Source organism: Ranitomeya variabilis, chromosome 3 (assembly GCF_051348905.1).
Source record: "Ranitomeya variabilis isolate aRanVar5 chromosome 3, aRanVar5.hap1, whole genome shotgun sequence".
Taxonomy (NCBI): Eukaryota; Metazoa; Chordata; class Amphibia; order Anura; family Dendrobatidae; genus Ranitomeya; species Ranitomeya variabilis.
In genome coordinates this window covers 74,454,103-74,598,281 of record NC_135234.1, presented here as the reverse complement: position 1 = coordinate 74,598,281, position 144,179 = coordinate 74,454,103, and the positions used below count along the sequence as shown (strand labels likewise).

Here is a 144,179-nt window from a genome sequence, read left to right as displayed (position 1 = left end):
AGGATCTGGAATACCATCCTGACATGCTTCACGTGAGACTCCCAATCATTGGAAAAAATCAAAATATCATCCAAATACACAATCAAGAATTTATCAAGATAATTGCGAAAAATATCATGCATGAAGGACTGAAATACAGAAGGAGCATTAGAAAGCTCGAAAGGCATCACCAGATATTCAAAGTGGCCTTCGGGCGTATTAAATGCAGTTTTCCATTCGTCACCCTGTTTAATACGAACAACATTATACGCCCCTCGAAGGTCAATCTTGGTAAACCAACTAGCCCCCTTAATCCGAGCAAACAAATCAGAGAGCAAAGGTAAAGGGTATTGGAATTTGACCATGATCTTATTAAGAAGGCGATAATCAATACAAGGTCTCAAGGAGCCATCCTTCTTGGCAACAAAAAAGAATCCTGCTCCCAATGGTGATGAAGATGGCCGAATATGCCCCTTCTCTAAAGACTCTTTGACATAGCTCCGCATAGCAGCATGCTCTGGCACAGACAGATTGAAGAGTCGGCCCTTAGGGAACTTACAGCCAGGAACCAAGTCGATAGCACAATCACAGTCCCTATGAGGAGGAAGGGAACTAGACTTGGGCTCATCGAATACATCCTGGAAATCTGACAAAAATTCAGGAACATCAGAAGAGGGGGAAGAGGAAATTGACATTAAAGGAACGTCACTATGTACCCCTTGACAACCCCAACTAGTCACAGACATCGATTTCCAATCCAACACTGGATTGTGTACTTGTAACCATGGAAAACCCAGTTCAACAACATCATGTAAATTATGCAACACCAGAAAACGACAATCTTCCTGATGTGCTGGAGCCATGCACATAGTCAGCTGAGTCCAATACTGAGGTTTATTCTTGGCCAACGGTGTAGCATCAATACCCCTCAAAGGAATAGGACTCTGCAAAGGCTGCAAAGAAAAACCACAGCGCCTGGCAAATTCTAAGTCCATCAAGTTCAGGGCAGTGCCTGAATCCACAAATGCCATGACAAAGATGACAATGAGCAAATCAGGGTCACAGACAGGAGAAACTTAGGCTGTACAGTACTAATGGTAACAGATCTAGCGACCCTCTTAATACGCTTAGGGCAATCAGAAATAGTATGAGCAGAATCACCACAGTAAAAACACAGCCCATTCTGACGTCTGTATCCCCTCTGTTCCGCTCTAGTCAGAATCCTATCACATTGCATAAGCTCAGGACTCTGTTCAGAGGACGCTGCCATATGGTGCACCACTTTGCGCTCGCGCAGGCGCCGATCAATCTGAATGGCTAGGGACATAGATTCGCTCAAACCAACAGGCGTGGGGAACCCCACCATAACATCTTTAAGGGCTTCTGAAAGACCCTTTCTGAAAATTGCTGCCAGAGCATCCTCATTCCATTAAGTGAGCACAGACCATTTTCTAAATTTCTGGCAGTACAATTCTGCCGCTTCCTGACCCTGACACAGGGCCAAAAGTGTTTTCTCAGCATGCTCTACAGAGTTAGGTTCGTCATACAATAATCCGAGCGATTGAAAAAATGCATCTACATTAAGCAATGCCGGATCCCCTGACCTCAAGGGAGAATGCCCAATCCTGAGGGTCACCACGCAGCAGAGAAATATCTATTTTAACTTGCTGAGTGGGGTCACCAGAGGAACAGGGTTTCAGAGCAAAAAACTATTTGCAGTTATTCTTAAAGTTCAAAAACTTAGATCTATCCCCGTAAAACAAATCTGGAGTAGGAATTCTAGGCTCTAAGGCTGGAGTCTGGACAACATAATCTTGGATACTCTGAACTCTTGCAGCAAGCTGATCCACACGAGAAAACAAACCCTGAACATCCATGTCCGCGCCCAAATCCACCCAGAGAGTAAGAGGAAGGAAAAAGACAAAACAAACTAAAGAAAAAAAAAATGGCTCAGAACTCTTTTTCTTTTCCTTCTTTTGAGATGCATTCAACTCATTTTTGGCCAGTTGCACTGTTAGTGGACTGGTAATTTAGGAGTGACATGCGACTAGCTCTGGGCAGGTGGTAACTATACAGACCGCAGTTCCTGATCTTAACACAACACTAACAGTAGCCGTGGAATGTTCCTGTCACTCCCTGGACATCTCGTCACAGCCGGAGAACTAGCTACCCCTAAAGGTAGAAAACGGAAAGCTATCTTGCCTCAGAGAAAATCCCCGAAGGATAGGACAGCCCCCCACAAATATTGGCTGTGAGAGGAGAAGGAAATGACATACGTAGTATGAAACAAGATTTTAGCAAAGGAGGCCAATTCTAGCTAGATACACAGTAAGGAAAGAAACACTGTGCGGTCAGTAATAAAAACTAGAAAAAGTCCACCGCAGAGATATGCAAAAATCTCCACACCTGACTAAAGGTGTGGAGGGCAAAATCTGCAGCCCAGAGCTTCCAGCTTAGCTAAATAGATCCATACTGATAAGCTGGACAAATGAGCAAAACATAGAATGTGCTGAACAATAAGTCCACAACAAGTGGACTGCAAAAGGACAAGCAAGGACTTATCTTTGCTGAACGAGTCAGAGTGTCAGGGAAATCCAAGAGCTGTGCCTCCAGGCAGGAACAATTGGCAACTGGCATTGATTGAGGGATAAAGCCAGACTAATATAGCCGAGCAGAAAGAAGATCAATGGACGCAGCTGCTGATGCTAAATCCAAGAAGCAGCTATACCACTCAAAACCACAGGAGGGAGCCCAAGAGCAGAATTCACAAAAGTGCTACTTACAACCACCGGAGGGAGCCCAAGAGCGGAATTCACAACAGTCATCGTATCCAACCCCGTGCTCAACTCCCTGTTCAGCCCCCTGTTTAATGTAGGGCGGGATTCACTAAACCATCCCAGACAGATGTCTGTCCAACCTCTGTTTTGAAGACTTCCATTGAAGTAGAACTCACCACCTCTCGTGGCAGCCTGTTTCACTCATTGATCACTCTCACTGTCAAAAAGTTTTTCCTTATATCTAATCTGTATCTTCTCCTTTTGGCTTCGTTCCATTGCTTCTCGTGTTTCCATGCGCAAATGAAAATAAGAATGATCCCTCTATAAATATCTGAAGGGATGTCACATTGTAGACAGCTATTAAGTCTCCTCTTAGCCTTCTTTTTTGCAAGCTAAACATTCCCAGATCCTTTAACCGTTCCTCGTAGGACATACTTTACAGTCCACTCACCATCCTGGTAGCTTTTGTCTGTACTTGCTCCAGTTTTTCAATGTCTTTTTTAATATGTGATACCCAGAACTGGACACAGTATTCCAGATGAGGCCTGACCAAGGAGAAGTAGAAGGGGATAATTACTTCACGTGATCTAAACTCTATGCTTCCTTTAATACATCCTAGAACTGTGTTTTTTGATGCTGCATCACACTGTTGACTCATTTTCAGTCTGTGATCTATTAGTATACCCAAGTCTTCTTCACACGTGCTGTTGCTTAGTTGCATTCCTACCATTCTGTAGATGTAATTTTCATTTTTCTTGCCTAGATGTAGAATTTTGTATTTTTCCCTGTAAAATATCATTCTATTTGTTGCTGCCCATTGTTCAAGCTTATCTAGATCCTTCCAAATCCTTTCTCTCTCTTCTCTAGTGTTAAGGTACCATCACATTTAGCGACGCTGCAGCGATCCAGACAACGATCCCGATCGCTGCAGCGTCGCTGTTTGGTCGCTAGAGAGCTGTCACACAGACAGCTCTCCAGCGACAAACGATGCCGAAGTCCCCGGGTAACCAGGGTAAACATCGGGTTACTAAGCGCAGGGCCGCGCTTAGTAACCCGATGTTTACCCTGGTTACCAGCGTAAAAGTTAAAAAAACCAAACACTACATACTTACCTTCCGCTGTCTGTCCCCCGGCGTTCTGCTTCTCTGCACTGTGTAAGCACAGGGGCCGGAAAGCAGAGCGGTGACATCACCGCTGTGCCCTGCTTTCCGGCTGGCGCTTTACACAGTGCAGAGAAGCACAGCGCCGGGGGACAGACAGCGGAAGGTAAGTATGTAGTGTTTGTTTTTTTTAACTTTTACGCTGGTAACCAAGGTAAATATCGGGTTACTAAGCGCGGCCCTGCGCTTAGTAACCCGATGTTTACCCTGGTTACCAGTGAAGACATCGCTGGATCGATGTCACACACACCGATCCAGCGATGTCTGCGGGAGATCCAGTGACGAAATAAGGTGCTGGCCTCCTAGCTCCGACCAGCGACATCACAGCAGGATCCAGATCGCTGCTGCGTGTCAAACACAATGATATCGCTATCCAGGACGCTGTAACGTCACGGATCACTAGCGATATCGTTGTTAAGTTGTTCAGTGTGAAGGTACCTTTAGCTATCGCTTCTAGCTTTGCATCGTCTGCAAATTTGATTAGTTTACCTTCACTTCCCTTATCTAGATCATTTTAAAAATGTTGAACAATACTGGGCCAGGACAGAGCCTTGTGGTACTCCACTTGAAACAATTTTCCAAGTAGATGTACAACCATTTATTACCACTCTTTGAATACAATCATTGAGCCACTTATGAATACAATTAATGGTAGAATTATCAATCCCATTCTTTGTCATTTTTTCAATAAGGATAGTATGAGATACTTTATCAAATGCTCTGCTGAATTCGAGATATACTATATCTACTGCATTTCCCTCATCTACCCAGTCAGTGATTCAATCATAGAAGGAAATTAGATTAGTCTGGCATGACTTGTTAGCTACAAACCCATGCTGGCTCTGGTTAATTACTGTATTTTTATCCAAGCACTTACATACTGTTTGATAATTTGTTCAAAGATATTTCCTGGTATAGAAAGCTCACTGGCCTATAATTTCCTGGCTCCATATTCTTTCCTTTTTGGAAGATAGGGACAACATTTGCCCTTCTCCAATCTTCTGGAACTTCTCCAGGATTTTTCAAAGATTCTGGCTAGTGGTTCTGCAATTTCCTCTTTTAATTCTTTGAGCACCCTAGGATATAATTAATCTGGACCAGGAGATTTAAATTCATTTAAATTAGCGAAGTGTTTTCTCACCATCTCTCTGTTTATAGATAGCCTGGATTATTTTATTCCTTCGACCACATTGTGAAGATCAGTTGATTTTACAATCACTCTCTTAGAGAATACAAATGCAAAATAGGAATTTAAAAATTTGGCCTTCTCAGCATAATTTTTGACCACTTCACTCTTTCATCCTGTATAAATCTTTGACTTTTCTTTTGCTTTTGACATACCCCAAAATCGTTTTTTATTGCTTTTGGTCTCCCTTGCCAGCCTCCTTTCATTACTGGCTTTAGCTCTTGTAATGCTTATCATGCATTCTCTGTAAACAGCATTATATTCTTCTTTAAATATGCCCCCTTTCCCATTTAATATACATTTCTGTATGTGTGGCCGTGCTTTGTGGCAGTATTTCTTGCCTGTATGTGGTAGTATTGGTCTTGGTATAGTGGATTGTGTTGTGTTGTCTCATTTGTTCTCTCTGATATGAGATATTAGGAGAAGATTCTATATTTCCATTAGAGATTAACTACTTGGAACACAGCAGCAGAGATGCACTTACAGGGGTTCTCCTGTGAAACAAAGTAATAACCTATCCACAGGATAAGTGATAACATATTGATTGGTGGGGGTCTGATTGCTGGGACCCAATCGGCAGAATGTTTAACTTTTATCAACGTTATACTGTAGTGGCAGGTGTGACTTGACCACTAATGTGTTAATTCCCACAGTGCCTGCGAGCACTGTGCTTGTTTTTTCTGGAAGCCCCAAAGCTTCCAAATGGAACCCCCAAAGCTTCCAAATGGAACCCCCAAATGGAGCTTCGGCCAGACATCCCACCTGCCTCTCCATTTTAAAATGTAAATAAGTGTCCTGTCAGGAATAAAACTTCCTCATTCTTCTGACCTGTGCAGTTTCTAATGGTCGGACCTAAGTGATCACTTATCCTGTGGAGCCCATAAATCGGTGATAACTTGTTTTAACCAAAGAACCCCTTTAATGTAAACTACTGTAATTGTACATCCCAGTTATGGGGACATAGATGTGCAGGAGCCGTCTGTGTTTTATAATCAATGCTCCACTATAAAAGTGATAACGGCTTACAGGTATTTGCATATACTGTAGCTGTAGGGTGGGCCCCTAGGTTCAATTCCCCCCATGGGCCCCAGATCGCCTAGTCCGACCCTGCAGCCATGAGTCAATCCATTAACTTATATAAATCCAACATAGTGTGACTGAGTAGGAGAGAGACATATCCACATATATCTGCTAGTATAATATTAGTCTATAACCAATTGGGACTGCTTACAGTGGGGCAAAAAAGTATTTAGTCAGTCAGCAATAGTGCAAGTTCCACCACTTAAAAAGATGAGAGGCGTCTGTAATTTCCATAATATGCAAATAAAATGATAAAAAAAACAGACAATGTGATTTTCTGGATTTTTTTTTCTCAGTTTGTCTCCCATAGTTGAGGTCTACCTATGATGTAAATTACAGACGTCTCTCATCTTTTTAAGTGGTGGAACTTGCACTATTGCTGACTGACTAAATACTTTTTTGCCCCACTGTATGTGTGCTCACTGATAGAAAAATGCCTTTTACCCAAAAAAAGAAAGGAGACTCAGGCTGGAACAAGGCTGCTTTTGTTTTTCTTTACATATACCTTTTGTATTACCAGCTTTGCTTCTAATGTGGATTACTTATTACAACATTTTTATGCTTACTCGCTACTCCTTTTCCTCTCATTTTTTACATGTTCTAATATACAGTATATTGAATCAATTTTGAATTTTACACAAGGAGCGGGACCATCAAACACTCTTTTTTCTCCATGTGTTCATGTCTCATCAGGACGAAGATCCGTGCACCTTACAACTATAGGTGAGCTGGCTAATTCTCTCCCTTTTTTTTATCTACATGAAGGTGAAAACAGACTGGGGGTGAACGTGTTAATATATTTTTTTACAGAGTCTATTTGCCCCAACAATTGTACAGGTTACACAGAGTCATAAGACCATGAGGCTTTATATGGACCGTGAACTTTGTATTCCTATCATCAGGGCAGATGTTGCTTTAATTGCTCTCTATTAGGTGTAGGAGCTGTAAATGACAATAATGTTCTTTGACCTTCTTCACGCCTGACATGACATTGCCGTTTAATGTACTTTGTAAGAAGTAGGTTGAATAAAATGAAGCAGAAGTCAATATTACGATCAATAACCATTCTATAGTCATAATCAGATATACAGTATATATCATAAAAGGGGGAAAAAGGGACATATACAAGTGACCGGGAAGGGAAACAAAATAGCAGTGTGGCACCCCAGGAGTTCGGGTACCACAGTGGTGCTGCCTTCCTCTCGGGGACTCCCTGAACTCCTCTATCTCGCACTATGCCCCTCTCTATCTCATGCACCCCTCTATCATGCACCCTGCTCCCATCTATCTGATGCACTATACACTCCTCTCTATCTCATGCACCCCTCTATCATGCACCCTGCACCACCTTTCATGCATCCCACTATCAGGCACCCTTCTATCTTATGCACCCTGCACACCTCTATCTCATTCACCCCTCTATCTCACACACCCTTGCACCCCTTTGTCACAGTTTACACCCCTCTAACCCTCACACCCCTCTGTAACTCTGCACCCCCCATAACCTGCACAGCCTGCAACCCTTTATCACTTACACCCGCCACTCCTCATGTATCCTGTTCCCTCACTACCTCTCACAAGTTCCCCCCATCTTCTCCATCTTCACCTGCAGCTTCCAGCTAACAAAACTCTGTGGTTCCTCCTCAACAAGTCACATGAGCATGACATAATCGCAGGTCCCGTACCACCATTATGATGTATTTTCTTCCATCTGTGCAGGGAACGGTTATTGCTTCTCTGTCCCTGCAGTGTGCTGGCTCCTGGAATTCCCACTTAAAAAACACAGATTTTGTTACCTAGCCAGGTGAAGGGCAAGGGGGTTTAACATTTTGTTTTCCTTCATGATGGCACCACCCCCACCACCTGCACCCTAGGCACTCGCCCTCCACTAACTAGTGGCTTAGGCTACGTTCACATTTGCGTTGGCAACGCACAACGCAAACAAAAACGCAGCAAAACGCATGCACAACGCTGCGTTTTGCGCCGCATGCGTCCTTTTTTTCATTGATTTTGGACGCAGCAAAAATGCAACTTGCTGCGTCCTCTGCGCCCGGACGCGGGCGCCGCAGTGACGCATGCGGCGCAAAACGCAAGTGCGACGCATGTCCATGCGCCCCCATGTTAAATATAGGGGCGCATGACACATGCGGCGACGCTGCGGCACCCGACGCTGCGGCGCTGACCGCAAATGTGAACGTAGCCTTATACTGCCCTGGTTGCATGTATACCAACTTATACTCCAGTTAATTTCTTTTGTTTTTCCTTTAGGTTTTTGTGCTCAGTGCACACAAGGGCCTGGCCTCCCTTTCTTTGAGCTTTACATTACGTTTATTTAGCTTCCATGGCTGGGTGTCCATAGCTGGTTCCCGATTCTGCTCAGCCCTTATTTATATTGAGGTGATTTTTGACTCATGGTAAATTTAATACTAGAGGTTAGAACCATCTTGACTGAGTACACCGTGTACATTTTATTTTTATCATAGGTTTTGATAGTTTAATGGCCGGTGTGAACATGCTCCTACGCATTGCATGTATGTCAACTTATACTCCAGTTCATTTCTTTTAGTTTTGCCCTAGGTTTTTACACTCAGTGCATGCAAGAGTGTGGCCTCCCTTTGTTAGAGTTTGCCACTATGTTTATGTAGCTTCCCCTTGTTGGGTGTAAACAGTTGGGTCCCGGTCCTCATCGGATCGGCTCTTATTCACATTGACGTCACTTTGACACATGGTAAGGTTTTAATACTAGAGGTTTGGACCATCCCAACTGGGTGCTGGTGGGATGGCTTTTAATTTTTTTTAATCAAAATCAGTGTTTACTAAGTATCCTATGCTGTTTTATTTGCACTATTTCTTTTTACATTCTTAAAGCAGGGTATATGTTCATTTTGTTTTTATCTTAGATTTTGCTTCCAACAAAGCATAGAGTGAGATCCACTGCAAATCTGCTGCAAAATCTGGATGTTCACACATTCAAGTTTTGATATGAATTTTGCAGCGATTTTGACTTAGATTAGCAGAAGGCAATTTTTATACTTGAACATTCTCATCTGAAAGGCTCTAAAGCATCCTGTTCTAGCAACTGTTTCACATCTATACGTACACAGCAGCAATAAGCGAGATAGTAGGTCAATATAACTATACTGAAGTTTTCTTTCAAATTATCTTCTTTCAATACCATCATAAAAGAGAATTGCACATATCATATTTTCCAGCAATTTATGATGGGGCTAACTTAGCAGCAAGAGATGCAAAAATCAGGCTTATCTTCTGTTTTTCAAAGATATTCGTAGTATTTTTGATTAGATTATAAATAGAATTTACGCACTAATGTACTTTGTTTTTAGCAACCAGAGCATACGATTTAATTACCCAGATACAGCAGCAGATCATTTCCTTTTTATAAAAGTTTTCATCATATTTCACAATGTGTTCAACAATAAAGTAACACGTCATCATGGGCAGAACTGGTGTTCATAGAGGCCTATAGAAAAATCTGTAACAGGAGGGCGTAAAATGTAAAAAGCAGTGCCATTACATCCTGTTGCAAAATTAGAACCTCCAAGGACAAGCCAGAATAGAAAAAAAAACACACAAAAAGAAACAATCTTGTTTGTGCATCTGCAATATAGTCCTGCTCCAATTATGTTAGCAACTGGTGTATACTATATGGCCCAGTATTAGTGTACATAAAAATGACAGTGCCCCATTCCAAAAGACCTAATTGGTTCCTCCCTCTTATAATGCTGCTACAGTGACCCAAAGTATAATACCTCCCACAGCATCATATTCCTAAAGTGTCCCACGCACAGTATGATGACTTACCACAGCTCCCCTATACACAGAGATGTTTCCCAAAGCATGATGGTCCCAGAACCCCCACAGGCAGTATGAGTACCCCCAGCTTTCACACAAAATATAGTGTTCCCCACCATCCATCAGACAATATGAGGGCTCCACAGCCCTCTACACATTATGAGTTCCTCCACACATGGTATGATGTCCCCCACAGAGCCCCACACAGTATGAGGGATTGTACACACAAAATAATATCCACAGCCCAAACAGACAGTATGAGAGCCCTAACATACAATATGATGTCCCCCACAGGAAGTATGAGGGACAGCATAGCACCGCACACAGTATGAATGTCCCAACACAAAATACGATGTTCCTCACAGGCAGTATGAGGCTTATCATGGCCCTACACACTGTATGAGTTCTCCCACAATATAATGTCCCCCACTTCCACTACAGGCAGTATGATGGCCTGCACTCCCAATATAATATCCCCCATAGAAAATTTGAGGGCCCCATTATCCTACCACACAGTATAAGGGCCACTACACACAAAATGATGTCCCCACAGTCAGTATGAGAGGCCTCAGCAGCCACTGTGAGGCCCCACCACCACAGGATGAGGAACTCCACACATATTTTGATAGCCCTGTAGCCCCTGCCCCACACAGATGCACAGTAGGTTGCCCCCCACAAGGCATCATTTCTCCTACAAGTACTACCAATGAAAAAAAATACAAATTACTCTATTTGCTCTGTCCCCCCTAGGTGTCATCGAATCTGTGCACTGTGCAGACTGAGGCTCTGTATTCTGACTCTTCAAGGCAGTATGAGTCTCTAAATCCTTAGCCATCAATCCCTTAGATAACTGTATGATTGTTGTAATCACTTGCCAGGTGTCCTCAGATAGTGCAAACTCAGCTAGCAGTGACTTTTAATAAGAGTCCAGGAGAAACAGTGCTGATATTCTCTGAAATCTTGTATTAAGTACAATGCAGCAGGTGAAAAGAGTAATCCCAAACAGAGAAGTATTCATGTGCATCCAAAGATGACTACAGCAAACTGATAATGAAGAAGACGGGAGGAGCAAGTGCTAACATCATCAACTACAGAAGGGAAGAAGGGACACACTTCAAAAGTCAGAGCTATAGCAACAGCAGAAATGAATGCATAAAACAGAAAATACACAACAAGTTGATCCCATTTATGGGACAGAACCCTCATTCTGTATAGAAGGCACAATCTAATGACGTAATCACACCTGCTTTCATGAATCACTAAGACGCACAGGCAGAGTGGTACAGCAGGAAGCTAACGGCTCACACAGCTAACACAAATACCATTGAAATTGTGATGACAGGCAGGGGGAATTAAGGAGGAGAGAGTTGACACTTGACACCAAGGCTCCCCAGCTCAAGGGCCTCATAGTGGCTGTGTGGTCTGCAACTATGGATGATATGCCCCTGATATGGCCTAAACTATATAGACACTTGTAGATGCAAATGTAGCGCCCCCCCCACTGCCGCAGGGCCGAAGGGTACCCGGTACCGGGCCTCTGAGTCTCTGCTCTGGGGTTGTCACGGTGGCTAGGCCCGGTCCGTGACCCTGCCGAGGGGCGTACAGTGATAGGTGAAGGTATGGGATGATGTTGCGGTGCAGTGGTTGTGCGGTGCAGTGGTTGTGGAGTGCCGGTCGCAGTAAATAACGAGGACACGGGTTGCAGTCTCTTTACCTCTTTACTGAAGATCTCTGGGTCCTCAGTCCGGAATCCGGATAACCAGGCTGCGCAAGTCCGGCCGGTCCAATGGCACCTCCAGAGTTTTCTTTACAGGTGGAAATCTGTGCCTTCCTGCTAGCGCTGTGTGTTGTGGTCCTTCCCTGCTGTGCTTACGGAAAGTCCCCACAACTGTTGTGTCTGTTTCTTAAGTTCCCTCACAACACGATTAGATGATGTTCTGCTAATCTTCCGTCCCTCCCTGATGTTACGGTTAGGACGGCACCCGTTTGACGGGTAGGCTCGGAGCTCGTCCAGGACCCTAGAGTCGCCCCTCTCCACAAGTTGCCCCCCAAGACTGCATAGGTGATTTAGGTGAGACAGCCCGCCTGAGACTGACTGTCCTGCCGTAGGTTTGAACCGGCCACCGGTTGTTTGCGCCTCAGTAGGATGTTGCCTCGGTCTTACAGCACGACTCCTACTGGTATTCTCCTTGTTGCTTTGATCTCGTTTCTCACTCAGCACAATCTATCTCGCTTCTAATCCTTCCTTGGGCACCGCCGCTATCCTGAGCAGGCACGGTCCCGTTACGTTCTGTCCAGTTGCCAAGCCGCTGTCAGGATCCCACCCCTGACAGGGGCCCTACCGAATCTTCCCCCACAACACCCTCTGCCACAAGGTGTTGCCTGGTTCCAACCCAGTCAGCTTTCTTTTCTAACTTCCTGCCTGACCCCCAGTTTTACCAGTATGTGAGGAGTGGCCTAATGAATAGAACCCTTAGCTCCCCCTGAAGGCCCGGCGGTGAAATGTATTGGTGTCTGTGATACCTGGTCAGATGAACTCCTTCAGTGCCATCAGACGTACCATAGCTCCCCATAGTGGCGGAGCCACAATACTGCAACGACCAGGACTCTGGGGCGCTGCACTCCCCCCCGGTTAAATCCAGTACTCCTGGACTGGGAAGAAACAACAATACAGGTTAGCAAAAAGACATACAATTTTGAAAATGCAATAACAATAAGTAAGCTTGAACAATGCTTCCCTTTATGGGAGGTGAGGACACTTGAATGTTACAAACTTGATTAAACAGTATAATTTACAGGCTATAAATAACTCCTGTTACCCAACCGGGTATTCTACTTAGTGCAAACTTTTAGATAATAAATTAACATTGCCTTTAAGGACGTATATTCCCTATCCACTAAAGACTTACTTATAAAACATTATAATATTAATTAACTTTTCTCTTTCTTTAAATCTGCAGGACCGCCTGTCCTAACGGCGCCAGACCTACTGCCTCTCCTTTCTTACAGGACCGCCCCTTTCAGCCCGGGCCTACTGCCTTTTCAACTACTATACACAGTATAGAACATAACATTTTTTCAGTTTAGGAGCACTGAGCCATCTCCATATGGCTCCTGGGAGGACTCACCACTAACCCCTACGGGCTCACTTCCTGTCCTCTTTTTCTAACACATTATTAAACACTTTCTACAAAACATTAAACTTCCTTCATTACTTTCTTTCAGGGAACACTATCAGCATTTCTTTACAATTAACTAGTTCGATACATATAACTTTTACATGTAAACATTATCATCTCTTTCTCTCATCAAGACATTATTGCTATCTATCAGTCTTAAAGCAACACGGTTCATCAGCGTAATACGTGGACATCCCCTTTAAGAGGGGACCAAGTCTTTATGAGGTAGCATATCTTCTCAGGCTACCAGTCCGTACTCAGCAAAGGCTCCGGTGCGGTATCTTCGCAAAGAGTCTCTCTCTAAGTAAAACCAGTAGGGTGCACCTTTAAGAAGGTGCAAACTATTTACAAAAAGTTTGTATCATGCACTGTTCATGATGGAGGCAGTTCTTGATAACAGGAAACAAAAAGTAGAAAAACAAACCAAACAATAGGGATCCCGGGTCAACAAAGGGATCCCTTTAAGAGTTAACCCTAACCAGGTTTAGCAGCAAAGATCAGGAACAAACAGTTTGAATGAGGAACTATTTACAATTAATGCAGTATTCTGTCTTACTGGAACCATGCAGGCGGCAGCACCGGTGGAGGCAACCCCTCAGGACATTGCGCACCACCTGGTACTGCATAAGGGGGAGTGTTGTCCCATCTGGGGGTCTGCGTACCCACCATCTTCCGTCCTGGTGCAGCAGGAACACCAGCCACCTGAGGAAGCGCCTCCTTGGCCACAACAGCGGTGGTGGTGGCAATACTGCAGGTCGTGGTCTTTACAATTGTACAAGTGGGAGTGACCATGGTGGTCTGGGTGGTGGTCGTGGGTCGACCACAAAGCGGTACTTTGGCTACAGGGGACGGCTTTTCCGGCACCTTGGTCGGGGGTCCTGTTTGCTTTTTCCTGCGGACGTTCAAAGCGAACCACCCTTTCTCCCCAAAGTGCCTGGTGTAGGTAACGCTGTCCCCCGGGTAGAGGTCCCGATCGGGGTGGCCCTCTCTGAGATGAGACTCCACATCCCGGCGGTTGACAAAGACTTCAGCGTATAACCCCGACTCTTTAATGAAGCCCCAGCCTCCGTGGAGCTTAAAGTCAACTACAATGCCCTGCCTGCGCGGGGCCTGGTGAGTGGTGGGGTCCTTGCGGGCCCGGTCCTTGACCGCCAGATCTTTTTGATGGTGGGCCTCCAGCCCAGCCTGGTACTCCTTTTCTCGCTCCCTCCACTGCTGTTCTAGCTGGACCTGGTATTCTTCCCAGCTTAGGGCCTGTACCATCTCTCCCTCCTGGGTCTTCACCCCAGGGAACCCCATAAGATTGGATCCGGGGTTCACCCAGCGGCACACTGTGCGCTCCGCGTGGACCTCACACAGCTAGGGAGTGGGTGCGATCGGGGCTCTCATGCGGTGTTCCATGCCCGTGGCCTCCTCCCATGGTAGCAAGCGTTGGAGTTTATAGGTCCCAGGGAGAGGGGGTGCTGCAACGGGGCCCACTAACAAATCCTCCTCCGGCGGGACAGGGTCGGCGGACTCACCAGCCGGCGTAGGCTCCTCCTCCATGACGGGTTCCGTTGGCGGTGTCAGCGAGGACCTTGGCAGCAGTATTGGATCCGATGTGAGAAGGCTGCTGTCCGGCGCCGCCTGGCGCAGAGCCTGGGCCTTCATCTGCAGTTGAAGAAGCTGGTCGAGTAAGCTCTCCCTCTCGACCTGCAGGAGTTCGGTGCTGTCCACGGAGAACTGGCCGCTGCGCTCATCCGGGTAGGCGGGGGAGACGTCCGCTTCAACCCCACTTTCAGTCTCGGAGCTGCTGGCCATGGTGTCCTCCACGTGGGTCACTTCCTGGTCTTTTTCCCGCTCTCTCCTTTGTGGGCGGTTCCGTTTTCTCTGTCTCCGCCCTCCATTGAGGACTAGGAGGCGGATCTCTGCTGCTGACGGACACGTCCTCACCGTGCAGAAATACTTAGACTGGGTGGCCATTGTCCTTCGCGCTCTCCAGCTTGTCTACGCCCACTCCACGCCCCTCTTCTTCTCCTGCACTTCTTCCCAGCGCTGCAATGGCGGCGGTTTTGGCGGTAAATGGCACAGCACAGTCTTTGCAATAAAGTACAGTCCAAGCACAATAAATCACAGTTCCAAGGCACACATGACCTGATTCTTCAGGCTTAAGTAGATCCTGTTCGTGACGCCAAGTTGTAGCGCCCCCCCACTGCCGCAGGGCCGAAGGGTACCCGGTACCGGGCCTCTGAGTCTCTGCTCTGGGGTTGTCATGGTGGCTAGGCCTGGTCCGTGACCCTGCCGAGGGGCGTACAGTGATAGATGAAGGTATGGGATGATGTTGCGGTGCAGTGGTTGTGGAGTGCCGGTCGCAGTAAATAACGAGGACACGGGTTGCAGTCTCTTTACCTCTTTACTGAAGATCTCTGGGTCCTCAGTCCGGAATCCGGATAACCAGGCTGCGCAAGTCCGGCCGGTCCAATGGCACCTCCAGAGTTCTCTTTACAGGTGGAAATCTGTGCCTTCCTGCTAGCGCTGTGTGTTGTGGTCCTTCCCTGCTGTGCTTACGGAAAGTCCCCACAACTGTTGTGTCTGTTTCTTAAGTTCCCTCACAACACGATTAGATGATGTTCTGCTAATCTTCCGTCCCTCCCTGATGTTACGGTTAGGACGGCACCCGTTTGACGGGTAGGCTCGGAGCTCTTCCGGGACCCTAGAGTCGCCCCTCTCCACAAGTTGCCCCCCAAGACTGCATAGGTGATTTAGGTGAGACAGCCCGCCTGAGACTGACTGTCCTGCCGTAGGTTCGAAGTATTGCCTGAAGCTGTATATAGAAATACTTCCTTCGGCGTTCCGGCCACCGGTTGTTTGCGCCTCAGTAGGATGTTGCCTCGGTCTTACAGCACGACTCCTACTGGTATTCTCCTTGTTGCTTTGATCTCGTTTCTCACTCAGCACAATCTATCTCGCTTCTAATCCTTCCTTGGGCACCGCCGCTATCCTGAGCAGGCACGGTCCCGTTACGTTCTGTCCAGTTGCCAAGCCGCTGTCAGGATCCCACCCCTGACAGGGGCCCTACCGAATCTTCCCCCACAACACCCTCTGCCACAAGGTGTTGCCTGGTTCCAACCCAGTCAGCTTTCTTTTCTAACTTCCTGCCTGACCCCCAGTTTTACCAGTATGTGAGGAGTGGCCTAATGAATAGAACCCTTAGCTCCCCCTGAAGGCCCGGCGGTGAAATGTATTGGTGTCTGTGATACCTGGTCAGATGAACTCCTTCAGTGCCATCAGACGTACCATAGCTCCCCATAGTGGCGGAGCCACAATACTGCAACGACCAGGACTCTGGGGCGCTGCACAAACAGGTGAACAAAAGCAAGCACACAGCCATGTGTTATCCCTAGGCAAACATTGATAGTAAAAATAGAGATGTTTCAGTCCCGCTGCCCAGTCTGGGAAAAGCCCACAGACTGGGAAAGCCTACACAATTTTATGAAAACTCAACCCCTTCTAGTCCTGAGCCAGATGAATTTTCAAATATTGTATCTCTAACATATGGACACTCGACAAATTCAGGATTATTGGCAAGAATGTAATATTGAGTTATATCTTCACAAAAATAGCACAGCTTACCATGTGAATTCTGGTAGCATCCTATGACAGTGTCACACTTACAATCACTGAACTCTTCAGTATGGCCCATATACCAACAGCAGTGTTGGTGAGTATGAGATTAATGCTCATTGTATTGTGTAAATCTCACCAAGAACAACGTCTGCAAAGAGTTTGTAAGTTCCCGTCATGTTTGGTGGGTTTCTTCAGCATTCTCAGGTTTTCCCCAACACTCCACAGAAATACTGATAGGGAATTTTGATTTTTAGTCCAATGGGGAAAGAGATGATGGTGACTGTAAAGTGCTGTGGAAATTAATGGTGCTGTGGAAGTGAGTAAAAAAAACTAAATAGATAAATAAATGCATCTTTAGACTTGCACAGACATTATGTTTGAGAAGAAAAACAACTCAAAACAACTGCAGAAAAAAATTAATAACATCATCACCTCACCACTAGTGGATTTCCTTGGGTCCCCATGCCCTGCAATACCAACTGATAAACTAGACTGTTATCTGGTGAAGAATCATAGAATCACAGAATATAAACAACCTTTCCTTTGAGGAGGTCTCTTTTGACAAACTTTACCAATCTTGTGCCAATATATCACTATTAGTAATGAGCGAGTATACTCGTTACTCGAGATCTCCCGCGCATGCTCGAGTGGTCTCTGAGTATTTCGGCATGCTCGAAGATTTAGTTTATGTCGCGGCAGCTGCATGATTTGCGGCTACTAGACAGCTTCAATACATTGCCTGTTTGTTAGGGAATCCCCACATGTATTCAGGCAGTTGAGCAGCCGCAAATCATGCAGCTGTGTTGACATAAACTAAATCTCTGAGCACGCCGAAATACTCAGAGACCACTCGAGCATGCTCAGGAAATCTCGAGTTACGAGTATACTTGCTCATCACTAATCACTGTATGAAACTACATTTTGTCCAGTCATGACCCTTTCCATTGAATTTGTCTTACTATTTGAAAATCTCAATGAAAAATATGAAAAAGAAAATGGCAGCAACGTATATTCCAATGTAAAATCTACATAAAAAATGTGTGTATAACCATACCCTAACTAAATGTCTAAAAAATTTTCATGAGGTATTGTTTTTAGTTTGATAACACAAACAGTTGCAGAACTTTACTTTATAGTAAATGTTCTCTGGATGAGTTTTCTTAAGGGAATAAACATTTTCTTTCAGAATACGGCTCATTATTTATCTGGAGATATGCAGGCTGCAATGTCTAAAGTTCATTGTACATTATATAGAAGGAGAGGTAAGTAAACTAGACATGTTTAAAGGATTGTGCGTGAATAATATATTGATAAACTTTCCTTAGAAGAGGTCATCAATATGAAAACGGTGGGAGTCTGACATCTGTCCCCCTCTGCCCAAGCAATCTGTTTAATGTATGTTTCACTTCAACCTCTTCCATAAACAGAAGGCACATATCCGCCATTTTCCCACTGCCTTAGTAAAAATGAGCATCAGAGGTGACATCTTGATTCAGTTCCTGTGATCAGAGTTTTCCTCTATCACAGAGTTTAAACCCTCATATGCTGTCAACAATTGGCAGATACTAAGCGGAATGCCCAAGAGTTCTGTAGTCAGCTCTGTTAGACTTCAGGGGAGCACATGATCTCATCCATATATAAGAGGTGCATGAGTGTAAAACTGCTTTTAATACACCTGAGGGACACTATGAAAACATTGTGATGCCATTTGGGTTGACTAATGCTCCCACCGTCTTTCAGCACTTTGTAAATTACATTTTTTGGCATCTTGCAGGTAGAGTTGTTGCGGTCTATCTTGATGACATATTGATTCGCCAGACCTTGAGTCACATCAGATACATATCATGCAGGTCTTACAGATACTCAGGGACAATAAATTATATGTCAAACAAGAGAAATTTATGTTTTCGGTTCAGAGATCCCTTTTCTTTGTTATTTTTTATCGTCCACCGGTTTTTGCATGGATCCGGCGCAAGTCCAGCCGTACTGGATTGGGATTGTGCTGAAGACTTGAAAACTTTACAAAGGTTTTTAGGGTTTGACAATTACCACCGTATGTTTATCAAGAACTTTTTGGTAGTGGCCAAACCTCTGAAAGATATGACCAGGAAAGGGACAGACTTTTCTAAATGGTCCAGTCCGGCCAGTGAAGCATTTGCCACTTTAAAGAAATGTTTTGCTTCTGCGACAATTCTTATACAGCTTGACGTCACTCAGCCTTTCTTTGTAAAGGTTGACACATCAGAAGTGGGGGTTGGGGCTGTATTGTAGCAGGGTTCCTTTCCAAGTAAATGGCGTCCGTGTGCATACTTTTCAAAGAAACTGTCATCTGCCGAGAAAAACTGTAGAAACTGAGAAAAACGGTAACATTGGTAATAGAGAACTCTTAGCAATAAAGTGGGCTTTTGAGGAGTGGCGACATTTTTTGGAGGGAGCAGTTCATCCAGTCATGGTAATCACCAAGCATAAAAATCTTTTGTATTTGTAACCTGCAAAACATCTGACACCGGTAGATTTAATCACTTATCTACCCGTATCGGCAGGTGATAATGTAATATTGGTGGTGGACAGATTCAGCAAGATTATTCACTTACTTAGCGGGCAGCAGGGCAGGCATCAGCAAACGGGGAAGGGCTGGGCCCTGAATAGGTGGGGGGCCCACTTGTCATCGGGGACACCGGCATGCTATGCGATGCGATGCCTGTGTCAGTGCCCCTGCCAGCGAATGGGCCACCCCGCTTGATCATGGCCCCGGCACTTGCGATACTTAGCTTTCCCCGATCCACCACCATGGCGTCGTCTGCATCCGCTGACTGTGACGTTCAGTTCAGAGGGCGCAATGACATCAGGTCTGTGTGCCCTCTGCCTGAACAGTCACAGTGCAGAGAGGTGGAAGATGGCAACGCTGAGGAGTCTGGAGCAGAGCAGCGACCAGCGAGATGAGGTTGAGTATTTCATTTTTTTTTTTATGAATGGTACACTTTATATATGGAGCATCATGTGGGGCCCATTAGATACGGACCATTATATGGGGCCAATTCTGTATGGAGCATTATATGAGGCTCTTTCTGTATGGAGCAATATATGAGGCCCACCATATGCTGCATGGAGCACTATGTGGGACTCATACTGTATGGAGCATTATATAGGGCCCATTGTATATGGAGCAATATATGGGGCCCATCATATACTGGAGCTTTATAGGGAGCCCATCATATACTGTATGGAACATTATATGGGACCTATTATGTATGGAGCATTATATGGGGCTCATTATATTGTATGGAGCAATATATGGGGCTCATTATTCTTCATGGAGCATTATATGCAGCCCATTATACAGTATGGAGCAATATATGGGGCTCTTTATACTGTATGGAGCAATATTTAGGGGGTATTATATACTGTATAGAGCATCATATGGGGTCCATTATTCTGTATGAAGCAATATATGGGGCTCATTATTCTGTATGGAGCAATATATGGGGCTCATTATTCTGTATGGAGCACTATGTGGTGCCCATAATACTGTATGGAGCAATATATGGGGCTCATTCTGTATTGGGCAAGATATGGGGCTCATTATACTGTATGGAGCAATATGCTGTGCCCATAATACTGTATGGAGGCCTATACTGCGGTTTCTGACCTATTGTAGAATTTAAAATAGATATTACTCATGTAATGTAAGAAGTAAGTGAAATCTTTGGCATTGTACTATATTTATATCTCTCTGCCATATCTGTGCATCATGAATTCTAACGTGTGTTAAAGGGGCTCACTGAGACTTTTTCACACTGGGCCCATAAAAAACTGGAGCAGGCCCTGGGGGTGAGGGTGCCATGCATACCAGGATGGGAATGAGGGAACAAAATATAACAGGATAGAGATCAGGGGCCATGCACATAGCAGGATGGTGAGGAGGGGGCCATGTATACCTGGACTGGGTACTAATATATATATATATATATATATATATATATATATATATACTGTATATATACCAGGATGGGGGATATTAGTACAGAATTGACCACATGTTTTCCTTCAAGCCTAGGTGCGTCTTATGGTTTGGTGCGTCTTATGGGCCAAAAAATACAGTATATACTGTATCAGTGAGCGAGTGAGTGCGTAGTGGCCATAATACTGTAGGACTGCATTATATTCTATGGGGTGATGCTTTATATGAGGGCTGCATTATATTCTATGAGGGGGGCTACATTATATTTTATGAGGGGGCTACCCCAACCCATGCTATATCATTAAGACGTGTACTACCTTATATTATACCCTGATATTAGTGTGTGTTTACCGCACAATTGGTGGTCTTGTATTTATTTCTATGTAGCGACCTAGTGGGCCCCAAGAATGATTTTCTCTGGTGGGCCCAAGGTGCTGCAGTCTGACGCTGCCTGAAACCAAAAGAAAATCTTTGGAGGGAGCTGAAACTCAATGTTGCCCAAATGCCCAGCAACAGCCACGAAACCTTAAAGATCTGGAGACTGTCTGAATGTAGGAGCGGGCCAAAATCCCTGCTGCAGGGTGTGCAAACTTGGTCAAGACCTACAGGAAACGTCTGACCTCTGTAATTGCAAACAAAGGTTTCTGTACCAAATATTACGTTCTGTTTTTCTATTGTATCAAACACTTCTTTCATGCAATAAAATGCAAATTAATTATGTATAAATTATACAATGCGATTTTCTGGATTTTTTTTAAGATTCTGTCTCTCACAGTGTATTTACCATAAAAATCACAGACCTCTCCATTCTTTGTATTTGGGAAAAGTTGCAAAATCGGCAGTGTATCAAATACTTATTTCCCCCACTGTATAAATAATAGACTTTCCAAGGAACTGCCATTCCACATAAGCTATTGAGAAAACGACATGGTGGGGGTCTCATATAGAATTTGTCAGGTTTGTATATTGCATATCCACAAGAGTGATTCAAGAAACCAGCCTGGCAGTAGGGAGACCAAGTGTCATCTGTAACTATAGATCTGTACCATGTGCTACACAGTAGGACGAATCATGCCGGAACAACAGGATTATAATATCCACAGACTCACTTGGTTCTACGTGATATAGGGACAGGGCCGGCCCGAGAGATTACGGCGCCCTAGGCGAAACTATTTTGTTGCGCCCCTACTACTTTTAACATACCTCCCAACTTTTGAAGATGGGAAAGAGGGACAAAGTTTGCAAATTCTAGGCCACGCCTCTGACCACACCCATTCATGCCTAGCCACACCCATGTCCACATCCCAACCACACCCATTTAGCACTGCTGATCACACTGTTTCATAAAGAATAATTATAAACAAAAAAATATGGCCACACAGTGCTCCATACTGTATAATGGCCACACATGATGCTCAATACTGTATAATGGCCACACATGATGCTCCATACTGTATAATGACTGCACATGATGCTCCATACTGTATATTGGCCGCACATGATGCTCCATACTGTATAATGACCGCACATGATGCTCCATACTGTATAATGACCGCACATGATGCTCCATACTGTATAATGACCGCACATGATGCTCCATACTGTATAATGACCGCACATGATGCTCCATACTGTATAATGGCCACACATAGCTACTCCTACACATGCGGCTGCCCTCCATACACACGCGCTCCGCTCCATACACCTCGTACACACGCGGCTCCGCTCCGTACACCTCGTACACATTTAGCTCCGCTCCATACACCTCATACACACACGACTCCGCTCCGTACACCTCATACACACGGCTCCGCTCTGTACACCTCATACACACACGGCTCCGCTCCATACACCTCATACACATTCAGCTCCGCTCCATACACCTTTTGCCTTTTGAAAAGATTTTTTTATTATTTTTTCTCTGGCGCCCCCTTAGGGTCGGCGCCCTAGGCGGCCGCCTAGTTCGCCTATATGTTCGGGCCGGCCCTGTATAGGGAGCAAAATAGCAGAGGGGCAAGCGCCACATGTAACGGTAAATGGCATGATTCAGGTCATTAAATGACCACTAATCTTCTCATGTACAGCACCTTGGAATCAATGGTGCTATATAAATAAATAATAATAATAAATAATATATCAAAGCCAATCAATATAAAAATGTTAAGGGTGCAGACTTATCAATATTAGAATCATTCCATGATTACAGAATATGATCAGTATCTACAGCATATCACCTATTCAAATTGTGCTGCCGAGAACAATGATTTTTAAGCCTGCCTAAAAAAAACCTCGCATGACGATCAAGCATCTAAACAGGCGGGGTGTTTATGGGCCAATTACTATTGACTTGTCTAAATGGAACTTAAGTAGCAGGACCCCTTTATCATAATTGGTACATTTTATGTTATGTTTTGTTACGGTGGCTACCTGCCAGAGCAATGCTACATGAGGACAGACTACGCTCAGTAACTGATTCACAGCTGAAAAATGTTTGTCTGTTTTTCATAGAAATCACAATCTTCAGTAAATTAACTTTTATAAATCCCCAAGTAGAGCCAGTACATTGACGATGTCTACTTAATTATCATGGACAGAAGTGAGAACTTGATTAATTGTGCAGAAAGTAAACAGAATATTGTGCTGGCAATTTTCTGCAAAATGTTTGTATTTAATAGGTAACATCTATCAAGAGCAGCCATTAGAAGGTAGACACAAAGCAGCCTCTCGGAGATAGCATGTTACTTCATTAGTCGGTGATTTCCTTCCAAAATATAACATTTTGCTCTGATCACCTCCATCTCGTGATAAGAAAGACAGCGATCAGTAACACTGTAATGAAGCATGGCACTTCCTGTACTGCTCTAGGAAACCTTTGGCAACATGGTACAAAGGCTAAAAGCATAAACTCATTTTCCATACTGATTAAAAGGAACTTGAATCAGTAGAGGGAATCTTGACTGAAGAAGCAGGATGTCGGGTATTCTCTGGCTCCTCTGTACATTGGCCCTTATTGGTCCCTCAACCCAAGATGTCACAAGTGATGCCCAGGCATTTTTACAGGAATATCAGAGAAACGCCGAACCCCTGTATCATCAAAGTGCTCTAGCACAATGGGAATACAATACTAATATCACAGATGAGAATGCCCAGAAAATGGTATGTAGATTTCTGTATAGCTGGCTTTATTGTTTCCGAGCAGTGATTGTTCTTTATCCTACTATACAGTTTATGTTGTGTGATACATGCATCTAGCCAAAAAAAAGATATTTAAACATTTTGTGATTCATTGATTATTCCAATAATTGCACGTTATTTATATAAAATTAGAGATACCTTATTGATTGCTGGAGGTCTGACCAGTTTGATCCCCAATGATCCTGAGAGTAGGGTTCTAGAGCTCCATCCTTAATAAAATGAAGGTTATCAACCTCTACTTTATTCATTATCTATTGGACTGCTGGAAATAGCTGAGCACTGTACTAAGCTTTCTCCGGTAGTCCCAAAGACAATGAATGGAACAGAGGATGAATGGAGAAGAGATTGAGCAGTTCTGGAGCCCCGTTCTTGGGATCACTGGGAGCTTAAACTATAGAATGCCCAGTGGATAGCGGATAAATTGTCATTCTAAGAATAATCTTTTCACTCCAAGAAATTAGATGAATATTATGTGATGCCTTATTCCGCAGATAAACAAGATTTTTCTGACAGATGATGCTTTAACACTAATTTATTACAATATTGCCATCAATTAACTAAAAGAGAAAATATTTTAACGAATGATAAACTATATATCTGTATGTTTGACTTCAAATAAAAATAATCTCTCATTAGGATTGTGTAAAATGTTACGTCCAATGGTGGCTCACGTGGATTTGTGGACGTACAGTGCCACAGGAGCGGGCCTGCCTAGGAAGGGGCATAGCTAATCAGCTACCAAGTGTTCACTGGAGCTCTTGGGCTGCAGTTAGTCACCAGGTACCACTTCTAGGCAGATCCCGGTATTGGAGCTGCTGGGGGTCAGTTTGCTGACATGGACTAGGGTTAAGTTCAGATACAATGATCTAGCATACTGGATCAGGGACTGGCCACACATGGACCTGGGGACAATGTTCAGAACCCTGGCTGCACTGGTACCAGCTGACTTCGGGAACAGGACTGGCCGCATGGGAACCAGGGGACAACATTCCGTACACTGGCCGCACTGGGACCATTGATTTGGGTTCAGGACACTGGCCGCACTGGGACCGGGGATTCGAATTTAGGACACTGGCCACACCAGGACCAGGATTTCGGATTCAGGACTCCAGCCGCATCGGGACTGGGGATTCGCATTCAGGGAACTGGCCACACTGTGTCCAGGGATTTGGGTTCAGGACACTGGCAGCACTGGGACCAGAGATTCGGGTCAGGACACCGGCAGCATTAAGACCAGGGATTTGGGTTCAGGACACTGGCTGCTCCAGATCCAGGGATTCGGGTTCATGACACTGGCTGCACTGGGACCAGGGATTCAAATTCAGGACACTGGTCACACCAGGACCAGGGATTCAAGTTCAGGACACTGGCCGCATCAGGACCAGGAATTAGGGTTTAGGACACTGGTCGCACTGGGTCCAGGGATTCGGGTTTAGGACACTGGTCACAATGGGTCCAGGGATTCAGGTTCAGGATACTGGCTGCACCAGGACCCGTGATTCGGGTTCAAGACACTGGCCGCATCAGGCCCTGGGAACCTCACAACTGCACTGGTAGAACATCCACAACCTAATGACTCAACTTATCACTTGGTGAGTCCAGGAGCTTCGATGTGCACACCAGGAAGAAGCGGGAGCACACCGGGGAACCTCACTGCAGGGCCAGGGCATTGAGTAAGTCAGGGTCCCTGCATGGAAGGAGAAGGGGATGCCATGCATGGGTGCCGGGCATTGCGCTACATAAAACTAGGCAGGAATTGTTCATTCCAGAGATCTTGTGTTGTGGTTTTCTCTTCAATGACTGTTTATCCTATTTCAATGGGATGAATTTAGCTCCAATACCATACACAGTCCATATAAAATAGTGCAGTTTTTATGTAAGATAGCAGCTAAACACATTCTTTGGCCCATGGTGATGGCACTGACTGAGCCTATGCCATTGGCAGCATCTGCATATTACAGCTAATACTCTTCTGCAACGTTCAGAATCAGAGATATTTTCGATCACTGTTGTTTATCTTCTTAAATGACATGGTTAATACTGATCATGTCACTTAAAGAAGCACTCCCATCTAAATTTTTATCCTCTTAATATATTGCAATTATATTATATAGTACTGTGTACTTACAATTTCCCAATTTGCCTTTCTACCCAGATAGTTCTTCTCTGCAAGAATCATTCCCCTGTTCAACTCCTGATCCAGCTGCTTTCTCCTTATTGTCTTTTGCAGTGATGACTCATACAGGGAAAATTGACCTCCTGTTTCTACATAGAGTGTAGAAAGATGTCATTGACCTATTGGAAAAGAGAAGAATTAGCTGGGTAGAAAGGCAAAATGAGCATTTGTAAGTAAACATTGCTATATAATATGAGGACTGCAATGTATTAAGAGGATAAAAGATTGGATGGTAGTGTCTCTTTGTGGTTATACAGAAGAAGGGGAAAATCCCCAATAAGGACAAAAAAGAAGAAAAAGTGTAATAAAATGTTAAGAAATTGCAAAAAAAAAATCTAAACCCTGCTTCATTTTATAAAAAAAAAAAGTTGTCACTGCCTCTGTAATGCTCTGTTATGTTATTTTAGTGGGATAGAAAAAAAGTAAAAATGGCAGAATGACTGATTTTTTCTATTTCCTAGCATCGTGTTTTTCTGTTTTTAATGACGATTACATGTGATTGTTGGAAGTCTCAGCAGAGAGACCTGAAGTGATAAAGTTATTTTCTGGGGACTGTTCTTATAAAGAGGAAATTCACAGAGCAGACTACCCCTTTAAATCAACTGCAATATTTTATGGGATAAATGACCACTATGATTAGTAATAACCTTTTAATGGAAACGTGCCATCTATATAAAAATTCTTTCTAATCATAATGTAGAAAATTTATAATCATCTCAGTAAATCATTACTACAAATTGCTAGAAACAATGATGTCACAAATGATTAAAGATATAGAAAAGTACTTTGATCTGAATCTAAGGTAAGTCCGCTATGTCATCTCCAAGAGTTATCTGAAAATACTGATAAGCCCATTTACCCCAAATGATGCCTTAATACCTAGGTATACAGGGGTGATTGGATATGAATGTAATAGATGGACAAGTAATGGGCTGTAATAGGTGAAACATAAAAGACCTTGAGGACAGTAGGAGGTAGAAGAGTGGTGGCTGAATACCTGTTTTACAATGCGTTGTAACCTGTGCGTATATGATAAGTGACTGTGGTTCCTGACTCAGCAGCTAATCGCTGCACTTAAGTCATAATGTTTCTATTCATGTTATCAGCAAAGAAACTAATGAAACTATCAGTCTGTTCATAAATGTACAATATAGATTTATGGATCTGTTGACTGTGCATATATTAGATATATTATTTGCCATTTGGACAAATAAGATTGGCCAAAAGTGGATAGTTCCTTTAATGGGGTTGTTTCTTCTTCATTACTGGGTATAATTGATAAGTGCTGGGAAAAACTAAAAAAATAGCAATTTATTTCTAATTTAAAGAAGCTTTCCTCCTCCCATCAAAGATTTTATCCTCTTAATATATTGAAATCATAATATTATATAGCTCTGTGTATTTACAATTGCTCATTTTGCTTTTCTACCCAGCTAATTATTCTCTTTTCTCTGCTCAGTGTAGAAACAGGAAGTCTCTTTTTCCTGCATGGGTCATCCACCTCTTCTGCTCCTGACCCAGCTGCTCCCTCCTGTCCCCTGCCAGATACTTTTGCAGTGATGATAAATGCAGGAAAAAGAGACTTCCTATTTCCACATGGAGCTTAGAAGGAGTCAGCTTGTCATATTTTCATCAGGTGATGTCATAGACCCAACAGAAAAGAGAACAATAAATTGGGTAGAAAGGCAAAATGAGCAATTGTAAATACACAGTGCTATATAATATGATGACTGCAAATAATTAGTCTAAAAATTTTGATGGGAGGAGGGCTTCTTTACAATCTTCTACGTTCTCGAGAACAAAGCAACATTTAATTGTACAGTATACTGCACATTACATAAGTTACTGGCCACCATACTATCTCAGAATGGTGGCCAGTTTCCTAGGCAAGGATCAAACGTTTTCTGCAGGGATTACACTTTAGAAAATGCAACCATCGCTCTGGCCAGATGCCGCCAGCTTCAGTGCCTTTGGGCTTCTCTGAAGGTGCCCCTGCTAACACTGTTCAGACTAGCTTTGTGAGCATGCTACTACAATAAATTGTCAATCTTCAAGAGCCTACCCCCAACCTCCGAGAAGGCAGGAGGTAGAGGACTCAGGTGTTCATGAACAAACCCTATAATTAAGTACCATTTATCCACTGCAGCATAAAACATGACTATGCAGTAAACATATAAAAAAGTCATAAAAATGTTTTTATAGCTCAAGTTAAATAGTTCAATAGTTAAATGCAACATATAGAATAAAATATTCCTAATATAATCTTAATATATACTTGCCTTGTAATGTATTTACATACTGTTCCGTCCAGATGTGTCCGGATCCCAAAATTCCAAGCGGTGGAAGTTCACCGACCTCCATATTGGGTCACCCAAGTGACTGGTGTCTCAATATAGAAACTGCTGGTGGTACCAGCCTCTTGCACGGTACCACCAGCGGAACACCGTCGCACCACACACACACACACACACTGTATACGCCATGCGCACCACACACACTGTATACGCCGTACACACCACACACACACACACACATACACACACACTGTATACGCCATACGCACCACACACACTGTAAACGCCATACGCACCACACACACACTGTATTTGACGTACGCACCACACACACACAGACACACTGTATACGCCGTACGCACCACACACACTGTATAAGCCATACGCACCACACACACACTGTATTTGCCGTATGCACCACACACACACACTGTATACGCCATACGCACCACACACACTGTATAAGCCATACGCACCACACACACACTGCATATGCCGTACGCACCACACACACACAGACACACTGTATACGCCGTACGCAGCGTCTTGCACTGTACCACCAGCGGAACACCATCGCACCACACACACTCTAACACACACACTGTATATGCCGTACGCACCACACACACTGTATACGCTGTACGCAGCCACTTGCACGGTACCACCAGCGGAACACCGTCGCGAACATGCCGGGATCAGCCGAATGATTCATTGACCGCCGCCATCTTTGTACAGGAGGAGTGGATGCACAGTTTTAATGTGATCGCCACTATTGTCTGCACAAAGATGGTGGCGGTCTGATTTACTGCGCCTGTGAAAATTACACGCAGGAGCAGTGAATCATTCGGCTGATCCGGGCGGCAGACGAGCAACGTGTCTACAGGCAGAGGAAGCCGGTCACATTAAAGGGGTTTTCCACGAACGAAAGTTCATTTTAAAAATTGTCTGTGTCTGGCTGTGTACGGAGCATATCACATCTCCTGGGCAGGGGAGGAAGCAAAAGACAATACTGTCATTACAGCAGGGGATCACAGAGGATTCATTTTGTCAGGTAAAATATTTCACTGACTGTTTTTAAACAATATTTTTCCTCACAAAATGTATCCTCTGTGATCTCCTGCTGTAATGTCAGTATTATCTTTTGCTTCCTCCCCTGCCCAGGAGATGTGGTATGTTCTGTACATGGTCGGGACAGCACATGAGGGGCAAACACAGCACAGGAAAAAGAAATACAGCAGACAAGGGGGATAGCACATGGAGGTCAAAGAAGAGATTTGTAGTTTAGATCACACCATATTATATTATATATATTGTGTAGAGTCGGTATTATTCATCTATTATTTACTGGTTTGTAGTTATATTACATGTTACACAGTCAGTGGTCGCTGCTCTGAGGGTTCCTCCTTCTGGCCTCTTCTGTTTATAGTCTTTAGTCCTTTGCTGTTCTATATTTTTTTAATATTTAATAAAGATGTTTATTGTGTATTCATAGATCGCTTCTTTTTGGATTACTGGATTGAAAGTCCATTTGTGTTAATAGTAAAGAATCTTTGCCTGAGATTATTCTTTAGACTTAGGGGATATCCCCTTGTTCCATCGCAGGCCTAAACTTAAAAAGATCACTAGAAAGATCTCTGTAGTGCTCTCTCATATACAGTATTTGTACTATGCAATAAGATGGCCCCTAAGCCTTCGTTTTTCCAAACCTCAAGTTTAATAAGCTATCTTGCTTTTGAAATCTACCCATTCTCTTAAGAACCTTAGTCTGTTTTCTCTGCTCCCGCTCTAGTTCAGCTATGTCCTTCTTATACATGGAGCCCAGAACTGAACACAGTGTAGCCGCACTAGACTTGTGTAGAGGCAAAACTGTGTTCTCATCGTGAGCATCTATGCCTCTTTTAATGCATCCCATTATTTTATTTGCCTTGTCAGCAGCTGTCTGACACTGATCACTAAAGTGAAGTTCGCCGTACACCCTTACACCCAAGTCTTTTTCAGTGACACTTTTACCCTTACATTTATCTACATTGAACTTCAACCCAAGCATCTACCTTACATAAATGTTTCTGTAATATTAAATTATTCTCCTCTGTGTTGATTACTCTGCAGAGTTTAGTATCATCTGCAAATTTAATTCTACTCTTTATGCCCCCTACAAGATCATTAATAAATGTTAAAAAAGAAGAGGACCCAATACTGAACCCTGTGGTACACCACTGTTAACTGTGACTCAATCTGAGCATGTTCCATTAATAATCACCCTTTGTTTCCTATCATTGAGACAGTTGTTAACCCAGTTACAAAAATTTTCCCCTAGTCCCATTATTCTCATTTTATATACCAGGCTTTTGTGTGGCATCATATCAAATGCTTTTGAAAGGTCTACATAGATATCATCTGCTCCATCATCGTCTCCTTGGTCCAGTCTGGAACTTACTGCCTCATAGAAGCTTATTATGAGATACTCCAGGATAGCATCTCTTAAAACACTCAGGGATTTTACCCATAGTAAAGGTTAAACTTATCAGCCTATAATTTCCAGGCACAGATTTAGTCTCTTTTTGAATATTGACACCACATTTGCTATGCACCAGTCCGTTGTTACAGACCCTGTTATTATGGAATCTGTAAATATTAAAAATAACGGTCTGTCTAAGGTACTTAACTTCTGCAGTACTCTGGGGTGTATGCCATGTGGACCCGGGGATTTGTCTACTTTAGTGATTTTGAGGCAGCGCCATACTTCCTGCTGGGTTATGCAGGCGACATTAAAGCAAACCTGGCATCAGGATTTTAAAGTACAGTCATTGTCAGGTTGGCGCCGTTATACTGATTAAAATGATACCTTTGGTGATGAAATAGGTCTTGAGGTTGTTGTTTAATCTTTGTTTTCAGTTTTCAGTTAAAGAGATTCTCGTGCTTCGGGGCGGGACTGTGAGCGCATCATTTTTTGGTGCATTGGCTCATTCTCATCCGTGTGGGCTTAAATGACAAATCATTGAACCTTCAGTGGGTGGGGCTTGCAATACATGCTACTGTGCATGCGCTGTCACCGACGTTATTTTGTTGGAGCAGGCAAAAAAATTGACTCCAGCAAAATTACATAGATGGCGGCGCTTGCGCAGTAACCTGTCATTTAAGCCCACAAGGAACACAATAAGTCAAAGCACCAAAATAGCCTTGCCCACAGTCCCGCCCCAGAACATTAGAATCTCACTAACTGAAAACTACAAATAAAGATTAAACAACAACCACAACTATTTATATAGTTGAAGAATATTTTTGGATTATTTTTTCTTTCTTTGGCAATGAGTCTCTGTCTCAGTCTTTGCTGCCTTGATTTGATTTCTACACAATTTATTTATTTTTCCTGTGATCAATTTTATTGACTTGTCACTACGGTCTTGCCTTAATTCTCTATATGCTACCTTTTTGTAATTTATTGCCCCCCTAACAGTTGCATTTTGTGATCGTGACTAAATGAACCTGTACATTAGGAGATCCCCAGGTGGATAAAAATCCGGGGACAATGCATGAGGATTTTTTTATTTGAACTGAGTACCTCTTCCAATTACTGCTGTCCCTACATTTCTGGAACAGTTTTTTTTTTATATCTGTTCCCTTTTGTTCCAAAGTCATTCCCCCTGGTAAAAAGTATGCAAATTTTCCCTTCAACCAACTGGGCCTAAAACACAGAACTTCTGCCATATAGGAGAAAAAGCAAATGCCCACAGAGAAGTTCTGTGGTATATTCCCAATTGGTTTAATTTTGCATCTCTATTACATCTCTGTGAAAATTGGATGATATGTGAGCGTGGTCCGCTTTTTCATGGACTCATAGACTTGCATTGCTGAGCTCTGTATAACCCTGCCACAGCACTGATTGGCAGCTTTCTGCCTATGCACAGTGTTTCCAGAAAGTTGCCAATCAATGGTGGAGCTGGAGTTATACCGAGAATATTGAAGACTACCTGGCAGCAGGTTTACTCATCCTCTAACAATAACCTTATGATAAAACTGTGATTTTATCAAAACTACAGCCAGCAGCCTAGTAAGAGATACTTCGCTGGAATCAGGGTCTCTGTATCTACAATATGCTCCTCTCAGATTAGGTAGCAAAAATCCGGTGACAGATTACCTTTAAACTTAGAAGATTTTTCTTAAAGCTAAGCAAGTCGAAGAGGTCTTGTAAAGGTGGAGAAATACGGGATGTGTATGTCTTCTATAGCAATATATTGTCTAAGTGAAAACAGTTACATAAGGATATTGTTTTAATGATTGTGGTAGTTTTTCAGTGACTTACAGTAAGTGCTCTTGAAGTAATAAATCTCAATGTTAGGCCTCCTTTATTGAGGGAGTGGGTTGAGGTTTGACCAAAAATTAACCATTAGGTGTGACTTGCCAGAGAGTACGGTAATAACTTTTGAACTTTTTCTTGCATACGCAGAGCCATAAATCTTTTTCCGCACATTATGAATGTTGTGATCTGAAATGAAATGCATTAGACCTGTCCTGAGTCTAAACGAGATGCTATGAGAAAAGGAGATGATTGTGAAGGCATGCTGAACTAACACAATCCAATTCTCGGGCCTCATTAGTTGGGAATTCTGCACACACAGAACATACCGTAATCATTTTGACTCATTGTTGTGTTATTCTCTTTCTGCGGCTGAATCCTTATAATACTGGTTCAACAGATGACTGGAGGTTGTAAACGTGGGTGCAGGTTCTGTTGTAAAAATGGCCTCCTAATATAATAGGAACTGAATATTTAGCAGAACACAACCTCATTAGGAGCTGAATTTGGAAACAATAGCTTGACAGTAAGTGTGTATTTTTTACACAGTACATTCTTTGCAAGTCACCTAAGACCAGACCTGGGCAAAGTCCAGCCCGAGGGCCACATCTTGGCATCTAGCTGTTCCAGTCACAGCTATGTATGCGGATAACGGTAAATATAATGGTAGAGGAGGGAGATGCCGGCTCCTTCTTCCACCAATCACCATATGCGTCACAGACAGCAGAGGCGATGTCATTGTATCATATCTGCTGTGCGGAGTGTCAGTGCACACATCATAGACTGTAGCAGACTAACGGGAAAAGAGGAGCGAGTTGAGTATGTGTTTTTTTTTATTTATATGTGTGGGATGTCTCTCTGTATATAGGGGGCTATGTGGGGGTCACACTATACAGTATATGGGGAGGCTGTGTGGGGGTTCGTACTTTGTATAGGGAAGCTATATGAGTTCTCTTGCTGAATATTGAATAAAGGGAGGCTATGTGAAGGCTCATACTGCTTATAGGGGCTATGTGGGTGCTCCTACTGAATATAGGAAAGCTATGTGAAGGTTCATACTGTGTATAGGGTATGTATGAAGGCTCAAAATATATATAGGTGGCTATGTGGGGGCTCATACTGAAGATAAGGGGAAAAAACAAACCATCTTACATAGGTATGTCAGCGAATCCCACTCCCCCTCAAAAAAAAAATAAAAAAAAATATATATATTATGAAAATTGTACATTCACACTGAAGGCATCAAAACTATAAATTTACACATGTGGAATTATATACTTAACAAAAAAGTGTGAAACAACTGAAATTATGTCTTATATTCTAGGTTTTTCAAAGTTGCCACCTTTTGCTTTGATGACTGCTTTGCACACTCTTGGCATTCTCTTGATGAGCTTCAAGAGGTAGTCACCGGGAATGATCTTCCAACAATCTTGAAGGAGCTCCCAGAGATGCTTAGCACTTGTTGGCCTTTTTGCCTTCACTCTGCGGTCCAGCTCACCCCAAACCATCTCGATTAGGTTCAGGTCTGGTGACTTTGGAGGCCAGGTCATCTGGCGTAGCACCCCATCACTCTCCTTCTTGGTCAAATAGCCCTTACACAGCCTGGAGGTGTGTTTGGGGTCATTGTCCTGTTGAAAAATAAATGATGGTCCAACGATGGAATAGCATGCCGCTGCAAGATGCTGTGGTAGCCATGCTGGTTCAGTATGCCTTCAATTTTGAATAAATCCCCAACAGTGTCACCAGCAAAGCACCCACACACCATCACACCTCCTCCTCCATGCTTCACGGTGGGAACCAGGCATGTAGAGTCCATCCGTTCACCTTTTCTGCGTCGCACAAAGACACTGTGGTTGAAACCAAAGATCTCAAATTTAGACTCATCAGACCAAAGCACAGATTTCCACTGGTCTAATGTCCATTCCTTGTATTCTTTAGCCCAAACAAGTCTCTTCTGCTTGTTACCTGTCCTTAGCAGTGGTTTCCTAGCAGCTATTTTACCATGAAGGCCTGCTGCACAAAGTCTCCTCTTAACAGTTGTTGTAGAGATGTTTCTGCTGCTAGAACTCTGTGTGGCATTGACCTGGTCTCTAATCTGAGCTGCTGTTAACCTGCGATTTCTGAGGCTGGTGACTCGGATAAACTTATCCTCAGAAGCAGAGGTGACTCTTGGTCTTCCTTTCCTGGGGCGGTTCTCATGTGAGCCAGTTTCTTTGTAGAGCTTGATGGTTTTTGCCACAGCACTTGGGGACACTTTCAAAGTTTTCCCAATTTTTCAGACTGACTGACCTTCATTTCTTAAAGTAATGACGGCCACTCGTTTTTCTTTACTTAGCTGCTTTTTTCTTGCCATAATACAAATTCTAACAGTCTATTCAGTAGGACTAACAGCCGTGTATCCACCAGACTTCTGCACAACACAACTGATGGTCCCAACACCATTTATAAGGTAAGAAATCCCACTTACTAAACGTGACAGGGTACACCTGTGAAGTGAAAACCATTCCCGGTGACTACCTCTTGAAGCTCATCAAGAGAATACCAAGAGTGTGCAAAGCAGTCATCAAAGCAAAAGGTGGCTACTTTGAAGAACCTAGAGTATAAGACATAATTTCAATTGTTTCACACTTTTTTGTTAAGTATATAATTCCACATGTGTTAATTCATAGTTTTGATGCCTTCAGTGAGAATGTACAATTTTCATAGTCATGAAAATACAGAAAAATCTTTAAGTGAGAAGGTGTGTCCAAACTTTTGGTCTGTACTGTATATATATATATTTTTTAAAGAACTGAAGTTGTTCGGTCTCATAGGGGTAGTCTGAAGTTGTCTCTTGAGCAGCTCACAGTTCTGCAGTTTCTGGGAAGGCGGGCGCTCTTCATTGTGTGATATAAGTTGTCGGTAGCAGAGCTGTTAGCATTAGGCCGGGGTCACACTTACGCAGGGGCGGACTGGGCCAGGTGGCAGGAGTGCATATGCCCCCCGGGCCGGTGCCTGAGCAGCTGCACAGGGCCGCTGGAGGACCGGCAGCGATTTTAATACATAGCGCGCCGCATCCCTCCAGCCGGCCCTTTAAAACTAAGCCAGGTCCTTGTGTGCGCGCGTTGCCCGCGCTGATAAGTGCCGCGGCGGCCCACGCTAGTGCGCGAGCACGGCCGCGGTCCTAGTTCCTGCGCGTGCTCGTCTGCTGCCCGTGTCAGCGCGGGCAAGCAGGAGACCACGCGCGCACATTTGAAAAGTCCGGCGCGCATAGGACGCCTCCACCTGACTGTGTCTGACGCTGGCCGGCCTGTACCAGCGTCAGAGAAGACTGCTCACCAATGCCTGGGATCCTCTTCACTGCCGACGCTGGAGAGGACCCGACACACCTCAGCCCTTCATCCTCCCGACCTCCCCCCCCCCATCTCAGGGACCTGGGTGAGTCCCAAGATGATTTTTTAATGTATATACAGCAGTTGCACCTATATAATGTGTATAGACTGCTATATAAACGTTATATAGGTGATACTGCTGTATATAATCACTATACCACTAAAATGTATGTATAGCAGTCTATATCTTATATAGGTGACACTGCTACTGATGCGTATATACCTTATATAGGTGACACTGCAGTGTGTGTGTATACATACTGTATATACAGTATACTGTACACACACATGTATGTATACACATATATGTACATGTATACACAGCAGTACCACCTATATAAAGTATATACACATAAGTAGCAGTGTTACCTATATAAGATGTAGACTGCTATACATACATTATATAGGTAGTATAGTGATTATATACATCAGTATCACCTATATAATGTATATTTAGTAGTCTATACACATTATATAGGCAATACCGCTACTGATGTGTATATAGGTGATACTGCTGTGTATATATGTCGTTATATAGGCAATACTGGTGTGTGTGTGTATACACACACACACACACGTACATATATACACAACAGTATCACCTATATATAACATATCTACACATCAGTATCAGTATTGCCTATATAATGTATATAGACTGCTGTATACATGATATATAGGTGATACTATCATTATATACAGCAGTAGCAGTATCGCCTATATATCGTGTATCCAACATTTGCAGTATCACCTGTATAATGTATATACTGCATATACGTTGTATAGGTGATACTGCTGTGTATAGCAGCACTATCTATCTGTGTCTAATATATATATATATATATATATATATATATATATATATATATATTTTTTTTATCAGTTTCATCTATATAATGTGTGTACACCAGTCACAGTATCACATACAATATATAGGTGATACTACAACTATACACATCAGTCGCAGTGTCAACTATATATTGTATATACAGTAGCTTCAATGTGATATATATTCAGCAGTCGCGGTGTCTCCTATGTACATCAGCCTCTGTGTCTCCTATGTGATGTATGCATCATAACATAGTATAATTCTGTCCTAATTACCGTATATTGTAGAGATGTGTGTGTGTGTGTATGTATATATTTTTTGAATATATATATATATACAGTATATATATATATATATATATATTACATAGAGAGAGAGAGAGAGAGTGTAGAGATGTTTGTATAGTATGGCGCTATGTATATATATATATATATACAATATATAGTTGACACTGCGACTGATGTGTATAGTTGTAGTATCACCTATATATTGTATGTGATACTGTGACTGGTGTACACACACTATATATACACTGCTGCCACATCTCTACACTATCTACTATATAATTGTCTAAGGGTCACTTCCGTCTGTCTGTCACGGATATTCATTGGTTGCGGCCTCTGTCTGTCATGGAATCCAAGTCGCTGATTGGTCTCGCCAGCTGCCTGTCATGGCTGCCGCGACCAATCAGCGACGGGCACAGTCCGATTAGTCCCTCCCTACTCCCCTGCAGTCAATGCCCGGCGCCCACTCCATATTCCCCGCAGTCACCGCACACAGGGTTAATGCCAGCGGTAACTGAGCGCGTTATGCCGCGGGTAACTCACTCCGCTACCGCCGCTATTAACCCTGTGTGACCAAGTTTTTACTATTGATGCTGCCTATGCAACGTCAATAGTAGAAAGATCTAATGTTAAAAATAATTAAAAAAAAATAAAAAAATCATTATATACTCACCTTCTGCCGCCTTTCCCACTCCTCGCGATGCTCCGGTGACCGGTCCATGCAAGCGGCAGGTTCCGTTGGCAAGGATGGTCTGCGAGAAGGACCTGCCGTGATGTCACGGTCATGTGACCACAACGTCATCACGGGTCCTGAGCGCCTGCGCGAGAAGGACCTGCGATGATGTCACGGTCAAGTGACTGCGACGTCATCACACCCTGGGACCGGAAGCTGCCGCCTGCACGGCACACAGGCGACAGAACTACAAGGGACCCCTCGGAAGGTGAGTATATGTTTATTTTTTATTTTTTAACCTGTGACATACATGGCTGGGCAATATACTACGTAGCTGGGCAATATACTACATGGCTCTGTGGTGTATACTACGTCGCTGTGCAATATACTACGTGGCTCTGTGCTGAATACTATGTCACTGGGCAATATACTACGTCACTGGGCAATATACTACGTCACTGGGCAATATACTACATGGCTGGGCAATATGCTACGTGGCTGGGCAATATGCTACGTGGCTGGGCAATATGCTACGTGGCTGGGCAATATGCTACATGGCTGGGCAATATGCTACGTGGCTGGGCAATATGCTACGTGGCTGGGCAATATGCTACGTGGCTGGGCAATATGCTACGTGGCTGGGCAATATGCTACGTGGCTGGGCAATATGCTACGTGGCTGGGCAATATACTACGTGGCTGGGCAATATACTACGTGGCTGGGCAATATACTACGTGGCTCTGTGCTGTATACTACATAACTGGGCAATATACTACGTGGCTGGGCAATATACTACGTGGCTCTGTGCTGTATACTACATTGCTGTGCAATATACTATGTGGCTCTGCTGTATACTACATCGCTGTGCAATATACTACGTGGCTCTGTGCTGTATACTACGTGGCTGGGCAATATACTACGTGGCTGGGCAATATACTACGTGGCTGGGCAATATACTACGTGGCTGGGCAATATACTACGTGGCTGGGCAATATACTACGTGGCTGGGCAATATACTACGTGGCTGGGCAATATACTACGTCACTGGGCAATATACTACGTGGCTGGGCAATATACTACGTGGACATGCATATTCTAGAATACCCGATGCGTTAGAATCGGGTCACCATCTAATATAATATATACACCGCTCTATATTCCTTAACACGGTATATAATATGCCTCTGTGTATATAATAGATTGTAGTATACCGTATAAACTCATGTATAAGCCGAGTTTTTCAGCATATTTTTTTTTGTCCTGAAAACACCCCCCTCGGCTTATACACGAGTCATTGTCCCAGAAAAACGGAGGGGGAGCAGCGAGTCACAGAATATTCCAGTGCCGTGAATATTCATTTCTCTTATAGGGTTCACAGCCACAGCCGCCGGCTTCCAGCACACATCCTACTTACCTTCCCTGCGCTCCCTCGCTGCATCTTGTTCTGGCGCCAGCAGCTCTTCAGACCGAGCGATCATGTGTCTGCCTCTCGTTAAGGTAATGAGTATTCACCCCTCTCCACTCCCATAGGCGTGGGTAAAGGCCGGAGACACACTGGTGCGAGATACGGCCGAGTCTCGCTGGTTAAAAGCAAGCTGTGGCACCTGCACTCCGGAGCGGAGCGTGCGGCTCCATGTATTGCTATGCAGCTGCACGCTCCGCTCCGGAGTGCAGGTGCCACAGCTTGCTTTTAACCAGCGAGACTCGGCCGTATCTCGCAGCAGTGTGTCTCCGGCCTAAATATTCATTATCTTAATGAGTGGGTGACACGTGATCACCCAGCCACAGGAGCTGCTGGCACCAAAACGAGATGCTGCGAGGGCATGCAGGGAAGGTAAGTAGGATGTGTTTTTTTTTTTTTTTTTTATCGGAACCATGCATACATGAACAAGGACGGAGCCATGCATAAAAGGACGGGGATAAGGAGCCATGCATACAAGGACGAGGATAAGGAGCCATGCATACAAAAATGGGAATAAGAGGCCCATGCATACAAGGACGGGGATAAGGAGTCATGCATACAAGGATGGGGATAAGGAGCTAAGGAGCCCATGCAGACAAGGATGGGGATAAGGAGCCATGCATACAAAGACGGGGATGAGGAGCCATGCATACAAGGACGAGGATAAGGAGCCATGCATACAAGGACTGGGATAAGGAGCTCATGCAGACAAGGATGGGGATAAGGAGCCATGCATACAAAGACGGGGATGAGGAGCCATGCGGACGGGGACGGGGGAGCCATGCAGACAAGGATGGGGATGAGGAGCCATGCATACAAGGACTGGGATAAGGAGCAATGCATACAAGGACAGGGATGGGGGGACCATGCATACAAGGACAGGGATGAGGAGCTATGCATACAAGGACGGGGATAAGGAGCCATGCATACAGGGACAGGGGAGCCATGCATACAAGGACGGGGATGTGGGGACAATGCATACCTGGCTTATACTCGACTCAATAAGCTCTCCCAGTTTTTTTCTGGCAAAATTAGGTGCCTCGGCATATACTTGGGTCGACATATACTCAAGTATATACGGTATATTGTGGAGCTGTGTATACTTCTACTGTCCTGCATAAATGGTATAATTCTCAGTATCTATTCTTATTATGTATGTGTGTGTATCTGTCTATCTATCACTCTGATTAATTGTGAGAAAAGTAGCGTACTCCTTATTGGCCCATGTGGCAACGTTTCGGATCCATAACTGCACATTTCTCTGATATGGAAGTGAAATGTTGCCACATGGACTAATATAGTGTATAAAAAAAAATCGGTTCCATTTTCTTCCACAAAAGTGGTCTGATTCTCTTCTCACTTGCTGTCCGTGTGCAGTCGGTTTTTTTTTTCTCAGCAGATGTTGCAGTCTGATACACAGCGAATCAGACCATTGAGAAGATGGAGAAATTAATTTCTCCGTCTCCTCCACACTTGTGCTGCGAGCGCATTGGAGCACGGACACTCGGATCATGCTCACAGCAGAGCAAGAGCCAAGTATCATTGGCAGATCACATCCAATGCCATATGCTAGTGTTATTCCACCCTAATGAGCACCTGTATTAAAGGGAACCTGTCACCCCCCCCCCCCCCCCCCGGCGTTTTTAACTAAAAAAGCCACCTTGTGCAGCTGTAATGCTGCATTCTGTGAAGGTGGCTCTTTTAGTTCTGGTCCCTTCCAACGCTGAAGTAATCGTTTTTAGAATTTGCCTGTCATACCTGTAGTTTGTCAGGGGGGCATGTCTTTTCCCCCCTGACACGAACGCCTCCCTCAGTACTCTGTGTGCCAGGCGCCACCTCCTCTTCCTTCATTAGCGTCTCCAGCGCCTGCGCTGTAAGTTTTTTTTCGGGCTTGCGCTGCCCTTCCAACTTACAACGCAGGCGCCGGGGCACTAATGAAGGAGAGGAGGAGGCGCCTGGCTCCGGAGCAGATACTGCTGGGCGGCAGGAGGAGCGCTGGTCCCCTGTGAGGGAGATGGCACCTCTGCTGTGAGTCCTCTGCAGAGCGGTCACTGGGCGCTGTGCTCCTCAGTCCTCTGCCATCCTCTGGGCTCTCCTCATCCCCAGGGTGTCCCTGATGCCTGCCTGCGGTGTAAAGAGCACCATGTAAATGGACCTGTGTTCGATCATGCGCACTGCGGCGCCATTCACATGTGGCTCTTCAAATAACGCCTTTAAGAGGAGTGTTGAAGGGCAGGACAAAGTATAGCAAAATTCACTGATCGGGATGGGGAGTGTTATAGTATGTGGGCTGGTGGGGTTTGTGTGGCAGGGCTGTTTTTTTTTGTCCCAGTCCGGCCCTGTGTGTGTGATTATACAGTGTGTGCGTGAGATTATACAGTGAGGCTGTGCCTGTCATTATACAGTGGGGCTGTGCCTGTCATTATACAGTGGGGCTGTGTGTGTGTGTGTCATTAATTATACAGTAGGGTTGTGTGTGTGTGTGTCATTATACAGTGAGGCTGTGCTTGTCATTATACAGTGGGGTTGTGTGTGTGACTGTCACTGTATACAGTAGGACTGTGTGTTATATATATATATATATATATATATATATATATATATATATATATAATATATATTCATTCGCATGCTTGCAGTCACAAGACCACCTGTTCCCGGCACCAGAGAATCCTCACAGTGTGCACGATATGGGGATTCACACACAGTGACTTTAGACATGTAGCTTAAGATCCGACAACCCCTTTAAGGATGGGCCGCGACTCATGGGCCACTGCTGTGTGGTTGCCCCCCAGGCTAAAATTTGCCAGCCAGCCCCTGCACTTACGAGTGCAATGCGAGAAACTCGCGCATCAATACCCAGCACTGCCGCTGGCACTCGGAACCAGAGTGTTCAGCTGCATGTATTTATATGAAGCTGGACGCTCCGGTCCCAAGTGTCGGTGGCAGTGCCGGGTATTGATGCAAGAGACTCACGCAAGTTTCTCACATTGCACTCGCATGTGTGACCCCGGCCTTAGCAAAACTTCTGTGGTTTCACTTTAACACATTTCACTTTGTTCTGCAGTTTGTGGCTTTCTTTTCTTATTCCCTCTGAAATTCTCTGCAATTGTCAAACTATTATATGTAAATATGCAATGTTCTAAGACAGAGAAAACACAGCAGAGAACGAGGTTAAATTCCCACAATGAGTTATTGATGTTGTGTATTTTTGGTGCACAAAAATCGCAGCATCTTAGGGTACCGTTACACAAAACGATTTACCAACGATCACGACCAGCGATACGACCTGGCCATGATCGTTGGTAAGTCGTTGTGTGGTCGCTGGAGAGCTGTCACACAGACAGCTCTCCAGCGACCAACGATGCCGAAGTCCCCGGGTAACCAGGGTAAACATCGGGTTACTAAGCGCAGGGCCGCTGTGCTCTGCTTTTACTTTACGTCCGGCGCTCAGTCAGTGCGGGAAGCAGACGGCGAGGGACCCGACGGACACCGGAATGTGAGTATGTACTGCTTGTTTTTTTTACATTTACAATGGTAACCAGTGTAAACATCGGGTTACTAAGCGCGGCCCTGCGCTTAGTAACCAGATGTTTACCCTGGTTACAAGCGAACGCATCGCTGGATCAGTGTCACACACACCGATCCAGCGATGACAGCGGGAGATCCAGCGACGAAATAAAGTTCCAAACGATCTGCTACGACGTACGATTCTCAGCGGGGTCCCGGATCGCTGCTGCGTGTCAGACACAGCGATATCGTATGGATATCGCTGGAATGTCACGGATCGTGCCGTCATAGCGATCAAAGTGGCACTGTGAGACGGTACCCTTACAGTCCCAGCAAACTTTATAGAAATCTTCTGCCAACTGTGCATATGCTGACCTGCGGTGCATGTTTCAAATCTATGACATGTCATTTTGTCTTGTGAGATCGCTGAGTTTTATGTGAAGATTTTCCCAATAGAGTTGTATTAGTTGTGTAAAATTTACAAAATTCAGTGCGCATTTATTTCTGGAAAAGAACTATGCGGTAAAATGCTCACGACACTCCTAGATGTATTTATTGAACAGTGTAGTTTCCAAAGTAAAGTCACTTTTGGGAAGGTTTCTGCTGTTTTGGCAACTCAGGGGCTCTGCATAACCAACAAAGCATCTGCAATCTAGTCTGGCCAATTTTTTACTCTAAAACTCAAATAGCTTTCAAACTCTGACCATGACCAAACGGTAGCTTCTGATCACATACAAGTGATTCTCACAAAATTATAATATCATCAAAAAGTTAATTTATTTCTGTTCTTCAATGCAAAAAGTGAGTCTCATATATTATATAGGGTCATTACAAACAGAGTGATATACTTCAAGTGTTTATTTCTGTTAATGTTGAAGATTATGGCTTACAGCCAATGAAAACGCAAAAGTCATTATCTCAGTAAGTTAAAATAACTAACAAAAAACACCTACAAAGGTTTCCTAAGCATTTAAAAAGGTCCCTTAGTCTGTTTCAGTAGGCTCCACAATCATGGGGAAGACTGCTGACTTGACAGATATCCAGAAGGCAGTCACTGACACACTCAACAAGGAGGGTAAGCCACAAAAGGTATTTGCAAAAGAAGCTGGCTGTTCACAGAGTGCTGTAGCCAAGCATATTAATGGAAAGTTGAGTGGAAGGAAAAAGTGTGGTAGAAAAAGGTGCACAAGCAATCGGGATAACCACAGCCTTGAAAGGATTGTTAAGAAAAAGGCAATTCCAAAATTTGGGGGAGATTCACAAGGAGTGGACTGCTGCTGGAGTCATTGCTTCAAGAGCCACCACACACAGACGTATCCAGGACATGGGCTACAAGTGTCACATTCCTTGTGTCAAGCCAATCATGACCAATAGACAAAGCCAGAAGCATCTTACCTGGGCCAAGGAGAAAAAGAACTGGACTGTTGCTCAGTGGTCAAAGGTGCAAAGGTGTTGTTTTCAGATGAAAGTAAATTATGTATTTCCTTTGGAAATCAAGGTCCCAGAGTCTGGAAGAAGAGTGGAGAGGCCACAATGCAAGCTGCTTGAGGTCTATTGTGAAGTTTCCACAATCAGTGATGGTTTGGGGAGCCATGTCATCTGCTGGTGTAGGTCCACTGTGTTTTATCAAGACCAAAGTCAGCGCAGCCGTCTACCAGGGAATTTTAGACCACTTCATGCTTCCCTCTGCCGACAAGCTTTTTGGAGATAGAAATATAATTCTCAAGCAGGACTTGGCCCCTGTCCACATTGCCAAAAGTACCAATACCTGGTATAAAAGCAACAGCATCACTGTGCTTGATTAGCCAGCAAACTCACCTGACCTTAAGCTCGACCTTAAGAATCTATGGGGTATTGTCAAGAGGAAGATGACAGACACCAGACCCAACAATGCAGATGAGCTGCTATCAAAGCAATCTGGGCTTCCATAACACCTCAGCAGTGCCACAGACTGATTGCCTCCATCCCACACCGCATTGATGTAGTCATTGATGCAAAAGGAGCCCCGACCAAGTATTGAGTGCATTTACTGAACATACATTTCAGCAGGCCAACATTTTGGATTTTAAAATCATTTTTCAAGCTGATGTTATAAAGTATTCTAATTTACTGAGATAATGACTTTTGGATTTTGATGGGCTGTAAGCCATAATCATCAACATTAACAGAAATAAACACCTGAAATTTATCAATCTGTAATGACTCTATAGAATATATGAGTTTCACTTTTTGTATTGAAGAACTGAAATAAATTCACTTTTTAATGATATTCTATTTTTGTGAGAAGCACCTGTATTGGGTGATTGCTGTGCTTAGGAGAAACCGGACTACACAGTTTATTGTGCATTTTCTCTTATTACGCTTGTAAAAATGTAAAATTTGAGGAAAAACAATATTTTATGCAAAATTAAATTTTCCATTTTTGCAGGCGATTGTTATTACATTTTGTGAAGCACCCAAAATGTTCTTTGCACCCCTAGATGAATTCCATACAGTTTCTAAAATAGTATTACTTTTGGGAGGTTTCTGCTGTTCTGTGCACATTAGGGGATTTGCAAATGTGGCATGGTGTTCACAAGCTATTGCATATAAATTTGTACTCCGAAGTGTCAACAAGTTCTCCTTCCCTTGGAGCCCTAAGGCCCCCTTCACATATCTGTACATGTGCTGTAATTTTTCACACGTACTGGAGACACTTACATATGGAGCTCCCCCACGTCAGGACAATGGGGTACTCGGTACCGGGTCCTTCTTCTCAGTTCTGGGGAGTCACGGTGGCCTGACCCGGTCCGTGGCCCTTTGAGGGGCGTCCAATTAAAGGTGAAGTTTGTATATGGTTCGTGACGCCACCTGTGGTATTCGGTCAGGGTGACCGATGCTGCTTAGGGGTCCGCTGGGGTGATGTTATGGCAGCAAGATGGTATACCTTCCCACAGGTGAAGTGTATCCCCAGGGCTTCCCAGAAGTGTAGATGGTGATGGTGTAAGGCGCGGTAAATAACGAGGACACAAGGTTGCAGTCTCTTTACCTTTTACTGAAGGCTTCGGTGTCCACAGTCCAGGGCACCGGATCACAGGGTAGGCAGAGTCCGGCCGGTCTGAAGGCAAATCCAGAGTCTCCTTATCCAGGTGGAATGCAATAGCCTTCCTATGCGCACAGTAACACAGTAGGTCCTCACTTGCTTAAGCTCTAATGAAGTCCTCACTGTTATTACTCTTCTCTCTCTGTTCTCCGTGATTGGATAGAACAAAACCCGTATGACTGATGGCCTGAGGCTTGTTTATAGGGACCCTAGAGACGCCCCGACCCCCACAAGTTGCCACCTGTCTTCTTAGGTATTTTAGGTTGGGCAGCCAACTTGGAATTGACTGTCCTGCCAGTCTCTGAAGCAATGGCATAGAGCACTTTACTCCCTCGGTATTCTGGCTACCGGAACGCGCACCAGAAGGATGCAGCTCCTCACGTCTACTATCCTCTCTGGTATCCACTTGTTGCTATGCCTTCGTTTCTCACTCACTAGAACACGCTTCCTTTCAATGTCTCTTTCCTGGGATGCTGCCACATGGGGTGCAGGCGCAGCTCCGTGGACCCTCGTCCTCCTCAGACCGAAGTCTGGATCTGCTGGAGATCACTCCAGATAGCTCGGCCTGGAGACCTTTCTCTCTCAATCTCCAGCCAAGAACTCTCTAACTTTCTAACCAACCCACCAGTTTTACCTAACTGTGAGGAGTGGCCTAGTAGATAGAACCTTTGCTTCCCCTGGTGGACTGGAGTGTGAAGTGTGTGGTGTGTTTGTGATACCTGGACAGGAGATCTCCCTTATTGCCTTCAGACGTAATATCGCTCCCCCTGGTGGAAGAACAACATTACTGCAACGACCAGGACTCTGGGGCGCTGCACATACATGCACCCATTATTATCTATGGGTTGGCACACATGTCCATGTGACTCACACGTAGACAGGTCTGTCTTTTTCTAGCAGACGGAGGACAATGCATACTGCACACGTATGACGTAAAGTGTGACATCCGTGTGCTGTCCATGTGACACGTACCAGAATAAAGTGCAAAATTTAAAATACAGATGTTTAGGTGTTAAAGATGTGCAAAGATATAGATAGATATTTGTGAGATCTGTAATTAGTTCATTGAGTGTGTTGGTTACTTTACATATATTAACCTAATAAATAAATGAAAAGATTGATGTGGGTCCCCCCATTTTTGATAACCAGGAAAGGTAAGCAGACAGCTGTGAGCTGATATTATCAGACTGGGAAGGTCCCTGGTTATTGGGCCCTTCTCAGCCTAAAAACGCCAGCATGCAGCCTCCCCAGAAGTGGTTAGATGCTCCAATTCTGGCGCTTTGTCTTGGCTCTTCCCGATTGCCCTGGTGTGTTGAGAATCGGGATAATGGGGCTTGGGGTTGATGTCAGCTGTGATTTGTCAAAAATCACAGCTGGCATCAAAGCCTGGTGTTAGTAATGGAGAGGTGTCTATCAGACAGCATGATTTCTAACCCAGTAATAAAAAAACACACACACAAAAAATACTTTATTTGAATAACCACTCCCCAATTCCCCCAACATTTTTCTTGGTTCACCAATTTATTTAAAAAAAAAAAAAAAAGAACAAACAATCAGAATACTCCGGGGAGCAACAGGAATAAAACAAAAGCAAAATTTGCCTGCTGTAGACTTTGTGACAGGTACTCTTTAATATGGATATCATGATTACTATGTTAATCACCTCTGTAGGGTCTGCAAGGATCCACTGTATTGAATGATGCCCAGGCCTGTATTTTCTATTAGTACCTTGTATATAGTATACAGTGTACTCATAATTATACCACATAGTGCCTAATTATAGGATCTGTTCAGAACAGTAGACAAATAACAGCTTAAGCAAAAGATAGGGACTGAACGAGGATCCAAAGGAATTGAAGCCATTCATAAAAGGCATCCTATGTAAAAAAAAAAAAAAACTACTATGGAATTAAAAGCATGGTAATTTGGGTTGTAAGTCACCCTATAACAGGGGTGGGAAACCTTTTTTCTGCCAAGGGCCATTTGTCTATCACTAGGGGGCTGTAGAAAATTATTGACTTGAAAAATATCCTGTTATATTTAATCAAACGTTTAAATAACTCACCCCCGAATGTCATGACTGGAGATGCTTCTCTATGGTGAGACGTGTGATGTTAGGTGGTATGGATGATGTTGCTAATTTTCCAGGTTTGCATCAGTCTGGAGCGCAGGTGACTCTCTGCGATGATAAGTTTTGTAAAGAACTTGCAGCAGTAAGTCATACCGAATACAGAAGTATATTAGTATATTACACTGCAGGTCTCCTCACAGTGGGAAATCACTGCTCACGTTACATTTATAGAACTTAAGACATGGGAGACACCAAGACTGCTGTACATTCATCACATTGGAGACTCTGAGACTGTTACACATATAACACATAGGAGACTCTGAGACTGCTGTACATTCATCACATAGGAGACGCCGGGGCTGGAGTATATACATTACGCAGGATACACTAGGGCTGTAGTATAAGCATCCCATAGGATACACCTGGGCTGCGTAATATAGATCACAGGAGGAGATACAGGTCTGCGGTATGGACATCACAGGAAGATACACTGGAGCTGGAGTATATACATCACATAGGATACACCAGGGCTGAAGTATAGACATCACAGGAGTAGACACTGGGTATGGAGTATATACAGGGTGGTTCAAAAGTAGGTGGACAGAAAATAATAACATTTATTTTGATTTATATATAAAATTATATTTACTAACACAAGCATAACATTGACAATTAAATTTTATTCTGAACAATAATACAAAAGCCCTTACATTTTATCAACGCAGGTGCTCAAACTGTTTTCCATCACAATTTGCACAGCTTTGAAGTCTGCCTCTTACACTTCGACAAACATTTTTGCACAAGTCTCTTTGGGTATTAATTTCTTGAAATGGATCTCTTATGTAATTTTTCAAATCACTGACACTTTTTGGTTTTCAACTATAAACTTTGTCCTCGAGTACTCTCCAAAAGAAAAAAATCCATTGGGGTCAAGTCTGGTGAACGTTCGGCCAGTCAAGTGGGCCTCTTCTGCCAATCCATTTATTAGGAAATGATTCATCAAGATACTCGCGGACTACTCTTGAATAATGTGGAGGTGCCCCATCTTGTTGGAAATAAAGGTCATTTCAATTAGGCTGTTGCTGTAACTGAGGAACAACTTGATTCATTAGAATTTTGAGATACTTATCTCCTGTGACTGTTCCATAAAAAAAAAATGGTCCAAAAACACCAAAACTTGAAATACCACCCCAAACATTGACACCAGGCTCATTTAGTTGTTGCTCTAATGTTAAATGCATGTTCTGATTATACCAGTAAATAAAATTATGTCTGTTAACCCATTTATCCCATATGATGTACTTTCCCGTCGAAGTGACCTGAGACTTAATTCCCAGTGACAGCATAGTACGTCATATGCGATCGGCCGCGCTGACGGGGGGAGCGCGGCCGATCGCGGCCAGGTGTCAGCTGACTAGCGCAGCTGACATCAGGCACTATGTGCCAGGAGTGGTCACGGACCGCCCCTGGCACATTAACCTTCGGCACACTGCGATCAAACATGATCGCAGTGTTCCGGCGGCATAGGGAAGCATCGCGCAGGGAGGGGGCTTCCTGCGTGCTTCCCTGAGACCCTCGGAGCAACGCGATGTGATCGTGTTGCTCCGAGGGTCTCCTACCTTCTTCTCCCTGCAGGCCCTGGATCCAAAATGGCTGCAGGGCTGCATCCGAGTCCTGCAGGGAGGTGGCTTACCAGCGTCTGCTCAGAGCAAGTACACATATTTATTATTGCCGCGTCCGTAACGACCCCACCTATAAAACTGTCCCGCTAGTTAACCCCTTCAGTGAACGCAGTTAAAAAAAAAAAACGAGGCAAAAAACAACGCTTTATTATCATACCACCGAACAAAAAGTGGAATAACACGTGATCAAAAACATGGATATAAATAACCATGGTACCGCTGAAAATGTCATCTTGCCCCGCAAAAAATGAGCTGCCATACAGCATCATCAACGAAAAAATATAAAAGTTATAGGCCTCAAAACAAAGTGATGCAAAAATAATTATTTTTTCCATAAAATAGTTTTTATCGTATAAAAGTGCCAAAACATAAAAAAAGATATAAATGAGGTATCCCTGTAATCATACTGACCCCAACAATAAAACTGCTTTATCAATTTTACCAAATGTTGAATGGTATAAACGCCCCCCCAAAAAGAAATTCATGAATAGCTGGTTTTTGGTCATTCTGCCTCACAAAATTCGGAATAAAAAGAGATAAAAAAATGTCACGTGCCCGAAAATGTTACCAATAAAAACGTCAACTCGTCCCGCAAAAAACAAGACCTCACATGACTCTGTTGACCAAAATATGGAAAAATTATAGCTCTCAAAATGTGGAGACGCAAAAACTATTTTTTGCAATCAAAAGCGTCTTTTAGTCTGTGAAGGCTGTCAATCATAATAATCTGCTAAAAAAACGGTATAAAAGTAAATCAAACCCCCCTTCATCACCCCTGAGTTAGGGAAAAATAATAAAATTAAAAAAATGTATTTATTTCCATTTTCCCATTAGGGTTAGGGCTAGGGTTAGGATTAGGGCTAGGGTTAGGATTAGGGCTAGGGTTAGGATTAGGGCTAGGGTCAGGGCTAGGTTTAGGGCTAGGGTTAGAGTTAGGGCTAGGGTTAGGGTTAGGGCTAGGGTTGGGGTTAGGGTTAGGGTTGGGGCTAGGGTTAGGTTTGGGGCTAGGGTTAAGGTTTCATTTAGAATTGGGAGTTTCCACTGTTTAGGCACATCAGGGGCTCTCCAAACGCGACATGGCGTCCGATGTCAATTCCAGCCAATTCTGCACTGAAAAGGGCCCTTCCAAGCTCTCCCGTGCGCCCACACAGGGGTTTACCCCAACATATGGGGTATCAGCATACTCAGGACAAATTGGACAACAACTTTTGGGATCCAATTTCTCTTGTTACCCTTGGGAAAATAAAAATTTGGGAGCTAAAAAATCATTTTTGTGGGAAAAAATGATTTTTTATTTTCACGGCTCTGCGTTATAAACTGTAGTGAAACACTTGGGGGTTCAAAGTTCTCACAACACATCTAGATAAGTTCCTTGGGGGTCTAGTTTCCAATATGGGGTCACTTGTGGGGGGTTTCTACTGTTTAGTTACATCAGGGGCTCTGCAAATGCAACGTGATACCTGCAGACCAATCCATCTAAGTCTGCATTCCAAATGGCGCTCCTTCCCTTCCGAGCTCTGCCATGCGCCCAAACGGTGGTTCCCCCCACATATGGGGTATCAGCGTACTCAGGACAAATTGGACAACAACTTTTGGGGTCTGATTTCTCCTGTTACCCTTGGGAAAATACAAAACTGGGGGCTAAAAACAATTTTTGTGGGAAAAATGTTCTTTTTATTTTCACGGCTCTGCCTTATAAACTGTAGTGAAACACTTGGGGGTTCAAAGAACTCACAACACATCTAGATACGTTCGTTAGGGGGTCTACTTTCCAAAATGGTGTCACTTGTGGGGGATTTCAATGTTTAGGCACATCAGTGGCTCTCCAAACGCAACATGGCGTCCCATCTCAATTCCTGTCAATTTTGCATTGAAAAGTCAAATGGCGCTCCTTCCCTTCCGAGCTCTGCCATGCGCCCAAACAGTGGTTTACCCCTACATATGGGGTATCAGCGTACTCAGGACAAACTGCACAACAACTTTTGTGGTCCAATTTCTTCTCTTACCCTTGGGAAAATAAAAAATTGGGGGTGAGAAGATCATTTTTGTGAAAAAATATGATTTTTTATTTTTACGGCTCTGCATTATAAACTTCTGTGAAGCACTTGATGGGTCAAAGTGCTCACCACACATCTAGATAAGTTCCTTAGGGGGTCTACTTTCCAAAATGGTGTCACTTGTGGGGGGATTCAATATTTAGGCACATCAAGGGCTCTCCAAACGCAACATGGCGTCCCATCTCAATTCCAGTCAATTTTGCATTGAAAAGTCAAATAGTGCTCCTTCCCTTCCGAGCTCTGCCCTGCGCCCAAACAGTGGTTTACCCACACATATGGGGTATCGGCGTACTCAGGACAAATTGTGCAACAACTTTAGGGGTCCATTTTCTCCTGTTATCCTTGGTAAAGTAAATCAAATTGAAGCTGAAATAAATTTTGTGTGAAAAAAGTTAAATGTTCATTTTTATTTAAACATTCAAAAAATTCCTGTGAAACACCTGAAGGGTTAATAAACTTCTTGAAAGTGGTTTTGAGCACCTTTAGGGGTGCATTTTTTAGAATGGTGTCTCACTTGGTTATTTTATATCATATAGACCCCTCAACATGACTTCAAATGAGATGTGGTCCCTAAAAGAAAATGGTGTTGTAAAAATGAGAAATTGCTGGTCAACTTTTAACCCTTATAACTCCCTAACAAAAAAAAATTTTCGTTCAAAAATTGTGCTGATGTAAAGTAGACATGTAGGAAATGTTACTTATTAAGTATTTTGTGTGACATATCTCTGTGATTTAAGGGCATAAAAATTCAAAGTTGGAAAATTGTGAACTTTTCAAATTTATCATTTTTTCACAAATAAACGCAAGTCTTATCAAAGAAATGTTACCACTATCATGAAGTACAATATGTCACGAGAAAACATTGTCAGAATCACCGGGATCCTCTGAACCGTTCCAGAGTTTTAATCTCATAAAGGGACAGTGGTCAGAATTGTAAAAATTTGCCCGGTCATTAACGTGCAAACCACCCTTAGGGCTTAAGGGGTTAATATGGCCAGATCATCACTCCACATAATGTTATCTAAAATTACAAGATTTTCTTCAATTTCGTTAAGCATAATCTCACTAAATTGCAGCCACCTGTCTGGATCATCCTCCAATAAACCATGAATTAGACGTGGACGATAAGCTTTCCACCCAATAGATTTCAAGATTTGCATGATGGAAGCTCGTGAAATTCCCAATTCTAAAGAGACTCTTCTGGTGGACTTTTTTTGACTCTGAACAAATGTTTCAGCAACAAGTTGTTTATTATTATCTGTACAGGCTGTTTTGGGTCGACCAGTTTTGGAGCATTAAGGATTGAGCCAGTGGCATCGAATTTGTCACGAATGCGGTAAATGGTTTGTCTCTTTGGGGCTTGAGTGCCAAATGTTTCAACCCAATTTGCTCTGTTTCAGCATTTTGAGATTTCCAATACTCTTTTAAAATCCATTTTCTTTGATCTGTATTTAAATTATTTGCCATTTTGGGGAGATTTATCTGTGAAAACTGGATCTGTGAAACTGATTCAGTTGACTTAGCAACCAGTCAGATTCCACCTTTCATTTTACAAAGAGTCTGTGAAGAATGAAAAGTGGAATCTGATTGGTTTAAATCTCCCCCTTCATAACCCTATTACACATACTGTCCACCTACTTTTGGCCACCCTGTATATTACGTAGGATACATAGCATTGCATGGTAACTCCGCCCACAAAGTACGTCCTGATGCCAACACTGGCTGGACAAGGTCCTTCATTGCACTCAGTGTTCAGGAGTGAACACATCAAAATGCAGCTGCCAGCCTGAGCACTGCGTTCCAAAAGAATCTGCAGATGGGCTGGAGAATAGCTCCGCAGGTCTTGAGTTCCCCACCTCTGTCCTACAACAAGAGTAAGAATAACAGTCTGATGATTGCATTTACCGTGTGTATATTTCTTTTATACCCTTGTTTTATGGTATTTCCCTTCACTTTTGGTCAAGTTACCCTTCAGCCTATAATGTCTACTATTTGATAGTCACAAGCTATATAATACTGCAGTCCATTATATTGTATAATCATGTATTATGTTATGTGTTGACTTGCCTTACAGAATGCACAAAGTAATGTAATAATATACTTAATTTTCCAGAATGCGGCTTCAGCAAAGTGGTCAGAATTTTACTCGAATGCCAGTGACTTCTCCACAAAATATCCAGTAAATGAAGTGACGGACAATATGGTAAAATTACAGCTTATCCACCTGGGAAGCAAAGGATCAGGAGTTCTACCAACTGACAAGTACACTAGAGTAAGTAGAGATCTGACCAGAAGTGCATAAATAATTGGAAATAAATATATGTTATTCTATATTTGTTTATAGAAATTCACATTAACAGGTTATAGGCAAAATATCAATTTATCCCTTATTCATAGGATAAAGGTTAATTTACTGATTGCTGGGCTCCGCCTGCAGAGACCTCAGAGAGCTGTACTCTCCTTTCTCTCGCAGTCCCATGGACAATGAATAGGACCCGGAGAAATTAGTAATTTCTCTCTACCTAGGCTATAGCTTCATATTTTGGGAATAACCCTTTAATGGAACCTATGATATTTTAGCAGATTTCATTCCTAATTGTAATAGACATGAAATTTGCTTTTCTTTCTTATTGTAAACTGTAAGCCTACAATGTTTTCGGACACCCCCCAATTAAGCACTGATATTGCGGTTATGACTCCTTTTCCATACATTATACAGAGAACTGCTTTGTCCAACATATATACTAGCAAACGTCATCAGCATATGACAATTAATTAATTCAGAAATTCCACTATTACTACACACATAAAAATGGGACACCTTTAGTGAACCGATTGTGAGCAAAAAAGTGTATAAGTGTATAAATGTGCCAAGGTGTACCTCATGGGAGGACCCTAATTTTTGTAGCTCACTTCTATATGTGCCTTCAGCTAGGCCTCAGATAAACTTTGGAAGAGATAGGATCTGGCTTAGCTCTAATTAAAACCTTTCTGAGAAAGATGGTTGGACAAGGGTGCATGCTCATATATTATGTTCGAATCCCTGCAGCTGCATGATTTGTGGCTGTTAGACAGCCTGAATGCATGTGGGGATTCTCTAACAAACAGGCAATCCCCACATGTGTTGAGGCTGTCTAACAGCCGCAAATCATGCAGCCGCAGGGACTCGAAAATAGTATACGAGCACTCCCAGATGCTTAGGGTTTGAAGTGTGAAGGTGATCCTGTGGAAGAGGGGACTAAAAGCGAGGGATAGCGTGATCCTAAGGAAAAGTGACAGAAAGAGACAGAGCTGCCTTCTGGAGACAGGTCCTAGGATAAGATGGCTAGCCACAAGACCTGGAGCTTATAACACAAAGTTATACAGAAGTATACAGAAAGTAACAGGCCTTACCAGGACTATTGAAGGGACATCCAGGGTGCCAGTAGTTTAATAAATTGGATGCAGAACCGCTTAGCAAGTAAAGAAGACTTGTGAATCAGGACTGTAGCGTTAAAGCTGGGTTGTGGCAAAGAAGGGAGGAACAGTGTGCCTAGAAGTCGTGGAGTAAACTACAGAGGAAGGATACTATGGGGAAAACATGCTGTGAAAGAAATATTCATAAGACTTTTTACCTTTTATATAACCCTTACCAAGTTACTGCTCAGTAAAAAGTTTATTTTTGAATGGTGGTCTCCCTCATTGAACTGTAAAACATCTTGTGCTAGCAAGCCCACAAAACCTGCTATATGCAGCCTGGACGGGTGTAATGCAGTCACATCCAGCCAGGATCCACACTTTCATGTAACTTGTCAGGGCGCTGAAGACGTGTGCTACCGCCCTGTGCTGTGTTCCACTTACACTGAGGGTTTTATCACCAGGACATTATCATTGCTGTGATTAGCTGCTGTGCGGGCTCTTGTTAGAAACTGCCCTCTCCTGTGATAAGCAGCTTATTGTCAATAAACAATGTAAATACAGAGCCTGGTGTGGGGCGGGGTTAGCTGATTGTGGGCGGGGTTAGCTTTCTCAGCTCTGCTGCATTGCTAAATCTAAAAACTCTGATAATGTCAGAACAACTGCTCCCTGTAAACTAAGTGATACATCATTGGATTCCGGGTCTCTTTCTCTACAATGTGCTACTCTCAGATGAGGAAGCAAAAACCTGCTGACAGATTTTCTTCGAGAGTAAACGGAACTTATAATGTCTGACATGAAATGTAAGGAACTTTGGGAGCTTGGGCGCCCATAACCCTGCCTCAGTTTTACTGGTTCTCCTTCCTTGGATGTCTTTTGTCAAGTTTTAACCACTGAAAGTTGAGAACACCTCACAAGATCTGACATTTTGGAGTTGACCTGACTATTTAGTTATTATATTTTGGCTATTGTCATAGTCACTCAGATATTTAAACATCAACTTCAAGATCTGACTGTTCACTAGTTGTCACCCGATATATCATATTCATTGAAGCAAGCTCTGTTTTTCTGATACAGAGCTCCCCACCCAGTATCCCCATTATATAATCAGATTCATTAGATAATATACTGGTAACCTGCAGCCACCACTAGGGGGAGCTCACTGAATACAGCTATTGAGTTCATGTACAGCAGAACAGCACTGTGATGAGAATGATCTACATTATATCTCAGATGTTTTTAAAATGGTTTCTTTGCAGCTTAATGCAATTCTAAACGAGATGAGCACAATTTACAGTACACAAACTGTATGCAGTCCAGATGGATCAAGCTGCCTGCCCTTTGAACCAGGTATATCATTTTAGACACTTTTCCGCCTTTATGAAAGATTATTCGGATATTAACCTAATAGCATCTGACAATATATAAAAACATAAAAGCAGAAACCCACCCTAATATCTTCATACATATGCATAAAAAGTCTGAGAATCTAAGGTAATATACTGCTTTATTCATGTATTGTTCCTGCCATATAGTCCGAAGCTGCATGCGTAGTCCTACTAGAATCAACCAGTACGCCCAGTGGCCCACCGCCAAGGGTGGAAGACCATGCAGCTGCTATTGGGCCTGTGAGTTGATGGGCAACCTATACTGAACTGCCTTGCCTGGAGTTTGCCCACTACTGTCAACATGCATCATATACGTACAGCAGAAGTTTCACGGAGCTGGTTAAAGCAAGTCTGCATAGCCACCTCTGAATGGAGCAGTGGCTTGGCATGTAGACCACCACTTTTCATATCTGGCAATTGCCCCGTTCATGCTGGATACTTCCCATTCTGTAGATGAGCGAGTTATCACCATTCTAGATCTGGATCAATGAATATAATCTTTGATGGCCATTGGAACATTTGCCATGATCAACTTTGTTGAAGGGGCCATTTTTTCGACTAGTGATGACTTGGGGCAATTAAAGTGGTTAATCAACATAATACAAAAGTAGAGTTAGCAGCCCTGGAAAATCTGTTGTAATGTGTTCTCTACAATCACGAACTTAGGTTTGGATCGTATCATGCTAGAGAGCCAAAACTATCATGAGAGGCTTTGGGTCTGGGAAGGGTGGAGAGCAGAAGCTGGAAAACGAATGAGAAAACTTTATGAAGAATATGTTGACTTGGAGAATGAAGCTGCTAGACTGAACGGTGAGATTGATATCTATACTTCTATTTCTAAAATGTAATGTATGCCTAATACATTTTTAACTATTTAGATCTAAAATTCCAGACTGATCATTTTAAGTTTATCTATTAAAACTCCACGTTTCTGATACAGAGATCCAAATACCCTATGTATGTTTGGATTTGTAAGATAACATGCCAGTTACCTGCAGCCACCACTAGAGGGAGCTTAGGAGCTTACCGCATACTGTGTTAGCTGCGCCTGCTCTTTCACCCCCCCGGATGTTTATTACGTCTGTAGGAGAGTCTGAGAGCTCGAGGGGCTCCACTGCAACGGTGTTATTATTTGACTTGGGGGAAACATTGTCATTCAGAAAGGGTTGTCTAAATAATGGACATCCCCTTTAAAATGAGAATACTGAATTCCAAAATCAGCAGCACAATCACTACATTGAGAAGCAGGCTACTGAATTTCTTCAGATGCTATTGATGAAATATAATGGTGTTTAAAAGTTTGTGCATAAATCTGACAAAAACTACATCAGATTTTCCCTCAAGTCCTGTAAGTAGATAAAGAGAACCAAATCAAACAAATGAGTTAAAAATATTAGACTTTGTCATTTTTTAAATGTGGAAAATGGTCCAATATCACGTCTGTGAATGGCAAAAGTATGTGAACCTTTGCTCTTAGTAAGTGCTGCGATCCCCTTGTAGCCCAGTCCTCAATACAAATCAGCTTCAACTGTTATGTTGGTGGGTTTTCTCCATGAACTGTTCTCTTCAGATACTTCCACAACATTTCTATTGGATTAAGGTCAAGACTTTACTTGGTCATTCCAAAACTTTAACTTTATTCTTTTTTAATAATTTTATTGCAGAACAACTTGTGAGCTTTGGGCAACTATATTGCTATGAGAGCCACTTTCTCTTAAGTTTCAGCTCATGTACAGATATCCTGGCATTTTACTTTAGAATTTGTTGATAAAATCTTGAATTTATTATTCTATCAATGACATGGCAACCCATGATGGACTATATGTAGTAAAACAGGCTTTAACCATCATACTGCCACCACCATATTTCACGGACGGTATGAGGTTATTTACTGTAATTTAGTGTTTTTTTTATCTCCACACATAATGCTGTCCATTTAAAAAAAACTCTGTTTTGTGCTCATCCTTCCACAAAACATTGCTCCAATTGTATTCTCATTTGTCCAAGTGATCTTTAGCAAACTGTCGCCGGGCAGCTATGATCTTTTTGGTGGTTAGTGGCTGTCTCTTTGCAATCCTGCCATACACCCAATTGTTGTTCAGTGTCCTAATGTTGGCCTCATAAACATAAACATTAACATTAGTTAATGTGAGAGAAGCCTTTAGTTGCTTTGCGATTTTCTTGAGTTTCTTTGTAACCTTGCACAATATTATACATCGGAGTGATCTTCATTGATCAACCACTCCTAGTGGTAGCAGGTAACAATGGTCTTGAATTTCCTCCATTAGAATACAATCTGTTTGACTGTGATTTGGTGAAGTAAAAATTCTTTAGAAATAGTCCCATTGTTTATTTTTATGTCTTGTGTGAAAATCTATTTTTTTAGGTCAAATTTATGCCAAAATATGGAAAGTTGTAAAGGTTAAACAAAGCTAATGTGATACATTCTACACAATTTTGTAATATTGCTGTAACTGTAAATCCCTTTTTTGAATTTTAGGTTACGAAGATTATGGAGATTATTGGCGAGGAAATTATGAAACCTTGACTGATGATAGCAAATACCAATACAGTAGAGAAGACTTGATGAACGACGTGGAAGAAACATTTAAACAGGTATCTGAAAAAATAATAATTATATCATTGTCATACCATGCCAGTGATTCCTTGGTACCTGGCCAAGGGTTCATCAGATGCAACAAGTGGACTATCAAGTGGATCCTCTAATCCACCATCTGTTTGGTGATAGCTAAATTATAGGGCAGAATCAAAAGTATCTCCTGATTCTTCACTGTTAACGGGAACCTGTCACCAGAAAAAAATGCTATTAACTTGCAGATATGGGGTTAATATGCAGGTTAATAGCGTTATTAACCTGCCCATCGCCTGCACTTAGCTGAACGTTGCGGGATAGAAAATGAACTTTATTCCCCCCCGCAGCATTCACAGGGGCTGCGCCGATGCTGATTCAGTCACTGCTCTGAGTATACAGAACGGCGGCTGTAATCGTGCACCCGGCACTGACTCACATTGACTCTGCATTGCGGCTGTCAATTAGTGCCGGGGCATGGTTACATCCGCCACTCTGTATTCTCAGAGCAGTGACTGAACCAGCACTAGCACTGCCCCCATGGCTGAAACTGGAGTGCTGCGGAGGGGAATAAAGTTAATTTTCTCACGGCAGTGTTTGCCAAGTGCAAATTAACTCCATATTTGCAGGTTAATACCATATTTTTTCTCATCACAGGTTCCGTTTAACTCCTGCAGGCACTTTTGCTGTTGTTTTGTTTTATTGACTTTCCCTAGAAAAGTCACCTATTGGCAGCAAATTATGGAATTGTAGCCAAAAATATAGTCAATGATTATCAACAAGAAAGCAGTCAGGACGTGACAAGCATGAAGATAAGGTATAGACAGAAGTCTGAGGATAAACCAAGGGTCAGAACTAGGAGTAGAACGAATAAGTATAGGGCAACAAATCCAAGGAGGAACCAGTTTGTATAATTCAGACACAAAGCTAAGGTCAAGGTCTGGGTTAGGTCAAGTAGCATACAGGCAAGGGAGTTCGGCAGCCATTCCCTTCAAATATGTAGACATGACAATGATGTGCCCATTGCCATTGTTACTTGATGCTTGGAGAGACTATCTATGCCAAGGCCAGGAAAAGCAGGGTCAAAACTGCTCACCTGGGGAGGTAGATTCACTAAACCCTTTGTCTGAAAGTCAAGCACAGAGCTGAGATGTTGATGCAGGAAGGTACAGGGGATATAGTTGGAACAGCCTGAGGAAATGTAGTGGTAGATATGCAGGTCAACACCTGGATCAGCGTGGAAAAATGTAGCTTAATAAGCTGAACAGCACATGGATCAGTGTCGAACAAAGGAGCTGGATGGCACGTGGAACAGCGTGGAGCTATTAGAGTTGAATATGTAGGACGGCAGATGGAACCACAGAGTTGGGTGTGCAGACAGGCACCTTAGGACAGCAGAGTCGAGTTTACATATAGGAACTTGTGTTTTTTTACATCCATTTTTTCAGGCTCTCCATTGAAGCCTTGAGTATGGAGGAAAAAATGCACAAAAACTGCTCAGTTTTGCAGCATTTTTGGACTCACAGAGGGTGAAAGTTCTCATGAAATCACATCCACTTTGTTTGTGCCCACACAGCACAAATGCTGCTTTTTTATGCTGCTTTTTTTCTTGTACAGAAATTCTGCTCCGTTTAAGTGTACAAGTGCAATGTATGTAATTTCATGAAAACTCTGGCAACAGTATATATACAGATGCCATGAAACTGCATGGTTGTGGTGCTCTTCTTTTTCTCCATAAGCTTCTATGGGGAGTCAGAAAAAAAGTTCAATTTTTAAGTGCAGAATCAAAACTTTTCTGTAGTAAAAAAAAAAACAGATTAGAAACACTGCTTCAAATTAGCACCAAAGATGCATTAAATAAAGGGAAACGCACGCAGCAAAATTGCAATAACCAGAGAAGATTGTTAGTCTGGCAAGACCTCATATTACAAGATTACATTAAAATAGTTGTGGCTTCTACAACTATGAATTAATGAGATAAAAAATAAATCCACAGATCCCAACCATCCCAGATAGAGTTGGACTGTCCTGGATTTTGGGTCCTTGCTCTCTCAGGTGGTCTGCTAATTATTTCTCCATGCCACATTGTCTCCTCTGGTATCTCCTCCTGCCAGGCTACTAAAAAATGGTAAATGGGTGTTGACTAGGTGGTGTGATTATGAGCATGGCCAAAAAATTGCCTTGGCGCATGTGCCGCATGATTTGTCCCCTTTTCTGTTCTGTGAAGGTTGGGAGGTATATGTAAGATATTATTTTTTTTACCATCTTGCTGGTAGGGCTTCCCCTCGCAATTTCACTTTTTCCTTGCGTGACATAGTAAAAAATATTTGGACTCAATGCCTTTGTGTCCAGTAGAAAGTAATCTATAAGTGCAGCAATATCTATTTCTCATACAGGTGGCGTCTGGGATCTGTGTTTAACGCGAAAAGCAAATTTCAGGCAAATTGAATAGACTAAAAGATGTTGGATCCAAAAGCACTTATGGTGCCGCCACCGGAGAATTGAATGTTGTAATTTTCACCCATATTCTTTATATTATTTTAATGCCATTTTCATGCTCTTTGGCTTACAATGATACGCTGATCCTTCTGATTTCCAGATCGTGCCACTCTATGAGGAACTACATGCGTATGTGAGAAGCAAATTGCAGAAACATTATGGTTCAGAATATATTGCTTCCGGTGGAAGTCTACCTGCTCATTTACTTGGTAAACATATATGTATATGAATATACAGCTCTGGCAAAAATTAAGAGACCACTGCACAGTTTTATAAAAATCAGCTTCTGTACATGTCTGACAGCCATTCCATTCCAGTGTCAGTTGAATTCCAACCAGAGGACGCCTCATTCAACTTAATGTGCTTCTGATTAGGTGATCACCTGAACCAAATCTTATTTAATGAAGGAAAATATAAAAAAACACTGCTGTGTTGTTCACAATCGTCTTGCAATAGGACAAGCTGGATGGCAAAACAAGTGCTGGTAATATCCCAAAATTATACAGGAATGAAAAAATAACTTTTAACCATGGCAAAGGAGTTGAAAAGAAAAGTCTTGATTGAGGAAAAGAAGGACTCAATGCTTGCTTTGCTAGCAGAGGGACACAGTGAGCATCATGTTGCCTCCATCTTTAAAATTTCTAAGACGGCAGTCCATTACAACAAAGTCAAGCAGCAGACATTGGGGACAGCAAAGCTACAGACCGGCAGAGGGCGAAAACGACTCTCCACTGACCGGGATGACCGTCATCTTATTCGAATGTCACTCAGCAACCGCAGGATGACATCAAATGATTTACAAATGGCAAATGACAGCTGGGATGAAGTGCACGACAAGAACAGTTCGTTACAGGCTCCTAGAGGCAGGACTCATGTCATGTAAAGCTAGAAAAAAAGCCTTTAATCAATTAGAAGCAAAGGAGAGCCAGGCTGAAGTTTGCCAAAGACCATAAGAATTGGACCATAGAGGACTGGAGTAAGGTAATCTTCTCTGATGAGTCTAATTTTCAGCTTTGCCCCACACCTGGTCGTCTAATGGTTAGATGGAGACATGGAGAGGCGTACAAGTCACAGTGTCTGGCACCCACTGTGAGATTTGATGAAGGATCGGTGATGATCTGGGGATGCTTCAGCAAGGCTGGAATTGGGCAGGTTAATTTTTGCGAAGGACGTATAAATCAAGCCGCATACAAGGTTATCCTGGAAAAACAGTTGATTCTTTCTGCTCAGGCAATGTTCCCCAACTCTGAGGACTGGTTTTTCCAGCAGGACAATGCGCCATGCCACACAGCCAAGTCAATCAAGGTGTGGATGAAGGACCACCACATCAAAACCCTGTCATAGCCAACACAATCTCCAGACCTGAACCCCATTATAAACCTCTGGAATGTAATCAAAAGGAAGATGGATAGTCACAAGCCATAAAACAAAGAAGAACTGCTTACATTTTTTGCACCACGAGTGGCATAAGATCACCCAAAAGCAGTGTGAAAGACTGGTGGAGAGCATGCCAAGACGCATGAAAGTTGTGATTAAAAATCATGGTTATTTCACAAAAGATTGATTTTCAAACTCTTCCTGAGTTAAAACATTAGTATTGTTGTTTCTAAATGATTATGAACTTTTTTTTTTCTTGCATTATTTGAGGTCTGCAAGCAATGTGGAGCGCCCCCACTGCCGCAGGGCCGAGGGGTACCCGGTACCGGGCCTCTGAGTCTCTGTTCTGGGGGTTGTCACGGTGGCTAGACCCGGTCCGTGGCCCTGCCTGCCAGGGGGACGTCCCGTGTTAGAGTAGTGAATGGTGGTGTAGTTGTGAAGTGCCGGTCGCAGTAAATAACGAGGACACCAGGTTGCAGTCTCTTTACCTCTTTACTGAAGATCTCTGGGTCCTCAGTCCGGAATACGGTCAACCAGGCTGCGCAAGTCCGGCCGGTCCAATGGCACCTCCAGAGTTCCCTTTGCAGGTGGAAATCTGTGCCTTCCTGCTTGCGCTATGTGTTGTGGTCCTCCCCTGCTGTGCTTACGGGATAGTCCCCACAACTGTTGTGTCTGTTTCTCGTGTTCCCTCACAACTCGATTAGATGATGTTCTGCTAATCCTCCGTCCCTCCCGGTGTTATGGTTGGGACGCACCCGTATGACGGGTAGGCTCGGAGCTCTTCCGGGACCCTAGAGTCGCCCCTCTCCACAGGTTGCCCCCTATGTCTTCTTAGGTGATTTAAGTGAGACAGCCCGCCTATGACTGACTGTCCTGCCGTTGGTTTGAAGTATTGCCTGAAGCTATATATAGAAATACTTCCTCGGCGTTCCGGCCGCCGGTTGTGCGCCTCAGTAGGATGTTGCCTCGGTCTTACAGCACGACTCCTACTGGTATTCTCCTTCTTGCTTTGATCTCGTTTTTCACTCAGCACAATATATCTCGCCTCTGATCCTTTCTTAGGGCACCGCCGCTATGCTGAGCAGGCACGGTCCCATGACGGTCTCTCTCGTTGCCAGGCCTCTGTCAGGGTCCCAAACCTGACAGGGACCCTACCGAATCTTCCCCCACAACACCCTCTGCCACAAGGTGTTGCCTGGTTCCAACCCAGTCAGCTTTTTTTCTAACTTCCTGCCTGACCCCCAGTTTTACCCACCAGGTGAGGAGTGGCCTAATAAATAGCACCCTTAGCTCCCCCTGGAGGCCCGACTGTGAAATGTATTGGTGTATGTGATACCTGGTCAGATGAACTCCTTCAGTGCCATCAGACGTACCATAGCCCCCCTTAGCGGCAGAGCTTCAGTACTGCAACGACCAGGACTCTGGGGCGCTGCACTCCCCCCCGGTTAAATCCAGTACTCCTGGACTGGGAAGAAAACAACAATACAGGTTAGCAAAAAGACATACAATTTTTGTGAGTGCAATAACAAGTAAACTTTAACAGAGCTTCCCTTTATGGGAGGTGAGGACACTTGAACGTTACAAACTTGGTTAAATACTTTGAATAACTTAGTATAAATAACTTTTCTTACCCAACCGGGAATTCTACTTGCAAATTCTCGAACAATAATTTAACATTGCCTTTAAGGACGTACACTCTGCATCCACCAAAGACCTTCTTATAATCACATTATAAGGCAATTAACTTCATTCTCCTTCTTTAAGTCTGCAGGACCGCCTGTCCTAGCTGCTCCAGACCTACTGCCTCTCCTTTCTATGCAGGACCGCCCCTTTCTGCCCGGGCCTACTGCCCTTCCACCACTATACACAGTATAGAACATAACATCCAGCTTTCAGTTTAGGATCAATGAGCCATCTCTGTATGGCTCCCAAGAGGACTCACCACTAACCCCTATGGGTTCACTTCCTGTCCTCATCTACTAGCAACATTATTAAACAGCTCTTACAATTAACTAGGTAGTTACATTTTAACTTCTACACATTAGCATTATTACTCTCTCTTTCAAAACATCATTGCCACTTTACTGTCTTAAGGTAATACTACTCATAAGTGCAACAGATAAACATCCCCTTTAAGAGGGGACCAAGTCTTTATGAGGTAGCGCAGCTTCTCCAGCTACCAGTCCATACACAGTAAGGACTCCGGTGCGGGTTCCAAGAACCGTATCGTCGCAAAGAGTCCTTCTTGTATGTAAAACCAGTAAGGAGCACCTTTAAGAAGGTGCAAACTATTTACAAGGAGTTTGTATCATGCACTGTTCATGATTCCAGTAGTTTCTTAGTAATGGAGCAAAAGGTAGAAAAGCAACCAAAAAGCAATAGGGATCCCGGGTCAACAAAGGGATCCCTTTAAGAGTTAACCCTGGACGGGTTTTAGCAGCAACGTAGCAGAAAACAAACAGTTTGAAGAACTATTTACATATGCAGAAGATTAAGACATTTATTTGAACCATTCAGGAGGCACCACCGGCGGAGGCAATCCCTTTGGGTATTGCGCTCCGCCTGGTACGGCGTAAGGGGGGTGTTGTCCCACCTGGGGGTCTGCGTACCCACTGTCTTCAGTTCTGGGGCAGCAGGAACACCGGTCACCTGAGGAGGTGTCTCCTGGGCCACGACGGCGGTGGAGGTGACAATTCTGCAGGTCGTGGTCTTCGCAACCGCGCATGTTGGAGTGACCACGGTGGTCTTGGGGGTGGTTGTGGGCCGGCCACAAGGGGGCACCTTGGCTACGGGAGATAGCTTTTCCGGCACCTTAGTCGGGGGTTCCATCGGCTTTCTCTTGTGGACATTTAAAGTGAACCATCCCTTCTCCCCAAAGTGCCGGGTGTAGGTAACTTCGTCCCCTGGGTGGAGGTCCCGGTCCGGGTGACCCTCCCTCAAGTGAGACTCGACATCCCTCCGATTAACAAACACTTCCGCATACAGGCCCGGCTCTTTAATGAAGCCCCAACCTCCGCGGAGCCTGAAGGCCACAACGGTGCCCTGCCTGCGCGGGGCCTGGTGAGCGGTGGGGTCCTTGCGGGCCCGGTCCTTGACCGCCAAGTCTTTTTGGTGGTAGGCCTCTAGCCCGGCCTGGTATTCTTTCTGTTTCTCCTCCCATTGCTGCTCTACCTGGACCTGGTATTCCTCCCAGCTTAGGGCCTGTACCATCCCTCCCTCCTGGGTCTTCACCCCGGGGAACCCCATAAGGTTGGTTCCTGGGTTCACCCAGCGGCACACTGTGCGCTCTGCACGGACCTCACATAGCAAGGCAGTGGGTGGAATCGGGGCCTTCAGGCGGTGTTCCAGACCCGTGGGCTCCTCCCATGGCAACAGGCGCTGAAGTCTATGGGTTCCAGGGAGAGGGGGTGCCGCAACGGGGCCTACTAGCAAGCCCTCGGCCGGCGGGACGGGGTCGGCGGACTCACCAGCCGATGCAGGCTCCTCCTCCGCGGCGGGTTCCTCTGGCGGTGTCGACGAGGATCTCAGCGGTAGCTCCGGTAAAGGTGCAGGATCCGACGCCTGAGGACCTTCTTCCGGCGCTACCTGGTGCGGAGCCTGGGCCTTCACGTTCAGCTGAAGGAGCTGGTCGATCAAGTTCTCCATCTCAGCCTGTAAGAGATCGGTGTTGTCCGTGGAGAACTGGCTGCGGTGCTCATCCGGGTAGTTGGGGGAGACTTCTGCTTCAACCCCACTTTCGGGTTCCGAGCTGCTGGCCATGGCGTCCTCCACTTGGGTCACTTCCGGGTCCTTTTCCCGCTCTCTCCTTCGTGGGCGGTGTCGTTTTCTCGGTCTCCGCCCTCCATTGAGGATCAGGAGGCGGATCTCTGCTGCTGACGGACACGTCCTCACGGTGCAGAAATATTTAGACTGGGCGGCCATTGTCTTTCGCGTTCTCCAGCTCGTCTACGCCCACTCCACGCCCCTCTTCTTCTCCTGCGCTTCTCCTCAGCGCTGCAATGGCGGCGGTTTTGGCGGTAATCCTTGTAGTAATGGCAGCACACAGTTCTCTCAATAAAGCACAGTCCAAGCACGATAAATCACAGTTCCAAGGCACACATGACCTGATTCTTCAGGCTTAAGTAGATCCTGTTCGTGACGCCAAAAATGGAGCGCCCCCACTGCCGCAGGGCCGAGGGGTACCCGGTACCGGGCCTCTGAGTCTCTGTTCTGGGGGTTGTCACGGTGGCTAGACCCGGTCCGTGGCCCTGCCTGCCAGGGGGACGTCCCGTGTTAGAGTAGTGAATGGTGGTGTAGTTGTGAAGTGCCGGTCGCAGTAAATAACGAGGACACCAGGTTGCAGTCTCTTTACCTCTTTACTGAAGATCTCTGGGTCCTCAGTCCGGAATACGGTCAACCAGGCTGCGCAAGTCCAGCCGGTCCAATGGCACCTCCAGAGTTCCCTTTGCAGGTGGAAATCTGTGCCTTCCTGCTTGCGCTATGTGTTGTGGTCCTCCCCTGCTGTGCTTACGGGATAGTCCCCACAACTGTTGTGTCTGTTTCTCGTGTTCCCTCACAACTCGATTAGATGATGTTCTGCTAATCCTCCGTCCCTCCCGGTGTTATGGTTGGGACGCACCCGTATGACGGGTAGGCTCGGAGCTCTTCCGGGACCCTAGAGTCGCCCCTCTCCACAGGTTGCCCCCTATGTCTTCTTAGGTGATTTAAGTGAGACAGCCCGCCTATGACTGACGTTGGTTTGAAGTATTGCCTGAAGCTATATATAGAAATACTTCCTCGGCGTTCCGGTCGCCGGTTGTGCGCCTCAGTAGGATGTTGCCTCGGTCTTACAGCACGACTCCTACTGGTATTCTCCTTCTTGCCTTGATCTCGTTTTTCACTCAGCACAATATATCTCGCCTCTGATCCTTTCTTAGGGCACCGCCGCTATGCTGAGCAGGCACGGTCCCATGACGTTCTCTCTCGTTGCCAGGCCTCTGTCAGGGTCCCAAACCTGACAGAGACCCTACCGAATCTTCCCCCACAACACCCTCTGCCACAAGGTGTTGCCTGGTTCCAACCCAGTCAGCTTTTTTTCTAACTTCCTGCCTGACCCCCAGTTTTACCCACCAGGTGAGGAGTGGCCTAATAAATAGGACCCTTAGCTCCCCCTGGAGGCCCGACTGTGAAATGTATTGGTGTATGTGATACCTGGTCAGATGAACTCCTTCAGTGCCATCAGACGTACCATAGCCCCCCTTAGCGGCAGAGCTTCAGTACTGCAACGACCAGGACTCTGGGGCGCTGAAAATGCATTTTTTGTTTTTTTTGACTATTTCTCATTCTCAGAAAATAAATACAAAATTTATTGATTGGAACTTCGGAGACATGTTGTCAGTAGTTTATAGAATAAAAGAACAATTTACATTTTACTCAAAAATATACCTATAAAGAGAAAAATCAGACAAACTGAACATTTTGCTGTGGTCTCTTAATTTTTGCCAGAGCTGTATATATAACACTTACATAAGAGATATGATATACTTATTATTACTACCCAAATTATTCTGTTCCTTTCTTTCTGTCTAGGTGACATGTGGGGTAGATTTTGGACAAATTTATACCCTCTGGTTGTACCTTATCCAGACAGAGAAAGCATTGATGTTAGTAATACAATGGTTGATCAGGTATGACTTTAGATTTTAGATTTGATGGCAAAAAATACAGAAAAAACTACTTAATATAACTACATGTAGAAACCCTGTGTGTTAGGGCTCATTTAGACGCTCAGGCAAATTGATCCTAACACGGACTGTAATGTATTGACAGGCCGGATCATGTATTTATATGAAGCTCCGAATCGGCAGGCCTGTGGCCGGTGGACATTACGACCAGATCCATGGATGTCTGCATGAGCCCTTAGGGTTTATAATATTTGATATATTCATCATAGTTTGCAAAAATGATATTATCATAATTAATATTCTGACTCCCTGACTAAGCTGCAAGCATAGGGCAGTGTGAGACACCATTTTTAGGCTGTTTTCGTACTCACACGTAGTAATGTCCTCAGATAGTTGTAACTCAACTTAGGAGGGACGTATGAAGATTCCAGAAGAAGGTTTCTTTTCCAGCTGAAATCTTGAAGATATGCACACATAGAGCAGGTAAAAAAGACTTTTCAGAAACAGCGCTGTGCACATGAGCTTCTAAGATGGCTGATTGATGGAGAATGAGGAAGAAGAATGAATAAGAAGGAAGGGGTTACTGACATCAGAGCTACTTCAGAGACAGACAGAGAAAGGACAAACTTCAAGAAAGAAAACCTTGTTGCATAGCAATTAAACAATATATAACAACAGAATAAAAATGAAATTCTATTGGTATGATTCTCAAATCATGGGGCCTGACAATTGAAATCCATGTTTGGATCCCAATATACTTTAACACATGCTCTGCCATAAGTAAATACTGCAAACTTCATGATCCTTAAAGGAGTCATCCATTAAAAAAAGACAATGAAAAATAAACCAAAAGAAAGGGCGCTCCATGTGAAGAATGTCATAAGACATATGCCGTGGGGGGAAGAGATGTTCAACTCACCTCTGGTCGTTGTGCGTGACAAGCACAACGTTGATGCTACGTTTTGAATGACGGAGGTCCAGGACCGCTGCAGCACCTCCTGCCTGCTCCAGGCGTCCTGCTCAGGAGCTGAGATACAGTGAGGAACAATGAAAAGTGGGAAGTGGAAATCCACAGGAACCACCCGGGTCAGATAAGAAAATCTGATTTATTCAACACGTTTCAGGGACGATCTGTCCCCTTCATCAGGTCATTACCAAAAAAGACAATGAGAAGGATATGCTTGAAAATATAAAAATAATCATTACTTACAGTAACAGTGCTGCATTGGTGATGTCCCCTGAGAATGTGGCAGCCAATCATTGGTCATGCCGAGACAGACAGGACAAGACTGCTGAGGCCACTGATGTAGCCATTATATCACCGCTGTAGCCTTGTCAGAGGAAAGCTCGGGGAGCAGCAGAGTGGCAGGGTTGTAGTGGCCGGGGCTTCAGGGGGTAATAATACTTGTTTAGGTTTTTTTACCTTCTAAATGGTCATTGTTTTAATAAACTGTGCATAAAACAGGAAAACAAGGCAATAATAAAAACGTTGAAGTACATCTTATCAGAGTAATCTTCTTTTTCATTTATGAGCCACTCACCCTTCATCTCTCACTCTGAAAAATGACTCAAATCTGTCTAGATCACAGCAAGACTGCCTGCCAGCACACTGAGGTGTCAGGCCACAGAGAATATTAAATTCTATGGAGACAGCCAGCTCCTGCTATATATTTGCTTAATTTCATTGCTGGTTTCACAGCCACACTGCTCAGTACCCCTGTATTATGTCTTCCATACTGTTACTTCACACTATTCGCTACACAGCAGACAAATCCCTCATGTCTTTGTATACATCTCTATAAGACACAACAGCAACTCATTTCTACCCACTAGCTCAGAAACAACTGAAAATTATAAATAGATTCTGCAGAGGGGAATATTACAGTGGGACTCGCCCTCCAATGACCTAATTGCACCTTTTAACTGCCTCTTTTAAGCTTTATGCACACAGACATAATAATATAAAATAAATGTTTCATGGAGTGATACAACAGATCCCCTATTGCAAATGAATTATGTAAAGATTGTTGTGTCATCCATTGATTCTTTGGTGGAATATTCCCATCAAACAGCAGCACCAGGGCATAATACATAACATATACCAAATGAAGTCCTTGTAGCGCTATAGATTGGCGCTGCAGTTGAGACATTTTCTCTCTCTATTTTTATTTTTTATTTTTTAAGCATTTGAATATAGATGAGCTGCAACGACAGACACATCCCATGGAGAAATGTGGTGCTGGAATAAAGTAGACCCTTTCTTCTAAAACCTCATTATTTGAAATAATAGTTTTCAACTTCATGTTTGTGGCTTATGTATCTTTTCTGAATTTTACAGGGATGGACAGTGGAGAAGATGTTCAAAGAAGCAGAGGAATTTTTTATGTCTGTTGACCTGTTTGCTCTGAACCCAAACTTCTGGAATAATTCTATGCTTGTGGAGCCCAGTGATGGGAGGAAAGTGGTCTGCCACCCCACAGCCTGGGATTTGGGAATGAATGATTTTAGGTATTAAGCATTAAGACTTATTAACAATAACTACTGAAAAAGTTAAGGCGTTCTTGATAAAAGATGTACTGCTATAAGATGTGCCACATTTATTAAGAGACATGTGCTTGTTACTAAATTTGATGCTAATTTCAGCTGTCGAGTACATTTTTGCCACATTTGCCTCCACCTTTGTGGCATAAGTTATGATCAATTTCTTAGTTGTGCTAAGTCACACACCTTCCTGATTAAGCTCCACTCACTTTTGAAAAAGTTGCCAGGAATTGATCTAAAGATGCAAAAAGTTGAAAAGTGTTGATGCAACTACGGGAACATTTTTGCAATATTTCAACACAGTTTTACGCTAGAGTTCTGGAAAAAGATTATGCCTAAATGTTTTAGAACTGCTTTCATATACAGTAATAACTAACCACCATAAAATAGTTGAAAGCTGTAGGATCCTTTTTAGGTAATACCCATTCTTTTAAAGAATTCAACATCTGTTACATGCTGCTCGATCCATGGGCAGATTATAAGACACTGGCAGCATAACTTCAGCCAGGGATTTTTAACTCTGAAACTTTTTAACTCTGACTGTCCGACTAGCCTGTCGTGTGGCTCGGTCTCCGGTGGCTTCTTTCCGCTCGCTCCCCTTAAGTGACAGATCTCTCCCTGCATACGCGTGTAGGGAGAAACCTGTCAGTCATTGGCAGCAGGAACGGAGAAGCCATCGGTGACCCACCCGTCTGACTGAGGCTTTTAAATCCCTCAGTGTTCAAGAGTTAAACACAACTGTCTGAAATCATGCAATGTCTGATACATGCTGTCAGGTTCCCGTAAGTACACTTATTAAATCTTGTCGCACTATCAGGGAGGAGCATGAGAAGATCTCTTGGCACTCAAGACAAGGTTTCCAGAATGTGCCCCACAACCCTCGATCCTAGATTAGTGTGACAGCTGTATCTATGATTGATCGACACATGGCCTTCTGTGTGTCCATCACATGATCCGGGCAGATTACTATCCCCTTCAAAGAAACAGAATTCTTATTAACTTCACATGGACCAGTGATTTTTTTCAGTTTTGCTCTCTTATTTTCCTCTCCTACTTCCAAGAGCCAGAATTTTTTCATCTTTCATTCAGCATAGCCGTATAAAGGCTAGCTTTTTTAAGAAGCGAATTGTACTTATAACTTCCACAATTGATTTCTTAAACTTTATGTATGTTGGGAAATTATATACATTTATTGTACATTGAATACATTTTACTTGCTAAAACTGTAATATCTCCTTATGCATATCCATCTTTGGACATCATTGACATACCTATATGTGATGTACTTTTCGATAATCTACATGAAAATTTGAACATGTTGTATGTTGGTATCCATCCTGTATTACAGTATAGAACTGCATACACAATTGGCATCTGGAAAGGCCCGGAGGTAAAGAACAGCTGATGCAGGCAGGCACAGGCAGGTGCGGACTGGTACAGCTGGCACGGCAAATGCTGGTGGGTCCAGCTGATACAGACTGGCACAGCCGGTGGAGATGGGTCTGTGTGATACACAGGTTGGCACAGCAAGTACGCGTAGGTCTGGCTGATACACAGGTTGGCACGGCAGGTGCTGGTAGATCCAGCTGATGTACAGACTGGCACGGCAGGTCTGGGACCTGAGAACTAGCAACAGACTAACAACGTTGCACAGGCACCTCCATGAAGGTGGATGTGCCTTAAATAATAAATGTCTCCTAGCCATTGGTTAGGAACACTTTAGGATGGTACACGAAGCCCTTTTAAGAAGGAGAGAGCTGTGTGCACACCCCGGGCAGCAGCAGACAAGGAAGAAGGAGGAAGAGAGGGACAGGGGCCGCAGCGGTGAGTAAGTCAGAGTCCTGTTGTGAACCATACTTTTTGGCTCCCTCTTGTGGTCACTAGTGGTATGGCACTTGGATATTCTTTCCCCAGGTTTGTAGTCACCTGGTTCGTTAGACCCTGGGTGTTCCTATTTAAACTTCCTGGATTCTTAGTCCAGTGCCTGGCATCAATGTAATCAGTCCTTGTCTGGTTGCTCCTGTCTACTGGTCCTGATTTTTGCAAGATAAGCTAAGTCCTGCTTTCTTATTTTTGTTCATTTGTATTGTTCAGTTTTTTGTCCAGCTTGTTCATTATGTGATTCCTGTTTTTGCTGGAAGCTCTTAGGGGGCTGATATTCTCCCCCCACACCGTTAGTCGGTGCGGGGGTTCTTGGATATTCAGCGTGGATATTTTTGTAGGGTTTTTCGCTGACCGCATAAGTCCGCTTTCTATATTTCTGCTATTATATAGTGGGCCTCTCTTTGCTGAATCTAGTTCATACTTACGTTTGTCCTTTCTTCTTACCTCACCGTTATTATTTGTTGGGGGCCTGTATCTACTTTGGGGTACCTTTCTCTCGAGGCAAGTGAGGTCTGATTTTCTCTGAAAGGGTTAGTTAGTTCTCCGGCTGGCGCGAGACGTCTAGAACCAACGTAGGTACGTTCCCCGGGTGCTATTAGTTGTGGGCTAGGATCAGGTATGCGGTCAGCTCAGTTACCACCTCCCTATGAGCTGGTTTTTTATGTTTGCAGACTTTGCTGAAAACCCTGAGATCCTCTACCATTGGGATCATAACAGAATGCCAGGCCGAGTGAATAGTTAATGCATTGCAGAAGTGGGATTAAAAGAAAAGAAGTTCTGAGTTTTTTTTTTTGTTTTTTTCTTCCTCCCCTTTACCTCTGAATGGCTTGAAGCTCTGCTGCAGACATGAATGTTCAGACTCTGATTACTAGTGTGGATCAGCTTGCTGCATGTGTGCAGGGCATTCAGGATTTTGTTATTAGCAGTCCTATGTCAGAGCCGAAGATACCGATTCCTGAGCTGTTCTCTGGAGATCGATTTAAATTTAGGAATTTTAGGAATAATTGTAAATTGTTTCTATCTTTGAGACCTCGTTCGTCTGGAGACTCAGCTCAGCAAGTTAAAATTGTTATCTCCTTCTTGCGGGGCGACCCTCAGGATTGGGCTTTCTCATTGGCGCCAGGAAATCCGGCATTGGCAAATATTGATGCGTTTTTTCTGGCGCTCGGATTGCTTTATGAGGAGCCCAATCTTGAAATTCAGGCAGAGAAGGCTTTGCTGGCTATCTCTCAGGGCCAGGATGAAGCTGAAGTGTATTGCCAAAAATTTCAGAAATGGTCCGTGCTTACTCAGTGGAATGAGTGTGCTCTGGCCGCAAATTTCAGAAATGGCCTTTCTGAAACCATTAAGAATGTGATGGTGGGCTTCCCCATTCCTACAAGTCTGAATGATTCTATGACGCTGGCCATTCAAATTGATCGGCGTTTGCGGGAGCGCAAATCCGCTAATCCTCTGGCGGTGTTGTCTGAACAGACACCTGACTTAATGCAATGTGATAGAATTCCGACTAGAACGGAACGGCAAAATCATAGACGTCAGAATGGGTTGCGTTTTTACTGTGGTGATTCTACACATGTTATATCAGCATGCTCTAAACGCCTAACAAAGTTTGTTAGTCCTGTCACCATTGGTAACTTGCAGCCTAAATTTATTTTGTCTGTGACTTTAATTTGCTCATTGTCTTCCTACCCTGTTATGGCGTTTGTGGATTCAGGTGCTGCCCTGAGTCTTATGGACTTGTCGTTTGCCAAGCGCTGTGGTTTTGTCCTGGAGCCTTTAGAAAATCCTATTCCTCTTAGAGGGATTGATGCTACGCCATTGGCGGAGAATAAACCGCAGTATTGGACACAAGTGACCATGTGCATGACTCCTGAACATCGGGAGGTGATTCGTTTTCTTGTTCTGCATAAGATGCATGATTTGGTCGTTTTGGGTCTGCCATGGTTACAGGCCCATAATCCAGTTTTGGATTGGAGGGCTATGTCTGTGTCAAGTTGGGGTTGTCAGGGTATTCATTGCGATTCCCCGTCAGTGTCTATTGCTTCCTCCACTCCTTCAGAAGTTCCTGAGTATTTGTTGGACTATCAGGATGTATTCAGTGAGTCCAGGTCCAGTGCTCTTCCTCCTCATAGGGACTGTGACTGCGCTATAGATTTGATTCCTGGTAGTAAGTTTCCTAAGGGACGATTATTTAATCTGTCGGTACCTGAGCATGCCGCGATGCGTTCTTATATAAAGGAGTCTTTGGAGAAAGGACATATTCGTCCATCCTCTTCCCCTCTTGGTGCGGGATTCTTTTTTGTGGCCAAGAAAGACGGATCTTTGAGACCTTGTATAGACTATCGGCTTCTGAATAAAATCACGGTTAAATTTCAATATCCTTTGCCACTATTGTCGGACTTGTTTGCCCGTATTAAGGGTGCCAAGTGGTTCACCAAGATAGATCTTCGTGGTGCGTACAACCTTGTGCGCATTAAGCAGGGAGATGAATGGAAAACTGCATTTAATACGCCCGAAGGTCATTTTGAGTACTTGGTGATGCCTTTTGGGCTCTCTAATGCTCCTTCAGTGTTTCAGTCCTTTATGCATGACATCTTCCGGAAGTATCTAGATAAATTTGTGATTGTTTATCTGGATGACATTTTGGTTTTTTCTGATGATTGGGATTGTCATGTAAAGCAGGTCAGGATGGTGTTTCAGGTTTTGCGCGATAATGCTTTGTTTGTGAAGGGCTCAAAGTGTCTCTTTGGAGTGCAGAAGGTTTCCTTTTTGGGTTTTATTTTTTCCCCTTCTGCTGTGGAGATGGACCCAGTCAAGGTCCGAGCTATTCATGATTGGACTCAACCCACATCTGTTAAGAGTCTTCAGAAGTTTTTGGGTTTTGCTAATTTCTACCGTCGTTTTATTGCTAACTTTTCTAGCGTTGTTAAACCTCTGAGGGATATGACCAAGAAAGGTTCTGATGTTGCTAATTGGGCTCCTGCGGCCGTGGAGGCCTTCCGGGAGCTGAAGCGTCGGTTTACTTCGGCGCCTGTTTTGTGCCAGCCTGATGTCTCACTTCCCTTTCAGGTTGAAGTGGATGCTTCTGAGATCGGCGCAGGGGCTGTTTTGTCGCAGAGAGGCTCTGGTTGCTCTGTGATGAGACCATGTGCTTTCTTTTCCAGGAAGTTTTCGCCTGCTGAGCGGAACTATGATGTTGGTAATCGGGAGTTGTTGGCCATGAAGTGGGCATTTGAGGAGTGGCGTCATTGGCTCGAGGGAGCTAAGCATCGTGTGGTGGTCTTGACTGATCACAAAAATCTGATGTATCTCGAGTCTGCTAAACGCCTGAATCCTAGACAGGCTCGTTGGTCATTGTTTTTCTCCCGTTTTGACTTTGTGGTCTCATACCTGCCTGGTTCGAAAAATGTGAAGGCTGATGCTCTCTCTAGGAGCTTTGTGCCTGACTCTCCTGGAGTCTCAGAGCCGGCTGGTATTCTTAAAGAGGGAGTAATCTTGTCGGCCATTTCTCCTGATTTGCGACGTGTGTTGCAGAGATTTCAGGCTGGTAGACCTGACCCTTGTCCACCTGACAGACTGTTTGTTCCTGATAAATGGACCAGCAGAGTTATTTCCGAGGTTCATTCCTCGGTGTTGGCAGGGCATCCTGGGATTTTTGGTACCAGAGATTTGGTGGCTAGGTCCTTTTGGTGGCCTTCCTTGTCACGGGATGTGCGTTCTTTTGTGCAGTCCTGTGGGACTTGTGCTCGGGCTAAGCCTTGCTGTTCTCGTGCCAGTGGGTTGCTTTTGCCCTTGCCTGTCCCGAAGAGGCCTTGGACACACATTTCCATGGATTTAATTTCAGATCTTCCGGTGTCTCAGGGAATGTCTGTTATTTGGGTGGTGTGTGATCGGTTTTCCAAGATGGTCCATTTGGTGCCCTTGCCTAAGTTGCCTTCCTCTTCCGATCTGGTTCCTTTGTTTTTTCAGAATGTGGTTCGTTTGCACGGCATTCCTGAGAATATCGTGTCTGACAGAGGATCCCAGTTTGTGTCCAGATTCTGGCGATCCTTTTGTGCTAAGATGGGCATTGATCTGTCGTTCTCGTCTGCCTTTCATCCTCAGACTAATGGCCAAACGGAGCGAACTAATCAGACGCTGGAGGCTTATTTGAGATGTTTTGTTTCTGCGGATCAGGATGATTGGGTGACCTTCTTGCCATTGGCTGAGTTTGCCCTCAATAATCGGGCTAGTTCCGCTACTTTGGTTTCGCCATTTTTCTGCAACTCTGGTTTTCATCCTCGTTTCTCCTCAGGTCATGTTGAGCCTTCTGACTGTCCTGGGGTGGATTCCGTGGTTGATAGGTTGCAGCGGACTTGGAATCATGTGGAGGACAACTTGAAGTTGTCACAGGAGAAGGCTCAGCGTTTTGCCAACCGCCGCCGCGGTGTGGGTCCCCGACTTCGTGTTGGGGATTTGGTTTGGTTGTCTTCTCGGTATGTCCCTCTGAAGGTTTCCTCTCCTAAGTTTAAGCCTCGCTTTATTGGTCCTTATAGAATTTTGGAGGTCCTTAATCCGGTGTCTTTTCGTTTGGATCTTCCTGTGTCGTTTGCCATTCACAATGTGTTCCATAGGTCTTTGTTGCAGCGGTACATTGTGCCTGTGGTTCCTGCTGTTGACCCTCCTGCTCCGGTCTTGGTTGAGGGCGAGTTGGAGTACGTGGTGGAGAAGATCTTAGATTCTCGTCTCTCTAGACGGAGGCTTCAGTATCTGGTCAAATGGAAAGGCTATGGTCAGGAGGATAATTCCTGGGTGGTCGCTTCTGATGTTCATGCGGCCGATTTGGTTCGTGCCTTTCACGCTGCCCATCCTGATCGCCCTGTTGGTCTTAGTGAGGGTTCGGTGACCGCTCCTTAAAGGGGGGGTACTGTTGTGAACCATACTTTTTGGCTCCCTCTTGTGGTCACTAGTGGTATGGCACTTGGATATTCTTTCCCCAGGTTTGTAGTCACCTGGTTCGTTAGACCCTGGGTGTTCCTATTTAAACTTCCTGGATTCTTAGTTCAGTGCCTGGTGTTGTGAATTCGGTTTGTGGGCTCCCCCGGTGGTCTTTTATGGTAGTGTCTCTTATGTGCCTTCCTCCATCTCTGATTACCTGTCGCCACCCTCTAGGGGAGTTTCCTATTTAAGGCTGCTTGGCTGTTAGTCACATGCCGGCCAACAATGTGCTAGTAGCATTCTGTTGCATTCACCTGCCTCAAGTTCCAGTTCAACTAAGTTGAATTTTGTTTCTTGTTTTTGCTATTTTTGTCCAGCTATCTGCAATGTGACTCTTCAGTGCTGGAAGCTCTTGTGGACAGAAAATTACTACTCCAGTGGCATGAGTTGTCACTGGAGTTTAAAGTAATTTCTGGATGGTGTTTTTGAATAGTGAGTTTTAGGTCGACCGTGAAGTAACACTTTCCTGTCCTTCTGCTATCTAGTAAGCGGACCTCACTGTGCTAAATCTGCTGTTCATCCTACGTATGTCATTTCCTCTGAACTCACCGTCAATATCTGTGGGGGCCTACTATCATCTTTTGGGGTTCCTCACTGGAGGTAAGGCAGGCCTGTATATTCCTCTTATAGGGGTAGTTAGATCTCCGGCTGGCGCGTGGTGTCTAGGGCATCGTAGGTACATCCCCCGGCTACTGTAAGTGTTGGGTCAGGTTCAGGTCACGGTCGACCTTAGTTTCCATCACCCGAGAGCTAGTCCGTTTTGTATTTTTATTTCCCTGGTCATTGGGGTAACCATAACAGTTTGGCCGGCCGGTAAAAAATCTATGTGTTAAAATATGCACTAAAGCAGGAAGGAGGAGAAAAGGTTTTTTTTTTCTGTGTTTGAAAGTGCACCTTAGTTTGATCATTTGTATTCCTTGCTTAAACTGCAGTCTTCAGCCTTTTTTTTTTTCTCCTCTCCTCTTAACCTCTGAATGCTTGGGTTACACCCATTTGAAACATGGATCCACAGAGTTTAGTTGCAGGTTTGAATAACCTTGCGACAAAAGTACAGAACCTACAAGATTTTGTTATACGTGCTCCAATGTCTGAACCTAAGATTCCTCTGCCTGAATACTTTACCGGAGACAGATCCCGGTTTTTGAGTTTCAGAGAAAATTGCAAATTGTTTTTGTCTCTGAGATCTCACTCTGCTGGTGATCAGACTCAACAAGTTAAAATTATTATCTCTCTACTGCGCGGCGACCCACAAAGTTGGGCATTTGCATTATCGCCAGGGGATCCTGCGTTGTTGAATGTAGATGCGTTTTTTCAGGCTTTGGGGTTGCTTTATGAGGAACCTAATTTGGAGATTTTGGCTGAGAAAGCCTTGATAGCTCTTTCCCAAGGGCAAGATGAAGCTGAGATATACTGCCAGAAATTCCGTAAATGGTCGGTGCTTACTAAATGGAATGAGTGCGCTTTAGCAGCTAATTTCAGAGAAGGTCTCTCTGATGCCGTGAAGGATGTCATGGTGGGGTTCCCTGTGCCTACAGGTCTGAATGATGCCATGAAATTGGCTATCCAGATTGATCGGCGTTTGCGGGAGCGCAAATCTGTGCACCATATGGCGGGGTCTTCTGAGGAAAAATCTGTGCACCATATGGCGGTATCTTCTGAGCAAAAACCTGTGCACCATATGGCGGTGTCTTCTGAGCAAAGACCTGTGCACCATTTGGCGGTGACCTCTGAAAAGGCATTAGAGCATATGCAATGCGATCGTGTTTTGTCTAGAGGCGAACGTCAAAATTACAGGCGCAAAAATGGATTGTGCTTCTACTGTGGAGATCCAGCTCATGTTATATCAGCATGCTCTAAACGTATAAATAAGGTTGATAAAAAGGTTGATAAATCTTTTTCTACAGGTACCTTGCAGTCAAAATTTCTTTTGTCCGTGACATTGATTTGTACCTTATCATCTGTGACTGTGAATGCTTATGTGGATTCTGGCGCCGCTCTGAGTCTCATGGATTGGTCCTTTGCCAAGCGTTGTGGGTTTGATTTGGAGCCGTTGGAAGTTTCTATTCCCCTGAAGGGTATTGATTCTACACCTTTGGCTAGCAATAAACCACAATATTGGACACAAGTGACTATGCGTCTTACCCCAGACCATCAGGAGATTATTCGTTTCCTTGTATTATATAACCTACATGATGTCTTAGTGCTTGGATTACCATGGTTACAGATTCATAATCCCGTCTTGGACTGGAAATCTATGTCTGTGTTGAGCTGGGGATGTCGGGGTATTCATGGGGATGCACCTTTGGTTCCTATTTCTTCATCTACTCCCTCTGAGATCCCAGCATTTCTGTCAGATTTTTATGATGTCTTTCAAGAGCCTAAAGTTGATTCTCTCCCTCCCCACAGAGAGTGTGACTGCGCTATTGAATTGATCCCCGGTAGTAAGTTTCCTAAGGGTCGCTTGTTTAATTTGTCTGTACCTGAACATACTGCTATGCGGGAGTATATCAGAGAATCCTTGGAAAAGGGTCATATTCGCCCCTCGTTGTCTCCACTAGGGGCAGGATTTTTCTTTGTAGGTAAAAAGGATGGTTCATTGAGACCTTGTATCGACTATCGACTTTTGAATAAGATTACAGTTAAATACCAGTACCCGTTACCTTTACTGACTGATCTGTTTGCTCGTATAAAGGGGGCTAAGTGGTTCACTAAGATCGATCTACGTGGTGCGTATAATTTGGTGCGGATTAAGCAGGGGGATGAGTGGAAGACCGCATTTAATACGCCTGAAGGCCATTTTGAGTATTTGGTAATGCCTTTCGGTCTCGCAAATGCCCCTTCCGTTTTTCAGTCCTTTATGCACGATATTTTCCGTGAATATCTGGATAAGTTTATGATTGTGTATTTGGATGATATTCTTGTTTTTTCGGAGGACTGGGAATCTCACGTTCAACAGGTCAGGAGAGTTTTTCAGGTTTTGCGAGCTAATTCTCTTTTTGTAAAGGGCTCAAAGTGTAGTTTTGGAGTTCAGAGAATTTCCTTTTTGGGATATATTTTTTCCCCTTCATCTATGGAGATGGACCCTGTCAAGGTCCAGGCTATTTGTGATTGGATGCAACCTACTTCTTTGAAGAGTCTGCAAAAGTTCTTGGGTTTTGCTAATTTCTATCGCCGATTTATAGCGGGTTTTTCTGCCATTGCTAAACCTTTGACTGATTTGACCAAAAAGGGTGCTGATGTTGCTAATTGGTCCTCTGCGGCTGTGGAGGCCTTTCAAGAGCTTAAGCGCCGCTTTTCTTCCGCTCCTGTGTTGCGCCAACCTGATGTGTTACTTCCGTTCCAGGTTGAGGTGGATGCTTCGGAGATCGGAGCAGGTGCAGTTTTGTCGCAGAAAGATCCTGACTGCTCAGTAATGAGACCATGTGCGTTTTTCTCCCGAAAGTTTTCGCCCGCTGAGCGAAATTATGATGTGGGAAATCGGGAACTTCTGGCCATGAAGTGGGCGTTTGAGGAGTGGCGTCATTGGCTTGAGGGTGCTAGACACCAGGTGGTGGTCCTCACTGACCACAAGAATCTAATTTATCTTGAGTCGGCCAGGCGTCTGAATCCTAGACAGGCGCGCTGGTCGTTGTTTTTCTCCCGATTTAACTTTGTGGTGTCATATCTGCCTGGGTCCAAGAATGTGAAGGCGGATGCCCTCTCTAGGAGTTTTGAGCCTGACTCGCCTGGTGATTCCGAACCCACCGGCATCCTGAAGGATGGGGTGATATTGTCAGCTGTCTCCCCAGACCTGCGGCGTTCTTTGCAGGAGTTTCAGGTGGATAGGCCTGATCGCTGTCCGCCTGGTAGACTGTTTGTCCCTGATGATTGGACCAGTAGAGTTATCTCGGAGGTTCATTCTTCCGCGTTGACAGGTCATCCTGGAATTTTTGGCACCAGGGATTTGGTGTCTAGGTCCTTCTGGTGGCCTTCTTTGTCTCGAGATGTGCGCATGTTTGTGCAGTCTTGTGATGTTTGTGCTCGGGCCAAGCCCTGCTGTTCTAGGGCCAGTGGGTTGTTGTTGCCCTTGCCTATTCCTAAGAGGCCTTGGACGCACATCTCTATGGACTTTATTTCTGACCTTCCGGTTTCTCGTAGGATGTCTGTCATCTGGGTGATTTGTGACCGTTTTTCCAAGATGGTTCATTTGGTACCTTTACCCAAATTGCCCTCCTCCTCTGAGTTGGTTCCTCTATTTTTTCAGAATGTGGTGCGTTTGCATGGTATTCCTGAGAATATAGTGTCTGACAGGGGTACTCAGTTTGTGTCTAGATTTTGGCGGACGTTCTGTGCCAGGATGGGTATCGATTTGTCTTTTTCGTCTGCATTCCATCCTCAGACTAATGGCCAGACTGAGCGTACTAATCAGACCTTGGAGACTTACTTGAGGTGTTTTGTGTCCGCTGATCAGGATGATTGGCTTGACTTTTTGCCTTTGGCAGAGTTTGCCCTTAACAATCGGGCTAGTTCTGCCACTTTGGTTTCTCCATTTTTTTGTAATTCAGGGTTTCACCCTCGGTTTTCGTCCGGTCAATTGGAGTCTTCGGATTGCCCTGGAGTGGATGCTGTGGTTGATAGGATGCATCAGATTTGGGGACAGGTTGTGGACAATCTGAAGTTGTCCCAGGAGAAGACTCAACAGTTCACTAATCGTCATCGGCGTATTGGTCCTCGTCTTTGTGTTGGGGACCTGGTGTGGCTGTCTTCTCGATTTGTTCCTATGAAGGTCTCGTCTCCTAAGTTTAAGCCTCGGTTTATCGGCCCTTATAGGATTCTGGAGGTTCTTAATCCTGTGTCCTTTCGTTTGGACCTCCCAGCATCTTTTAATATCCATAATGTTTTCCATCGGTCATTATTGCGGAGGTATGAGGTACCGGTTGTTCCTTCTGCTGATCCACCTGCTCCTGTGTTGGTTGAGGGTGAATTGGAGTATGTGGTGGAAAAGATCTTGGACTCCCGTGTTTCCAGACGGAAACTTCAGTATCTGGTTAAGTGGAAAGGTTATGGCCAGGAGGATAATTCTTGGGTGACAGCATCCGATGTTCATGCTCCCGATTTGGTTCGTGCATTTCATAGTGCTCATCCAGGTCGCCCTAGTGGTTCTGGTGAGGGTTCGGTGCCCCCTCCTTAAGGGGGGGGTACTGTTGTGAATTCGGTTTGTGGGCTCCCCCGGTGGTCTTTTATGGTAGTGTCTCTTATGTGCCTTCCTCCATCTCTGATTACCTGTCGCCACCCTCTAGGGGAGTTTCCTATTTAAGGCTGCTTGGCTGTTAGTCACATGCCGGCCAACAATGTGCTAGTAGCATTCTGTTGCATTCACCTGCCTCAAGTTCCAGTTCAACTAAGTTGAATTTTGTTTCTTGTTTTTGCTATTTTTGTCCAGCTATCTGCAATGTGACTCTTCAGTGCTGGAAGCTCTTGTGGACAGAAAATTACTACTCCAGTGGCATGAGTTGTCACTGGAGTTTAAAGTAATTTCTGGATGGTGTTTTTGAATAGTGAGTTTTAGGTCGACCGTGAAGTAACACTTTCCTGTCCTTCTGCTATCTAGTAAGCGGACCTCACTGTGCTAAATCTGCTGTTCATCCTACGTATGTCATTTCCTCTGAACTCACCGTCAATATCTGTGGGGGCCTACTATCATCTTTTGGGGTTCCTCACTGGAGGTAAGGCAGGCCTGTATATTCCTCTTATAGGGGTAGTTAGATCTCCGGCTGGCGCGTGGTGTCTAGGGCATCGTAGGTACATCCCCCGGCTACTGTAAGTGTTGGGTCAGGTTCAGGTCACGGTCGACCTTAGTTTCCATCACCCGAGAGCTAGTCCGTTTTGTATTTTTATTTCCCTGGTCATTGGGGTAACCATAACAGCCTGGCATCAATGTAATCAGTCCTTGTCTGGTTGCTCCTGTCTACTGGTCCTGATTTTTGCAAGATAAGCTAAGTCCTGCTTTCTTATTTTTGTTCATTTGTATTGTTCAGTTTTTTGTCCAGCTTGTTCATTATGTGATTCCTGTTTTTGCTGGAAGCTCTTAGGGGGCTGATATTCTCCCCCCACACCGTTAGTCGGTGCGGGGGTTCTTGAAAATTCAGCGTGGATATTTTTGTAGGGTTTTTCGCTGACTGCATAAGTCCGCTTTCTATATTTCTGCTATTATATAGTGGGCCTCTCTTTGCTGAATCTAGTTCATACTTACGTTTGTCCTTTCTTCTTACCTCACCGTTATTATTTGTTGGGGGCCTGTATCTACTTTGGGGTACCTTTCTCTCGAGGCAAGTGAGGTCTGATTTTCTCTGAAAGGGTTAGTTAGTTCTCCGGCTGGCGCGAGACGTCTAGAACCAACGTAGGTACGTTCCCCGGCTGCTATTAGTTGTGGGCTAGGATCAGGTATACGGTCAGCTCAGTTACCACCTCCCTATGAGCTGGTTTTTTATGTTTGCAGACTTTGCTGAAAACCCTGAGATCCTCTACCATTGGGATCATAACAGAGTCCCTGCTGCGGGAGAGGGGCAGCGTGCAGGAACGCCTTGCGCTACAGTGGTCAATGACTGATTTTGTTGTATAACCCTGTGGAATATGTCAGCACTATATTACAAACTTAGAACAGTAGGGATTCTAATAAAAATATTATTTTCCGACAGAATAAAGATGTGTACTAAAATAAACATGGAAGACTTTCTTACTGTCCATCATGAACTGGGGCACATTCAGTATGACATGGCATACCACCACCTTCCCATGTTGTTGAGAGATGGCGCTAATGAAGGTTTCCATGAAGCTGTGGGGGAAATCATGTCCCTTTCTGCAGCAACACCTAAACACTTGAAATCTCTCCAGCTCCTGCCAGCTTCATTTCCAGAAGATGACCAAGGTAAATGTATTTTAGAATTATATTACCATTTATGAATCGGCATGTAAATCTGTGTAATATATCACACCTTGAATTGAGTCTGAGGAGTCTCAGTTGTGTCAGGGACAAGACAACCCACAGCATACACAGTGGTGCTGCTGTCCATGATGACTGGTCACGGCTGTGGACAGGTCTTGTGCCCGGAGGTGAACCGGAGGTAGACTGTCCTGTGACCGAAGGAAGGACTGGCGTGTATCACAGCTGCAGACAGGAGGATGTCAAGGTCTGTGTATGGCTGTGAGTAGAGACTGTGATACAGCGGTGCAGAACACCCAAGGAAATAGTCAGAGGAGGACTAGCATGGGTAGTGACTGCAATCTAAAGGATGCTGTTATGAACTGGAGTGAATTGAACACTGAAGTTATGTGCATTGAAGTCATATGCTTGGAACCTTTTCTGTGTGAAGATAACGCATTAAAGAGACTTTTATGTTTGAACTTTGTGTGTCACTGCCTCTTCACTGCTACCGGTGCCTTACAAAGGTTATTTATATATTTGCATATATATTCAGATGTAAGATGGTACTGAAACTGAAATATATGGGTCCTTGCTGGGCTGAGTCCCGATTAATCAGAAACACCATCTTGAAGCTCTTAGGGAAGGCCTTACATGGCCTTGCCCAAGATGGTGTGTACTTTGTTGTCCTCACTGAGTTGGCTCATGTCAAGCCGAACTACGCCTACCAGTGTAACCAACAACAGATCCATAGTCGTACCTCCCTATTCTGACTTTTGCCAAGGAGCTACAGTTGCACTCCCACACAGACCCTCCCAACTTCATCCTCTCACCTCTGCCCTCTATTGGCCAGATCTTATGTTACATCACAAATCTCCAACAATACAGTACACTTTGATTAATATCTTACATTCCACCCCACTAACATTTTGATGTCTCGGCAAAAACAGCACCAACTGAGATCTGGCCCCACTCAAAGTGGTTTTGGAAATAACTTTGTGGGAGGACCCTGCTGTGGGTTGCTGCGACTTATGCCAGCCAGAAGGGTGCAAGGATTATATAGGGCCTTCAGCTTCTCTCTCTTTTTGTAGTTGCTGCTCTGGTTCTGGTGTCACAACTGTACTGTTAGGCTCAGTGTTACTAGTACAGTCCACCATTCGTCATCACTGTAATCTTCTACTAGCAGTCTGATGTTGCCTCAGGGGGTTGCTAGAACAACAGAGGCGAAGAATATCTTGATCTAGTCGGTGTACTGGACCGAATCTGTCATCTCGCTTCACATCGTGTACTGGTCCATGCGGAATTACCTGCTCAAATACCTTGTAGGTTTCTGACTCCCAGTGAAGATCCAACTTTCCTATGGTAGTCTTTCCAAGTACCAGCACTTTGTCCACAGATGTGAATGGTTCAGTTTGGATTGAACCACGGTCTTGGGGTAACTGATTTTGTTGTTTGTCTGCTACCAAATGGTGAATAGTTTTCAGTCGGATTTGGTGCTCCTGCACCCATGAGTATTGAGTGCAGTGTTTTTCTTCAGTTGGAGTACACAAGTTATGTTCGGACATTTCTCTTCCTGACTGTCCAAATAGTAACATGCTGGGAATGTAACCAGTACTGCTATGTACTCGGTTATTGTAGGCCCGGAGCAGGTCAGGCAACTTCTTGTCTCCGTGCAGGGTTTGAAGCATCTGCAGTAATGTTCTTTTAAGTTGCTCACAGGCGTGTCATTTCCCTGTTGGTGATATGGTGCTGTTCAAGACCCCCAAATGCCATAGATCTCATAGAGCTTTTCCATGACTTTTCCTTGAAAACATGCTCTTTTGTCAGAGTGAATCGATCTCAGACATCCGTATACCTGAAAGAAGTGTCTACACACGACCCTAACCGCTGTTTCTGCAATTTGGTCATGGGTCGGTACTGCCACCGTAAAATGTGAAAGTGATCTGTCATTACTAAACTGTACTGTAGCCCTCATGTGGCAGGCCTGACTAGTAGATAATCAAGATCAGGGGGTGCAGTTGATTGAGGACAATACATAAATTGTTGAATCCAATTGTAAGTTTTCTCTTGATTGAAATGGGCACTTTTTCATGGTCCTCCTTAGCCACACTCCAAGCTAGGCTGCTGGGAATCATGACTTGCCACTTCTTTTCTCTCTCTGATGGCAAATACACTGTCCGATACATTACACCATCTTTAACACAGATGCAGAATCTTCCAGCCATTCCCCTTCTAGTAGCCAGCCCTTCATCATCCAGATTACAGGGTCGTTGTTAGGCGCCAGGATTCTCCTACTGCCCGAGGTAGATCCCAAGTTTTGTCTCCCTCTGCGGTCTCCCATTCATCTTCGACCACAGTGAAGCCTGCTCAGCAGAGACGTCGGTCTCATCTTCTTGCTCAGACTCGTGCTGCTTGTCTACTTACTGCTGGCTCTCCAGTTACAGCTATAGTAACTAGCAATAGGCGGCAGCGAGCAGACGTTCCTGAGTCTAAGTCCAGAAATCACTCCACTGAGCATGCTTGTGAGGCAACCTCTCATTGGTGGTCGGTAGTCAGCTGCTCAGGTCCTGTGCAGGCTCCAAATTGGCCCGTGATCAAGGTCCTGTCTGATTGGCACAACCTATAAAAGGATCTTTGGCGCGCCGGTTGTGTTACGTGTGTGTGTGGAACACTACGGTAGTGTGGACTTGTTTGCGTGTGCTCAGGGCGGGCGTATAGCCTTTAGAATTCTGGCACCTCCGGAGAGGAGTTCGTGTAAGAGCATATGCTGTGACTGAGTCCATTACCTGTTCCCTTGCCCCTGAGGGGGTAGCGCTCTCCTGTGAAGGAACAGCAAAATTTCCATTAGCTTGGCATCTAGCTGCGCATTACTGTTTCTACCCCTCTGTGAAGCTAACAGATCAGAGTAATTACTTTCACACAGGGTGACGTTTAACCCCTTGTGCTTTCAAGATTGCTTGCTGCATGCTTCTGCCATTGTTCACTACCTGCGATTTTACATCTCCACACGGTGGACCACAGGTTGCGATCGCACTTCACCTTTATTTACATTTAGTGCGATCAGCCAACCTTAACAGTCGTCATCTTGGGTCTGGGCCCATTCGGACAGTGTACTGCTGAGCAACACCATCTGGCCTGTTGTTATTCCATTAGCCTTGGCTATGAAGGCCACCGGTTTCACTCGACCTAAGACGGTATCTCCATCTCTTGTTCGGAAACAGGAAGGGTGACTTGAGATAAAGCATCAGCATTAGCATTCTTTGCCAGAACGCTTCTTGATGGAGTAATTAAACATCGCCATTCGGGTGACCCACCTATGTTCCAGGGCCTCCAGATTCACACATTGCGGACGAGACAATGGATTATTGTAAGTCTGGACTAAGATCTGTGCTCCAGTGAGGTATTCAGCATCTCGGTCATGGCCCTGACGAGTGCCAACAACTCCAGCTTAAAGGAACTGTAGTCATCTGGGTTTCATTCAGAGATTCTCAAAGACTGACTGCCGTGTGCTATTAATCGTTCCTGGCCCCCCTGCTAGCATGACTCCCAATCCGTAATGACTTCTCGGTGGAGGCTATTTCCTTACAGCTTCCACTTTGCTTCCAGCCAGGCTGACTCTACCCAAAAGCACCACATGCCCTAAATATTCAATTTCTGTCTGAAACAAATTACACTTTCCTGGCTTCAACTTCAGACAGGGAGCCTGTAGACAGGTCAGCAATTGTCGTAGTCTTTGTAGATGTTACTCGAAGGTGGGTGCATGAACGATAACGTTGTCCAGATAGATTAAGATGGATTAAATATTCATCTCTCTCAAACAGTGCTCTATTAACCTCTCAAGTGTTTCAGGTGCATTGGTGAGTCCAAAAAGGCATTCTATTGAACTCGTGCAGGCCCATTGGTAAAATAAAAGCTGTCTTGGGCTTGTCTCTTTCAACTACAAGAACCAGTAGCCACTTGCCAGATCTAAGGTGGTGAAACACTTGACCTGTTGAAATGCCTTCCGGGACTCTTCCACTCTAGGCAAAGCGTAAGCGTCTCGTATGGTGACACAATACGTCCTTCTGTTGGATGAGACCTATCAATGTGGCCCATGGACTCTGTCTATTCCGCACTACTTTACTACTCATCATCTGTGATAGCATGGCTTTTACTTCCTGGTACATGTTAAGGGGAATCTGTCAAAGTCGCCTAAGGATCGAAGGTGTGTCTCTCGTTTAAATCTTACGTTCAATGCGGGTTGTACTTCCAAAATCATCTTAATTTCTGGAGACAGCAGCTTGAAACTAACAGGTCAGCTGAATTTTTTCGGAGGAACTGAATCTGCCCTTGGAGGTTGGACTGTTGTGAAATTGGATTTTGGGCTCCCCCGGTGGCCACTGGTGGAATTGAACTGGTGTGCATCATCCTCTCTGTTCACCTGTTTCCATCAGGATGTGGGAGTCGCTATTTAGCCTTGCTCCTCTGTCACTTCCATGCCGGTCAACATTGTAATCAGAAGCCTTTCTGTGCATGTTCCTGCTGCTAGACAACTCCCAGCTAAGTTGGACTTAGTCCTTGTTTGTTTTTGCATTTTGTTCCAGTTCACAGCTGTAGTTTCGTTTCTGTGTCTGGAAAGCTCTTGTGATCTGAAATTGCCACTCTGATGTTATGAGTTAATACTAGAGTCTTAAAGTAATTTCAGGATGGTATTTTGATAGGGTTTTCAGCTGACCATGAAAGTGCCCTTTCTGTCTTCCTGCTATCTAGTAAGCGGACCTCAATTTTGCTAAACCTATTTTCATACTACGTTTGTCATTTCATCTAAAATCACCGCCAATATTTGTGGGGGCCTCTGTCTGCCTTTCGGGGAAATTTCTCTAGAGGTGAGCCAGGACTATATTTTCCTCTGCCAGGATTAGTTAGTCCTCCGGCCGGCGCTGGGCGTCTAGGGATAAAACGCAGGCTACGCTACCCGGCTACTGTTAGTTGTGCGGCAGGTTTAGTTCATGGTCAGTTTAGTTTCCATCCTTCCAAGAGCTAGTTCTTATGTTTGCTGGGCTATGTTCTCTTGATATTGAGAACCATAACAGTTTGACCGGCCTAAAAGGGTTAAATTAATTGACAGAGAAAGGAGAGAAAAGAGAAGTCTGCTGAAGATTTTTTTTTTTTTTTTTTTTTCTCAGTTCAGAGTGTGCTTGTAATTGAATCTCTTGCAAGTCTGCCTATATTGCAGCCTTTCTCTCTCTCTCTCCTTCTAATCCTGGAATGGCTCTGTGTTCACCTGTTTAAAATGGATATTCAGAGTTTAGCTGCAGGTTTGAATAATCTCACCACGAAAGTTCAAAACTTACAAGATTTTGTTGTTCATGTTCCTATATCTGAACCTAGAATTCCTTTGCCTGAATTTTTCTCGGGGAATAGATCTTGCTTTCAAAATTTCAAAAATAATTGCAAGTTGTTTTTGTCCCTGAAATCTCGCTCTGCTGGAGATCCTGCTCAGCAGGTCAGGATTGTGATTTCTTTGCTCCGGGGCGACCCTCAGGATTGGGCTTTTGCATTGGCTCCAGGGGATCCTGCGTTGCTCAATGTGGATGCGTTTTTTCTGGCCTTGGGATTGCTTTATGAGGAACCTCAGTTAGAACTTCAGGCGGAAAAGGCCTTGATGTCCCTATCTCAGGGGCAAGACGAAGCTGAAATATACTGCCAGAAATTCCGTAAATGGGCTGTGCTTACTCAGTGGAATGAGTGCGCCCTGGCGGCGAATTTCAGAGAGGGTCTCTCTGATGCCATTAAGGATGTTATGGTGGGGTTCCCTGTGCCTGCGGGTCTGAATGAGTCCATGACAATGGCTATCCAGATCGATAGGCATCTGCGGGAGCGCAAACCTGTGCACCATTTGGCGGTGTCTACTGAGAAGACGCCAGAGAATATGCAATGTGATAGAATTCTGTCCAGAAGTGAACGGCAGAATTTTAGACGAAAAAATGGGTTGTGCTTCTATTGCGGTGATTCAACTCATGTTATATCAGCATGCTCTAAGCGTACTAAGAAGCTTGATAAGTCTGTTTCAATTGGCACTTTACAGTCTAAGTTTATTCTATCTGTGACCCTGATTTGTTCTTTATCATCTATTACCGCGGATGCCTATGTCGACTCTGGCGCCGCTTTGAGTCTTATGGATTGGTCCTTTGCCAAACGCTGTGGGTATGATTTGGAGCCTCTTGAAACTCCTATACCCCTGAAGGGGATTGACTCCCCCTTATTGGCTAGCAATAAACCACAATACTGGACACAAGTAACTATGCGGATTAATCCGGATCACCAGGAGATTATTCGCTTTCTTGTGCTGTATAACCTACATGATGTGTTGGTGCTTGGATTGCCATGGCTGCAATCTCATAACCCAGTCCTTGACTGGAAAGCTATGTCTGTGTTAAGCTGGGGATGTAAGGGGACGCATGGGGATGTACCTGTGGTTTCCATTTCATCATCTATTCCCTCTGAGATTCCTGAATTCTTGACTGAATATCGTGACGTTTTTGAAGAACCTAAGCTTGGTTCATTACCTCCGCACCGGGAGTGCGATTGTGCCATAGATTTGATTCCGGGTAGTAAATACCCTAAGGGTCGTTTATTTAATCTGTCTGTGCCTGAACATGCTGCTATGCGAGAATATATAAAGGAGTCCTTGGAAAAGGGACATATTCGTCCTTCGTCATCTCCCTTAGGAGCCGGTTTTTTCTTTGTGGCTAAGAAAGATGGCTCTTTGAGGCCGTGCATTGATTATCGGCTTTTGAATAAAATCACGGTTAAATATCAATATCCGTTGCCACTGCTGACTGATTTGTTTGCTCGCATAAAGGGGGCCAAGTGGTTCTCTAAGATAGATCTTCGTGGGGCGTATAATTTGGTGCGAATTAAGCAGGGGGATGAGTGGAAAACCGCATTTAATACGCCCGAGGGCCACTTTGAGTATTTGGTGATGCCTTTTGGTCTTTCAAATGCCCCTTCAGTCTTTCAGTCCTTTATGCATGACATTTTCCGTGATTATTTGGATAAATTTATGATTGTGTATCTGGATGATATTTTGATTTTTTCGGATGACTGGGACTCTCATGTCCAGCAGGTCAGGAGGGTTTTTCAGGTTTTGCGGTCTAATTCCTTGTGTGTGAAGGGTTCTAAGTGCGTTTTTGGGGTTCAAAAGATTTCCTTTTTGGGATATATTTTTTCCCCCTCTTCCATCGAGATGGATCCTGTCAAGGTTCAGGCTATTTGTGATTGGACGCAACCCTCTTCTCTTAAGAGTCTTCAGAAATTTTTGGGCTTTGCTAACTTTTATCGTCGATTTATTGCTGGTTTTTCTGATGTTGTTAAACCATTGACTGATTTGACTAAGAAGGGTGCTGATGTTGCTGATTGGTCCCCTGCTGCTGTGGAGGCCTTTCGGGAGCTTAAGCGCCGCTTTTCTTCCGCCCCTGTGTTGCGTCAGCCTGATGTTGCTCTTCCTTTTCAGGTTGAGGTCGACGCTTTTGAAATCGGAGCTGGGGCGGTTTTGTCGCAGAGAAGTTCCGATTGCTCCGTGATGAGACCTTGTGCTTTTTTCTCGCGTAAATTTTCGCCCGCCGAGCGGAATTATGATGTTGGAAATCGGGAGCTTTTGGCCATGAAGTGGGCTTTTGAGGAGTGGCGTCATTGGCTTGAGGGGGCTAGACATCAGGTGGTGGTATTGACGGACCACAAAAATCTAATTTATCTTGAGTCCGCCAGACGCCTGAATCCTAGACAGGCGCGCTGGTCGTTGTTTTTCTCTCGGTTTAATTTTGTGGTGTCCTACCTGCCGGGTTCTAAGAATGTTAAGGCGGATGCCCTTTCTAGGAGTTTTGAGCCTGACTCCCCTGGTAATTCTGAACCTACAGGTATCCTTAAGGATGGAGTGATATTGTCTGCCGTTTCTCCAGACCTGCGGCGGGCCTTGCAGGAGTTTCAGGCGGATAGACCTGATCGTTGCCCACCTGGTAGACTGTTTGTTCCTGATGATTGGACCAGTAAAGTCATTTCTGAGGTTCATTCTTCTGCGTTGGCAGGTCATCCTGGAATCTTTGGTACCAGGGATTTGGTGGCAAGGTCCTTCTGGTGGCCTTCCCTGTCTCGAGATGTGCGAGGCTTCGTGCAGTCTTGTGACGTTTGTGCTCGGGCCAAGCCTTGTTGTTCTCGGGCTAGTGGATTGTTGTTGCCCTTGCCTATCCCGAAGAGGCCCTGGACGCACATCTCGATGGATTTTATTTCGGATCTTCCTGTTTCTCAGAAGATGTCTGTCATCTGGGTGGTGTGTGATCGTTTCTCTAAGATGGTCCATTTGGTTCCCCTGCCTAAGTTGCCTTCTTCTTCCGAGTTGGTTCCTCTGTTTTTTCAAAATGTGGTCCGTTTGCATGGTATTCCGGAGAATATCGTTTCTGACAGAGGTACCCAATTCGTGTCTAGATTTTGGCGAGCATTCTGTGCTAGGATGGGCATAGATTTGTCTTTCTCGTCTGCTTTCCATCCTCAGACTAATGGCCAGACCGAGCAGACGAATCAGACCTTGGAGACATATTTGAGGTGTTTTGTGTCTGCAGATCAGGATGATTGGGTTGCTTTTTTGCCTTTAGCGGAGTTTGCCCTCAATAATCGGGCCAGTTCTGCCACCTTGGTGTCTCCCTTTTTCTGTAATTCGGGGTTTCATCCTCGATTTTCTTCTGGTCAGGTGGAATCTTCGGATTGTCCTGGAGTGGATGCTGTGGTGGAGAGGTTGCATCAGATTTGGGGGCAGGTAGTGGACAATTTGAAGTTGTCCCAGGAGAAGACTCAGCTTTTTGCCAACCGCCGGCGTCGGGTTGGTCCTCGGCTTTGTGTTGGGGACTTGGTGTGGTTGTCTTCTCGTTTTGTCCCTATGAGGGTTTCTTCTCCCAAGTTTAAGCCTCGGTTCATCGGCCCGTACAAGATATTGGAGATTCTTAACCCTGTGTCCTTCCGTTTGGACCTCCCTGCATCTTTTTCTATTCATAATGTTTTTCATCGGTCATTATTGCGCAGGTATGAGGTACCGGTTGTGCCTTCCGTTGAGCCTCCTGCTCCGGTGTTGGTTGAGGGCGAGTTGGAGTACGTTGTGGAAAAAATCTTGGACTCCCGTGTTTCCAGACGGAAACTCCAGTATCTGGTCAAATGGAAGGGATACGGTCAGGAGGATAATTCTTGGGTGACTGCCTCTGATGTTCATGCCTCCGATTTGGTCCGTGCCTTTCATAGGGCTCATCCTGATCGCCCTGGTGGTTCTGGTGAGGGTTCGGTGCCCCCTCCTTGAGGGGGGGGTACTGTTGTGAAATTGGATTTTGGGCTCCCCCGGTGGCCACTGGTGGAATTGAACTGGTGTGCATCATCCTCTCTGTTCACCTGTTTCCATCAGGATGTGGGAGTCGCTATTTAGCCTTGCTCCTCTGTCACTTCCATGCCGGTCAACATTGTAATCAGAAGCCTTTCTGTGCATGTTCCTGCTGCTAGACAACTCCCAGCTAAGTTGGACTTAGTCCTTGTTTGTTTTTGCATTTTGTTCCAGTTCACAGCTGTAGTTTCGTTTCTGTGTCTGGAAAGCTCTTGTGATCTGAAATTGCCACTCTGATGTTATGAGTTAATACTAGAGTCTTAAAGTAATTTCAGGATGGTATTTTGATAGGGTTTTCAGCTGACCATGAAAGTGCCCTTTCTGTCTTCCTGCTATCTAGTAAGCGGACCTCAATTTTGCTAAACCTATTTTCATACTACGTTTGTCATTTCATCTAAAATCACCGCCAATATTTGTGGGGGCCTCTGTCTGCCTTTCGGGGAAATTTCTCTAGAGGTGAGCCAGGACTATATTTTCCTCTGCCAGGATTAGTTAGTCCTCCGGCCGGCGCTGGGCGTCTAGGGATAAAACGCAGGCTACGCTACCCGGCTACTGTTAGTTGTGCGGCAGGTTTAGTTCATGGTCAGTTTAGTTTCCATCCTTCCAAGAGCTAGTTCTTATGTTTGCTGGGCTATGTTCTCTTTCCATTGAGAACCATAACATTGGACCCAGTCACAGTCCACAACTCCTGTCCCTCAGCAATCAGAGCCAGATAGACTTTGGTGACTGTCTTTCCTCCATATGTAGAACTTGCAGGAACGCGGGACGTCATCACGGACAGGAGGCAGATCAAGAGTTAACAGTTTTATTTAAAAACAAAACACACGCCATGCAGGGTGTGATAGGTGGCAGGGTAATGACGGGTTGGAGGGTAGTGGACGAGAGTGGGACAGGATTGGGGAAAGGCAAATCAGAATAGGGACAAATGTTAATACAATAACTAGAGGGATGAAACTTATCGGAATGTAGTCTTCTTCTGTACGGCTTCCCAGGGTTCCAACGGTGGCACGTGATGTCTCAAGGTGGACTGTGATGAGCGAGGATCCAATGCTGGCACAGACAGCAATGGCACATGAGGTCTTGAGGTAGTCTGTGGTGAGTGGGGATCCAACGATAGCACCGACAGCAGCGGCACGTGTCGTCCTGGCGTAGTCTTTCTGGGGGCAGTCTCTTTCCCGTGCCCACATGTGTCTGGCATGGTACTAAGTCCAATATATGTGGCTGCCAGAGTGAGACTACACTCCGCGGTGTACACAGGTCCGGGGTGACGGAGATCGGGCCTGCTCACCTGCCTCTCCTTGTGTCACACTCCCGTCACAGTCCCCGATGTCGCGGCTGAGTCTCCTTCAGTCACGGAGGCAAGCGGAGGTATGCCACCTAGTGTTTCACCTGCGGTGGGCATGTATGGAGGAGTACTGTTGGGTCAGGTTGTATGTATGGCACGCTCTGCCCTGTCAGCCGACACTGCCCTAGACACACTGCTCAGTTCTCCCGCCCCGGTTCTGAGTCTTTTCCCTTTTAGTATTAGCCATGCCTACTCCAGTCACATGCAAGGGTCCATCCTGGAAAGAATGTCTTCCTCTCCGCAACATGGGTGACAGCTCCATCAGTTCCGGAACCAGCGTGGGGAAGGTACCCCTGCACTGGTTCTTCCTCTTACACATACATGTGCAAATTCGCAACTTTTTCACCTGCACAAAGCACAACAAGAAAATCATGTATATTGACACACCAGACAGCCACTTGTCTATCTACTACTGTCGTCATAATACGTGCGATCATACCTTGTCTGGTTCCTGTTGGCTTCTGGGGCTCAATAATCACTTCTGTTCTGTTGAGTCTTCAGTGGCTTCCCACATACATCTGTGACCTGCTGCTGACAAGGAGAGATAATATTTTGATGCCCTGGTGGGATGGTCGTAATCCCCACCACTTCATCTTTGGGAACACTGTAGCGAATCTCACATACCCAGCTCAGTCTTTGGAATGCCTTCTGTGTAGGCTGATGCTTGCTGACTCTCTGCCAGTGTCCCCGGGCCATCTTTGTGGAACATCAACCGGTCAATATCACGCAGGATATACATTCCTACTATAATCAAGGTTTCTGACCGTGAGTCTTCATCCACCAGCATGACCCCATTTTGACCACATCCAGGTCTCCGATCTTCACATGCTTCCACGCTAGCCCATCTATTTGAATCTTTGTCTGGTTAACAGCCATCAGCTTAATCAATTTTCCTAGCTTGGCTTTGATAAAGTGACCGAAATGAGTCTTGAAGTACTCCAGTGGCATTGTGGAGACCTGTATCTACTAGGCTGCACACAGTCTTGTCTTCAATCAGTACGTCCATCATTGGACTTTGGGACATCAAGGTTCTTAGGGCATTTCAGGCCTTGTCTACATGGGGCATCCTCCAGTGTGCCCTACCACTGGAGGTGATCCTCTTTTAAATGTCCTAGCTCGCACTCTACCATCTGTTGTCTGAGCTGTGTGGAGTTCTGGAAGACATGCCCTCTTTCTCAGCACCTCCAGCATATTGGGTCAAGGGGTAGGGAGTGTTCAGGTGTCCTGGGGTTTGGTTTTGGTTTGGACAAGGATGTCCTTTGGGGGTGGGTCAGGCCACATTGGGGCCATTCGGTCCCAGATCTATATGAAGGTACGTTTGTTGGATGTCTTAATTATTCTCGACCTATCTATTGGGGAGAAAGGTAATACATAAAATGGACCGGCTTCCTCCATTCCACTTGACAGGGCGACGGGGTGCGAGACCTTCTTAGCTGATTCATGTGCCGGATCAGTTCCTGGATTGTGTCCCTCATCTCAGCCAAGGAGCCAGACTGCTGATTTTCAGCCTGGACTCCATGTCCTCTGAAGCCATACATCCACACAGTGCTGGAGCCCATATCATCCTTATCTTCACGAAAAGCTTCTGTAGCAACCTGGGCAAACTGAAGTGTCTTAATTGCCCGTATCTGATCCTGTAATGTCCGTCTCAGCGATGAATCCTTCAGTCCTAAACAAACTGTTCTCTCAGGATGATGTCAGGATTGGTGAAAGCGCCATTGAATTTTGTAAATTGTCTCAGGCTCTGAGCGTTTAGAGTCAGCAGGAGAGCGACTGAACAGGTGCTCCTGCGGATCCTGCAGCCTGTACAACAATACCATCCCCAGTTGCATTCTGCATTGTGACGCTGTACCCTGCTCGCAGTTCCAAATGAAACATGGATGAGAGACGGCAACAGGACAAGGCGTACATCAACTTTCTGTAGAAAAAGGAGGTTAATGTTCCCAGTCATGAGTCACTGCAAACGTTCCTGGCAGGTGGAAGGAGGGAGAAGCTGGGTCAGGAGATGAAGAGGGGGAATAGTTATGAGCGAGTACACTCATCGCTCGGGTTTTCCAGAGCACGCTCGGTTGGTCTCCGAGTATTTGTGAGTGCTCGGAGATATAGTTTTCGTCTCTGCAGCTGCATGATTTGTGGCTGCTGGACAGCTTGAACACATGTTGGGATTTCCTAGCAACCAGGCAATTCCCACATGTACTTAGGCTGGCTAGCAGCTGTAAATCATGCAACTGCATCAGCAAAAACTAAATCTCCTAGCACTCACAAATACTGGGAAAACCCGAGCATCAAGTATACTCGCTGATCAATAGAGGGGAATGATAGATGCAGAAAAAAGAGAATTCATATTTCTACATAGAGCAGAGAAAAGTGAAGAATTAACTTGGTAGAAAGGCAAAATGAGTACACAATGTTATATAACATGATGACTGCAATATATTTAGAAGATAAAAACTTTGATGGGAATGCTTCTTTAAGTTTTAATGTCACTCACCAATAAATGTTGAAGTTTGTTACCAAACTGAGGTAGCACCTCATTTTATTTGCGATGCTGGGCCAATATCTGCTTCTGCAGCCTCCCCACAAAAATATGTATTTTGTAATGCCATTCTTATTATCTAGTACCTGAGGCATCTGAACAAATGTCCATGCTTGACTTTCCTAGAGTAGCAGATTCAGGCAGCCACTTTTAATCTCTCTTTCCAGTAACAGATTATGTCGATTAATCATCGGCATGTGGTTAGGGTGGGTCTCCACATGTACAATAAAATGGCAGGGCCAGAGTAAGATGGATCTCCTTTAGTCATCAAACTAATGCTGAATACCAATGTACAAATTAACAAAATTGTTGGTACCCTGTTGATAAAGTGAGAGAAACCCACGATGGTCACTGAAATTACTTTAATTTAAATGTACTGAATATCAGCTAATGAAAAAACAGACATTGCTTTTGAATTGTGGTTCAACGAGAAAAAAAAAACTATTGAAAATGACCTGGACAGAAATGATTGTACCTCTGTAAAATATTGAAAATAATTTGACCATAGAGACATGTGAAACTAAGGTGTTTCCTGTAATTAGTATAGTGTCTATAAACTTGTAACCAGTCAGTCTGCTTATTTTAGAGAGTGAAAAGTATTCACTGTGCAGGTTGGTATCATGCTTTGTAGCAGACTGAACATGGACCAAAGAAGGAAAAGTTGTCTCAGTAGATTAGAAAGAAAATTGTAGACAATTATGATAAAGGTAAAGGAGGAAACTCGATTATGTTTTGGGGCCACTTTGCTACATCTAGCACAAGGTGTCTTGAATCTGTGCAGGGTACAATAAAATATAAAGACTATCAAGGCAATCTGGAGTGAAATGTGCTGCCCAGTGTCAGAAAGCTTGGTCTGAGCCGCAGATCATAGGTCCTCCACAGGATAATGACCCAAAACACACAGCTACAAACATCCAAAAATGGCAAAGAGCAAAACATTGGACTATTCTGGAGTGACTGCTATGAGCTGTGATCTAAATGCTATTGAACATCTGTGGAAGTTTCAATAGTTTTTTTTTCTGTTGAACTATAATTCAAAATCAATGTCCGATTTTCATTACTTGATATTCAGTAAATTTAAATTGAAAATTTACTTTGTCAATTTCAAATTATTTTAGTGACCATTGTGGGTTTTTCTTACTTTAACAGAACGGTACCATCAATTTTGTCCACATGTTTATTTAGCTTTAATTTCAGCAACAATTCTTAATACACAGACAAAAAATCCAACTAACAAACTGGTAATAGCAGTGTGTGAACCAAGAAATCAGTGGAAACATTATGTTAAAATGTCTTTAGTAACTGTCTATCTGCAGCAATAAACTACCACAGCACAGTCTTTAGTTTTAATATTAATTCTGGACGATGATATGCCAGGTGCAAAACACCCACTTAATTGTGTAGGTATTCCCATAATAGTCCTCAAATTACCATTCCCTTGTCTGTTCTTATATGTAATGGCTCCAAGGTTGGATCTTTACATTTACAACTGGCTAATTTCCAAGGTTGGATCTTCACAATCACGACTAGTTAATTATTAATTGAGAGCCAAGAAAACAAAATTAAGTATTCTGAAAGATTAATCTTTCTAAAATATAATTTGCAGAAACGGACATAAACTTCTTGCTTAGACAAGCACTTACTATTGTCGGCACCATGCCTTTCACATACATGTTGGAACAATGGAGATGGCAGGTATTCAAAGGTGACATCCCAAGAAACAAATGGATGAAGACTTGGTGGGAGATGAAGTAAGCATTAATAAGAACTGACCAGTGTTATCGGGTTCTCTTTTCTGGTTCTAAAATTTTGCAGCAAATTACATTTTATTTAGTTAATTATATTATGTTATATAAAAGGGATTTTATTAAAAAGAAGTACTTTTATTATTTCAAAAGCTGGGTGTTACGCAAGCAGTTGGCCACATTGTTCATGGACCCGCTGTACCACAAGGCCAGGCTTACCTAGGAGGGGCGAAGCTAAGTGGCTACCTGGTGTTTACTGGAGGTCCTAATGGTGGAGTCAATTTGAGCTGCAGGTAGCTGCCAGGTACCACTCCTAGGAAGTCCCCGGTACTGCAACTGCTGACTCCAGGGCTCAGTTATGCATACACAGATGTCAGTCATGTTACATAAAAATGTCACGTGACTTCTTGGGAGGCACAGTGCCGACATTGCTTGCACAGTGCTGAATTGGGAGGTGAGTGGATTTTATATATAGAGCACTTTAGCAGTTAAGAAGGTGTTGCCCATGATAGTGTTGCCCATAATATCCCCCCGTATCGATGATCAGTGGGGATCCCGGCAATCGAATCTGCAATAATTTTGCAGTTATCGTATATAAAAACTTGTAAAATCATAATCTGAATTCCCCTGTACATGCAATGAATTTTTTCTAGTCATCTGATCTGTTTGTATTCTCTAGGAGAAAGATTGTTGGCGTAGTGGAGCCTGTTCCTCATGACGAATCATATTGTGATCCTGCAGCCTTATTCCACGTGGCAAATGATTATTCTTTCATCAGGTATATAGGAATAATAATTATCTTCAAATGGCATCAACATGTTCTGCGGAGGTATATATGTTCAAACAATATCGGACATTACTGAATAACAAGCTTATTAAGAATTCCAAAAATGTGATGGCCCTGATCACAAGATCTTGCAATCCATGAGAGAAAAAAGTATGTGGTACACATAAAGCTCCATGAGCCTGAAGTATGCACAGGTATAAAGGTGCAAGGGTGTAGGGAGTGGACAATAGTCACTAAGATAATTATTTACCATAAAAACAGAAGCCTTGACAACCCTCTACCATACCCCCATTTTTGTGTACAAGCGTTTGGCTTTTTACCGCTGCAGTCAATCATTGACCCCAGCAGTCATTTGCTCTGCTATTGGCATCACCAAGCCAAGCTGCTTTAAACAGAGCTACTGACAGTAAGACAAGTATTAAGCCCCCTAGCCAAGTAATAATTCCCCTTTTGTGCACTCTTGAAAAAAATAATGATGATTAAAACATATATAGGAAATATCACTCCTTAGTGCATCAATTGTAAGTTGTGATGCCTTTTGAGCGCCCCCTGCAAGAGAAATAATGTCAACTTCATCAAATAAATATAGTTTATACTCGCCTAATGTGGGCAGCAGAGATCACTTCTCCTCTGCACCACAGAGAAGACCGGCAATGCAATGACATCATTGTGCCGTAAACAGCGGGATGCTGGCGTTAGTCTATAGAAGAGAGGTTTGTGCACTATCACAGGATCTGACAATACTGGAGTCATGTTGATGCTGACACAGTTCATAGTATCAGCGTCTAAAAGAAGAATTTTGTGTTATTCACACTGTAGTGTGAATTGAAGCTGTTGGTGGAATTGCCAAAGACAGAAAAGTAATTAAGCAGTGGTTATGAGCTAGAAATTACATAGTCCTTCGGCACTGGCTTTTCCATGAGAAAACTGTAAGATGCCCAAGCGAAGTAGTCATTGGCGATCTTCGGTCCCCACTCGCTCTGGCATCCTTACAGACAAGGTGTGTCCCAGTCATGGTGTGCTGCTGTGTATGTCGTGTTTCCCACTTGCTTCTGGCCTGCAGGCCTCTTCTGACACCAGGAATCCTTCTGGAACCAGGGTAGCAATCAATCCAAGGAACACAAGGTTTATAAGAACTAAACTTTTACTGTGTAAATGGCAGTCTGTACAGTATTTGCAGGCAGGTACAAAGGATAAGGCCCAATGGGTTTTCATCTTTCTCACAGGTACCAGATACAAATTTAGCCCTGGTTCTCGGGATAGGTGACATATCCCTCTCTCTGACTTTCCTAGCCATGGTGGATCTTCCTCACCTCTAGCAGTATATCTGGATTGCAAAACCACCTGCCCCATGTGGTCTGATTCCATCTTTTCCTGTAGTTTCACAAGCTGAGTGTGCCCCTTGCCCCAGATGTCCATCTCGAGGTTGCCCTTGGCCATTAGATGGAATCACACATAAGGGTATTTGCAGCAATCCACTGACCCGAATGTTACACTAACATTGTCCCTAGCAGCCAAAAGTCCTGCAGCGTACTCATTACTGCCCTTGCATTGACTCAACTTGTCACTTCCTGGACTTGCAACTAACACTCAGTCCCCTCTCCCAAACTGGGCTGGCTGTTAACCCTCAACTAACTCTATGCATGTTGTGTTACTAGGCAAACTTCACCTGCATTCTAGACATTAACATGTTGTGACCATTAGTTATTTCTGCAACCCACAGGGGAATTTACAATTGTTATAACAAGGAAACATATCAGGAACAAAAACATTATTCACATCCTACACCACAGTAGCATTGATGTCTTCAGGGAGAATACGGCATCTGGTCCGTCTCCTTACAAAACCATAAATCAGACTCTGTTCACATCTGCGTTGGAGTCTCCTCTTGCAGATTCCATCTTATTTGACAGGTAAAATAGAGCTGAATCGAATCTTCCATTAGAAATGGCAGCCAAAACCCAAATGTGGATGGGGCCTATAGCTTATAGGTGCTAATCTGGGTTGAAAGTTGAAGATACAGTATAACTCACGGAAGTCCCAAGATCTCACCTACATGGATTCTGTCAATTGCAGAATTTATGGGCTTGACCTACCCATGGTTATCAATTTTAGGTGTTTAGCATAACCCTGTCACATATGACATGGGAATCTGTATAGTAAATAACTCTTTGTATGGACAGTTGTGTGAAAAAGTGTTTTCCCCCTTCCTGATATCCTATTCTTTTGCATGGTTGTCACCCTTAAATGTTTCAGATCACCAAACAAATGCTAATTTTGGTCAAAGGTAACATAAGTAAACACAAAATGTAGTTTTTAAATGAAGGTCTTTATTATTAAGGGAAAAAGAAATCCAAACCTACAGGGCACTGTGTGAAAAAGTGATTGCCCCCTAAACCTAGTAACTGGTTTGGCCACCCTTAACAGTAACAACTGCAATCAAGCATTTGTGATAACTGGCAATGTGTCTTTTACAACGCTCTGGAGGAATTTTGGCCCACTCATCTTTGCAGAATTGTTGTAATTCAACTACATTGGAGGGATTCAGATCATAAACCGCTTTTTTAAGGCCATGCCACAGCATCTCAATCGGATTAAGGTCAGGACTTTGACTAGGCCACTCTAAAGTCTTAATTTAGTTTTTCTTAAGTAATTCAGAGGTGGACTTGCTGGTGTGTTTTGGACCATTGTCCTGCTGCATAACCGAAGTACACTTCACCTTAAGGTCCCGAACAGGTAGCCGTCATTATCCTTCAGCAGAATTCATGGTTCTATTTAGCACAGCAAGTTTTCCAAGTTCTGAAGCAGTAAAACAGCCCCAAGTCCATCATATTATCACCACCATATTTTATTGTTGGTATGATGTTCCTTTTCTGAAATTCTGTGTCACTTCTACGCCAGATGTATTGGGACATGCACCTTCCAAACAGTTCAACTTTTGTCTCGTCACTCCACAGAGTATTCTCCTCCTAAAAATCTTGGAGATCATCAAGATGTTTTCTGGCAAAACTAAGATGAGTCTTTATGTTCTTATTTCTCAGTAGTGGTTTTCATCTTGCAGGCCATTTTTGCCATCTCTTTCTTATGATGAAGTCATGAACACTGACCTTCTCTGAAGCAAGTGAGGCCTGCAATTCTGTGGATGTTGTTGTGGGGTCTTTTGTGACCTTGTGGATGAGTCGTCGCTGCACTATTGGGGTAATTTTGGTCAGCTGGCCACTCCTGGGAAGGTTCCCCACTGCTCCATGTTTTTGCCATTTGTGAGTAATGGCTCTCACTGTGGTTCACTGGAGTTCAAAAGGTTTATAAATGGCTTTATAACCTTTTCCAGACTGATAGACCTCAATTATTTTGTTTCTCATTTGTTCCAGAATTTCTTTGATGTCTAGCTTTTGAGGAGCTTTTGGTCTACTTCACTTTGGCAGACAGGTCCTATTTAAGTGATTTCTTGATTGAGAACAGGTGTGGCAGTAATCAGGCCTGGGTGTAGCAAGGGAATTTGAATTCTACTTCCCAAAGAAGTGATAAACCACAGTTAATTTATGCTTTAAGGGAAGGAGAGGGGCAATAATTTTTTCATATGGGGCCCTGTAGGTTTGGATTTCTTATTTCTGTAGTAATAATAAACACCTTCAATTAAAAACTGAATTTTGTGTTTACTTGTGCTATCTTTGTCTAATATTGAAACTTGCTTGGTGATCTGAAATTTTTAAGGCTATGTGCGCACGTTGCAGATTTGCTTGTGGAAATTTCTGTGTGGTTTCTGCATCTCTTGGCAGAAAACGCAGTGGAAATTTGATGCGTGTTTGATGCGGATTTGATGCGGAGTTGATGCGCATAAATAAAGAGACACACACATAATTAAATAAAGACACACACACAGTCACCAGCCTATGTAACAAAACAGCAATTGTTATTAGGCTTTGTCCCCTATGTCTGTATATACTTTACAGAAAGTGTTTCCTTATACACGTTCCTGGGCAAACTATGACAACTGCTCCTAGATGTGTGTATATGCAGCCTAGTTTTAGTTGTTGCCTGCCAGAAAACACACTACTCCATCCTCTTATCATAGTTGAGCATGCTGCTGAAATTTGGGAATTGGGTTGGGTGCCTCCACTCCAGACAATAGCTATATTTCCAGTTCTTGCCCCATGTAACACTTTATTGGCCATGGTTCTTGAGAACACTGTTTCTCACAGCCCAACTAAAGTCCAAAAAGATGGATAGCACTTGCTTGTAACATTTTAATAAATCTGGAGATTTGAACCTCACTATTTTCACATGATTGACTGGTTTTAAAGGTAAGGATGATGTAGGACAATCTCCCGACTTTCATCCCTATTTGGCTTTCTTCCCAAAAGTCAAACATACTAGTAATCGAGATATAGGAGATTATATGTGATAAGTTGCTAGGATATGAACAATAAAACCCTCACTGACGGGACGCAACCAATGTCACGAGCAGGACTTTGCCGTGCCTCATTTGATTTGGGTAATGGTCACGTGGACACACCACCACTCCATTTTTTTTTTATGGGACTAGTGGTGATAGCGGAGTACAACGCTCATCTATCTCCATCCATCCAATTCATGGCACAATGAGGACATGCTCAACTTCCATGCCATTTAAAGAGGTGAATTCAGAGGCCAATTCTCAGGATTGGGTAGCGGTCCAGCAGTAGGATCTTCAGTGATAGGACACTTATCTCCTGTCCTGTGGAATGTGATACGTTCTTATGGTTGGCCAACCCCTTTAAGTAGAGTAAAAGGGCAGGGATAGAAGATGCAAGCGGACTTGACCTTTTCCAGCTCAGTATTGATCACAGTATCTTAATCTATAGTGTGATTTCCCATTTCTTGTCCTGCAGATATTACACCCGGACTATTTACCAATTCCAGTTCCAGGATGCACTTTGTAAGGCCGCCAATCATGCAGGTCCCCTTCACACGTGTGACATTACAAACTCTACAGCGGCAGGGCAGAATTTGCGGTAAAGTGACATACAGTACGCTGAAAAACTGTTGTTATTTTCTGAGAATTTGTTCGTGTAATCACCAGCAATGTTCTTCACAGGTCAATGCTGGAACTGGGAAACTCGAGCCCTTGGACTAAAGCTCTGGAGAGTATTACAGGGGGGACGAAGATGGACGCTCAGCCACTGCTCAACTATTTTCAGCCATTGTATGAATGGTTGCAAAAAAATAATAACGATAATAATATTAAATCTGGCTGGAGCACAGCGTGGGACCCATGTAAATTCATTTTATTTCTTATTTGTTATTCATTTCATCTTCTACTTTGAGTTCAGAACTAAACAAACTCTATGTTGCAGTGCGGCAGTTGTGAATGTAATCTGCTATATTTCTTGTAAAGTGATGACTTCACCAGCAACATGAGATTTTACTTTTGATCAGCCCATCATTGTAGATAACCTGCAGATAAAAAGGATTGTGTAGTCAGGAAATGATATGCGGATTAATAAGCATTTTATGCTAAATGTAATGTATTAAAAACAAAATGTAATAATGTTTTTTATTTTTCACATCGCTATCATGGGCAGCACGGTGGGTCAGTGGTTATTCCGCAGTTGCTTTGCAGCACTTTGCAGCGCTGGGGTCCTGGGTTGATATCTTGTATGTTCTCCCTATATTTGCATGGGTTTCTTCCTGGTTCTCTGGTAGCATAATTAGATTGTGAGCCCCTATGGGAACAATGATGATAATTTCTGTAAATCGCTGTGAATTAATAGCGCTATTTAATCTGGGCAAAAGTAATTGTGAAGGGCAGGGAGGAGATGAGCTGTGACATCACATAGTAAATACCATGCTTTCTATTGTATACAGAGGTGTTATTTTTCATTGTATTCCTGTCTGTGTTGATAATGAGACTTCTGAAAGTCTGTTGTACAGAACAGGAAATGTGAGTCTAATATTAGGCTTAGTGTCCAGTGGGAACAATTGCAAAAAAAAGTATATGCAGTTATGCCTGAAAGTGTTGGCACCCTTGAAATTGTTCCAGAAAACGAAGTATTTTTCCCAAAACATTATTGCAATTATATATATTTTGCTGTGCACATGTTTATTTCATCTGTGTGTATTGTAACAACGCAAAAAAAAACAGATAATAAGACAAATTGGACATAACTTCACACAAAACCCCCAAAATGGGCCGATCAAAATTGTCACCTTTCTAAAAGTGTGGATAGACAACTTTGTTTCAAGCATGTGATGCTTGTTCAAACTCACCTGTGGCAAAGAACTGGAGTGAGCTGTATCAAAATCACACCTGAAACCAGATAAAAAGAAGAGAAGTTGACTCAATATTTGTATTGTTTGCCTGTGTATGCCACACTAAGCATGGAGAACAGAAAGAGGTGTAAAGAACTGTCTGAGGACTTGAGATCCAAAATTGTTTAAAAATATCAACAATTTCAAAGTTACAAGTCCATCTCCAGATATCTTGATGTTCCTTTGTCCACGATGTGCAACAAAAGCAAGAATTTTATCACCCATGGCACTGTAGCTGACCTCCCTGGACGTGGACGGCAGAGAAAAATTGATGTCAGAGCAAACTATCCATACACATTTGAATTAAATTAAATTATGTGGCAGGAGACCCAAGAGGACCTCACTGCTGACACAGAGAGACATAAAAAAGCTAGACTGCAGTTTCCCAAATGTACGTGAGTAAGCCAAAATCCTTCTGCGAAAGTGTATGATAGACAAATGAGACCCAAGATAAAGCTTTTTGGTAAAACACATCATTCTACTGTTTACGGAAAATGGAATGAGACCTACAAAGAAAAGAACACAGTACCTACAGTCAAATATGGTGGAGGTTGAAAGATGTTTCCGGGTTGTTTTGCTGTCTTTGGCACTGGTTTTCATGACTGTGTGCTTGTTAATGGTTATAGGAAGCGATTGATTGCAGTTTTTTATTCCATAGGGTGTGCGACCAAATATTAAGTCGAGGATGCCAACAATTTTGATTGGCCCATTTTTGGAGTTCCAATACACACAAAGGAAATAAGCACATCTATAATAAAACATATGTAGTTGCAATAATTTTCTGAGACAAATACTTCATTTTCTGGAACAATTTAAAGGGTGTCAACACTTTCAGCCAGGACTGTATATATTATTAATTTTATTTTTATACTGATAATGATATGGTAAATCGCACACAATGCAATAGTGGCTGCAGAGAGGAATAAAATGCTTTTGTTTGTTTTTAATTTTGCCTCTTCGTTGCGCAGATATTATCAATGCCTGTTTTTAGACAATCCCTGAATGTGTTGCGGTTGTCGAACAGTCACGAAACATGCAGCCGCGTGGACTCGAATATATTATTATTATTATGACAGATTTAATTTAAGAACACATTTATCATCATGGTAATTAAATTAAAACTGTTCATAAAATCTTTTTCTACTTTTCAATTTTTAGACTCAGACAATTCAATCAAAGTGAGGATCAGTCTGAAAGCAGGGCTGGGAGATAAAGCGGTAAGACGAAAATAAGAACATGATCTGGGATGTTTTTATGTACGAATGTGTAATGTCCTGAGCTGGTGATTTAGATATGAAATTAATATAGAAAAATTCTGCTTCATTTAACTTACAGTAAAAGATCTCCCATAGTGATTTATTACTATTGAAGTATAATGGAGATGTGGCATTTGGTTGCATGAATTGATACACAAATGTACACAAATAAAAATGGGCAAAACATTATTTTTTGAGGTTGGAAGAACAAAAATACAATAATGCCCTAAAAATGCATGCAAACCAATCTAAGGGCATATTCACATGCAGCACTTTTGCAGCGTTTATTGCTGAATATTTACTGCAAATTAAAAGCTGCATGTTATAGTATCAGCAAAAGCTATTGGATTTCAGAAATCTCCTGCACGCACTTGTTATTTTTAAATGACTGAGGCCGGGGTCACACATGCGAGTTTTACGGACGTAAGAGCGCAGAAACTACGTCCGTAAAACTCGCATAACATACGGCACAATTATTCTCAATGGGGCTGCTCCTATTAGCCGTATATTACGGTTCAGTATTATACGGCTTTCTACGGCCGTACAAAATCACAGCATGCTGCGTTTGTCAGCGTATTGCGCAAAAAAAATCGCCAATGAAAGTCTATGGGGGCGAGAAAAATACGTATTCCACACGGACCAGCAGTGTGACTTGCGAGAAATACGCAGCGGTGTTAGTGAAAAGTCGGTAATTCAATTGCCGGCTTTTCATTTCTCCTGCACAAACCCGATAGGATATGAGACATGGTTTACATACAGTAAACCATCTCATATCCCCTTTTTTTTTGCATATTCCACACTACTAATGTTAGTAGTGTGTATGTGCAAAATTTCAGCGCTGTAGCTGCTGAAATAAAGGGTTAAATGGCGGAAAAAATTGGCGTGGGCTCCCGCGCAATTTTCTCCGCCAGAATGGTAAAGCCAGTGACTGAGGGCAGATATTAATAGCCAGGAGAGGGTCCATGGTTATTGCCCCCCCCCCCGTGGCTAAAAACATCTGCCCCCAGCCACCCCAGAAAAGGCACATCTGGAAGATGCGCCTATTCTGGCACTTGGCCACTCTCTTCCCACTCCCTGTAGCGGTGCGATATGGGGTAATGAAGGGTTAATGCCACCTTGCTATTGTAAGGTGACATTAAGCCAGATTAATAATGGAGAGGCGTCAATTATGACACCTATCCATTATTAATCCAATTGTTTGAAAGGGTTAAAAAACACACACACACATGATTTAAAAGTATTTTAATGAAATAAACACAGCGGTTGTTGTAATAATTTATTGCTCTCTCAATCCATTTCCAGGCCCTCGCTTGGCAAAATAATAAACGCACAAGATACATACCTTCTGATGTCCGATCACTTCCCATGATGTAATCCATCTGAAGGGGTTAACTAATGTTACAGGCAGGAGCCCTGCTAATGCAGCTGTGCTCGTGCTTGTAATTCCCCGGCGAATGAATGAAATGTAGGTCATTGACCTACATTTCCTTCAGTCGCGGTGATGCACCCCCTGGTGGATGTCCTCATATGACCTGGAGCGTGGGAAAAAGTTCCCAGGCTGCAGTTCATGAGAACATCCAGCAGGGGCGCATCACCGCGACTCAATGTAAGTATAGATCACTGCTTTCCTTTCAGCACCCGGGGATTACAGACACTAGCGAGTGGTTTATCGCAGCTCGTGCCTGTAATATTAGTTAACCCCTTCAGATGGATTACTTCGTGGGACGTGACGTTTCAGCAGAAGGTATGTATCTTGTGCGTTTATTATTTTGCCAAGCGAGGGCCTGGAAATGAATAGAGAGAGCAATAAATTATTACAACAACCGCTGTGTTTATTTCATTAAAATACTTTTAAATCATGTGTGTGTGTGTGTTTTTTAACCCTTTCAAACAATTGGATTAATAATGGATAGGTGTCATAATTGACGCCTCTCCATTATTAATCTGGCTTAATGTCACCTTACAATAGCAAGGTGGCATTAACCCTTCATTACCCCATATCCCACCGCTACAGGGAGTGGGAAGAGAGTGGCCAAGTGCCAGAATAGGCGCATCTTCCAGATGTGCCTTTTCTGGGGTGGCTGGGGGCAGATGTTTTTAGCCACGGGGGGGCCAATAACCATGGACCCTCTCCTGGCTATTAATATCTGCCCTCACTCACTGGCTTTACCATTCTGGCGGAGAAAATTGCGCGGGAGCCCACGCCAATTTTTTCCGCCATTTAACCCTTTATTTCAGCAGCTACAGCGCTGAAATTTTGCACATACACACTACTAACATTAGTAGTGTGGAATATGCAAAAAAAAGGGGATATGAGATGGTTTACTGTATGAAAACCATGTGTCATATCCTGTCGGGTTTGTGCAGGAGAAATGAAAAGCCGGCAATTGAATTACCGGCTTTTCACAGATATCGCGCTGAATGAAATCTAAATACAGAATATATATATATATATGTGTCTCAATGACATATATATATATATATACTGTATATATGTTTTCCCGAACATTTGAGCACATAAATCCATTAGATGTCGGTTTTGCAAGCCTGCGCGAAAATCTCGCAGTACGGATGTCATACGGATTACATACGGAGGATGCCATGCGCAAAATACGCTGACACACCCTGACTACGGATCAATATTTTGGGAACATTTCTCTGTATTACGGCCGTAGTACGGACGTATAATACATGGCGTATTGTCTTACGCCAAGTGTGACCCCAGCCTGAATTTGAGAACTACAGCATTTTTGAAGGCTGTAACATGTCAATTCTTTCAGTGTTTTTACAGGATTTTTTCACCCATGGACATCAATCAGAAAGTGAAAAAATGCTGCAAAAAATGCAACAAACATTTTCACGGTTTTGAAACAGTTTTGGTGAATAAAACTAACTTGTATTGCAGACAAAGCACACATGTAATCGGTACCTAAAAAAAAAAACAAGTAAAAAACACAGCACAAACGCCACAAAAAACCTGTGAAAATGCTGCAAAACGGACATTTTGAACGCAGCATTGTTACTGCTAATAGAACAGGTTTTGACTTCAGAAAAAAATGCAGCAAAATCGCTGTGTGTGAACATAGCCTAAAAGGTGACTCTACAACAATAAATGCAGTACAAACGTTTTAGGGTTGACCCTAAAATATAACAATTTGATCTCCATGTTGTGAAATAAATATCAGAAACTCTGATCATCGGTCATCGGTCGGTACCCAAACTGACCCATAAAGTCTTGTGTCTTAGCCAAGCACAGATGAAAGGTGATTGTCAGATGAGCCGACATTATAATGCTCGTTCCCAATAATTGCCCTGAAGATGCCAGAAATCACCCAAAATACAAGAAAAATGCTCCTTATCAAACTGTTGCATTGTTTATCTGGGCATAAAAATTGTGGTAGCAGCACATCGTCCCATATGTGCTGCCAGTAACATGATGCTGCATGGACACTGAAAAACTACTAATAACAGTACTGTCCAATGAGTATTTGTTGGCCTGTGTGGTCCCTTAAGAACCACCTATGAACATGTAAATACCGTAGTTAGTCTAAAACTTCATCTAGATGGACTGTAACATTTTCCCATAGTCTCAAGATAGGTGTTTATTCTATTACTTACCCCAGACATAGACTTTTCTCTTATCACTGTTGAATACTGGACAATATGTATTTGTAATTTTGTGCAACCATTAAAATAATATATATATATATATACCGTATATACTCGAGTATAAGCCGACCCGAGTATAAGCCGACCCCCCTAATTTTGCCACAAAAAACTGGGAAAACTTATTGACTCGAGTATAAGCCTAGGGTGGAAAATGCAACAGCTACCGGTGAATTTCAAAAATAAAAATAGATGCTCCATACTGTTCATTATGGCCCCATAGCTGTGCCATATAGTTCTCTGCACCATTATTGCCCCATAGCTGTGCCATATAGTGCTCTGCACCATTATTGCCCCATAGCTGTGCCATACAGTGCTCTGCACCATTACTGCCCCATAGCTGTGCCATATAGTGCTCTGCACCATTATTGCCCCATAGCTGTGCCATACAGTGCTCTGCACCATTACTGCTCCATAGCTGTGCCATATAGTGCTCTGCACCATTACTGCCCCATAGCTGTGCCATATAGTGCTCTGCACCATTATTGCCCCATAGCTGTGCCATATAGTGCTCTGCACCATTATTGCCCCATAGCTGTGCCATACAGTGCTCTGCACCATTATTGCCCCATAGCTGTGCCATACAGTGCTCTGCACCATTATTGCCCCATAGCTGTGCCATACAGTGCTCTGCACCATTACTGCTCCATAGCTGTGCCATATAGTGCTCTGCACCATTACTGCTCCATAGCTGTGCCATATAGTGCTCTGCACCATTATTGCCCCATAGCTGTGCCATATAGTGCTCTGCACCATTACTGCCCCATAGCTGTGCCATATAGTGCTCTGCACCATTATTGCCCCATAGCTGTGCCATATAGTGCTCTGCACCATTATTGCCCCATAGCTGTGCCATACAGTGCTCTGCACCATTATTGCCCCATAGCTGTGCCATATAGTGCTCTGCACCATTATTGCCCCATAGCTGTGCCATACAGTGCTCTGCACCATTACTGCCCCATAGCTGTGCCATATAGTGCTCTGCACCATTACTGCCCCATAGCTGTGCCATATAGTGCTCTGCACCATTACTGCCCCATAGCTGTGCCATATAGTGCTCTGCACCATTACTGCCCCATAGCTGTGCCATATAGTGCTCTGCACCATTACTGCCCCATAGCTGTGCCATACAGTGCTCTGCACCATTGCCCCATAGCTCTGCCATATAGTGCTCTGCACCGTCCATTATTGCCCCATAGCTGTGCCATATAGTGCTCTGCACCGTTGCCCCATAGCTGTGCCATATAGTGCTCTGCACCGTTGCCCCATAGCTCTGCCATATAGTGCTCTGCACCGTCCATTATTGCCCCATAGCTGTGCTGCTGCTGCTGCAATAAAAATAATAAAACACATACTCACCTGTCTTGCTTGCAGCTTCTCGGCGCCATCTTCCCGGCGTCTCCCTGCACTGACTGATCAGGCAGAGGGCGGCGCGCACACTATATGCGTCATCGCGCCCTCTGCCTGCACAGTCAGTGCGGAGAGAGAGACGCCGGGAAGATGGAGACAGCGCCCGGCCTGTGGAACCAGGACAGGTGAATATGACATACTTACCTGCTCCCGGCGTCCCGCTCCTTCCCCCTGCCTGTGTTCGGTGCCGCAGCCTCTTCCTCTGTCAGCGGTCACCGGCACCGCTGATTAGAGAAATGAATTATGCGGCTCCGCCCCTATGGGAGGTGGAGCAGCCTATTCATTTCTCTAATGAGCGGTCCCACGTGACCGCTCAGGGGAAGAGGCTGCTGCACCCGGAGACCGTGGGACGGGCAGGGGGAGCGACAGGAACGCCGGGACTAGGTAAGTATGCCTCAGCGCCCTCTCCCCCTCACCCGCCGACCCTGCCACAGACCGTGACTCGAGTATAAGCCGAGGGGGCACTTTCAGCCCAAAAATTTGGGCTGAAAATCTCGGCTTATACTCGAGTATATACGGTATATACCTGATTCCAAATTAGTGTCCTAGTGACTCTCCAGCACCTCAATGTTGGGCCCCGATCTACTATAAGGGCTGCTAACCATCCAAGAATTCCTGGTTGGTCAGTAAAAATAGGACTCTTTTTCCCCCCTGAAGACAGAGTATAATTTTATAGTTCACTGTGAATGTAGCTTATGTCTTTATTTCAGTATTGGGGGGCTGTAGACGTGTATCACTTGAATTCTTAATGATTTATTTTGGCCTTTCAATGTGTCCACAAAAAATATTGACACAATAAGCTTATAATATATATAAGCTGTCCAGAAAATTTTTTAAAAAGTTAGTCGGCAACCCTACCCACTATGTGATAGTTATAATAATCTTCTGAGGCACAGAGGTATTTGGGATTTCCTTAGGTAGAAGGACCTAGATGTCACTGTGACCTCTGCATTCCTTTTGGCTACACCCATACTTTTTGGTGTTTTGTAAAAAAATAATATTTTTTTCCCATTTTAAGTGATTTTTTTTTACTTCAACAGTACCCTTGGGACAGCAGTGAGCTAAGCTTGTTCAGGTCGACAATTGCTTATGCCATGTCAAAGTACTATAATTCAAAGAAAAGACAGGTGGCAGAATTTTCGTAAGTATATTTCATCTCTTCATCTAACTCCTTGTATCCTGTGTACAGTATATATTGGTAATACAGTGCTCAAAGGGAAAAAGTCAAAATTCAATGGTCCATTCAGTAAAACTTCTTTCAGATCTGGTTCAATTCTACAGAGCCTTCTCTCATTTGGATATTATTGTGGAACCTAAATGAATTCTAATTACCATTAAACTATCTATATTTGGATTACTCACATTCTTTACTTTAACCTCTGACCCCTAAAGACTGCTTTCACCTTCCTGTCAGTAATGAGTCTGGAATGCTTCTTCCAATCCCAACGATTTGGAGACTGTTCTTTTGTGATACATTGTACTTTACGTTAGAAGTTAATTTAAGCTATTATTATTATTATTACTATTATAGCGCCATTTATTCCATGGCGCTTTACATGTGAGGAGGGGTATACATAATAAAAACAAATACAATAATCTTTAACAATACAAGTCACAACTGGTACAGGAGAAGGGCTCACAATCTACAAGATTGATAACATTTGCGCTTATTCCTGAAAGTATTGGAAAGTTGGGAAAAATTTTGTAAAATTTGCAGTTTTCAAACTTAAAATTTTTATGCCTTTATAACAAATTACCAGACAAAATAGTTTTGAAATAACATTGTCCGTATGTCTACTTGACATCAGAATAATTTTTGAAATGTCTTTTATTTTGTTAGGATGTTAGAAGGGTTAAAAGTTTAGCAACAATTTTCATTTTTATCAACAAAAGGGAAAAAAATCAATACTTTTACACACCTATTCAGTTTTGAATGACTTTGAGTGGTCTAGATGTCAGGAAAATCCAAAGTGTACAGGAGAAAAATATGTAAAAGGACAAGGTTAAGTTCATACGTCATCTATGTGCTATTAACGGGAGAATGTCAAGTGAAAAAACGCTATTAACCGGCAGACATGGGGCTAATCTGCATGTTGATAGTGTTTTGACCATGCTCGGCGCCGGCATTTAAAGCCCCACTGCCGGGAAAAAATGAACTTCCAGGAGCATCCTTGTTTCAGTCATAGGGGGTGGCGCCAGCATTGGTTCATTCACCGCTTAGTGTATAGAGTGTGGCGGCTGTAACCGCATCCCCAGCACTGACTAACAACAGCTTAGCATTAAAGCCCGCTGTCAGTCAGCGCTGGGTGCGCGGTTACAGACGCTGCTCTCTATGCACAAAGTGGTGACTGAACCCGCACCGACACCAACCTTGTGTCTGGGACACTGACGGTAGGAAGAAAGTAAATTTTCTCCCAGCATCGGGGTCTAAGTGCCGGTGATGTGCAGATTCGGAATGACATTAACCTCATATCTGCAGGTTAATAGCATTTTTTTAATATGACAGGTTCTATTTAAAACAGACAGCACACTGATCTGTAGAGTTTAATCAAGCAATTACAATTTTTGTTTTTTCTAAACAGATTTTTATGTCTGTTTCATAAGTTTCACGGTGTTGGTATGGACCCAATTTCTAGATTGTTCATGGGACTCCATCAAAAACGAATGACAAACATTTTTCACTTGTTTTGAAAAGACTCTTTGCTAAGTGTCAATTGTTAAAAATAAAGTCAGAAAATTTTACCTCCTTCAGTTTTTAAACACAAGTGAGAATAAATGAGATGTAAATTTGTTTGACACACGGAAGAAAAATGATCAACTTTTCATGGATGTAATTCCAGACTCCACACAAATTTACTGAACCCCTTTACAGGACCATCGGGATCTTTGATGCTAAAAGTCTAGTTCAGCAGAACTCTAGAGATTTACTTTCCTTGTACTGTGCACTGCTATCAGCCCTTATTCTTTGATTGGACTTATGTAAGTTCTGTAGGGTAAGCACGCTAATGTCAATCATGATTCAATTAATATTGTATTACGGAAAAGCTTCTAGGTTATGCCATTAGGAAATAGGATTGTGATTCTAAAATGTCACCGTAAAATTATAATTAGATTTAATACTTTATTTTTTTTTTTTTATAGAGATGAAGATGTCCATATTTTCAACGAGACTGAAAGAATATCCTTCTATTTCTATGTTACGATGCCTCAAGAAATTGGAAACATAATACCGAAATCTGAAGTGGAAGATGCTGTTCGGTAAAGGATATTTTTTAATTGCTTTTAGGATTGGATTAATGATGTTTAGGTCCTCCATCCCCCTTCAAGGACAATCCCCACGTGACCATTAGTGTGAGTGGTGGAAGCTTTCTAGTCTTGCAAAGCAGTTGAGGCGCCAGGTCTACCTTTTAATGGACCCAGTTGAGGCGCCAGGTCATGTGTCTCATATGTCTACCTTTTAATTGACCCAGGTTTGTTTAAAAGGAACATATTTATATAACCTACTAATAATGTACTTTATGAACAGGTTTTCAAAAGGAAGAATCAATAGTGCTTTCCTACTCGATGAAGACTCCTTGGAATTTCTGGGTATTCCACCAACATTATCATCCCCCAATGATGGGTCTTTCTCAGTGTGGCTAGTGGTTTTCGGTGTTGTGGCTGGTGTGCTAGTTATTGCTCTGACTGTTCTACTTGTGCTTGGCCAAAGGGACAGGAAAAAGTAAGTTATAAATATCATATTAGCGCATTATATCTAGTGGAATTAATTAACAATATGCCCTACATAGTGTAAAATTACATTTCTTGTCTTGAATTACCATTAAGTGTTCTGTGCTGTTTATCAGCTTTATTCACATGCACGCTGCATGCCATACAACTGAATATAGGTGGAGAAGAGACAGAGTTAAATTACTGGAGTCCTTTACTTCCTCCCTGCTGAGAGATACAGTTAAAATAACTTGAATATCCTACTCTAGTATTGCAAAACTGGCACTGATTTAAGTGAGCAGTCCCAAAAGTAGAGGTTTTATGTAATGTGAGCCTGTGGGCTTGGAGACACAGTGACCATGACGGAAAGGCAACTCAAATACAAGTTTAAAGAGATTGTTGAGACTTGGGGTACAAGTCTGCAGTCACTCCATGTGATTCCAGACTTGTAATTCCTCACAGTGCACACTGTCAGAATTCTCTGATGCTGGGAGCAGGCGAGTGCATGGCCACAAGTCTGTGATTTGTGTACATGCGGTTATGAGCCGACTAGATGTGTGCCACCTTGCTCAATACAATTGGATTGAGCGAGGCCGGATATAGCTAGCTGGAATGTTGCCGGAAGTATGCAAATCGCATACTTGCGGTCAAACGACCTCAGCTCCCGGTGTCGGCACCTGAGATTCCTGACAATGCGCAGTTTGTGCCCTGTGAAGATTCACAGGTCTTCGGTCATATAAAGTGACTGAACACTTGTACCCCAAGGCTGGATATCCTTTTTAACAGGCAATGAAGGCAACTTCCTGTTGTGAATTAGAAAGTAAGAGAGGCTTATAGCCAGTGATGTGACTGAAGTTCTATTGGCCCAAGTGCAAAATTTGTACTACAATGTTGATACAATCTATTGGCCCCTTAACAAGGTCCTACATCTGGCCCCTATCCTGTAATAATATCCTATATCCTGTAGTCATGTCCCTTACCCTACAATAATGTCCTATCATGGAACCTATCCTGTAATAATGTCCCCCATCCTATAATAATGTCATTCATCCTGGGCTCCATCCTGTAATAATATCCTTCATCCTGTTTTAATGTTTCCCATTCTCCAATTATATCCCCAATACTGGACCCAATCTTGTAATAATATTCTTTGTCCTGTTATGATGTCTCCCATCTTTTAATAATGCCCTCCATCTTGGCACCTATCCTGTAATGTCTCCCATCCTGGCACCTATCCTGTAATAATGCCCCCATCCTGGCACCTATCCTGTAATAATGTCCCCCATCCTGGAGCCTATCCTGTAATAATGTCTCCCATCCTGGCACCTATCCTGTAATAATGTCCCCCATCCTGGAGCCTATCCTGTAATAATGTCTCCCATCCTGGCACCTATCCTGTAATAATGCCCCCATCCTGGCACCTATCCTGTAATAATGTCCCCCATCCTGGCACCTATCCTGTAATAATGTCCCCCATCTTGGCACCTATCCTGTAATAATGTCCCCCATCCTGGCACCTATCCTGTAATAATGTCCCCCATCCTGGCACCTATCCTGTAATAATGTCCCCCATCCTGGCACCTATCCTGTAATAATGTCCCCCATCCTGGCACCTATCCTGTAATAATGTCCCCCATCCTGGCACCTATCCTGTAATAATGTCCCCCATCCTGGCACCTATCCTGTAATAATGTCCCCCATCCTGGAACCTATCCTGTAATAATGTCTCCCATCCTGGAACCTATCCTGTAATAATGTCCCCCATCCTGGAACCTATCCTGTAATAATGTCCCCCATCCTGGCATCTATCCTGTAATAATGTCCCCCATCCTGGAACCTATCCTGTAATAATGTCTCCCATCCTGGCACCTATCCTGTAATAATGTCCCCCATCCTGAAACCTATCCTGTAATAATGTCTCCCATCCTGGAACCTATCCTGTAATAATGTCCCCCATCCTGGCACCTATCCTGTAATAATGTCCCCCATCCTGGAACCTATCCTGTAATAATGTCCCCCATCCTGGCATCTATCCTGTAATAATGTCCCCCATCCTGGAACCTATCCTGTAATAATGTCCCCCATCCTGGCACCTATCCTGTAATAATGTCCCCCATCCTGGAACCTATCCTGTAATAATGTCCCCCATCCTGGAACCTATCCTGTAATAATGTCTCCCATCCTATAATAATGTCATTCATCCTGGGCTCCATCCTGTAATAATATCCTTCATCCTGTTTTAATGTTTCCCATTCTCCAATTATGTCCCCAATACTGGACCCAATCTTGTAATAATATTCTTTGTCCTGTTATGATGTCTCCCATCTTTTAATAATGCCCTCCATCTTGGCACCTATCCTGTAATGTCTCCCATCCTGGCACCTATCCTGTAATAATGCCCCCATCCTGGCACCTATCCTGTAATAATGTCCCCCATCCTGGAGCCTATCCTGTAATAATGTCTCCCATCCTGGCACCTATCCTGTAATAATGCCCCCATCCTGGCACCTATCCTGTAATAATGTCCCCCATCCTGGCACCTATCCTGTAATAATGTCCCCCATCTTGGCACCTATCCTGTAATAATGTCCCCCATCCTGGCACCTATCCTGTAATAATGTCCCCCATCCTGGCACCTATCCTGTAATAATGTCCCCCATCCTGGCACCTATCCTGTAATAATGTCCCCCATCCTGGCACCTATCCTGTAATAATGTCCCCCATCCTGGCACCTATCCTGTAATAATGTCCCCCATCCTGGCACCTATCCTGTAATAATGTCCCCCATCCTGGAACCTATCCTGTAATAATGTCTCCCATCCTGGAACCTATCCTGTAATAATGTCCCCCATCCTGGAACCTATCCTGTAATAATGTCCCCCATCCTGGCATCTATCCTGTAATAATGTCCCCCATCCTGGAACCTATCCTGTAATAATGTCCCCCATCCTGGCACCTATCCTGTAATAATGTCCCCCATCCTGGAACCTATCCTGTAATAATGTCTCCCATCCTGGCACCTATCCTGTAATAATGCCCCCATCCTGGCACCTATCCTGTAATAATGTCCCCCATCCTGGCACCTATCCTGTAATAATGTCCCCCATCTTGGCACCTATCCTGTAATAATGTCCCCCATCCTGGCACCTATCCTGTAATAATGTCCCCCATCCTGGCACCTATCCTGTAATAATGTCCCCCATCCTGGCACCTATCCTGTAATAATGTCCCCCATCCTGGCACCTATCCTGTAATAATGTCCCCCATCCTGGCACCTATCCTGTAATAATGTCCCCCATCCTGGCACCTATCCTGTAATAATGTCCCCCATCCTGGAACCTATCCTGTAATAATGTCTCCCATCCTGGAACCTATCCTGTAATAATGTCCCCCATCCTGGAACCTATCCTGTAATAATGTCCCCCATCCTGGCACCTATCCTGTAATAATGTCCCCCATCCTGGAACCTATCCTGTAATAATGTCTCCCATCCTGGCACCTATCCTGTAATAATGTCCCCCATCCTGGCACCTATCCTGTAATAATGTCCCCCATCCTGGCATTTATCCTGTAATTTCCCCCATCCTGTAACAATACCCCTCATTCTGTAGCATTGTCCCACATCCTGTAGTCCATCTTGGGGCCTTCATTTTATAATGGCCCCATCGTGTAAATCTCCCTCCTGGCGCTCTCCTCACATTTAAACATAAAAAAAAATAGTATTCTTGCCTTTCCTATTTCCTCGGCGAGTAATATCCCCTTATCTGTGACATAGCACCCATAAAGACTATACTCTACCTCCAAATGCAGCTGATTTGATAAGGAGGCGAGAGCTCCTACCTCTGGATTCAGTTGACAGAAGTTGACAGACAAAAAATATCACAGAATACACAATGGTGCATGTTCTATTATGGCACTTTTCTATGTCATAGAGAGGTACAATGAGGCAGTAAATGAAATACACAAAACTCAGGTATATGGAGAAATAAGAATTCTGTGTTCCACCATACAGGCTCCATGACCATGGCTCTGCCCATGGTGACCATATCTCTACAATACTTATGGCCCAATGCTGGTACACTGGGCTGCATGCTAGCTAAAGCCAGATAACCAGGCTGGTTGTACTACGACTTGTCAGATGCTACATTTCGTTATCTACTGCTTTACGTATATTTTCATTCATCACAATAATGCAATTTCTTTGTATTTCCTAAAAGGAAGAGAAAAGCTGATAGAGAAAAACAGATGAAGTCTGAAGATGACAGAGTTTCTGAGATTTTGGTTGATCCCATGGCTGTGGCTGTGGCTGTAGCTGTAGCTGATGATAATAGCGTACCAGTTAACACACATGAAACTGTAGGGGAACAAAATAAAGCCTATGAAGATGAAGATGAGCCACAAACGTCATTCTAAGACATTTGGTCACAAGCTGATATAGGAAGGTTTTAAAGATTATCAAACAGATGTCATCTTCATTTTTATTCTTTACCTGAATGTAACCAACCAAGATGGAGTATCTTTGGAGATATGGTCGGAGAGAGAGAATGCACTGGCAAAAGGTTTAAAAAAAGGTTACGAGTTGACTACCAGAATCATCCAAGAACTTGATCTGCACAATCTTAACCCATGCCAACCAGTGCAAGTTGCACTCCTATTAATGGCAGCTTTCGTATAACTCACTGATACAGTATTCTCTGTTTTATAATAACCCTTGCAAAATTTACGTCTATATTCACTCTCTGTTTACTTGTACGTCAGTGGCGCAGTTATATTTCATTACAAATGTAACATGCATTACTACATTACTAGTGTTCATGAATTATAATAAAAACAATAATTTCATTATTAACAGTTCATTCCATTACTAACCTCTAGGCTTGATGTCACCTGACAATACAAAGGTGACATCAATCCCCTCAACTATCACCCCACTTGCCACCGCATCAGGGCAAGTGGAAAGAGCGGGGCTAAGTGCCACAACTGGCACATCTTATAGATTCACCCTCTCTGGGGCGCCTGAGAGCTGATGTTTTTAGCCTGGGGGGAGCAGTATCCATGGCCCCTTCCTAGGCTATTAATGTCAGCCCACAGCTGTCTGCCTAGCCTTTGCTGGTTATTAATTATAGGGGGGCCCTAAGTCTTTTTTGGGGGGTCCCCATTTTAATAGCCAGTAAAGGCTAAGAATACAGCTGTGAGATTATATTAATAGTCAGGGTAGCACGGTGGCTTAGTGGTTAGCACAGCAGCCTTGCAGCACTGGAGTCCTGGGTTCAAATCCCACCAAGGACAACATCTGCAAAAAGTTTGTATGTTCGGTTTCCTCCCACATTCTAAAGACATACTGATAGGGAATTTAGATTGTGAGCCCCATTGGGGACAGCGATGATAATGTCTGTAAAGCGCTACGTAATATGTTAGCGCTATATAAAAAAATAAATAAATAAAGATTAAAGATAGTAGTCTGGGAAGCTCCATGGGTATTACCCAGTTCCCAGGCTAGAAACATGTGCCCCCAACCATCAGCTTTCCATCTGCTTGTTGATAAAATTACTCGGGAGCCTACACCAATGTTTTTTCAGAAAAATAATCTTTTAATAATTAAATACATGTACAGTAAGCTGCACACACACTGTACTAATTGTTTATGTCACTGACATCTTTATATCTATCTATTCTATGTGTATATGCGGCGCCCCCACACCGCCGCAGGGCCGAGGGGTACCCGGAGCCGGGCCTCTGGGTCTCAGTCTCGGGGTTGTCACGGTGGCTAGACCCGGTCCGTGGCCCTGTCCGTCAGTGGGGGACGTCCGGTGTAATAGGTGGTAGTAATGATAGCGGTGGAGCGGTGCAGTTGTGGGGTGTAAGTCGCGGTAAATAACGAGGACACCAGGTTGCAGTCTCTTTACCTCTTTACTGGAGATCTCTGAGTCCTCAGTCCGGAACACGGTTCACCAGGCTACGCAAGTCCGGCCGGTCCAATGGCACCTCCAGAGTTCTCCTCTCAGGTGGAAATCTGTGCCTTCCTTCTAGCGCTATGTGTTGTAGTCCTTCCCTGCTGTGCTTACGGAAAGTAACCCCACAACGGTTGTGTCTGTTTCTTAAGTTCCCTCACAACTCGATTTGATGTTCCTCTGCAATCCACCCCTTCCCTGTATTCAGGTTGGAATGGCACCCGTTTGTCAGGTAGGCCTGGAGTTCTTCCGGGACCCTAGAGACGCCCCTCTCCCGCAATTGCCCCCCAAGACTTCATAGGTGATATGTGGTAGACAGCCCGCCTGAGACCGACTGTCCTGCCGCTGTTTGGAGTATGGCTTGAAGCTGTATTCTAATCCACTCCCTCGGCGTTCCGGCCACCGGTATTGCGCCTCAGCAGGGTGCTGCCTCTTTCAACAAAACCCCTGCTGGTATTCTCCTTCTGCTTGATCTCGTTTCTCACTCAGCACAATCTATCTCGCTTCTAGTCCTTTCCTGAGTCCCGCCGCTTCCAGGAGCCTGCGCGGACCCGTTACGTTCTTTCAATGCCAAGCCTCTGCCAGGATCCCACCCCTGGCAGAGACCCTACAGTCTCTCCCTTCACAACACCCCCTGCCACAGGGTGTTGCTCCGTTCAATCCCGTCAGCGTTCTCACTAACTTTCTGCCTGACCCCCAGTTTACCCACTATGGTGGGGAGTGGCCTAATGAATAGCACCCTTAGCTCCCCCCGGAGGCCCAGCTGTGAAATATATTGGTGTCTGTGATACCTGATTGGAGGAACTCCTTCGGTGCCATCGAACGTACCATGGCTCCCCTTAGCGGCGAAGCCACAGTACTGCAACGACCAGAACTCTGGGGCGCTGCACTCCCCCCTGGTTAAACACAGTACTCCGGGACTGGGAAGAAAAACAACAATACAGATTAGTAAACAGACATACAATTTTGTTGAGTGCAAAACAATAAGTATACTTGAACAGGCTTCCCTTTATGGGAGGTGAGGACACTTTTAACGTTACAAACATGGTCAACATTATAAATTACAGGCTATGCATAACTCCTGTTACCCAACCGGGTATTCTACTTAGTGCAAATTCTGGAACAATAAATTAACATTGCCTTTAAGAAACATACACTCTTAGTTTACCAAAGGCCTTCCTATAATCACATTACAGGGTAAGGTAACTTCACATTCTCCTACTTTGAACCTGCAGGACCGCCTGTCCCTATGGCACCAGACCTACTGCCTCTCCTTTCTTTTACAGGACCGCCCTGTTCATCCAGGGCCTACTGCCTTTCTCTACTATACATGGTATAGACATAACATTCCTTTCGTTTAAAGAACTCTGAGCCAGCTCTACTCGGCTCCTTTAAGGACTCACTCTCTAACCCCTACGGGTTCGCTTTCTGTCCTTAGTAACAAAGTAACTTTCTATGGGGACGCAGGGTTTACCTTCTATCCTCACCTTCATCATTACTTCTTTACTTTCAACTATGCAGATCTCTACTTCTACCCCTGCGGGCTCTCTGCATCTTTTCTTTCTGCAAACATTATTTAGACATTTCAACAAATTCAACACATATAACTTAGCATGTAAAACAGTTACATTTCTTTTCAAGGCATCATTATGGCATTACTGTTCTGCAACAGTATCTCTCTCAAGTTCAGTTTCTCACATCCCCTTTAAGAGGGGACCAAGTCTTTCCGAGGTAGCTCGTCTTCTCAGCCTACCAGTCCATGCAAAGGTTCCGGTATGGTATCTTCGCAAAGTGTCTTTAACTAGAACCGGTAGGAAAGGTATCTTCACAAAGTGTCTTTGGCTCAAACAAATAGGGCAAATATCTTCGCAAAGTGTCTTTGGCTAAAACCAGTAGGGAGCACCTTTAAGAAGGTGCAAACTATTTACAAGGGAAGTTCGAATCATGCACAGTCCATGATTTCTGCAGTTCGTATAACTTTTGTGCAACAACTTCAGAAAAAGGAAAACAAACAAAGAGGATCCCGGGTCAACAGAGGGATCCATTAACCCTGGGCGGGTTTAGCAGCAACTTAAAGGAATAAAAGACAAACAGTAACTATTTACATTTTTCAGGTTTCCGAGGTTTACTCTGTTTCAGGCGGCTCGGGCTCCTGAACCCCGGCCACTGTAGCACGGACACCAGCGGCAAGCTCCGCAGGGACCACCTGGTCGCCTGCTGTCTGAATTTGAAGCCTAACTCTGTCGGCAAGTTCAGGAGCTGCTACAAAGCGTACAGTAGAAACAGTAACAAGATCTGGCAGCCCTGGATTGACCACAGTTGGGGCCGCAGGTGCCATTCTCTCAGACTCGCATCGCTGAACTTTCCGGGCACGCCATCCTTGTGTGTTCCAGTGGCGGGTATATGTCACCTGATCCCCCTCTCGGAGTGGTTCACCTTCTCGATCACAGCAGGGAGTCTCCACATCGTAGCCGGCAACGAAGATGCCAGTAGGTAGACCCGACTCCCAAATGGAACCCCACCCCTTCTTTGGGTGGAATGCCGCCACCGTCCCTCACCTGACAGCATCCGTCCCATCATAGATCATTTTTTTACTCTGCAGTTCCCGTTTTTCAACTTCAGTGCGCTGCCCCCAATGCTGGAGCACGCATTGTTTGTATTGGTCCCAGGTAAGTATCGCAATAGTGAGACCTTCCATTGGAATCCCATCCTGCTCGACCCAGGGAACATCCCATCGGAACATCACCCCTCCTGGGTCCATTTCTATGGGCTCTCCCCACCTGGTTGGCAATGGTGGTAACAACTTCCCCAACGCACCGGGGGTGAGAACCGCTCGGTCGATTGTAAACGCGGGGTTACTGTTGTGGGGAGGATCGGTCGGGAGAGCAGAACCGTCCAGGGGAGTAGGGGCGCCGCCCATACCTGCGCCTGATGTGGTTCCATCGGTGCCGCTCCGGTCCGTTAACAAAGACGCTGGAATCTGCTGCAGCCCGGACCGGGGCTCCTCCAATGGGATGCTCGGATTCGGCTCCGCTGGCTGTGGTTCCTCCTCCTCTAACTCCGGGGTCGGGATTGGTGGACGTAACTCCACTGTTGGGTCCGCAGGCTTCCGGTCCATCTCCGGTGAAGAAAGGCAGGCCTGAACCGCTTCTTCCTCGCTCAGGCACTCGCCGTTCACCATCGCTGCCTGATAGTCGGTGGCAGTGCATGCACCTAGCTCCGCCATTTCTCCGAGGTTGGGCTTCTCCGTCACCCGCTTCTCGCCGTTGCATATCAAGGGGTGTTTCTCTTCTGCTTTGGGGCAGGTCATTCCTCTGCAGCCAGAAGTGCAGGGGGCGGTAGCCATTTCTCGCGCCACACTGGGAGTCTCCGCCCATAACACGCCCTCCTTCCCCTTGGGTACAGCAATGGCGGCGCTTTTTGGCGGGAACTTTTGGCGGCTAATGGCGCAGCACAGTCTTACAATAAAGTACAGTCCAAGCACAGTAAATCACAGTCTCTAGGCACACATGACCTGATTCTTCAGGCTTAAGTAGATCCTGTTCGTGACGCCAAGTCTGCGGCGCCCCCACACCGCCGCAGGGCCGAGGGGTACCCAGAGCCGGGCCTCTGGGTCTCAGTCTCGGGGTTGTCACGGTGGCTAGACCCGGTCCGTGGCCCTGTCCGTCAGTGGGGGACGTCCGGTGTAATAGGTGGTAGTAATGATAGCGGTGGAGCGGTGCAGTTGTGGGGTGTAAGTCGCGGTAAATAACGAGGACACCAGGTTGCAGTCTCTTTACCTCTTTACTGGAGATCTCTGAGTCCTCAGTCCGGAACACGGTTCACCAGGCTACGCAAGTCCGGCCGGTCCAATGGCACCTCCAGAGTTCTCCTCTCAGGTGGAAATCTGTGCCTTCCTTCTAGCGCTATGTGTTGTAGTCCTTCCCTGCTGTGCTTACGGAAAGTAACCCCACAACGGTTGTGTCTGTTTCTTAAGTTCCCTCACAACTCGATTTGATGTTCCTCTGCAATCCACCCCTTCCCTGTATTCAGGTTGGAATGGCACCCGTTTGTCAGGTAGGCCTGGAGTTCTTCCGGGACCCTAGAGACGCCCCTCTCCCGCAATTGCCCCCCAAGACTTCATAGGTGATATGTGGTAGACAGCCCGCCTGAGACCGACTGTCCTGCCGCTGTTTGGAGTATGGCTTGAAGCTGTATTCTAATCCACTCCCTCGGCGTTCCGGCCACCGGTATTGCGCCTCAGCAGGGTGCTGCCTCTTTCAACAAAACCCCTGCTGGTATTCTCCTTCTGCTTGATCTCGTTTCTCACTCAGCACAATCTATCTCGCTTCTAGTCCTTTCCTGAGTCCCGCCGCTTCCAGGAGCCTGCGCGGACCCGTTACGTTCTTTCAATGCCAAGCCTCTGCCAGGATCCCACCCCTGGCAGAGACCCTACAGTCTCTCCCTTCACAACACCCCCTGCCACAGGGTGTTGCTCCGTTCAATCCCGTCAGCGTTCTCACTAACTTTCTGCCTGACCCCCAGTTTACCCACTATGGTGGGGAGTGGCCTAATGAATAGCACCCTTAGCTCCCCCCGGAGGCCCAGCTGTGAAATATATTGGTGTCTGTGATACCTGATTGGAGGAACTCCTTCGGTGCCATCGAACGTACCATGGCTCCCCTTAGCGGCGAAGCCACAGTACTGCAACGACCAGAACTCTGGGGCGCTGCATATATACTGTATGTAATCCATCAATTCCATTCTGTCGGGTCCTGCTGTGATTTTACTGTATGCGGCTGCTGAATTGCCAGCTTTTCTTCTATGTACTGATCTGTCTATTATAAATATTTATCTATTCTATGTGTATTTTTCTATTCCATCTATTCTTTCCTGTCAGGTCCCGCTGTGATTTTACTATATACGGCAGATGAATTGCCGGCTTTTCAAAGGAGATCAGTGTATAAAAATCAGACATAACTCGCATGTTCCGAGTGCTAGGCGATTTTTTTTTTTCTCACACCCATTGACTTCTGTTGCCGAATGCGATCTGATTTCCGATTACAATCGCAGCATGCTGCAATTTTTTTCAAGTCGGATTGTGTTCAGATCAGAGCTGGAAAAAAAAATGCTGATGAATACACAATGATAGAATAACATTGGTCCGAATGCAATCCGATTTTTAATCAGACTACATTTGTCCGATTTCATTGCAAGTGGGAATGAGCCCTTAAATAGGAGAAGCTTGAAAACACTTCTCATACAGAAAAAAAAGCAACTAATTAAACTCTAATGGTAAAAAAATATCACATTGACCAAACACTGTTGAAATCCGATCCAAAACATTAATGAAGATACATCTGATTTTTTGTGTTCGGGAAAAATCACTGACATCTGAATACGGCCTTGTGACATACCATTACTCCACATTAGTTAGTTGTAGAGCATCCAGACACTGCTGTGAAGCTGTGTGAGTAGATCAGCCATGTGCATAAGGTTACAGTTACATATCCGTGTGACTCGTGTGATGTCCGTTTTTTTCACATGAAGCCATAGGGTTGATTGTAAAATTGATGTGTGTATAGATCAATCAATCTGTGTGTCCGGTCCAGGAGACTCGGCCATTAAAGTCTTGGGATAGACAAGAGGTATGGGGGCCACTTCTACCTCCATATATTGTTCTTGCACAGGGGCCTCTTCTCTCTGTGTTAACTCCTAATGTAGACACACCTTGGTCTTCAGGTTTCCATCCATGTTTCTTCCATTTTTCAATGATACATTGTTAACAGTCAATAGAGAGATAAAAGTTCAGTAGTGATGAGCGAATATACTCGTTACTCGAGATTTCTCGCTCGAGCACGAGTATTTTTTAGTGCTCGGAGATTTAGTTTTCCTCACCTCAGCTGAATGATTTACATCTGTTAGCAGCATAAGTACATGTGGGGATTCCCTAGCAACCAGGCAACCCCCACATGTACTTATGCTGGCTAACAGATGTAAATCATTCAGCTGCGGCGCTAAAAACTAAAACTCCGAGCACTAAAAAATACTCGGAGGACCCCCGAGTGTGCTCGAGCGAGAAATCTTGAGTAACGAGTATATTCTCTCATCACTAAAGTTCCAACATGGATGTAAAAATTGACACACATGAGTGTGCCATGTGAGAATTCAGTCTGACAACTTGCACCCTAAGGCTCAACAAACCCTGTCATGGTTCTCAATGGCAAGAGACCGTAGTAAAGCATACAAAGGACTAGCTCTTGGAAGATGGGAACTCGAGCTGACTGTGAGCTAAACCTACCGCACAACTAACAGTGGCCGGGTAGCGTGCCTACGTTTTATCCCTAGACGCCCAGCGCCAGCCGGAGAACTGACTGACCCTAGCAGAGGAAAATACAGACCTGGCTTACCTCTAGAGAAATTTTCCCCAAAAGGCAGACAGTAGCCCCCACATATAATGTCGGTGATTTTAGAGGAAATTGACATACGAAGTATGAAGATAGGTTTAGCAAATTGAGGACCGCTTACTAGATAGTAGGAAGACAGAAAAGGGAACTACACAGTCAGCTGAAAACCCTTTCAAAACACCATCCTGAAATTACTTTAAGACTCTAATATCAACTCATGACACCAGAGTGGCAATTTCAGCTCACAAGAGCTTCCAGCCTCAGAAATATTCAAACACAGAGAACTGGAACAAAAATGCAAAACAAACTTAGGACTCAAAGTCCAACTTAGCTGATAGTAGTCTAGGAGCAGGAACATGCAACAGAAAGGCTTCTGGTAACATTGTTGGCCGGCATAGAAATGACTGAGGAGCAAGGCTAAACAGACAACTCCCACATCCTGGTGGAAACAGGTGAACAGAGGAGATGAAGCACATAAGTGCAGTACCACCAGAAACCACCGGGGGAGCCCAGAAACCAAATTCACAACAGTACCCCCCCCTCAAGGAGGGGGCACCGAACCCTCACCAGAACCACCAGGGCGATCAGGATGAGCCCTATGAAAGGCACGGACCAAATCGGAGGCATGAACATCAGAGGCTGTCACCCAAGAGTTATCCTCCTGACCGTAGCCCTTCCACTTGACCAGATACTGAAGTCTCCGTCTGGAAACACGGGAGTCCAAGATCTTCTCGACAACGTACTCCAACTCACCCTCAACCAACACCGGAGCAGGAGGCTCAACGGAAGGCACAACCGGTACCTCATACCTGCGCAACAATGACCGATGGAAGACATTATGAATAGAAAAAGATGCAGGGAGGTCCAAACGAAAGGACACAGGGTTAAGAATCTCCAATATCTTGTACGGGCCGATGAACCGAGGCTTAAACTTAGGAGAAGAAACCTTCATAGGGACAAAACGAGAAGACAACCACACCAAGTCCCCAACACAAAGACGAGGACCAACACGACGACGGCGGTTGGCAAAATGCTGAGTCTTCTCCTGGGACAACTTCAAATTGTCCACCACATGCCCCCAAATCCGATGCAACCTCTCCACCACAGCATCCACTCCAGGACAATCCGAAGACTCCACCTGACCGGAAGAGAAACGAGGATGAAACCCCGAATTACAGAAGAAAGGAGAAACCAAGGTGGCAGAACTAGCCCGATTATTGAGGGCAAACTCGCCAAGGGCAAAAAGGCAACCCAATCATCCTGATCCGCAGACACAAAACACCTCAAATAAGTCTCCAAGGTCTGATTAGTTCGCTCGGTCTGGCCATTAGTCTGAGGGTGGAAAGCGAATGAAAAAGACAAATCAATGCCCATCCTAGCACAGAACGCTCGCCAAAATCTAGACACGAATTGGGTTCCCCTGTCAGAAACGATATTCTCCGGAATACCATGCAAGCGCACCACATTTTGAAAAAACAGAGGAACCAGCTCGGATGAGGAAGGCAATTTAGGCAAGGGAACCAAATGGACCATCTTAGAAAAACGGTCACACACCACCCAAATGACAGACATCTTCTGAGAAACAGGGAGATCAGAAATAAAATCCATGGAGATGTGAGTCCAAGGCCTCTTCGGAATAGGCAAGGATAACAACAATCCACTAGCCCGAGAACAACAAGGCTTGGCCCGAGCACAAACATCACAAGACTGCACAAAACCTCGCACATCTCGCGACAGGGAAGGCCACCAGAAGGACCTAGCCACCAAATCCCTGGTACCAAAGATTCCAGGATGACCTGCTAACGCAGAAGAATGGACCTCCGAGATGACTCTACTGGTCCAATCATCAGGAACAAACAATCTACCAGGCGGGCAACGATCAGGTCTATCCGCCTGAAACTCCTGCAAGACCCGTCGCAAATCTGGGGAAACAGCAGATAATATCACTCCATCCTTAAGGATACCTGTAGCTTCAGAATTACCAGGGGAATCAGGCTCAAAACTCCTAGAAAGGGCATCCGCCTTCACATTTTTAGAACCCGGTAGGTAAGAAACCACAAAATTAAACCGAGAGAAAAATAACGACCAGCGCGCCTGTCTAGGATTCAGGCGCCTGGCGGACTCAAGATAAATCAAATTCTTGTGGTCGGTCAATACCACCACCTGATGTCTAGCCCCCTCAAGCCAATGACGCCACTCCTCAAAAGCCCACTTCATAGCCAAGAGCTCCCGATTACCAATATCATAATTTCGCTCAGCGGGCGAAAACTTACGAGAAAAGAACGCACAAGGCCTCATCACGGAGCAGTCGGAACTTTTCTGCGACAAAACCGCCCCAGCTCCGATTTCTGAAGCGTCGACCTCAACCTGAAAAGGAAGAGTAACATCAGGCTGACGCAATACAGGGGCGGAAGAAAAGCGGCGCTTAAGCTCCCGAAAGGCCTCCACAGCCGCAGGGGACCATTCAGCAACATCAGCACCCTTCTTAGTCAAATCAGTCAACGGTTTAGCGACATCAGAAAAACCAGTTATAAATCGACGATAAAAATTAGCAAAGCCCAAAAACTTCTGAAGGCTCTTAAGAGAAGAGGGTTGCGTCCAATCACAAATAGCCTGAACCTTGACAGGGTCCATCTCAATGGAAGAGGGGGAAAAAATGTACCCCAAAAACGAAATCTTTTGAACCCCAAAAACGCACTTAGAACCCTTTACACACAAGGAATTAGAGCGCAAAACCTGAAAAACCCTCCTGACCTGTTGGACATGAGAGTCCCAGTCATCCGAAAAAATCAAAATATCATCCAGATACACAATCAAAAATTTATCCAAATATTCACGGAAAATGTCATGCATAAAGGACTGAAAGACTGAAGGGGCATTTGAAAGACCAAAAGGCATTACTAAATACTCAAAATGGCCCTCAGGCGTATTAAATGCGGTTTTCCACTCATCCCCCTGCTTAATTCGCACTAAATTATACGCCCCACGAAGATCAATCTTAGAGAACCACTTGGCCCCCTTTATTCGAGCAAACAAATCAGTAAGCAGTGGCAAAGGATACTGATATTTAACCGTGATTTTATTCAAAAGCCGATAATCAATACACGGCCTCAAAGAGCCATCCTTTTTAGATACAAAGAAAAAACCGGCTCCTAAGGGAGATGACGAAGGACGAATATGTCCCTTTTCCAAGGACTCCTTAATATATTGTTATGACCCCAATGGCGAGGGTCTCAGAGGAACGTGGAAGTCTGCAGAATACAAAAATCCAGCTCATAGGGCAGTGGTAACTGGGTTGACCATATATCTACTCCTAACGCCAACACTAGAAGTAGCCGGGGATCATTCCTACGTTGATTCTAGATGACACGCGCCAGCCGGAGAATCTAGCTACCCCTAGTAGAGGAAAACAAAGACCTTTCTTGCCTTCAGAGAAGGGGACCCCAAAGCTGGATAGAAGCCCCCCACAAATAATGACGGTGAGTGTTGTGAATTTGGATTCTGGGCTCCCCCGGTGGCCGCTTGTGGAATTGGACTTGTCATCCTCCTTCCTGTTTCACCTGGTTCCATCAGTAGTGGGTGTCGCTATTTAAGCTCATTTCTCTGGTGGTTTCTTGCCGGTCAACAATGTTATCTGATGCCTCTCAGTGCTTGTTCCTGCTTCTAGACAACTACTAGATAAGTTGGACTTTTGTCCATGTTTTGTTTTGCCTATTTGTTCCAGTTCACAGCTGAAGTTTTGTTACTGTGTCTGGAAAGCTCTCGTTGATCAGGGATTGCTACTCTGGCGTTATGAGTTAATGCCAGAGTTTAAGGTAATCTCTGGATGGTGTTTTGTTAGTGTTTTTCTGCTGACCATGAAAGTATACTATCTGTCTTCTGCTATCTAGTAAGCGGACCTCAAATTTGCTAAGACTATTTTCCTGCTGCGTTTGTTGTTTCATCTGAACTCACCGTCATTATATGTGGGGGGCTACTGTCTTCTTTGGAATATTTCTCTAGAGGTGAGCCAGGTCTTATATTTCCCTCTGCTAGCTATTTAGGTCTTAGGCCAGAGCTGGGCATCTAGCGATAAATAGGAAATGCTACCTGGCTATTTCTAGTTGCGCGGCAGGCTTAGTTCATGGTCAGTATAGTTCCATCTTCCGAGAGCTTGTCCCTCTATAGGCTTGCTATGATCTCTGCCTGCAGAGATCATGACAGTTTGACCGGCCCATAAAGTGTTAAAGACCCAGGTTGAGAAAGGAGAGTTATAAGAAGTCTGCTGGAATTTTTTTTTTTTTTTTTTTCCTCCAGTCTGCCTTGCTGCAGTCTTTTTTCTCTCTCTCCTCCTAATCTCTGTATGGCTCTGTGTGCACCTGACAATAATGGATCTCCAGAGTGTAACTGCGGGTTTGAATAATCTCATCACGAAAGTACAAAATTTACAAGATTTTGTGGTACATGCTCCGGTATCTGAGCCGAGAATTCCTTTGCCGGAGTTCTTCACAGGGAATAGAGCTAGCTTCCAGAATTTCCGAAATAATTGTAAGCTTTATTTGTCCCTGAAGTCTCGTTCAGCTGGAGACCCTGCTCAGCAGGTTAGGATTGTGATTTCCTTGCTCAGGGGTGACCCTCAAGATTGGGCCTTCTCATTGCCAGCAGGGGATCCTGCGTTACGCGATGTGGATGCGTTTTTTCTGGCCTTGGGCTTGCTTTATGAGGAACCTCATTTGGAACTTCAGGCAGAGAAAACTTTGATGGCACTATCTCAGGGGCAAGACGAAGCTGAAGTTTTCTGCCAAAAATTCCGTAAATGGTCTGTGCTTACTCAGTGGAATGAGTGCGCCTTGGCGGCAACTTTCAGAGAAGGTCTCTCTGATGCCGTTAAGGATGTTATGGTGGGGTTCCCTGTGCCTGCAGGTCTGAATGAGTCCATGACAATGGCTATTCAGATTGATAGGCGTCTGCGGGAGCGCAAACCGGTGCACCATCTGGCGGTGTCTATGGAAAAGACGCCAGAAAGTATGCAGTGTGATAGAATTCTGTCCAGGAGCGAGCGACAGAATTTTAGACGGAAGAATGGATTGTGTTTCTATTGTGGGGATTCTACTCATGTTATATCAGCATGCTCTAGGCGTACAAAGAAGCTTGATAAGTCTGTTTCCATTGGCACCATTCAGTCTAAGTTTATTTTGTCTGTAACCCTGATTTGCTCTTTGTCATCCATTGCCACGGACGCCTATGTTGACTCTGGCGCCGCTCTGAGTCTTATGGATTGGTCCTTTGCCAATCGTTGTGGTTTTGATTTAGAGCCTTTGGAGACTCTTATTCCTCTGAAGGGGATTGACTCCACCCCATTGGCTAATAATAAACCACAATACTGGACACAAGTTACCATGCGTATCTATCCGGATCACCAGGAGATTATTCGTTTCCTGGTGCTGTATAATTTACATGACGATTTGGTACTGGGATTGCCATGGTTGCAGTCTCACAACCCAGTCTTGGACTGGAGAGCAATGTCTGTGTTGAGCTGGGGATGTAAGGGTATTCATGGGGACTTACCTTTGGTTTCTATTTCGTCGTCCATTCCCTCTGAAGTCCCTGAGTTCCTCTCTGATTATCAAGACGTCTTTGACGAACCCAAGCTTGGGTCGTTACCTCCGCACCGTGAGTGCGATTGTGCCATAGATTTGATACCGGGTTGTAAATATCCAAAGGGTCGTTTGTTTAATCTGTCTGTGCCGGAACATGCTGCTATGCGGGAATATATAAAGGAGTCTTTGGAAAAGGGACATATTCGTCCATCTTCTTCTCCCTTGGGAGCTGGGTTTTTCTTTGTCTCAAAAAAAAGACGGCTCTTTGAGACCATGTATTGATTATCGGCTTCTGAATAAGATCACTGTTAAGTATCAATACCCATTGCCATTGCTTACTGATTTGTTTGCTCGTATAGAGGGTGCTAAGTGGTTCTCTAAAATTGATCTTCGTGGGGCGTATAATTTGGTGCGGATCAGGCAGGGGGATGAGTGGAAGACCGCATTTAATACGCCCGAGGGCCACTTTGAGTATTTGGTCATGCCTTTTGGTCTTTCTAATGCCCCTTCAGTTTTCCAGTCTTTTATGCATGATATTTTCCGTGATTTTCTGGATAAATTTATGATAATATATCTGGATGATATTCTGATTTTTTCTGATGACTGGGACTCTCATGTCCAGCAGGTCAGGAGAGTTTTTCAGGTTCTGCGGTCTAATTCTTTATGTGTGAAGGGGTCTAAGTGCGTTTTTGGGGTCCAGAAAATTTCCTTTTTGGGGTATATTTTTTCTCCCTCTTCCATTGAGATGGATCCCGTCAAGGTGCAAGCTATTTGTGACTGGACTCAGCCCTCCTCTCTTAAGGGTCTTCAGAGATTTTTGGGCTTTGCCAACTTTTACCGCCGATTTATTGCTGGTTTTTCGGATGTCGTTAAACCACTGACTGATTTGACCAGACAAGGCGCTGATGTTGCTAATTGGTCCCCTCATGCTGTAGAGGCCTTTCAGGAGCTTAAGCGCCGTTTTGCCTCTGCCCCTGTGTTGCGTCAGCCTGATGTGAATCTGCCTTTTCAGGTTGAGGTTGACGCTTCGGAGATCGGAGCTGGGGCAGTGTTGTCGCAGAAAGGTTCCGACTGCTCCGTCATTAGGCCTTGTGCCTTCTTTTCTCGCAAATTTTCGCCCGCAGAGCGGAATTATGATGTTGGGAATCGGGAGCTTTTGGCCATGAAGTGGGCGTTTGAGGAGTGGCGCCATTGGCTCGAGGGGGCTAGGCATCAGGTGGTGGTATTGACTGACCACAAAAATTTGATTTATCTTGAGACTGCCAGACGCCTGAATCCTAGACAGGCGCGCTGGTCTTTATTTTTTTCTCGCTTTAATTTTGTGGTGTCATACCTACCGGGTTCTAAGAATGTTAAGGCAGATGCCCTTTCTAGGAGTTTTGACCCGGACTCTCCTGGTAATTCTGAACCCACAGGTATCCTTAGGGAGGGAGTAATTTTGTCGGCCGTTTCTCCTGATCTGCGGCGGTCCTTGCAAGAGTTTCAGGCGGATAGACCGGATCGTTGTCCGCCTGATAGACTGTTTGTTCCGGATGATTGGACCAGCAGAGTCATCTCTGAGGTACATTCTTCTGCATTGGCAGGTCATCCCGGAATTTTTGGTACCAGGGATTTGGTGGCAAGATCCTTCTGGTGGCCTTCCCTGTCACGAGATGTGCGAGTCTTTGTGCAGTCATGTGACGTTTGTGCTCGGGCCAAGTCTTGTAGTTCTCGGGCTAGCGGACTGCTGTTGCCCTTGCCTATTCCTAAGAGGCCTTGGACACACATCTCGATGGATTTTATTTCTGATCTGCCTGTTTCCCAGAAGATGTCTGTCATCTGGGTGGTCTGTGACCGTTTCTCTAAAATGGTCCATTTGGTTCCTCTGCCCAAGTTGCCTTCTTCTTCTGAGTTGGTTCCTCTGTTTTTTCAGAATGTTGTCCGATTGCACGGTATTCCTGAGAATATTGTTTCTGACAGAGGTACCCAATTTGTGTCTAGATTTTGGCGGGCATTCTGTGCTAGGATGGGCATAGATTTGTCTTTTTCATCTGCTTTTCACCCTCAGACTAATGGCCAGACCGAGCGGACTAATCAGACCCTTGAGACATATCTGAGGTGTTTTGTCTCTGCTGACCAGGATGATTGGGTTGCTTTTTTGCCATTGGCAGAGTTCGCCCTCAATAATCGGGCCAGCTCTTCCACCTTGGTGTCCCCGTTTTTCTGTAATTCGGGGTTTCACCCTCGATTTTCCTCCGGTCAGGTGGAATCCTCGGATTGTCCTGGAGTGGATGCGGTGGTGGAGAGATTGCATCACATCTGGGGGCAGGTTATGGACAATTTGAAGTTGTCCCAGGAGAAGACTCAGCGTTTTGCCAACCGTCATCGTCGTGTTGGTTCTCGGCTTTGTGTTGGAGATTTGGTGTGGTTGTCTTCTCGTTTTGTCCCTATGAGGGTCTCTTCTCCTAAGTTTAAACCTCGGTTCATCGGCCCTTATAGAATATTGGAGATTCTTAATCCTGTTTCTTTCCGTTTGGACCTCCCTGCGTCCTTTTCCATTCATAACGTTTTTCATCGGTCGTTATTGCGCAGGTATGAGGTACCTGTTGTACCTTCAGTTGAGCCTCCTGCTCCGGTGTTGGTTGAGGGTGAGTTGGAGTACGTTGTGGAGAAAATTTTGGACTCTCGTGTTTCCAGACGGAGACTCCAGTATCTGGTCAACTGGAAGGGTTACGGCCAGGAGGATAATTCTTGGGTCAATGCATCTGATGTTCATGCTTCTGATCTTGTTCGTGCCTTCCATAGGGCTCATCCTGGTCGCCCTGGTGGATCTGGTGAGGGTTCGGTGCCCCCTCCTTGAGGGGGGGGTACTGTTGTGAATTTGGATTCTGGGCTCCCCCGGTGGCCGCTTGTGGAATTGGACTTGTCATCCTCCTTCCTGTTTCACCTGGTTCCATCAGTAGTGGGTGTCGCTATTTAAGCTCATTTCTCTGGTGGTTTCTTGCCGGTCAACAATGTTATCTGATGCCTCTCAGTGCTTGTTCCTGCTTCTAGACAACTACTAGATAAGTTGGACTTTTGTCCATGTTTTGTTTTGCCTATTTGTTCCAGTTCACAGCTGAAGTTTTGTTACTGTGTCTGGAAAGCTCTCGTTGATCAGGGATTGCTACTCTGGCGTTATGAGTTAATGCCAGAGTTTAAGGTAATCTCTGGATGGTGTTTTGTTAGTGTTTTTCTGCTGACCATGAAAGTATACTATCTGTCTTCTGCTATCTAGTAAGCGGACCTCAAATTTGCTAAGACTATTTTCCTGCTGCGTTTGTTGTTTCATCTGAACTCACCGTCATTATATGTGGGGGGCTACTGTCTTCTTTGGAATATTTCTCTAGAGGTGAGCCAGGTCTTATATTTCCCTCTGCTAGCTATTTAGGTCTTAGGCCAGAGCTGGGCATCTAGCGATAAATAGGAAATGCTACCTGGCTATTTCTAGTTGCGCGGCAGGCTTAGTTCATGGTCAGTATAGTTCCATCTTCCGAGAGCTTGTCCCTCTATAGGCTTGCTATGATCTCTGCCTGCAGAGATCATGACAGGTGAGGTAAGAGGAAATGACAAACACAGAAATGAACCAGGTTTAGCACAGAGAGGCCCGCTTACTGATAGCAGAATAAAGAAAGGTAACTTATATGGTCAACAAAAACCCTATCAAAATCCACACTGGAAATTCAAGAACCCCCGAACCGTCTAACGGTCCGGGGGGAGAACACCAGCCCCCTAGAGCTTCCAGCAAAGGTCAGGATATAGATTTGGAACAAGCTGGACAAAAATACAAAACCAAAACAAATAGCAAAAAGCAAAAGGCAGACTTAGCTGATATAACTGGAACCAGGATCAGTAGACAAGAGCACAGCAGACTAGCTCTGATAACTACGTTGCCAGGCATTGAACTGAAGGTCCAGGGAGCTTATATAGCAACACCCCTAACTAACGACCCAGGTGCGGATAAAAGGAATGACAGAAAAACCAGAGTCAAAAAACTAGTAACCACTAGAGGGAGCAAAAAGCAAATTCACAACAGTACCCCCCCCTTAGTGAGGGGTCACCGAACCCTCACCACGACCACCAGGGCGATCAGGATGAGCGGCATGAAAGGCACGAACTAAATCGGCCGCATGAACATCAGAGGCGACCACCCAGGAATTATCCTCCTGACCATAGCCCTTCCACTTGACCAGGTACTGAAGCCTCCGCCTGGAGAGGCGAGAATCCAAGATCTTCTCCACCACGTACTCCAACTCGCCCTCAACCAACACCGGAGCAGGAGGCTCAGCAGAAGGAACTACAGGCACAATGTACCGCCGCAACAAGGACCTATGAAATACATTGTGAATAGCAAACGACACAGGAAGATCCAGACGAAAAGATACAGGATTAAGGATTTCCAATATCTTGTAAGGCCCAATAAAACGAGGTTTAAATTTGGGAGAGGAGACCTTCATAGGAACAAAGCGGGAAGAAAGCCATACCAACTCCCCAACGCGTAGTCGGGGACCCACACCGCGGCGGCGGTTGGCAAAGCGCTGAGCCTTCTCCTGTGACAACTTCAAGTTGTCCACCACATGATTCCAGATCTGCTGCAACCTATCCACCACAGAATCCACCCCAGGACAGTCAGAAGGCTCCACATGACCCGAAGAAAAGCGAGGATGGAAACCAGAGTTGCAGAAAAAAGGCGAAACCAAGGTGGCGGAACTAGCCCGATTATTAAGGGCAAACTCAGCCAACGGCAAGAATGTCACCCAATCGTCCTGATCAGCAGAGACAAAACACCTCAAATAAGCCTCCAAAGTCTGATTGGTTCGCTCCGTCTGTCCATTAGTCTGAGGATGGAAAGCAGACGAAAACGACAAATCAATGCCCATCCTACTACAAAAGGATCGCCAGAACCTGGAAACGAACTGGGATCCTCTGTCTGACACAATATTCTCAGGGATGCCGTGCAAACGAACCACGTTCTGGAAAAACACAGGAACCAGATCGGAAGAGGAAGGCAGCTTAGGCAAAGGAACCAAATGGACCATCTTGGAGAAGCGATCACATATCACCCAGATAACGGACATGCCCTGAGATAGCGGAAGATCAGAAATGAAATCCATGGAGATATGTGTCCAAGGTCTCTTCGGGACAGGCAAGGGCAAGAGCAAACCGCTGGCACGAGAACAGCAAGGCTTAGCTCGAGCACAAGTCCCACAGGACTGCACAAATGACCGCACATCCCTTGACAAGGAAGGCCACCAAAAGGACCTGGCCACCAGATCTCTGGTGCCAAAAATTCCCGGGTGACCTGCCAACACCGAGGAATGAACCTCGGAAATGACTCTGCTGGTCCACTTATCCGGGACAAACAATCTGTCAGGTGGACAAGACTCAGGCCTATCAGCCTGAAATCTCTGCAACACACGTCGCAGATCCGGAGAAATAGCTGACAAGATAACTCCATCTTTAAGAATACCAACAGGATCAGCGACTCCAGGAGCATCAGGCACAAAGCTCCTAGAAAGAGCATCGGCCTTCACATTCTTTGAACCTGGTAAATACGAGACAACAAAATCAAAGCGGGAGAAAAACAATGACCAGCGGGCCTGTCTCGGATTAAGGCGTTTAGCAGACTCGAGATACATCAGATTTTTGTGATCAGTCAAGACCACCACACGATGCTTAGCACCCTCGAGCCAATGACGCCACTCCTCAAATGCCCATTTCATGGCCAACAACTCCCGATTGCCCACATCATAATTTCGCTCGGCAGGCGAAAACTTCCTAGAGAAAAAGGCACAAGGTTTCATAACAGAGCAACCAGGGCCTCTCTGCGACAAAACGGCCCCTGCCCCAATCTCCGAAGCATCCACCTCAACCTGAAAGGGAAGTGAGACGTCAGGCTGGCACAAAACAGGCGCCGAAGTAAACCGGCGTTTCAACTCCTGGAAAGCCTCCACGGCAGCAGGAGCCCAGTTAGCTACATCGGAGTCCTTCTTGGTCATATCCGTCAAAGGTTTCACAATGCTAGAAAAATTAGCGATAAAACGACGGTAGAAGTTAGCGAAGCCCAAGAACTTCTGAAGACTCTTAACTGACGAGGGCTGAGTCCAATCAAGAATAGCTCGGACCTTGACTGGGTCCATCTCCACAGCAGAAGGGGAAAAAATGAACCCCAAAAAGGGAACCTTCTGTACACCAAAGAGACACTTTGAGCCCTTGACAAACAAAGAATTTTCACGCAAAATTTTAAAGACCAACCTGACCTGCTCCACATGCGAATCCCAATTATCAGAAAAAACCAAAATATCATCCAGATAAACAATCAAAAATTTATCCAGATACTTCCGGAAAATGTCATGCATAAAGGACTGAAAAACTGAAGGCGCATTGGAGAGCCCAAAAGGCATCACCAAGTACTCAAAATGACCTTCGGGCGTATTGAATGCGGTTTTCCATTCATCACCTTGCTTAATGCGCACAAGGTTGTACGCACCACGAAGGTCTATCTTGGTGAACCACTTGGCACCCTTAATCCGGGCAAACAAGTCAGACAACAGCGGTAAAGGATACTGAAATTTGACAGTGATCTTATTTAAAAGCCGATAATCAATACAAGGTCTCAAAGATCCGTCCTTTTTTGCCACAAAAAAGAATCCCGCACCAAGAGGGGAAGAAGACGGACGAATATGTCCTTTCTCCAGAGACTCCTTGATATATGAACGCATAGCGGTATGTTCAGGTACCGACAGATTAAACAGTCTTCCCTTAGGAAATTTACTGCCCGGGATCAAATCTATAGCACAGTCACAGTCCCTATGAGGAGGCAGTGCACTGGACTCAGACTCACTGAAGACATCCTGATAATCAGACAAATACTCCGGAACTTCCGAAGGCGTAGAAGAAGCAATAGACACAGGCAGGGAATCCCCATGAATACCACGACAGCCCCAACTTGAGACTGACATAGCCTTCCAGTCCAGGACTGGATTATGGGTCTGTAACCATGGCAGCCCTAAAACAACCAAATCATGCATTTTATGTAAAACCAGGAAACGTATCACCTCGCGGTGTTCAGGAGTCATGCACATGGTAACCTGTGTCCAATACTGCGGTTTATTTGCTGCCAATGGTGTAGCATCAATACCCCTAAGAGGAATAGGATTTTCTAATGGTTCAAGAGTAAAACCACAGCGCTTAGCAAATGAGAGATCCATGAGACTCAGGGCAGCACCTGAATCTACAAACGCCATGACAGGATAAGATGACAGTGAGCAAATCAAAGTTACAGACAGAATAAATTTAGGTTGCAAATTACCAACGGTGACAGGACTAACAACCTTAGCTATACGTTTAGAGCATGCTGAGATAACATGTGTAGAATCACCACAGTAGTAGCACAAGCCATTCCGGCGTCTATGAATTTTCCGCTCATTTCTAGTCAGGATTCTATCACATTGCATTAAATCAGGTGTCTGTTCAGACAACACCATGAGGGAATTTGCGGTCTTTCTATCACATTGCACCGAATTAGGTGTCTGTTCAGACAACACCATGAGGGAATTTGCGGTTTTGCGCTCCCGCAACCGCCGGTCAATTTGAATAGCCAGTGCCATAGTATCATTCAGACCTGTGGGAATGGGAAAACCCACCATAACATTCTTAATGGCTTCAGAAAGGCCATTTCTAAAATTAGCGGCCAGTGCACACTCGTTCCAATGTGTCAGCACGGACCATTTCCGAAATTTTTGGCAATACACTTCAGCCTCGTCCTGCCCCTGAGACATAGCCAGCAAGGCCTTTTCTGCCTGAATCTCAAGATTGGGTTCCTCATAAAGTAAACCGAGCGCCAGAAAAAACGCATCAAGATCAGCCAATGCCGGATCTCCTGGCGCCAGCGAAAAAGCCCAATCCTGAGGGTCGCCCCGTAAGAACGAAATAACAATTTTTACTTGCTGAGCAGAATCTCCAGATGAACAGGGTCTCAGGGACAAAAACAACTTACAATTATTCACGAAATTCCTAAACTTAAACCTGTCTCCGGAAAACAGTTCAGGAATCGGTATTTTAGGTTCTGACCTAGGATTTCTGATAACATAGTCTTGCATGCCCTGCACACGAGTAGCCAGCTGGTCCACACTTGTAATCAAGATCTGGACATTCATGTCTGCAGCAAGCATAGCCACTCTGAGGTAAAGGGGAAGAAGAAAAAAAAAAAAAACTCAGAATCTTCTTTCTTATAATCCCTCTTCTGCAATGCATTAAACATTTAATACTGGCCTGGCAAACTGTTATGACCCCAATGGCGAGGGTCTCAGAGGAACGTGGAAGTCTGCAGAATACAAAAATCCAGCTCATAGGGCAGTGGTAACTGGGTTGACCATATATCTACTCCTAACGCCAACACTAGAAGTAGCCGGGGATCATTCCTACGTTGATTCTAGATGACACGCGCCAGCCGGAGAATCTAGCTACCCCTAGTAGAGGAAAACAAAGACCTTTCTTGCCTCCAGAGAAGGGGACCCCAAAGCTGGATAGAAGCCCCCCACAAATAATGACGGTGAGGTAAGAGGAAATGACAAACACAGAAATGAACCAGGTTTAGCACAGAGAGGCCCGCTTACTGATAGCAGAATAAAGAAAGGTAACTTATATGGTCAACAAAAACCCTATCAAAATCCACACTGGAAATTCAAGAACCCCCGAACCGTCTAACGGTCCGGGGGGAAAACACCAGCCCCCTAGAGCTTCCAGCAAAGGTCAGGATATAGATTTGGAACAAGCTGGACAAAAATACAAAACCAAAACAAATAGCAAAAAGCAAAAGGCAGACTTAGCTGATATAACTGGAACCAGGATCAGTAGACAAGAGCACAGCAGACTAGCTCTGATAACTACGTTGCCAGGCATTGAACTGAAGGTCCAGGGAGCTTATATAGCAACACCCCTAACTAACGACCCAGGTGCGGATAAAAGGAATGACAGAAAAACCAGAGTCAAAAAACTAGTAACCACTAGAGGGAGCAAAAAGCAAATTCACAACAATATATTCCCGCATAGCAGCATGTTCAGGCACAGATAGATTAAATAAACGACCCTTTGGAAACTTACTGCCCGGAATCAGATCTATAGTACAATCGCACTCTCTGTGCGGAGGTAGTGAACCA

At 44.4% G+C, this 144,179-nt stretch overlaps 1 protein-coding gene across 1 annotated transcript; it reads left to right on the top strand.

The window, feature by feature from the left end:
• The first annotated feature begins 23,672 nt into the window (after positions 1-23,672).
• On the top strand, positions 23,673-121,933 carry ACE2 (angiotensin converting enzyme 2). The gene is made up of 18 exons (XM_077294183.1): positions 23,673-23,897; positions 53,838-53,996; positions 56,380-56,470; positions 57,175-57,318; positions 59,009-59,124; positions 61,698-61,806; positions 68,543-68,640; positions 70,976-71,145; positions 84,717-84,946; positions 99,828-99,972; positions 100,646-100,744; positions 105,625-105,747; positions 105,831-106,009; positions 108,203-108,261; positions 114,417-114,517; positions 116,518-116,634; positions 116,903-117,097; positions 121,302-121,933. Exons 1-18 carry the CDS (start codon positions 23,712-23,714, stop codon positions 121,495-121,497), a joined length of 2,517 nt encoding a protein of 838 aa, XP_077150298.1. The 5' UTR covers positions 23,673-23,711; the 3' UTR covers positions 121,498-121,933.
• The last annotated feature ends 22,246 nt before the right edge of the window (positions 121,934-144,179 follow it).

What these genes read in the sequence shown, in the direction of transcription:
- ACE2 (XM_077294183.1), top strand. Translation starts at nt 23,712, where the DNA reads ATGTCGGGTATTCTCTGGCTCCTCTGTACATTGGCCCTTATTGGTCCC. An exon ending in TGGAAGAAACATTTAAACAG is followed by an intron (nt 59,125 to 61,697) that starts GTATCTGAAAAA and finishes TCTGATTTCCAG; the next exon opens with ATCGTGCCACTCTATGAGGA. An exon ending in AGACAGGTGGCAGAATTTTC is followed by an intron (nt 114,518 to 116,517) that starts GTAAGTATATTT and finishes TTTTTTTTATAG; the next exon opens with AGATGAAGATGTCCATATTT.